Genomic DNA, 105,416 nt, shown 5'->3' with positions numbered 1-105,416 from the left:
AACTGATATTGTGCACGCTTCGCGACTAAAGCCCTATTACTCCTACACTGATTTGACACCATAAGAAGCATCGAGACGATGCTTCTGTCGCCGGGGGTTAATGTCACGTACGCGTTTGTACCGCTGTGGACCAAAGGGCGTTGGTTGGTGAAGAAGAGGCTGAAGTGTCTCGGAGCTCGGTTGATGGTGTTACCCAGGACACAGAGCTACAACCTTCTAACTGTATATATTGTAAATACATACATTTTCTCCCCGTAACAATATGTAACCTTCCTGCTTGCCGCTTCAAAAAGTATAATCTGCCACATCCGGCGCCTTGTCCTCTGATTTGCAGAAATCATTGTTATAGATTCAAAAAAGAGTAAACTGCAGCGCAACATTCCGTTCAAGTTTCCACCTTCCTCGCGTAACAGAATGCGGAGTAATTGGTACGGGGTCATTTATTGCTGTCGGACCTTGAGCGCCGAAAACGGTTTTAGTTAGTCATTCTGTATACTAATATTTGGCCTAAGCCGTACATGGAATTTTTTTCGAGTCCATACTTCAAAAAAGAAAAGAAAGAAAGAAAGCCTGCGTGGTAGCCTAATTAGTTGCTATATAGAGCATACGGCGTTGCTCTGCTAAACTGCAGCTCGCGGGTTCAATCCAGGTCACGGAATTCGATGGGAACGAAATGGAAAAAGACTCGTGTACTTCTATTTAGGTGCACGTTAAAGAGCCCCAGGTGGTGAAAACTAAACCGGGTGCCTCATAATCATATCGTTGTTTTGCCAAGTAAGACCGAAAAATTTGTTTAAATAAAAAAAAGGAGGTGGCTGCATTCTTCAGCTTTTTTCTAGGGTGTAAAAAATTAATTATTCTCGAGTCTGATTTCAGAGAAAAACATGTTACGCTTATCCTATATTTCATACATAAATGTAATGCCCTTCCCAAATGTATGACCGCTCAACTCAGCAGCTTGTATATTATAAATGGCTGCTTTCAGTTATCCAGCGCGCTATGATAACGACCATAATGAAGCAATTAAAGGAACGGCATGTCTCCCATACACGTAGATATACTCGTATGTGCAGATCTGTTGCGTTCGTTGAAGATAAGTGTGGTACCACATGGGGCACCCAGTTTTAATGGGTTGTAAACATGGTGAGACTGTCAAAAATGTTTTCCTTGACTGAATCGAGTTAGCAGATTTACAGACTGCCCCAAAATGGGGTGTTTATATTGAATGACAGCTAGGAACTTGTTAAGCAGGACTTATTAACACCCGTGCGTTAATTCTCTCAGGAACCGCGCCTCTGCGCAACAGCCACGACTCTCCAGCAGCACAATCATTTGGAATAACAGTCCTCACTTGCATCGGTCACTCGCCTGTCAGACTTCTATAGTGCTGATATGCGTTACATTCGAACGGAAACAACTATTCGGTGTCGTACAGTATATCAATAACACTTGCATACGTATACAAAATCTCTCATTTGCAGAAGTAATATTCATAGCAGGGAAATATATATATATATATAAGATGGTTTTGCCTGCTATGAATATTATTTCTGCCATGTGTGTGTGTGTGATGGTTTTGCCTGCCATGAATAATATTTCTGCGAATGAGAGGTTTATGTGCAGTATTCACTAATAAGTGTGTTTGTAACTGCAAACACGTGCGCTTATTCCGGTCGGGAGTTCACTTTTTCAATTAGTGCACTTAGAATATTTTTTATTTTTCGCTTGCATATGTATCGGAAATACATGTCTATGTACCTTTCGATTTCATTATAATAGAAATACATTGGTCATTCATTGCGCCACGCAGTTAATAAACCTGGTTTATTTCACTCTAATATTGTTTTCTTCGGTCATTGTCCCTGATCAATATCCACCAACAAGAAGCTCACGTAAAATGACACATCAATAACATTTTCTTACGTAGCTTCATGATGATGAGGCTTATTACGAGTTACTGTTAGAAGACAGTGTTGAAAACAGCAGTTCACCTGGCTAAAACTACATTTGGTACTGGCCGTCAAGAGTCATGGGCACACCAAAGCAACTAAAACATCTAAAAAAAAATGTGGTTGATCCCTCTTATATAGGAATCGGTATAGAACACGAAAGTGAAACGTGTCTTCACAGAAGTAGTGTAATGTTTATTGCACATTGATATATAATGTCTATTGGTGTTTTGTGGCTAAAGCGCCCTTAGGCGTTGATGCACCCACGCTGACGCCTGGTGGCACGTCTCCTCCATCACGACTACCAACGTCGATGACCATGAGCAACCGTCGTGCATATGGAAGCTGCACTACGCTGCACACGCTAGCACAACGCGAAAGACGAAGCACGTAACTGACACACTAATACAACGCGCAAGACAAAGCACGTAACTGAATCGTCACCGAGTCAAATCAGCGCGTACAGCGCGTCGTAATTGCAGCCTCCGCGATCAACTTCAGAAACATTTTCAGAGCTAATTGCGGAGGCCACGCTCCGCTGTGCTGAATACGGTGAACGCCACCTAGTAGTGCTTCTGCGAGAACGCGTTGGTAGTGCTTCTTGATGCCAGCGTCCCTTCGAATGCTGGCATCGAGGCGTCGTAGTGCAGAGACCACCGAAGCGTTCACTGTCGGTGCGCGTTAGTGTCATAATGCAGTACTTCTCTTTTCTGCTCGTAGGCGGCGGCACCGCCCCGAGCAAGAGCGCGGGTACACGGAGGAGTGTTAGATATATAAGGCGCGTCTGTGTAGCTCTCTGCAAATGCGTTTGTGGCGCAATGGGTTAAACGCTCGGCGATCTATCGTCGCGGACCGAGAGGTCGTGGGTTCGATTTCCAAATTTTGCATGTTTGTGGAACTTTTTCTTCTGGTTTCTTTCTTTGTATTATGTTCGTGTGACGTATTTCCGTGACGGAAATACGTCATTGAAGTCTTGGTGGACCCCGGCATAAAACACTTTCGTGTTAAAATGTACTGCACAGACTTTCTGCGAGAAAAACTGGGCGTCCGCGTAACGCACGCGTGCTCGCTAGCAGATGATGTGCTTGACAACGACAGCAAAATTGAAGACGTCGCGTTGTATAATCCATGCCTCAAATATATATGTTTGACAAAATGGTGTAAACACAAATTTTCAGTAGAAATAAAACACTATTTTAATAATTAAACACAGCTTCGACGAAAGGAGCTCCCCGGTCACTGGAAAGGTGGCGCGCCGTAGCGAAGACGGTGTGACAAGACAAAAAAAAAGTCACTGACGATTATGATGCTCCTTAATGCGAATTTTGAGCCCAGCTGTTTAGGTGTTTTGAATTCGGGATATACTGTGGCAAAGAATTGTATTCTGAACGACAGGGTCCTCTCGACTGTGGCACTGATTAAGCCTCTGCTCGAGCAGCTGATTTAGCCACAGCGGCAGAAGCATTTCCACCAGTTGCGTCGCTCATTGTTAAGAAAGAAAGCGTGAACACACTGGTGAACACGGGAACGAGTGGCTCGTGCGAAGCGCATTCTCTAGCGGCCACAGCGTAAGCGAAGTAGCACGTGCGCAGTGGGTCCGACCACGGCCAGAGAGGCGCGCGTTTCGCAGCGCGCTAGATAAAACGAAGTATGAGCAAACCCAGCGAGTGAATATGCTTCTAGAAATATATAACAGATGGCGAAACTACTTCGGAGTTCGCAAACTTCGTACGTGTTGCTGCGCACGTCCAAGTGTAGAGAGTGGAGAACGTACCGGTATGTCATTGACATGAAAAGGCTTAAGACGCCCTTAACCCAACCTTGAATCCAGTTTTGGAAATGCTTCAGATGACATTTGCTACTTCAAGTGTTCAGTGTTTTAAAACAGAAAAAAAAAGTATGTATCGCTTATTGCTCCCGTGCTCACTAAAAGTTGATCACGCTTTAGCAGGTACCCACTGAAAAAGTAGTGCATTTCGCTGTCGTTTTTCTGGAATACTCCAAAAGTCAGTACATTCTGACTTTTCTTCTTTTTTTGTGTAATTTGTAGCTCAGGACGCAATCCAGCCTGCAATAGTGGGGCGAGAAGGTGACCTCGGCGGCATTACGTAGGGTTACCGAATCTCTCCCTTGGCGCGCGGGGAGTCGTTGCAGCGGAGTGTCAACTCTGTGATGTTCACGCACACAAACACACACACACACAGATAACAGACGCAATAGAAGTGACAACATATAGAAGGATTGTGCAGCCATGCGTGCTATTCAGCCACACACAAAGAAAGTTCCGAGCGCATGGCGGCAGGCACCTTTGTAAAGAAACGGAGAATGTGGTCAGAGTTAATGCAGTGGGATACTATATGCAAAGCACAAGAAATGCCCAGCTCAATATCGAATTAGTTCACTCTGTCGTCTGCAAGTCTAAGTTCTTTTTTTTTTCCTGTTTCCCAAGCATCCTTTGCATCAAGAGTTCACTATAAATGAAGCCACAGAGTTTTCGCTATTGCTATAAGTCACATCTGCTTAGGCAGGTCTAAGTGAAAAGGCACATCAGTGACTAAGCACTACCCACAGCGCAACTAGCCAGTCGGGCATGTACACAGTGACCACAGTCAAGCAACTTCTTAAAAACCAGCTGTATAGCTTGTAGGTACAAATAGACAGCGCACTAAGATTAAAGAACAATGGTATTAGATTTCTGTTTACTTCTACACAGTGCATTGCATGACTTAAGTGCACTGCACCAGCTATCATCTGCTCGCATGAACTGATCTGGCACGCTAACAATAAATAATACACATTTTTATCCATGCCCAGATTGTAGATTCTATTTCACTAGTTCAGTAGCAATAAGTGGCACTGGTCCTTTTAAATTATGCATGCATTTGCAGAAGTTTAGCTCTTCCAACATCTTGCGTGTAATTGGCCGTGCAAGAGGCTGCTTTGTGAAAGCGCACAAACACAGAATCAGTGAGGACAAATACGAATGCATTAAAATCTGCTTCCTCTTCTCTCCTTCAAATCATGTAAGGCCCTATATGACACATCACTCAAGCACTTCAAATGAGGTAGCTCCTGTATATCTTTAATTTCCCTTATCAAAACATACATTCCCTGCGAACAGATCAAAATTTCAAAAAAATCTCTTGCTTACATGACAGTGAGAAGAAGCTATCAAAAAGAACAGTAGGAAGTACCGAAACTTGTTACTTCCACCAACACGCTAGCACTATGCTTATGTGCAATGACAGTGAGGATAAAAGTGAACAGCATCATAGAGGATGCCTGGAATGTGATGCTTCATGAGGCAAAACCTAGCATGCAAAAAAAGAACAAAAATGCAAATTTCCGTGAGACCACTGCTTGAATAGACAAAAAATAACAGCTCATTGCTAACCACACTGTCAGGTAAAAGGTACATGCAAGCACTTCTATTGTGCAACCAGGCCGTTTATGCTGCATAGCAAATGCATAAAGAAGGCACCATTCGTATATATTGCAGCTACATACTGCAACAGTTACTGTGATAGAGACATCTGGAAAGTTGAAAAACAGCAGGCATCCATCAATAAAAGAGGTTCCTCACACTTCACAAAGCCAGAAACAGGAAATACATGACAGTTTCCTGATCATGCTTGTAAAATGAACGCTAAAATGTTAGTTTCACACATGGTGCCTCCAGAGTGCACAGGCACCATGTTACATTAACAAAGTATCTACGCAACATAAAACAATCAGCTATAACAACAAGTGGTGTATGTCATCACGCCTGGTAATCAACAGGAGCTTAATATTTGCCTGTAGTAAACAAATACCTCATGATATTTCAGTTAATGAATTAAATACAACGTGGAATGTAACACTTGGACACAACTCCACCCCAACCTTCTTTTTCAAAGCTTTGAGGGAAGTTGGTCTTCAGCAGCTCCTCAAAGATATGCCATGCAGCAAACTGCCTGCCCAAGTGCATTCTAAAACACCCTTTAACAACCATTAACAAAATAAGTGATGGCAGATATACAGAACAGGTGTATAATCACAGTATTAGAATAAATGAGGTATCGAAACTTCGGATCAACTCCTCCTTCTCTGTACCAATGGATCTGAAAACAAACAAAAAAGTCATAATAAATGGATGCCTCAAAATTTTATTTACTTACAAAATATTGCAGACTTCACAAAGTGAAAGCCATGAAGGGTAAAACAAAAGAGAACTTCAAATTTAGTGTTTACATACATAGAAAAGATAAAAGGTGATAAAGGCCGTACAAACACTTTCATGTGACTACTGTATAGTCACATTAACAGCATAACAACTTCTGCAGTGCTTTTGAAAAATATTGTAACATGACATAGTTGGGTCATTTGCCCCAGTCTTTAACTGTTCATGGGAAATAATAATACTTAAATCTACTGGCAAAATAAGGCATTGACATGTAGTGTGCTTATGGCATGTTTCATGTGAGGATAAAAGGCTTCTATAATGCAAAAGCAAAATTCCTAACTTATAATCAACTAAACAGAGTAAAAAGATTAGTATACTAAAGCTACTGCACATCTTACTTGAAGGGATTTCATCTTATTGGCTGACATCAGAGTAGAAAGGGAATCAGTACTCTTGTATTTATTAAATATGAAGTGAACTCCTTGCTTCTGAACATTTTCTGTTTGTATGATACTGTTATGAATGTAATAGATTTAGTTAAAGTGCAAAGGATGAAAACGGTAAAGATGACATGGGACGGTCTGAAACAGCCAATCAACAAAATCTTGTGCTGCTCCTTCCTCTTTTTCTACGCTCCTTGGGAACAGTGTTACATTTCGCTCCAGGGCAGACGAAGCTCAACAAGCGAGACAGAGTGTGCGTTGATGGTAAAGTGTCAATCATGCGACATGCACAAGTTGCCTATTACATGAACAGTGGTTATCAGTCGTCACTTCAGCAATGGCATAGGTCACGTTATTTGAGCATTTGATAATGAAAAACAGACCAGAGTACTTGGAAAGAATCGTTTGACAAAGTCCCCTTTTCCGAACTGGTGTCCACAGTCACACAAAGTTCCCTCTGGCGAATCTGACTGGCAGATGCTGTGCCTCGTAGTGAGCCTAAACATGAGCATGCGACAAGAGAGTTCTGAGCCGAGCAAGTCAACGTGCTCGTTCAGTGCGACAATATCTGTCGAAGTACTGCTTGGTTGTCTTTTACAACTCGGGCCAATAGAAACGTTGTCGGAGGCGGTGGAGTGTTCAAGCAAATCCAAGGTGCCCCGACGTAATGTCATCATGCATGGCCCAAAGTACCACAAGGCACAGACATCTTGGGACAATGAGGAGCAGTGGAGCACCGCTGGTAGAATTATTCTTGTGGTACAGCAGATCGTCAGGAATCACAAACAGTGCAGCCCATTCAGGTCTGTGGGTCGCATCAATAATAGGCTTTAGTGAATGGTCGTGCTGTTCTGCATTCTTGAAGACGGTGAAGTCAGGAAAGTCCGATGAGATTGTAGTTAGGTATTCGTCGAAGATGTCATTATCAGTGCCCTTATTCTAAGAGGGAAGTCAAGATAAGCAAAAGGGATCTGTGTTGCACCAACCACTCTTGTAAGCTACGGAGAAGTCACATTCTTGAAGCCGCAAGACCCACCAAGCCAATCAGCCAGCTGACTCACGCAGTCCAACGAACCACCAGAGAGAATGATGGTCAGGAACAATCTTGAAGTGGCGGCCGTACAAATGAAATCTGAACTTGTGGATGGCGAAAACAACAGCAAGACATTCCAGTTCTGTGACTGTATAATTGCTCTCTGCTTCCATCAGAGTATGATTTGCATATGCAACGCATTGGCGTCCATCGTGAAACTGGACAAGCACAGCACCTGCGCCCACACTAGTTGCATCAGTATGCAGCGCCGTGAACACCTCTAGATAGAAATGGCACAGAAGCAGCCCCAGAGGTGAGCAAGAACTTCAGCTCCTCAAAAGCAGTCTTGCACTCAGCAGTTCATATGTAGGGAGTGTCCTTGCGAAGCAGGTCTGTCAGTGGATAAGCAAGCTGGGTGAAGTCTTATATAAACCTGCAAAAACAATAACAAAGACCCGGGAAACTTCTGAGGTGTTTCACTGTCTTCGGCTGGATAAAGTTGTGCACAGCAGAAATCTTTTGAGGAGTCTGGCCATATACTGTCCTTGTCAACGAGATATCCCAGCCCAAGAGCTTGACGTTTACAGAAATGGCACTTCTTAGAGTCTTTCAGGCCTAACAAAAGCGGCCTTTTCTCTGCCAGACGAGTGCATCGGTATCTGACAGTACCTGGACTGGAGGTCAACCAACAAAAAGTATGAGGTGAGTGAAGGCAGTCAACAGCATCGTCAATGCGTGGTAATGGATACATGTCTTTCTTTGTGACAGCGTTGAGGCAGTGGTATTTGACACGAAATCATGAGTTGTCTTTCTTTTTCACTAGTACAACAGGAGCAGCCCAGGGACTACAATATTCCTGAATAACACCCTATTGCAGCATGCCGCTGACCTGTTTGGCGATCACTTTTCTTTCCGTGGGAGATATGCAGTAGGGTTTCTGATGTGTCGGAGTTGCTTGCCCTGCGTTGATGTGGTGGTGCATGTGGAATTCCGGCAACATCTGGCAACACTCACTTTGAGCAAGGTCAAAGACTGACATGTGGTAGGCCAGCACTCCTTAGAGCACATCCTGCTCGAAAGACGACAACGACTTGTTTATGATACGTCGCAAGTCAGCCGAACAGTAGGGCACTGGTCGACTGATGTCTGAAGACGCTGCAACCATTCATACATCAATTGTGGTTTGCTCCTCAAGATGTTCTCAATTTAGGTCCGGCAGGCAAAGCAACAGACTGCGTAAAAGCGTTGACTTTCCACAAGAAAGCACACCTGCCTGGCTGCACAAGGCTGCTACAGGATCCCATCCAGACACGTGAAGAACACACAGGAACAAACATGGCTGTCCAACCAGGCAGAAACACATATTGAGACAGCAAAACGGCATGGGCTTAATGAGTCTGCAAATCTTCAAGGCGACTGGCAACATGCTCCGCAGTAGAATCTCTCCAGTGCCGCAGTCAAGCCCGTAATGCCGCATTCACGCAGAAGATCTATGCATAAAATAACCTCACGAGTTGCATGGGCCAATTCAGTGAACTCTGCTATTCAACTCAGTCCTCCAATCATGACCAAAACCAAACAAACACCAACAGGGCACTGCATTTCACCTCCAACACTACGAAAAGATTATTTGCAATTCCACACAAACATAACTTTGTGTTCTAAGCTACCTTTGAAGCAAAGGCTCATAACCAAAATAATGGCACCAGTATCGACAACAGCAGCAACATTTACACCATTTATACACATGCACACCTTATTCTTTAGCATAACAACAGAGGGAGGAATAGGCAAATCTGACCATCCCATGACTACCACCTTCATTGATCGCTTCAGCTATTTTCTCAGGTGTAGCGAGTGTTCTGGGACCCTTGTACTTTTTGAGTATAAGGGTCCCAAACAATGGTGGCGTCTCCTAGCTTTGGACAAATTATGGAGTTATAAGCCACAATCTTTAGATTGTAACGCATCTTCTGAAGTTTGTGTGGGAGGAGACCATGTTTTTTGATCGCTTAAGGAACGCTGATCGCTTAGGGAACGCCAGAAGTAACTGAGGCAGGTGACGAGCAACTACCGTTCATTTCAACGTATTGTATTCCACTTCTTCAAGCTCAGCATCAGTAAGTGTGGCATCTTGCGGGGCTATAGCACTTCTAGACACGCCTCAAGTAAATTACCACATGGCTGTGTAATCTCTAGGGCAAAGTCAATGACAGAGAATGCCTGCACTATAACATGTCCATTACCTGTCACGCACATGTTGCAACATCATTTGCATGCACTACCATATGATAGCCCATGTCACAACTGCTCTATTTACACATATACAATTTGCACCAAAATTTCAGATACTGTGAAGAAGTACGGGAGCCAGGAAGAACAAAGAGGATGAAGTGAAGAGTAAACAAGGTGCTCGGAAGGATGGTCAAGCTGTCTCTTCACAATACAATCTATAAATGAAAAATGGCGGTCGTGCTTATACACAAATTTAGTGAAGTGCGACTTCACGGCAATATGAAGCACACAGCAGTGAAGCTACATAAGAGAGAGAGCTAATTTGGTGTACAAATTAGCTATGCAGTGTCTTGACGCTATACTCCACTTCAAAAAGAAGTGAAAGCAGTGACAACTGAACATATACACAAAAGAAATCTCGAGCACTGCCTTGTGCACCATTTCGTTACTTTGGGGTTTTCAGTGTATTAGCCTCTATAAACAAGTGCCTATAAATAAGTGCCAGGGAAATCAAAATCACTTCATTAAATAACAAATTTCGTAGCATCAAGTCTCGTTAAATGAAGGTTTGAGTGTATTAGAATTACGCGAATAAAATAAAGAAAAGAGCAATGAAATGCCAGCCTCTCAGTAAGTCTGCAGCATGTAGTTGTATGCTTTCAGCTTCAGTCATGTACTTTCGTTGATAAGAGTACGCAGCAACCTTATTGTGGGCTGTCCACACATTACACACAGCGAGAAGCATGCCTATCAACTGCACTGTTGCCGATTCTGTTGAGCCTAAACCGCAAGTTCATCAAAATGTGAAAAAACTATTGAAAATGCAGTGTGTTATAATTTAAGAAATTTTACATGCCAAAGCTGCACAGTGGGCTATGAGGAATGCCATAGTCGAAGACTCAATACGAGTTTTAACCACCGAGTATCTTTATCAGGCCCCTAAATCAATGTACACAAGCATTTTCACATTATATGCCTCCCATCAGAATGCGGCTGTGCTGGCTAGGAAACATGCAACCTTGTCATGCAGTAGAACACCGCATTTACTAAGCCATCGTACTGAGTAAACAAAGTGTAGCGAAAGTAACTTCTCTTGAATGGCTATTTTGGAGACTTTCCACCAACAGGTGCTGCACTGATTGCTCATCAAGCATCATGACCCGATTAGAGTCTGCCCAGTTATGTCATCGTGCTTGCCCTCAGGGATTTGGCTATGGTGGCGTAAATGACAATCTTGCCTTTCTGTAAAGAGTTTCTCAGCACTTAGCAGATATAAACAACAGCACGCCTTGCATGACAACAAAAGAAAGACAGACACAGGGCAGGCCCAGCTCGGTTGCGAGCAGCTGGCACAACAACTGTATAGTGCTGACCAACTAACGCAGCAACACATTCTTTTAAAACTTCAAGAAGCTAAGCAATTCAGTTGCATGCAAGCCATAAAGTGTTTTGGTGCTGAATTTATAGCCCCTATTGTAAGGAAAGCTTGGTGGTGCGTATTGCGTGTCAGACAGACGAAATAAAGAATCGGCGTACAGCTCAGAATGGCTGGCGCCATACATACCGTTTGGCAAAATATGTTCTTTCCTTGTTAACGCAATCTGGGCACCGAGTACAAATTTTAGCATAATCTCCAAGTTTATAACACAGAAGTTAATTACGAGTTGGAATCAGACCCAGTTTGCAGCTGATTAACTGGCAGCTCAGTGTCACTGAACTAGTAGATGTTGATTACTGTGTGGTAATATAAAAATGTAAATAAAGTATTTATATCTCTGCTCCACAAATAGCTCCCCTCTGGTGGCCCCCCAGGGTACACCACAGGAAACAGTACAACTTTTATATCCCTAAATTTAGAAAATTACTTCCAGCAGCTTCTACATGTTTGCAGCTGTTCTAGGACACTCTCTAAAACCCACAATAATTCTGAATTACATTCTCCCCGCGCACTTGCAGAAGCCCTCATATTTCAAACGCACTGGGATTATAAACATCTGATTCCTAAATGTCACTTTGGTTCAAACTAACCCATTAAAAAAAATAGGCACCAGCCCCATTGGCCCTGCCAGCTGTATCTCTCATGTCCAGCCAATCATCTTTTCCAGAGAAAGCAAATCTTTACACTTATACCTACTGTGTTTTATCAGAATTGTGAAGTACAGTTGGGCACACTTACTTTTTTAAGTAAAGATTCATAATGAACAGCTTCTCCTCAATCAACAATATTTGTAAGAAGCCTATGGTGCACCACCCACTTACAACGACCTGGTCACCACACCAGTTCAGGTACAACGAACATAAAGAACCGTGGTGCAGCACTGTCACAACTATCCATTACATAAACTCACAAGCAGCCCCCCCCCCCCCCCCCTTTCTGGGACTACTTGAACATTAAAGGTCGCTGACCACACAAGCTGCACATTCTACTAGCACTAACTGCTTGCTGAAGGACTGTGCATCAATCAGTCCACACCTGGCCGTCCAAGGCAGCCTTGAGTTTATACAAGCAATAACAGAACTGCGAAATTGTTGAAGGTGCTGTGACAAAGTTCACACAGAAAAAAGAAACTAGTATGCTGTGCGAAAACATGTACATGGTGCTTGGTTACACAGAGAGAGAACACGGAAGACCTCGAAAATGGTGCCAGCGGCACCATTGAACAAGTGCTATTTAAGCCAACTTCAACATGGTTCTGACACAATATAACAACCTTCACTGTCTTCACATGTTAAACGCCAAAACTGCAACTTTATCACCTACATCAAAATTAGCTTTTTATTGGGATAGCAATTACATCAACGCTCGAGGTAAATGAATATTCTACTGCTATAATGCAACCAATAAAGCAGGATCTGACATGGTATCGATTACAGCAAAACAATTTTTTTTTTTTTTTCACAAGGCTCAAGGTGATGCAAGAGACCAGCAAAAAGCCAATATGTCCACAAAAGTAACATTGAATGTGTTCCTCTGCATGTTGAAGTGATTTGACGAAAAAAGTATGTGATTTGGTCAATAGCGCAACCAAATGAAAAGTAGACAGCGCTCATTTCGGGCAAGAGACGGGCTTAGCCTGGCAAAGTGTGCATAATTGCTGCATAGCCCCAACTGTTGGTGCCAAATTGTATACCGAATGTTGAATATAAAAAAATATATATTTTGCTCCCAATGCAACATGACTGTGCTGCACATTTGCAACATAAGCATACAACAGTTTAAAAATAAATGTCTTACCAGCATAGCATGGGCAAAACAAAGGCATAGGATGCAAAGTGCATAATAGATGTGCCTTCCACATGGTGGCCGGACAGAGTAAAAGAACGCAAGAATAAATGTGATCTGAAATGAAAAAAGAATGGATGCTTTATGCAATAGACCCTTTTCCAAAATCACAAGTGTGCTTCCCTGAATTGCTTATTTTACCAGCTAATGGTAGCACCAATCGTGAATTAAATGAAGACAAAGTGATAGCTGTACATGCTGGAGCTTGTTTCTTGTGTGTGGTTTTATCATGAGAGCAGCACCTACATTTTTAATGCCATAAGAGAAACAAACTGTGCATCTATGTGCGAATTGCAAAAAATGACCGTATTGGCATTAGCTGGGCAAATTGCCCAGCTATTTTACATTATGAAAAGGGTCTATTAAGAACCAATGATTGGCTGTAAAGCTTAACAACACAGACTGGTTCTCAGCAACTTAGAATGCCCCAAAAATACTCAAGCAGCACCCAATACAGAAGTTCTGATGATATGTGCTGTTTAATGGCACAAGGGCCAGAGATGGCCAAAGAGTGCCAAATATACAGACATTCTCTCAAGTCAACTGTACCATGAGTAGAAAGTTATTAAAGGAGTTCACTAGCAAAGTCCAGTCAAATAACCACCCTGTTAGTGACAACCACACATTCCCAATGCTTGCTGCTGAGCACATTGTGTTACTGGAAAAAACCTTGTTCTCCTATTTACTTAAACACATGGGTGGCTTGCACAAAGCATTGTGAACCTATGGTGGACGTTATGCATTGTTAGTACAAGTACACAAGTGGCAGAAAGTAGCTACCATACAAAACTGATCAATTGATTGATTCATTCATTCGTTCATTCATTCATGGGGTTTAATGTCCCAATGCAACATTAGGGCTATGAGATACACTGTAGTGGGACGCCTCCGATTAATTTTGAACATGTAGGATTCTAGGAGTACGACATTTTCAACTTGTCATTCGTTCGCATTAAATAAAGATCCAAAACACTGTAAATCCTACAAAAGAAGTAGTGGCAAGCATAAGAGCAACCTAATTAATTTACTTGAACACTTCTTTCTATAAACCAGTTTCAGTTACCCAGGAAGTTGAAGTGTCATGACATCACGATACATTGGTTCTTGCTTCATTCCTATGATCGCAGTGGCTGCCACGTGTAAGTGCAGCCTGAAGAAACACACACAACATTCTCGTTTCTTTTTCTTTTTTTTTTTTATAAGCAAAGCCGTAATCTTGCCTTGCCACTACATGACATCACCAAAATTTGCTCTGTGTAATGAGGTCACAACAATGTCGGTGACTCCAAGTCTGGCACTTTGAGATCAACTCGAGTACTTATTTAAAATACCTTACAAGTGTTTCCCAGCCTTCATACTTCATAAGTACCATTCTTCTATGATGCAAAAGAGCATGGTGTACAGTTCCTGCAACTTTGAAAATATGTGTCGGGATTCCTTTACCGTGTGCATAAATCTAAGCACATGAGCGTTTTTGCATTCTGCCTTCATAAGAATGTGGCCGTTGCTTCCGGGCATCGAATTCTTAACCTTATGCTGAGCAACAGAACGCCCCCGGTGATGCACATCAAGTTCCTGAGTAAAAAAGGAGGGACACCTCTGCAAAGCTTTTAACCTTTGCCCCTTGGCAGCTGACCGCACAGCAATTTACTACGAGTTGCGCAAACCTCTTTGACTTTGGGTAAAATCAGCCACAGGTAAAATGCTTCACGCAAGCTGTTCCTGGTATAGCAGCGTAATCCATAAAACTAAAACACTCCCTGCCCTGTGTCAGTTAAACAATTTTTAAAAAGTAACCGGGATTTAATGTATTAAAACCACTGTAGTGGTGCCCTTCAAATCAAACCTGTGACCTCTAACTCATTAGCGCAATGCCATAGCCCCTATAAGCTGCCGCAGCTGGTCAGTTAAACAATTAACGAGACAGCTGTGGGCATTTCCTAGGCACATTCATTACTTTTTTTCTTCCACTACTCCTTCTTGAGCACATGAACACTGCCATAGGTGACAATTTAAGTTGTGTGCTTTTCTTGACTTATTTAAGAACACAGGGCTTTTGGACAAGACTACCTGATTAGTCCTTGCGTGACATGCAGTCACACCTTACCGCATTACCAGTCTTGCCACACATCTTCGAAACAAAACTTGCATGCGGCAGGCACTGCTCTTCACCGACTACTGAAATGTCTACCCAAAGGGCCCATCTTGCCTTAACTGTCTTTTTTTCTTTCAGCAGCAAATTTCAATAAGGTTCCATGCTTTTTCTGAGCAAGTTACATGTACAGTGTAGACCACTGCCGAGCGCAGGCTGGGTTCTGGGCATTTATGTGCCAAAGTAAGAATACGATTATGAAACACGACATAGTTGGAAACTCCGGATGAATTTTGACCACTGGGGTTCTTTAACGTGCACCTAAATGTAAGTACACTAACATTTTTGCATTTCACACTCAACGAAATGCAGCTGCTGCGGCCAGAATCAAATGCACCACCACGAGCTCAGAAGTGCAACAGCACTGTGCAGTGCATAACTACTAGCTACTGTGGCAGGTCCTTTGTGACCGCGGCGGGTATGAGTCATGGCAAGGGCACAAGACGTGAGGGAACTTCCTTTTGTGGAAAGACAGAAGCATTTCACTTTCTGACAGACAACTTGCACTTAAGTGGCAGTGGTTGCACCTTACACAAAAAGCCGCTAACCTACGCACCTGTGCTGTGACAGTACTGAATATTGTGCAGATAGGAGAGCAAGTTATGTATACACAACTCTTCCGGGTAAACTACCAGCACATTCACACTCCAATTTTGCACAGGGGTTTGCATGCAATGGTAGATGAATTTTAATAAAATGCATGCATCATCTACAACAATGCAAAGCAGGAAGTGTAGAATTCGCGGGAACAGAATCGTGACACCATCTGTCATTGTAGCAGTGAAATAAGGTGCACGCTCCATTTTGTCCGTAGTCTATGATCTTTTTCTGTAGTCTGCATTTTGCCTGTAGCCTATGAAGTTACCTTAACTTGTAGTATGGCCTTTGTAGGCTTTAAAAGCCTTGCCAAAGCGAGGTTTCACGTATCAAGAGCATCTTTTTGTTAACATACAGCATGCTCATTCATACTATTGTGGTTTGCAATTAAGTACAAACAGCACATGTGCCACCTTCATATAATGCAATTTTCCCATTCAGCTCAATATGTACAGCTCTCAAAGTTTTTTATTAATGTCATGGGAACGCCAAATGACAACGAACTATATTGCAGGAACTTTGTCGAACTGAATGGAATAGCTTAGCTGACGACGCTCGCACAAGAGGATGTTTTGCAGACATGCACTTACCCTTGCTACTTTCACAGGGGTACTCCATGACATGAAACTGATTGTCATGTCGACCAATGCTCCTATAAAATTATTAAAACTTGCAGAACTGCACAAATGGTGAAAGTCCATGCCTGTGCAAAGCTATTGTTGATTTTCTGCGCTCAACTGAATAGCCCCGTAATCATATGTGGACTAACTTGCATTATTCTAGAGTGTAATGGAACTTATGAGCAAAGTTCATGCATACCAGTATTTAGTGTTTCAAGCTGCATAGCAAGAGTGCTATATATAGTGACAGTTTGTAGCTTTGCTGAATGTTGAACAATGTGTGTGTTGCATCTACTGACACTAGAAGGTATTTGGTGCCCCAAATGAGAGAAATGAATTTTAGACAGCACAGTAAGGGTAATTGAACATGCTTTTGTTCTTTAGCGCTATTTCGAGCATACTCTGTTGCATCAACAACAGTGAACACTAAAGAAAATTACAAATGCGAGTTTTTTTTTTTTTTTTTTTTTGTTGACGCTCATTTGAGCCCAGCCAGAGGGAAAAAGATCTTAGACGCAAAACTTACTCACCAAAACAAAAACTACAGTCACAGCTCCTATAATCAGATGCAGGATCCGTTCCTGCAACGAGAAACGGGACGACGGCAAAATAGTTCTCGCTTAAGCATTCTCGGTTACAAAAGCAAACGCGAAACCACTGGCACTCGTAGCAAATCACTCATTTCTGGCAGGGAACTTCCCTTGCTGCTCGTCGGCAAAGAAAGTATGCCTCGATACAACGCTCAGGCGGTACACTGATAGCAAAGAAAGAAAACAGCTGCTACGCGAGATTGCGATCACGATCAACGAAGCACATGCACCAACAGCAGAACACAATCAAATGCCTAACGCCACGTTTGTCCGTGAGCGTGCAGTCTCGTTTTCTTGCAGTTAGCCGATTCCACAAAATACACCAACGAGCGCGCGCATTCTGCAATCAGAAGCTCGGTGAATGCAAACGCCAACGAGGAAACTTTTCAGGGACGTATATGGCAGCGCTACATCGAAAGACACATTTGAAACACGGCGCCTAGCACAGCCGCAACGATCCAACCGCTGAGAGAAGAGATCCACAGCACAACACTTTAAACACTTTACCCGCGTGTTGTTGTCGTCGAACAGCGGCCTGTCGACGGGCCCGCCAAAGAGTGGCCGGTATTCGGTTGACCTCAAGTCCATAACTGCCTCGTCACATCACTCACGAAGCAGCAAACAAGCCGATCTCCGGTCAGTCATGTGCCATCGGTGGGCAGGGCAGCTGTACCGCTACGCTCGATTACGCTGTGTCCCTGGTAGAATCAAGGGCCACGCCGACTCAACGCGGCGTGCGCTTCCCCCCAGCAGCTGCGTCAGCAGGTGTCACGGCACGGCAACACGTTTCTCGATATCAGTTCGAGGATAGCAAACTAAAGAGTGCCGAACTTCACTGATTGATGATACCCTCGTAAACAGAGAAAATCCACCGCCGACAACGCTGGGTAATACACGAAACACCGCCTCTGCATCCGAAAGAGGGGAAAGGAAAACGCCTCCAGCGTGCTGCTGGAGTGTTGAGTGTTGGCGCCTCCTTGAAGCAGAATAGTTTTTAGTGCTTCCGCTAATCACCTGCCAATTATGGCGTTTTACGTGCCGAAACCACGATCTGATTACGAGGCACGCCGTAGTGGGGGACTCCGGAAAATTTCGACCACCTGGGGTTCTTTGGCGTGCTCCTAAATTGAAGTACACGGGTGTTTTCGCAGATCGACCCCATCGATATTTTTTATATAACTTCTTGCTTGTTTTCTTTCTTTTCTTCTCGTATTTTAGCGGAATCCCTGCTTTGGAATGTCACCTTCTCGAGAATGAAAAGGCCGCCACTTGCTGAGTCTTTCAAATGGGATCAAGCATTGCACGTTAACAACTGAATTCTGGGGTTTTACGTGCCAAAACCACGACTTGATTATGAAGCACGCCGTAGTGGCAGACTTCGGATTAATTTTGACCACCAGGCGATCTTTAACGTGCCCCCCAATACACGGGACACAGGCGTTTTGCATTTCGCCCCTACCGAAATGCCGATAAAGAACCAACTTTGCGATCGTCGTGGTCGGGATTCGATCCCGCGACCTTGTGCTTAGCAGCAACACCACAGCACAGAACCCATATGAGCATAGCCGCTAAGCCACCGTGGCGGGTTGATGTGTGAACAAAGCGCATTACATGTCATAAGGCGCACGCGATCGCCACATCGGCATTCCACACATGCATAACTTTAGCATTCCCACTGCCGCCCGATTCTTGGCCTATCCCCCTTAGTGGGTGCGAGCCATAACGGAGGTGCATCATCATCATCATCACACGCATAACGGCGCGGTCCAAAGCGCTGTAAACGGTGTCCAAAGCGGTGTAAACCAGCAACACGTTTTTGAATACAATACCGGGCTGTTGTTGACCCCGACGGCCAGAGACAGTTCGAAGGTGGGGGCTACGGACACATCTCTACAGATACGCCAAGCTAGTGTATAGTTTATCTCTTAAAATGAAACATCTTGTGTACCCCTGATGGTCGCAAAATTAAAACACAGTGCTAGCAAGTACAAAGTTTCTATTTCCTTTTTTTTTTTTCTTCTTCTTAAAACTTTTTGGAACCATGCACAAATCTAAACGCCGTGATGCAGCATGTCCGTGTCCTGCATACTTTGTGTGTCAGTTTGAGCAATGCGTTTCCAAATGCCAATGTAGGATAGGTAGAAGACTTGCATTAGGGTTGCAGTGTGTCCTGATCAACCTGGTACAAGTTTCATTATTGCAACAAACTTGTATTTCACAGGTCATTTTCTCAACCTACACCATCAGGGATCATTCACACTTGCTCAGCCATCGAGGCTGAACTGCAAGTCTTATATTGCATAAATTAAATGGGCATTAGACACCAGCTACGAGATACGACTTTCACTGTGATCCATCCAGCACAGAGAATGTTTTTTTCTTTTTTTTTCTGGCAGATTTCAGATTTGTGAAATCTGAGCACGATCTGAATGCTTCCTATGCATTCAGGTGGCTCCTCCTTGAACGACCAGTGGAATCTGCCCCTAGCTGTTGTATACGTTTCTGCACAGGCTGGAGTTTATTAAACCAAGGCGACTCAAACTGACACAAGGTAACCTGGCATAAACAAGGAAGTGTTCGAAGTCTAGGTGGAAGGGGTGCAAGCATATTTCTTTTGTGAGCAGTCGCAACATTCTATTATGCAAAACAAAGCTCCACAGCTCTCTCCTATTAATCGGAATGCACTCGGGCAGGAGGTTGTGGATTCAACGCCTAGCTATTGCCACCATGCTGCCTAGTGGTAAAAAGGATTCAAGTTCTATAAAGCAACCAATGTGACTGCACTATGGAGGTCAAGACATTAATTAATATACATATATTGCGTAAGGTCAGCTTTAAAAAGTAATCCTAACAAGTCATCAGAATCAAGCAAAGCAGCTGTTAGTAGAGAGGTTCTTTTTTGGTGGCCCTTCATAGTCTTCTGATTTGCGTGTGTGTGTTGCACACTCTGAAAGCTACTTCTTCTGTAGGCACCACTATAACCATCAATGCAAGCTCAGAATGAAGCAGCAGTCTCTCCTGGCAGACACTGCTACATGTACTTTCATGACATGCTGTTCCAAGCTTCATTCTCAGGATCAAGGCTTCCAGAGTACAAGTGCCTGCGCAGTACAAACTTTTTCATTGCCAAGCGTATTCACTGCCCGTCGAAGCAGTGAAACTTGTCACGCAACAGCTATCACTGTTAAATGAACACTCATGGAGATCCGCCCTTCAAACATACTTTTAATCTCACACTTCTAATAATAATAATAAAAAAAAAGCCTGTGTGTCATGGCAACGCACTAAAGGTCACATTGCACAGGGACAACCGAGAGTTCATCACTCATCCAGAGATTACAACCCAGAGAAGCCCGCGGAGCAAGCTTCCCCACGTGCTAACACCGGGACCACAGAGATTAATCCGGCAGGCACTTCGCATTCCCTTGAGCAACCCCAGACACATCCACTCTCCACTGTGCTTTAATGGGAATCTCATAAAGAGGCTTTATGTGTAATGTACAAAAATATACAGTTAAAAAATTTGCAGGCAGGCGGGTGACAAGGCAGGGCCATCCTCTTCCAAGAAGAGTTGCACAGCCAGCCTTTCCAACGAGGGACCTTGAAAAAGTGGTAAAAAACAAGACAGCTAGCTAACAAAGCCCTGCCAGCAACGCCACCTCGCTAGCTTGGCAGCGAGCGTACGCCTTTACCCACGCCTGAACACTCACTGGATCAAAATGCGCGTCAATGCGCGTTGCCTTGCCGCCCAAACTGCCGTGCTGTGCCCTGCATGGGGGAATGCTGAGACCAGTCCATCCCGCATCTGATGAGATCATGCAGATAAACAGTTGCACCACGAGGCAGCACTGATCAATGGCCTGCAAACTTTCTCATTTTCCACCGCCCTTTCTCCCCCGGCAGACTTGTAAAAGGAGCACACACAATGCCTTTCTTTTTCGTCGCCCTCCTTCTGCGGTTGTGAGCGTCGGCTCGACGCTGTTGTCGTTTATTGGCCCTCCCTTTTAATTGGTCTCAAGTGTCTGCTGTCCTCGGATGGGTGGCGGGACGTGAGGCACGTGGATGCACACATTCACACATGTACACAAGGAGTGTCGGTTCGTTGACGTCACTTTCGGGCTTGCAGATGATTGGGAGCATCGGCAAAGGTGTACTTTAGCCGGTATGCCTCTGCCACGAGAAGGGTGATCTCCTCGTTGCCCCAGTCGTACGTTGGCAAGTTTTGAAGGAGAAGCATAAGGCCCTGCAATGCAAGAGCACGACAGTGTCAACCAAAGTTTGATAAAAGCTGATAAAAAAGCTTGTTATTAGACGTTGCAAACATCTTGAAGAGAAACGCAAGATCAGTTAAGACTGATAAGGTACACTTTTAAAACCCTATCTGTGTTAGTTTTGTGATAAGCCAAACTTCAATTCTTTTTATTCTTAATTTTGTGCTGAAACCCAAATGCTACTAGTACATCAGTGCGATGCCATAGATTTCAAAGTACATAGTACAGTGTAGACCGCTTATAACGTAAGTCGCCGGAGTCGCGAATATCCACACTATAAGCGGTACCGCACTATAACCAAAGCAACAATTTTCAAGGCCCGCACATACGCAAAACATGTGCACCGAGCCGCCACGTGTATGCGACAGTCGAGGAATGCGGCTAGAACGCTTGCATTCAATTTACAGTCGAATCTCGTTAATTCGAACCAAATCACGCGGCGGCGCCTCCGACCGGCATTGCTCCAGCACCGCCATAGAGTAAAAGCTTAGGAGAGACCCCCCAATGTCGCGCGCGAACAAAAAAAATAATAATAAATAAAAACGCAGCGGAAATTTCACCCTCTCTCAAATGGCAAGGTCGCCGATTCTGCAGTTGCGCCGGAACATGCGTGTACGTGCCGACGTCTCAGCTACGCTACCGTAGCCACGCATAAAAAATGGCAGTGAACCCTTCTTTCTCCTTTATGCTCCCTCTACTTTTTAGCCACGTGTTGACCTTGCACGCTGCGGCTACGGCGCAGAGGGAAGCAGCGGCGCTGTCCCAGGCCGGCCAACGAAGCTGCCCACGCCGTCAAACGCCCGCTTCCCGATAACGGCAGAAAACGAAACTTCGGGGAGCTGGCGCCGGGCCGGCTGGAGCGGCGGCACCTGCGGGCACGCATGGTGACAGTCGAAAGTGAGGGAGCTACGAGGGAGGGTGAGGGGAGCCACCGAAGCGGCGGAGCTGCCGAGGCAAAAACCGCTTCCCTGCTGCCCTCCTCCCTCACATTCCACGGTCCCCGCGTGCGCCCTTCGCCGTGCCGTGTCCGGCGCCGCCCGTTCCCTCCCAGAAGTTTCGTTTACTGCCGTTATCGTGAAGCGAGCCTTGGCCGGCGTTGGCAGTTTCGTGGCCCTCGCTCGCTATGCGCGCCGTGATATTTTCTCGCACTCAAGGTTCTGGTTTCAGCCTCACTGGCTGTTCGTTCGCACCACGTGCCCTTCTCCTCCACTTCGTCTCTCTTTCTCCCTCGAGCACTCCTTGGGGCGCCCGTTTGAGGGGAGCGTTCGCCGTCTCCGCTGACTTCCGCACTCCCAGGCAGCCGCACTGTAACCGGTATTTCGTTTCCCGCAACTGCACTATAAGCGATACGTGTATACATGGAGTGCTATGGGAAAATGAACGGGAGTCTGAAAAGACCGCACTATATCCGGTCCTGCACTATAAGCGGTTATGTTATAAGTGGTCTATACTGTATCTTCTTAGTGTATAGGCCATTGTGGCACAGTAAACGTTACCAAAACTTGCCAAGTTTCATCCTTGGCTTCTTTAAAATACGGTGTAGTCTATCTTTACGGATAAAGAATAACCCAAATGTGCAAAATATGCAAAAATGCTGTGACATCCACAAAGTTCTACTGATATATAACCATGCCATGGAAGGGGGCATGAAATTCCAAAACGAAAACTCAGCACGCATTTCATCCATTCCATTCTACGAAAGAAGAGAGAGAAACAAGTGTTCCGAAGAAATACTCTCCCTGTCTAAACTGACGTAGTCAGGATAAATAAATTGTGGTGTTTCACACTCCGAAGCTGCACAGTGGGCTCTAAGGGATGCCGTAGTGGGGGGCGCTTCCGATTGACTTGGACTGATGCTCTTTTGCATTCCACCCCCGTTGGTATGTGGCCACATCAGTCCGGAATTGAACCTCGACCTTACGTTAGGTAGCACAATGCCACTGCCACTGAGCCATAGCAGCAAATACAGTGACCTCTCACTTGAGTGAACATCAAGAGACCCAAAGAAATAGTTCACTTAACTGAAAGTTCACTAAACTGAATATTCACTAGAACAGGGGTTCTCAACTATGTTCGTTCCAGGGAACCCCCAGGGAAACCAAATTAAAATGTCCTAATTAACTGAATTTCAAATTATCCAGGGTATCAAGAAAACAATAAATGAATGCTTACTACGGCAACACGCTTTTATTTACTGAATGAATCAGCAAATCTTGTTTCTATTTTGCATAAGAGCAGTGCAGCACCCGCCGCGGTGGCTCAGTTAGCAAAGGCATTGTGCGGCTGAGCACGAGGTCGTGGGATCGAATCACGGCCGCGGCGCCTGCATTTCGATGGAGGCGAAATGCAAAAACGCCTGTGTGCTTGCGTTGTAGTGCATGTTAAAGAACCGCGGGTGGCCAAATTAATTCGGAGCCCGCCACTACGGCCTGACTCGTAACCAGAACTGGTTTTTGCACTTAAAACCCTAGAAGGAAGAGCAGTGCGGAAGCTGAAATTCTCGTCACCTCATGACTGATTAGAGCTAGCAGCGGCGAAGGCCTCCTGACATCCTTCGCAAAGCGGGCGCGGCGCGCATCTTCATCCGAGACACGCTTTTCACTACCGCACGCTCATCCCGATTATTTTTCCGTTAGTGAGCTGGTCGCCAACAAATTGTCCGGCCATCACGATGTAGCCGGTGCTCTTCATCTTTGACAGCTTTGCACTGAGTCAAAGCGAAACTACTGCTTGCCGCAACCGCTGCGGACGAAACCGCGGCCGTTATCAACGCAGTCATGGACGGCGACCTTGCGGTTCAGAAGGCAGGCGGCCGACGCACGCACCAAGTCAAAACGAAACTACTGCTGTTTGCTGCAACAAGTGCGCACCAAACCGCGGTCGCTATCGACGCGATCATGGATGGCGACTACGCAGTTGTAAATGCACGCAGCCGATGCGCGCACCAAGTCAAAGCGAAACTACTGTTTGCCGCTACCGCTGCGGACGAAACTGTGGTGGCTATCAACACCATGATCGACGCGATCATAGATTGCGACTACGCACTTATGAAGGCACGCGGCTAGCCGCCAACGCATCCTTACGCGCGGCGATTAACGCAAGAATAAAGGCTTTGAGGGCACAATCAGGCATGAAGAGTTCCGGCATTGCTGTCAGTCACGTATCGCGTACGATTGCCGCTGAGGACCATAGCGATGCGAACTGCGTTGCTTCGTTTTCGGACACTAGCGCTGTTCTTGCTCTTTTGTGACGCGCATTTGTGGTGCTTCGCGGATTCATTCTTTTTTTCCTCCGAAGTATACATCAGTGCGCACGCTATCGGCACCTACCCTATCTACAAACGGGAGAAATACGCACGGTGGTAAGTTACGGCCTCCAAGATTCAAGTGCGAAAGCTTAGGCGCGCTGCCCATGGCTACCCGTTTTTGGAGGTTGGGTGGCTACAAGCTGCTTGCGGATTTATTGCGCAGTTCGCACATTGCCGTTACACACTGTGATGTGCTTTTTGACCCTCAGGCATGGGTAATTGAGGTTCTGTGGATCGAGCGCACCTCGTGTTCGCCGTTTTAGCCACTTGGCGAGCGCGGGATCACGGAAAATTTATCAGTGGCTCGCAGAACCCCGAGCAGGGGCCTGCGGAACCTCAGGGTTTTGCGGAACCCACTTTGAGAACCCATGCACTAGACTATGGAACAGCATAGGGCACTGCAGACATACAGTCAAAAGTGTGAAATGCAATTTATGGAGTTATGGTTTATGGAGCGTAACAGTTACATTGCTGCCTATCTCATTCTGAAAAAAATATAATTTTCATTTGGAGTGGTGCTAAGAGCAAGTAACAAAGCTGTCCAGAGAGTCTATATGTTCTTGTGCACTTCCTCTGGCACAGCTTGTTGATGAGACACGAAGTCTCGCAACTTTTCAAGGAATCCTACAGCCTCGGCTAAAGTTGCAGGATTTGAATCTGCCTCTGCCATTGCATCTTCCTCGTTGCACTCTTCTTGTTTGGGATGAACACTGGAAACAATTTCCAGATCTGATAGTTCAGCACAGGCAACGAGCTCACTGTCACACTGCACATAGTCTTCAAACGAAGTGTTGCTGTCAACATCCAGCTGGTGACAGACCTCTGTCACCAGCTGGATGTTGTCGTTCAACTGAAATAGTCGCTATTCAGAAATTTGTTTCAGTGAAATATGTTTGCATAGTATGCATACGAAGACCGCCGGGGATTTTCTAAGAGTTCGTTATTCTGAAATATTCGTTGAACCAACAGTTCGTACAAGTGAGAGTTTACTCTAACTGTGTTCCATCTTTAGTGTCCCAGTCCCTCTGGCATGGTCAACCATCTTCAGTCACACACCTGAAAGTCCCTCTCACGTAGCAGTGCCTGGGACCAGTAACGCAGGAACGCAGCACACACGTAGAGGTGGAAAGTGGAGAAGCCCTCGGGCTCGGCCAGGTACGTGTCCCACAGGCGAATGGTGCAGTGCAGTGGCAGCTCACGCATCAGCAGGTTGTTCATCCACCGAAAGGTGAACTGCAGAAACTCCACGCAGTGCTTGGAGAGGTGGTCATGCAGTGGTGCTGCAATAGGCAGAAATCAAGAGGGAGGCAACCGATGAGGCATGCCTTGGCACTCCCGTAAAATGCAGAACTGGGGCCCCACTACATAAAGATTCTTGTCCTTGGATTCCATTTATCCAGGATCAGGCCAACCATTACACCCTATCAAACTATTCTCATGAATCTAGTGTAACTTCTATGAAAGGAATCTTGAATCTACCTGAACTCTCACTATGATGAAAATCTTCACGTCTGTTTTGATCGCAAGATTTATCATCTTTAAGAAGAAAAGACAATCTTCTTCTACCTACACATTATCCAAAGTGACCATGGTTACAAAAAATGCCTGCAAGCTGGCCGCACTAATTTGTATTACGACTCTTGTGTTAAGAACCAGCACCGAATGGAACCATGTTCCCTCCTCCATTGCCACCATGATTCAGTCCGAAAAATTCAAGATTGACTTGAAAGGCGCCCTATGGCATTTTTTACTGTTTACTGCCCATTTCGTGTAAATGAATGTCGCCTGTAGCAGTGAGTGGCCAATAGTGGCGATAGCGAATACATGTCATGCCATGCCAGCCAATGAAGGGCGAATGAAGAATGAAGAATTTAAAAAAGCCCTTGCATGATACGGGCCTTGCTCTCACCTGACAATCACATAATGTGTGTCGACACATTGCATTCAAAGCAAGATATAGAAATGCTTTGTAACGAAGGGTAATGGTACATCATGTGTGATGGAGAGTAGCTGACACACAGAGCACTGGCTTATGACTTGGTTTAATGTTGTTGAAAAGTAGAGAAATAAGCCTCTTGGTCTTCAAAAAAAATTTTAACGAAAAGCACAAAGCTGCAGCTTGGGCAAGCTGTGCCTTCAAAGGCAGCTTTCTCCATCAGCAAGCATTAGCCACATATTCTCAAACAATCCTTGACTCAATGCTCTCTTCCTCCACATCACGGAGTTGAGCAAAGTGCCGCCCCTCGGCTGAAGAAGACATTATGCTTAAAAAGAATTAATGTGGAGAGTCTACGAAGCGCAGTGACCATTTCTGCTGAGGGGGCAGTGCTACCATCTCCTTTCTTGAGTCAAGGTAGAGTGCTGAGCGGAGAAACGTTCAAGAATACGGGGGTTAACCTTTTTCTCTCAAAGGTGCAGAAATGTTTGCAAGAGTGCTGTTAACACAACGACGAGATCTCATGTTCATGCCACCTTTTTTTCATCTTTCTAGAAGTGTACTGATTTTCCCTCACTGTCTATGCGCTGGATGAGCTCCTTGAGGGTGTTCACTTTGCTCTGTATGCCTGGCTGGGCAAAGGTGTAGTTGTCCTGGATGCCGTCTAGCAGCTTGCTCATACACCAGAAGCTGTCAGCCTCAATGTCCTGCAGCACTGACTGCTCCAGGCGGTCCACCATGAACGTTTCCACTTCTGCCTCTGCACCAACACCAAATGCAATAAGAAAGCTTAGGATGACACTGTCGTCATAATAATCCCGAACGCACTCCACCTGAGGGTGTGCATTATTATAAAGAACACCATTTATGTGTATGTTTAAGGCACCCTACTCTGGCAGGTCAAGGACGCGTACAGATCAATGAGCATAAGAAGATAAAGAAAATAAAACGGTGGTTTGTGGTATGCGCACGAGCACGACACGGCTGGCACATCAGTTTCAAAAAACAAAACATGTCAGAGAACTTGTCCTAGTAAGTCATTCCTACAGTGGTGACCGGAACATAATCCCGCTGGCCGTTTCACAAACCAGCTGCACGGGGTGTTGTGGCGGCAAATTCTGTGGTACCAGAAGATATGAAGGGTACTAGAACATCATGTGAATGACACCGCAGAAATGTGAAAACGTAATGTGAAACTGTGAAACGTAATGTTCAACTTTAAACGAAATTGTGAAAACATAATGTTCAAGAACACTTGTGGCAGCACTACTGAACACACTATAGCGCCAACGTTAATATGGTGGCGACGAAGACAAAGTTTACCCGGCTAAACGGTCGCGACATTCGTCGAATCCTCAGCCATCGTCAATGCGCCGCATCGAAGGCCAGTCTGGCTTCCTGAATAAATGTGGCCGCTCATCGCATCTCAGCTTCCACATAATGGATGAATGCGGACGTTCAAACCAAGACACCAGCAAAGACTGGCTCAACACAGACGGCCACCGAGCGCCGCCTACAGCTATGGACCAGCCAGAAGAAGAGTGCAACCCACTGAAGCTGGACAACCCTTGGTGCCTGCAACTGTGGCCCTACCGTCCGCACAGCCCTATCATGTGGTTAACACAGGTGGGCTCAAAATTGTACGTCAATAGCGTGTTGTCACAGCTCTTTCCAAGCTAATTCCCGCTGACCTGTTCTCAGCTTGACCTCTCGCCGCTGGACAAGAACACGTAGGATGGCCTCAAGAAAGCCTTTTTTTTTTATACTTCAGCATATCACTTCCCCATTGACTGTGCAACATGCTAGTCTCCTTCATAAGCTCGTGCTTCCGAAGGAGGGAATCAACACACGCTGTCCTCTTCGCCATCAGCAAATGATGCAAGCTGTTTCACGGATGGCAAATCTTCGGCTGCACCGACACCACAGGAGCCGCCATGGGGAGACAACACGACCACTTCACTTTCTTCGTTTTGTTCACTCTATGATGACAAGCAAACTTCTACCCCAATGCTGGCCTCATCAAATCTGCCCTCGGTGAGCCTACTGCTTCTCCGCGACTGCCAGTGTGCAACACCGCGTCGGTGAGCATTCGGCCGAAACTGCATGGTATCCTCGGTCCAAGTCCTGGAGATGATCCAGCCACCGGCTGTGCAGCTGGCAAGACAGCTACCGGTGCCTGTCCCAAGTGAGATCCCATCAGTCCGCCAGCTATCACGTCCACGGCCCTTCCTCACTACTCAAGTGTCCTTCCCATGCCACCCTTGTCTTCCACTCAGAGTGGAACGGCACTTTCTCAGCTCACATGCCCCAAAGACAATGGTTTGACGTTTGCCCAAAAGGACGCATCCTCAGCTCACGTCACTCGGCACCAGAACCCTTGTGCCCAACTCAGCCAACAACCCCGCTGCATTCGCCAATTTTTATCACTACATCCCCCGAATCATCCACGCATGCCTCGCATCATCATGCACCTCGGAAGCTCTCAACATCGACGCCAAGCCTTTCTTCACGAGTACGACTAACATTCAGACTGACAGCGTCACGCTTACATCAATCCCAGTTCCGTCGAGCTACTCACACACAGAACCTCAATTAGGTTGAACAAGTAAGTCAACAAAATATTGAAAACCCGGTCAGTAAAGCTCATTATCACTCTCTGGTGGTCAGACTGAACGTTACACAAGCCTTTTTGGAGCAGTTGTAGCTATGAATTATACTAAATAAATCTTATTTCCATGTGGTGCTTGGGTCGAATCTTCAATAACAGCCTATTTTCAAGCACTGCACCCTCCTTTGTCAACTTGCGTGAAGACATATAAATCAAAGTAACCACACAAGGTATCAAAGATGATGCGACAGAATCCGTGATTGTGGGTGTGGGGTAACTTCTTCTGCCTTCATTTGCCACCTCATGGCTTTCAAATTCATAAGCCATTCTGAGATTGGCTACTATAGCAACAATCTCATCACAGTGATCTTTCTGCACTGCACGGCAGGTTTTTCGAAGTGACCCTTTTCAGGGCTTGCATGCGGCAGTAAACGTAAGCACTGCACCGACGGATGATGCTGCTTTGGTGGTACACCACTGCAGTTTGGACATAACAACCGTGAAGAAAAACAACAGGAAGCTAGTTACAAACAAATTTATGGAAACTAAACAGACCAGTGCTTCAGAGCATAACAGCCAGGAAAACATAACAGGAATGTATCAACGAGGTTTTACTGTGACAATAATAATAAAAAGTTGTCGCAGTTTCACCTGAAAGGCGAAGCATCAATTGCGATGGCAAATTTGTAGAGAGCTATACGGAGTAATGATATTAGCTTTATCAGCTGTATAAACTTGAACATGCAGCAGCACCGGCAACACGCAGAACTGTTGTCGACGCCGTCGGCGTTTTGCCCGCGTTCGCTCAAAATGCGTGCGGCGTTGGTGACTGTTGCCGGAGCCTCTGATATAAATAGGCACTTGGTGCCGCAGCTAAACGTCGCCTCCCTTCCCTCCCTCTTCCCCCCCTCCCCCACGGCCTCTCGCGCGTCGGAAGAAGGCGCGTTTGCTCTACATATATGGTGATTGTAAAGGAGGAAAGAGACGCCTACTTCTGCAGCCCTTAAGTGAGCACGGCGCAGAACGCGCGTTTGTTCTCCGCCGTGCGTTCACTCCCCGTGAAAGCGCGCGCCCCTCGCGCCCTTTCACTCTCACATACAGCGTTCGGCGCGCGGCGACGATTTCATCTCCATTGACGTCATACGGAACCTCACGGCGACGGCGACGGCATAAATCTGCTTTTGAGTGTCCATATAATTGCTATCGCAATAATAAAGAAGCAGTTTTGCCCAAGGTGCAAAGTGGTGCCAGCAATAGCCATCAAAAGTAGCATGTTTGATAGTAGGTGAGGTGGCATCCTTTCTTCAATCCTGTTCATATAGTTTATTTAATTTCTTGCATGACCACATGATGATAATGATTTCTTGGGAACTACATCAGCCCAAGGTTACGCCGTGATTACAATTGAACAGTGTAACAGACAGCCTGTAAAGGAAGTGTACACTGGTTAGGGGTACAGTTGACTGGTAGGGCAAGCTGACTTCACTAACTAGCTCGTCACAGTGCACACAGAATGATTTCTTCTTGGCAGAGTAAACAGCGCAGTGAAGGTTTGACAGTTTCACAAGGTCTGATCTGGCTATACTTATCATGCAAAAATAACTGGAGTCTTTGATGGTCGCACAGCTGCACAATGCCAGAGCTGGCTGTACTGATTACGCAATGATAACTGGGGGCTGTATCACCTCGGGGCCATTTCCCCAAGCTTCCCACCACGCTTGAAGTTTGCTAGTACAAATTACGTAAGCTCCCACATGAAACTTCCTTGTCTGCCATGCAAAATGCCTTAATGTTCAACTTGATTAGCCATGTATAAGGCTGTCCTTGCATGCAGCGTGCAGTTGTCAGAAGAGAGGCAACGGAACTTTGTGGGGAGAGCATGGCACATGAGGCATACACAGTGGAACCCCGCTGGTATGTTCCCCACTGTTACATTTTAGTGGTCTCGACCTAAATCCCATTTACTCGAATGTATATCATGTTCCCATTAGATATGTCGCCATTCTGTAATGTTCAATGTTCCCACATCTTACGTTGTGTCTGAACGCAGTGGTCACGTAAATTTAGCGGCACAGAGACAAATTCACTCTCTCACGTTCCTATGAAAACAATAAATGTATACTACTCATATGTTGCAACAAGTGTCCAATACGTTGCATCTAGTGGCCAATGCGTTGAAGTAAGTGACCGCGATGGAAGTTGCACAAGACCAATGCATCTCGAGAGAAAAAATGCACAGAGAGGTTGGTGAAGCACCCGAAGTGCGCACAGATAAAAACCTACCAGGAATCACACACACTGGGCCAAATCTGATGAGCGCAAGGCTACATTTATTTTTGGGCCAGCAAGGGTCTAATATATGTTGCATAAGAGTCAGTTCCCTAAAGTCAGCTTCGCTGCGACACAGTCTTGTTGTGTGGTAAAGCATAGGCAAAACATTACAGTGAAGCATATTAATAGTGGAAAGAGGCTAATGTCACAGATGGCCCAGTAGGTGCCCCTTAATTATCTCATACATGTGTGCACGTTGGTCACAGTTCAAGCTCTGAGACATCTAGTAACTGCACAGGCAGCCACATAGAGCTGTTTGTTATGCTGCTTTGACGATTCGCGGCCTTCCTCCCCATCACGTCTTCCTGGCATTGCCTGAAAATGTATCGTCGGTGTTCTGCCGTAATTCGATGTGCTGCATGCTAACAAAAGTGGTTGCATCAATTAGCCATATTGCGAAACCGTATTACCATAAGCCTCGTAATAATGAAAATTTCACATTTTTTTTATCAGGTCACAAACAATGACTTCAAAAATCCACCGCTATTTTGCAGCACACTTGAACTCAAATTTGTAGTACATTACAAATTTCGAAACATCTACCATTTCTTAATATTGAGTGCAATTTCGCACTTTTTGGGCGTTTGTAACACTTCAACATATTGAATTTGTTTTGGGCCTATCTACAATATGCGGGGCTATGAACCTAATGCATGGCACCGGTACCATCATCATTATGACCAGAATTTCCGTAATGGCTGCACTTCCAAATTTGGAACGGCCCTACTGCCATCACCTACAGGGGCAAGAAGAAAACTGGCATTTGCAAGGAGAGCGATAGCACACCATTCACAATCACCATAATCTTGAGGGATCAGTAGAAAATCACTCGAGAAATACAGGCCTAATGGGCCACCCAAACCAAAGCGCTGTGAACAGAGCAGCATTGTGCATACTTAAACAAACCATGTTAACACATGAGCCAAGCAAGCAGTAAGAGTGGATTTTCTAAATCCATGTCCATGGTTGCCTGTTACAATCAAGAGTTGCATTTTGCTTCTTCCAACCATGAATATCATATGAACATCCGTACTAAAGACACAGAGAAGAGAGTAAATAGTATGATGCTTCTTAAGTCGACGTTCTTTTGCCATCGCGGTGACTTCATTATAAAGAGATTACTGCATTTGTTCTCTGCTGCTACAAGTTACGTGGCTATGGCACAACCTCATAGCCCACAGAATATTTTAAATTAGGTAGAAGGGGACGTTACATGGTTTGTCGTTTTGTGTTTTTCAAAGCAACTAACCCAACACTTGACATTTTGTGATTTTTTTTTTAATTTACGGATTGAGGAAGGGTTTCAATGATTTAACCTACCTTTAGGCACATGTTCTTGAAGAAAGACCACAAAAAAGGGGGTGACAAGGTCGTTCATGCCTTGGACGTAGCCACTGGCTGGATGTCGAATGGCCCATATGTACAAGATCCTCTCAAATATCTGGCAGAGTAAAAAGGATGGCAAGGCCTGCTTTATGGAAAAGAAATAATCTATGCCCAATGACAAGCAATAACAAAATAGAGTAAACAAGGTAGAAAATGAACTTTGCAAGCTTTGAGTTTCGGCCTCGTTAGTACATCTTTTCTAGTGTTTAGTGCAAAAACGAGAGAAATACAGAGAGAATACGAGATAGATGGACAGAAGTGCTTGTGTGTACCTTGCCTTCTGTCCATCTTCTTTTTCTCAACTCTCTGCACTAAACACTAGCAAAGTTAAAAATGAGTTAATTCTAACAACTGACGCATTGATTGACTCATTTCAATGTCTAAAGGTCACTTCTTTCTGGGGTTTTTACGTGCCAAAACCAGTTCTGATCATGAGGCACGCTGTAGTGGAGGGCTCCGGATTACGGTGTGCCTCATAATCAGAACTGGTTTTGGCAAGTAAAACCCCAGAAAGAAGAAGAAGGCACCTTTAGACATTAAAATGAGTCAATCAATGCATCAGTTGTCTAAAGGTTCCACGTTGGCTATGACGGGATCAATAGTGAAGCACTCTAAATTACTCATCACCCCTTAGGGTTCTACTAAAACTAAATATGTGCATCGAAATCCCAGTAGTACACATTCCACTTCTAAAGGAATAGGGCAGCCAAGTCATGGTCTTGAAAATGCAACATCATGCTTGGCAAAGGCAAAAGCCTTGGCAACATACTGACGGCAGTGGGTGGTTTCCTTAGTTTCTTACGTTCAAATATAGTTCATGCAAATTCACAAACCTGGTGGCCAAATCACCCCCAGCTTGCACGTAAGAATGTAGACAGTACTACCTTGCAAGCCTTGCGTGAGACTTTGCAGAGCTAAATCTCATAGCAACACGTGATACCCTCTCTTCATTATTTGCTTATTACTTGAATGTTAATTACCATGGCTGCTTTCCTTTAGCTTGGTACAAATTTTGAAACTATGTAGAAACCAAGTGTACATGCCATTATATCTTCCTTTCCAAACAAAACTAGCATCACATCTAGTCTGTGAAGCTTGTTTCACAACCGTCTGACATTCTGCTGCTGTTAATGCATTACACTAGTTATGCATGGAAGCAAACTCATTGGAATCAACATACAAAGCGTTCATACATAGCTCATCTGCTGTGTTTATTAGACAGAAACAAATGAATAAATAAGCGCACAGACAGTTTAAAGAATTTCTTGAGCGTATCTCATGCTATCCACAAGTTTGATTTAGGGTATCCTCAAAAACGCAAAGGAAAATGTTAGTTTATGTCCATCAATTCAACTTCCCCGGGACATGCAAAATGAGATTAAATTAAGTCATATTTGAGGTAAACAATAACATGCAAAGTATTCGGGGTATTAAACTGCTAATTACTTTGAAGTTACTTCTATGTATTTTGTGATGGTTGTTAGCACACGTGCTAAAGACAGCTCAATGACTAATAAGCTCCTTTTCCTACACAAAACCACAACTTGTTTTCAGTTACAGATAGTTATGACCGATACAAACAAGTCAATTGAACTCAACAGCCTACTGAATACACCTATAAACCAGGATAGGATAGGAATAAACTTTATTAGCCCGGCGGTTATGGCTGGGCAAATAAAAGTGTGGCCTATAAACCACACTTTTATGTTTTAACAGGGCCAGAACAGCCTGCAAGTGAGAAACATGGAGGGTGCCTGCCTGTCGTCCATCTCATTTCGCAATTAAAAATTAAAATTAAATTATGGGGTTTTACGTGCCAAAACCAGTTCTGATTATGAGGCACGCCGTAGTGAGGGACTCCGGAAATTTGGACCACCTGGGGTTCTTTAACGTGCACCTAAATCTAAGTACACGGGTGTTTTCATCTCATTTCGCAATGATACCACAGGAATGCAGAGCAAGAACGGCATTCACCAGAACTATATAAACGACACATACCGCTACATCCAGCATTCCACCTGTCCGACAGCCCCATGCTTTATTCTGATAAGGTTTTAGCATTGCTATGAGAAGTAGGCTTTTTAAAGTGCATGTTTCCCCAACAAGATATGCTGGCCAATCCTGCACGTTGAAAACCGAGTTGGCAAATTTTTTTTCAGTCATTGATCTCGCCACTCATTATAACCCAAGGATAATGCATTGAGAGGCATGGAAGCATGCCTCTTTTCTGGCACTCCCAGTGTTTTCAGAGCATCAATCATTCGCCTGCTGTACTATGAACCCCGGAAAAACTGAACATTTTATTTTTCCAGCTAAGAAAAAATTTTAGACACCAGGTAACCTTCTTGTTCACAGATATTTACAGACTATTTGTTTGGCACTTTTTGGCCACACCCTTGTTCAACTAAACGCTATATACTAACATCAACTGGTGAGGTGAGCAGTGCACTGATGACATGAAGCACTCATACATTGCACTGTATGGTCACCATTGTCTCTGTACTCAAAGCGCTTTTCTGCCCACCTATAGTCCAGCTTCCAATTCACTCTTAAGCCTAGCACAGTCGGCCAGGGTCGTAGATACATGGTCAACAGCTTGAAATTGGTAGCAATTTGCAAGTTATCAATGCCACATGAAACGCACTTGCAAAGCTATATGTTTATTGGTGCGTGCACAGATAGTGATCATGTTTCCAGCTCCGGCATGCATTAATGCCCGTCATGCATTCCCTTTGGTGTTTCCCTCACAAATATTTATTCATATTTTGATGCGAGAGCGGTCAAACGGCCCATTGAGCAAAAAAAAAAAAAAAAAGCCAGCGTCTGTCATCTGTAGCAGCGAAACAGCAGGTAAATTCCCATTGGCTGCGACGCCCCCTCAAGAGTGCACATCAACCGAGTTCACATTGGCTGCGATGCCACGTTACGAGCGCGGCTTGATGAAGCAGAGCGGGCGAAAGGGAACGCCTGCGAACGCCTGTTGCGTGAGGGAAGAGGGCATCACAGCGATGCACGTCACCCTCGCTCTCGAAAGTCTGTGTTGTTCGTGCGTTCCTTGCCCGTGCAAGCTCTCACCTGCATTCTAACTGTGCCTCGGTAAGGCCAAATCAAAACGCATCAAGCATCTCAACGCGCTCGCTCGCCTGTGAGGTGTTCGTAACTCGAAGGACCACTCAGCGACGTTCAAATGGACATGAATGCTTTCGCATTCACAACTCATAAGTGCTTAGGTGTCCTCGAATTTCTTTACATTACCTTTTGCATTTCACATTATTTCACACATAGCAAAGTAATAAACTATTACCGTCTGCTTTTTTTTTTGTGACCACTACATCACTTTCTTTTTGCTTAAGTCATTTTCCACACCTCATTAAACTTATACTGTATACGTATATTGTATTTTTTTTTCATCGAATTGTATTTATGTCTAGCTCTTTTGATGATTATAAACTGCACGTTTACATAACATTTACTGAGAAATGTAATGTTTAATGCTGGTGCTCATTTTCTGTCTGAGCCATCGATCGCCCTTTCTTTAAAATGTCTGGCAAGGACTTTAGAGTATAGTGGGGGAAAAAAACCATTCAAGAGTAATTGCAGATTTTATTTCTCCGAGTACACATCAGTCACTCTTAGAGTGTCAATAGTACTGGTCTCGTTACTTGAATTGAGAATATCCCTGTTAACACTTTCAGCACAACCAGTATACGTCGTAATGCCGTCATTAGCAAGTGTTTACAGCTCGAATAGCATTCAAGCTTTGGCACATAAGTTCGAATTAACCACTTTTTCATCCACCTAGAAGTAGTGCATAGACACCAGTTGGGGCTTTTGATCACCGTTTAATAAACAAATTCACCGACAAGTAAACTGATGTGAAGCCAATTGAAGTCAACCGTACCGTAATGGTACTTCAGCGTACAAACTAATAAAGACCCACCTGTTGAACTGACTCTTGCTGAAATAATGGCACCAGAGGGCTCATGCGAGGGATGTCTATGTGTATCTGAAAGAGTAAGGCAAAAGGGTTCAGTCAAATTTTTATTGCGCACATCAACCAGGATTAAATAGCATGCTCCGGCAAACGTGCTCGGAAGTTTATTTACAACAAATGACATACAGATCATGCGTCTAAAGAGTTCAGTATGTGCTCCTATCTAGAGCAAGCTCTCAGTGTGGGATTGTCCATAAAAATTACATATTAACCATTTTTCACATTCGATTTACCAACCTCCTTTTTTAACAAAGGGCCCATCAGCGACAGTGACCACATCTTTAAGTGATTTAGATTGATGAAATTGTCCAATCTTGCTTGATTTCCTTGTTTTTGCATTATTATTTTTTTCATTTTGTTCATGCATACCCACTCCTGCAATAGACCTTATGGGGCTGCAGTATGTATAAATAAATAAAATTAATAAATCATATTCACTAGTGAATAAGTATATGATGGCCTTTCTTTACAATGTCCCTTACTCCTTTTCACATGAATAAACACAGTAAGACATTAAATTAGAGAGGAAAACCATAGGAAAAAAGTGGGAAAACGCCTTCTTGTAGTACGACAGTTTTTCCACTGCAAAAACAAACTTCTTAAATAACTACTGTATTTCAAATATTATCACTGCTTTTCATTATTTCGACCTATCTATTTGTTTTCTACCCTTTGCAATACAATAACATTAACATCCCTGTTAATTTCTCGCAGCTACATGGCCTTCGCAACGCAACAGGCAAGAAGAAACACCACTCGCAGAAAAAAAAATTGCTCAGAGAAAGAAATTTTAAGATCACAAGTGCCACTTGTGCAAAGCTAAAGCACACAGTTATGTACATAGTGTCACATCTATTGTTTTCACTAAATTTTCATGCAACTTCTTCAACTGGCGCTTGTGTTCGTGTGATCTTTCGTCTTTTCGTCTTCATTGTTGCGCCGTTCTGAAGCCATGCATCTGTACCAACTCGCCCAATTGTCAGTGCTACTTTCATGCAACTTCAAACACTTGGGCTTATTCAATGAAATATTGCTTGGTAGAGCACTATCTTGCAGACAGTTCACATTAAAAAATTAATGTCAAAATATGAGCAATGTTAAAATAATATGGCAAATCTCATTACTTCAGATTTAATAGGACTGGAAGACACATCTCAATCAAATGATCTAATTATCAAATGAACAAGAACAATTAATAAGTGTTCACTACACTGGCATAACTTCTCTCAGTGAATAAATTCATTTCTTTTGGTATTGTGCAAGAAATCTCTAGGGAAGCTGCAATTTTCCTCAAACTTGTGTAATAAACAACACTCGCAGCCTGTTGTGGGCAGCCAGACTGCTCTAGACTGCTCACCTTCACCTGAATAAGTTCTGAACTAAGCACATATTCGAATCGGTGAGTCAGGGACCAACATATTTACCCCCTGCAACATTAACGAGTTCGCACTGCACGTCACAGTTGAAGTGTCTCTGCTCTTCTGCAGTGGCAGTCTCAATTAAATTCTAGGCTTTTACGCACCAAAACTATAATCTCATTAGGAGGCACGCCGTAGTGGCAGGCTTCAGATTATTTTCAACACCTGGAGTTCTTTAACGTGCACCTAAATCTAAGTGCACGAGCATTTTTGCCTTTCGCCCTTATCGTAATGCGACCGCTACGGGTGGGATTCGATTGGTGAAGCATCGGGTGAAGGTGAAGCATCGATTACGATAGATAATTAGTGGACCACTATTTGAAGTAAGGATAGCAGTTTTATCGGCCATATAAACTTGCAAACATTCGCTTACTAAATAAATTAAGCACGGTGTCACGCGCGCACAAGCAAACATGAACACATCTCGCTCGTTGACAGCAGAAACTCGCTGTCAAAACGCTGGAGTGATGAAGCGCGGCGAGCGAATTGACCTTCACGCTAGCATGCCTCTCACTTCAACGCGACCTATAAGCGGCGAAAACACAGCGAGCGGCGGACTCTCCCCGTCGCAGATCACTTTCAAGATAGGGCCAAGGCAATCGTATCGCCGTAGTGGATTGTTGCAGATTACGTCCTGCTTCGGTCCACTGAAACCCTTCCGCGTTGCTTTGCTGGCAAAAATCCTCTCCTTCTGTTTGCACCAGTCCCGCACGAAAGTTTCATATTCTCCGAACGCCCGTGATGCGGCCCGATTTCTGTCCGTCTCCGCCCCCTTTCCTTTTAAATTCGGCATCATGATGAACTCGGCACTTCATCCTGATAGAGCAGGCACGGAGAAGAATGGGAAGACTAATGCCTAAGTAAGTGTACTGCAGCACATGAAGGAAGCTACGGCAGCTAGGCTAGAGTGTAGCTAGGCTCAAAGTGCGTGCGAGGCGGCCATCTTGAAATGCCGACGGCTATATGGTAACGCAGATTTAGGGTCGTACTCGATTCTAACGCACATGCAATTTTTGGATCTGTTTTACCGGAAAAAAGTGCGCGTTAGATTTGAGTAAATACGGTACTTCAAAGCATGCGTGAGCTAACAAACCAGTCAGAGAAAAAATATTGTGGCATTATCGCACGTTTGCTGGCAAAGTCGTGCACCATTGCCAGCACCAGACAAAATGGTTCGAATTCTCATAGTTATCGAGGGTCGAACGAATGGGCATTTACTACCCCACATCACAATAGCCAAAATGACCCACAGAAAGAAACCTCACTGACCTGTCTGTATGTTTCTTGGTGGATGTCATCGTTCCGTGTGTCGTAATACTGCTTTACAAAGTTGAAGTACTCCTCCCGTTTCCTTTCGAGAACAGCTGCCCGTCTCTCTGAGTTGGCCGGCAAGTAGCCCTGTACAAATGACAAACGGACAAGGATATCAGCTATTCGATGGGCAAATGCAAGCAAAGCAAATAGTAATGTGGTGATACATACCGCCAAAAGCCTCCACGTGATTGGGCGCACTTCGGCAGGAATACCCTTCCAACTTAAAGAACGTAGCGCATCTGAAGCCAGTAAGAAAGCAAAAACATAATACACATAAATAAAACAAATTTCCATCAACAAGCACTAACAACAAGACGCTACTAAACAGAGTAAATTCACAAACAAGGGCACACTAGAATGCCACTGACATGTTTTGCATAAAGGCATTTTATAAGCCAAGAAAGTGCATGTGCTTACTGAACATGCCACTAAAGACAAAACTGATGAAACCAGCCCTTGATTGCATTTACTATTAAAAATTTCTTAATGTAAAAGTTACCTAAAGAGCAGCTAAGGTATACAGTAAAGACTTATTATCACATTAGTCACTGATTTTCTTCCTTTTTATTCCCCCCCCCCCCCTCCCCATTTCAAATCCATAGTTTTTCTGTTTCAATCCAAAGGTTCCCATAGCCGGTTCTGGGGGAGCATTTTTGGATTCCATGAGCTGCCAAAACGAATGCAGCCCCTTCAAATCTCTCCACTCCACCCCACCCCCCCCTTCCCCCATCCTTCTCCACTTTTCATTCCTAGAATTTTCCGATCTACTGAAGTATCTTGCATGGCTGTTTGAACTTTCTTTCACCAACATACCCGTCAATTGAAGAGGGCAATTCTTTCTGGACAATGCACACCTGCCTCCCGTGTTTCAGATGGTCATCATGTTTTCGCTCAACAAACAGCGACTTCTCACAAAACTTGTACCCTGTATTACAAAGGTGGACAAAACATTCTTTTGGCCACTGTGCACTAGAAGCCCAACAGGTGGCTATGAAATCGCAATGCACAACACAACTAAGTGCTTTTATTTTCACACTCGCGCAATGTACCATGTGAGCCCTGAAAACTTGTGCGATCTATTAGCTAGCGCCAGAAATGATAGCTAATTGCAGCAGTACTCTCTCTATGGCGGCCGCGCGCAGTTAATACACCTCTCATATTTTTCCACCATGTTCCTCTCGTTCCAGCTTCCCATACAGCTCCTGTTGATGACGACGGAGATGCAGACTCTGCCGCTTAGTTACCGTTAGACGCTAGTGCCGCTTTTGCTTTCTTATGTCACATATTTGCGGCATAGCGCATTCCATGGGTCATACGAATTAACCATTGCGCGGATAAACACGTTTGAATGAACCAGCGCTTAATGCCATTAAATAATCTATTAGCTTGCCGAGACAAGAGGGTGAGTTCGAATTATCTGATTTCCTGAACAGTGACGGTCAAACTACAAGGTGTTACTCAATTACATAATTTGTACTGCATTATTACCTTGTATTATCGTATTGTGTGGTCATTACTTTGTACTACTGCTCCTTTTCTACCAGATGCTTCATTGCATTCCTTAATTTCCTATTTCTGTGCTTTATCACACTCTCCATGCTTCTCCCTACCTATATTTATGTTGACACTAGCTCTGTTACCATACCCAGAGGTAATTCTTGCATGCCCTGCCTTTCTGTTTGTACCACTGAGATTCTAGATATTTACCCTAAGAACCTAAGGGCTCTTAGGGTAAATATCTAGATGAAATTAAATGAAAATGTCAGACGTAGCTTCCAATTTATTGTGGCATTGCACACAGCTGCACATACAAAGCTAGCACACCGTGTCTGAAAGGGGTGATTCCTTAGTATGCATCGACCTAACAGTGACCAAGCCAGATAAAACGTGTTCATTTTCGAGAAAGCCCCGGCCCCTGTGCCGCTAAACAATGGGCAAGAGCAGTAAGGCATACATGCCACACCCTTTACAATGCAAGGCATGGTTGCCCACCCACCGAGGTCGGTCTTGGGGCACTGCAGGACACTCTGGAACTTCTCCAGGGTCGCTTGCGAGTTGAGGGCATTCTGCGAGGCCGAGTGGTGAGGTGATGCGTTTGCCCCCGCTCCTCCGCAAAGGTGACGCACTGCCATGCCAGGCCCAAAGCCTGTCCGTGACGGCGGCACCACACACGGCTCCAGGGGGGAGCCCGCACATGCTGCAACACAAAATCAAACCTTGTAGTCCCCAGCAGGTCCAGCAGAGAAATATTGTTTTTATACCAAGGTTTTGCATGAGCAGTGCAATTGGGAGCCTTTTACTTCATTCTGCACATATTTGGGACCGTTGTGCTAAAACAATTACTGATAAAGAAATTTAGTTGAATTGAAAGTCCTTCAAAGTTAGTCTTAATGAAAGCATTCAATGCTATGTCTTAATGAAAGACTTCAGTCATTAAGGGGGGCTAAGTAATATGCTAACATAAAAACCTCACTACGATATGAATTCACACTACGATCACAAAAATAGGTGCAGCAGCTCATTCTACCCTCGTGTATTACATTAAAATCTTGTTACAAGAGACACTGTTACAAGAGACATTTGAAAATGGTTTGGTTGGTTTTCCTATGTTCACCATGTTAACAACATCACATGCAAGAGACCTGGTTACAAGAGACACTCGGTTATACTAAGGACAACTTTTTTAGGTCCCTAGAGTAAATTATTACTGTTCAGAAGAGACAGAACTCAGACACGCTCACGAACACAGCCAACGTCGTACCAACCGGTATGCGCTGAAATTTTCATTCCCTTGGTTCGATTTTGTTCCGTGCCACAGCCAGATGTCATTCCTCGCATGGGTGCAACTACAAATTGCACTGAATTTTCTGTCATTTTGCTTCCATAATCGCTGTCGTGCTCCCACACCGACTTTGCGACAGAGTAGCATTGAGTTGGATTTCCGTCACAGCGTCTGCGGCTCTGGTTGCTTTGTATGCCGGTAGTCGGACTCCGGAGCCATCGCCATGTTTCCACGAGACAACTCTGTTCCTATCAAAGCTGTTTAAACACACTTTGATGCTGATGTATAATAAAGTGGTCGAGTCCGACTCCTCAGTGTTATTACAATTTTTTTAACAAGAGACCTTGGTTACAAGAGACATGTTTCCTGGGTCCCTTGACAGTCTCTTTTAACGAGGTTTTACTGTATTGCGTAATGCGTACAAAAGCAAGCTACCCCCCCCCCCCCCCCATGCACATACATCTTCATTTTCCCAGCTCACCGTGTGGGGCGTGCTCAATATGTACTGGCAATGTCCTACCTCCCCCATCACTGCTGGCCGAATTTCAGGTGTTAGCCACCTGATAGACGTTTCCAATGTGGTCAGGAGGCTTAGCTCTTCTGTCAACAAATCAATCTCTCTTTCCTTTCCTCAGGTGGCAGAAGGCTCGCAGACCGTAACCGGGCTAGGCCTTCTTATGCAGTGTGCTTGAAGCAGCTAGTGTAAATCGGGAGTAGCCTGCTTAGCTGGCATGCAGTTAGATCTACAATCGAATCTTAAAACAATCAAAATTTGTTTCTTTTCAGCCTGAAGCTGATATTGGTTAATTTCAGCGTGTTACATTATTCTGAGCCAACAGCCACCGCAGCAAAAGAATAGACCAGTGGCTCACCTTTCTGTATTGCCAGTCGCTGCAGAGCAGCTGCTCGGGCTTCCGCAGAGCATCCATCGGAGACTTCATAACTTAGTGGCTCATCTGCAAGCTCCGCGGTGTTCCGGGCTCTGCTGTGGTTCGTGATGACCGACTCTGCTGTGGACTGCACCACCTTGGACACTATCTTCACGTCTGCAAAACACATGGAAATGGCTTTTCTGCAGGGTAACTCAATGACTGGCACCCTGTAATCATTGTGCAGTTCTGACAATACCGTTCGCTGTACAGTCCTCAGAATGGTTGATAAAATACAGCATTGTTATTGGCTGTATCAGGACGTCCCGTGCGCTTTTGGCTTTGCTACTAGGCTGTATCAGAAGAATGCCAGAATGTCTCATACTCTCCTGGGTTTCTTCAAGGTCATGTTACAAATACAAGGTACTCTGACCTTGTTGTTCAAGGTCAGAGTACCTTTTCATGTGAACAAAACTGTTCCAAGAAATATAGCACACTTTCAAACTGCCACCAGGAAATTTTTTTTGTAAACTTCAAATAAAAGTATGTGAAAGCACACTGAACTTTCAGAAAATAAAACCAAGAAGGTTGAACCCTATGCCTTTGACATCAAACTGGCCATACAACTGAGTGTAAATTTATGGTGACTAATGTGAACATGCGATGCAGCCAGTTACATGCAGTAAGTAGTGTAAGTTAAATAGTTTATATGTCATATAGAGGGTGTTTTTTTTTTAGCTGCACCAACTTTTTAAAATTAGAAAAATGTAAATCTTCGTCACATTATGTTTACCATTCGAGTGTGTGGATTGGCGGCCTCTAGATACAGAGCAATTTAAGCACTTACATGCGTAATTAGCGAAGTTATGCTAATTAACTTTCTAATTATCAACAATAGATGGCCACAGCAAATCAGTACTTTGGGGCCCGTCCTCGACGCTGCCTATCCCCACAATCAAATTTTGAATAGCGGAGTTCATGTGGGAGCTACGCGAACAATTATTTCTCTTTGGCAAGCTCCTTGAAACCGAAACTGGCCGCAAAAAGAACGTCTGTGTCGTCGATGTCGCCCCCCCCCCCCCCCGCCTTTCGTACCGTCTCCGACGTCACCGCCGGTCCGACCCAACGAGCAGCTTGCATTATCTCCTTATATATGTACATATTTTTAAGTCTTTCGTAATTTTTAAAAATCGCCTTTGACAGAGCATAATTCTTGTTTTTGAGCTGGATTATTTGAAGAGGCGGACATTACTAGCCCGAGAAATTGAAACACACATTCAATAAATTAACAAAAACTCACAATTAACTTCTTAATTAATTACTTTACGACACATTTTGAAATTTACAAATTGTAGCTGGTGAGTTTGCAAGACATACCCACTTGAAATGAATCTCCAGGATGACACCACTTTTGAGATTATTGACCAAAGTGTGGGACGAAATACATGGGCATTCGTTACATTTGCTCTTCAATGCATAAAAGAGCGTCTTGTCAAAAAATTCCACCTCTATTCCTGAAAGTGGATGTATGTCGAAGCTGTTGCCGACGACAGACAAGCACAACCGAAATTAGACGATATTATACAAGCACTACCACCCCCAAGCGACGTACGTCACGCGTGCACAAGCACGTGTGCGGAAGTGTAGCACACATCCTTATTCTTCTAGGCTCTCCATTAAGCGCAAGTGCCTTATTGAACTAAATTAAGGTTTAACAGTAAACTGCGTCAGAAAAATGCATAAAGTACGACTTACACACAAGCTTAGACACGATAGCTTCGGACTGTTATTCAAATACTATACAAGAAAACAAACATCTTACGCAGAAACTGCAAGACAAAGCCCTTTTCAAGTTGCAATTTGTTTTTGGGTGAGCACAGACCAAAAAAATCCCGACCAACTAGATGCTAACAGCTTCGCTACAAAAAGTGGAACAACAGTGCATTTTTGTGGCACGTTTGACGGCGCATATCTCCAAACTGGTGTCATTCTGGAAATTCATTCCAAGTGGATACGCCTTGCAAACTTACCAGCTACAATGAGGCACGCCGTAGTGGGGGATTCTAGATTAATTTCGACCACCTGGGGTTCTTTGATGTGCACCCAATGCATAGTGCGCTGGCCTTCTTGCCTTTTACCCCGATCAAAATGTGGCCCCCGCGGCCGGGTTTTGATTCCATGATCTCATGCTTAGCAGCGCAAAACCATAGCCACTATGACCCCACAGTGGATGTTACTTTCATCCTATGCAGTGGGTAGTCTCGTGCACTGTTTGTTTATTCACCACAAAGGTCACAACATTAAAGGCCCCCTGAACCATTTTTTTTATCGAGGTTGAAAAATGCATTTGAAGTTAAATTAGGTTATTTTAGAAATACTTTGCCACAAAAAGTTCTTCAGTGCGTTCAGCAGAAGCAGAGATTTTGGCAATGAAACGTACCGTTCGTAGCGCTTCCGCTCCTTCTTCAATGATTTGCACTGCGAAGGCTACAGCGGAGTGGGTGTGACCACAACGCTCCCTCCCCACTGCACTTCGAATTTGATTTCGGATGTTCACGTAGATGCCACTATTTATGATTTTGGCGCCCATGACACGCCAAAAGCAGTTGTCTTCACTGAGCCACAGTGCGCTCAGCCAGTGGACTCGTCGCGGCACCCCGCAGTGGCCACGGTATCTACGCTACGTAGCAGACCGCAGCTACAGCAACTGCAGTGTTTGCTTTGTGCATGACAGGGCTGGAGCGCACCGGCTTTGTCCTGCACCAGCTTGACCAACGGATGGTAGCCACATCGAACTTGCACACATTGAAGCGCTATAAATAGTCATTATGAAGCGAAGTCTGCCGAGGCATCTAACCACAAGCCACAAAATGTTTTTCAATGCGTTCAGCACAAGCCAAGATTTTGGCAATGAGCTTGCACTGCCAAGCGTGTGTGTTCTGACTAAGTTCCGTGTGGTTCGAGACTAGCCGAGTGTTCAAAACTAGTCGAAATTAGCGAGACCCAACGGCTACGACACCGATAGGCAGGGTGGATAAAGTTTAATTCCTACGCAGGCGGCCGCGGCCAAGCTTGAGCAGATGATTTACGGTCTCTTCCGGAAGTGCATAATTATCATCGAAATTCGAAAGCAGAATTTTACTTACTTCGCCCTGTTTATTAAACTGCATCAATAAATATACACAGTAAAGGCACGTTCACACTGAAGGTGGAGCACCGAAAGCGGGCGAGCGGGCAAGCGGAAAGCGGGAAAAACATCCTCGCCAGGTGGGTAAAGCGGGCGGAAAACGAGGCGGCAAGCTCGGAGAGCTCCGCCCGCTGGAGCTCTCTGTTTTGCCGCAGCCACTCAAGACACCAGCTGACACGTCCGCCGTGAAAGCACTAGATGCCCCGCCTCCTCGGCGACTTGGGCAGCCAGTCAAGCCGTCTGGCCTGAACAGGCTCGCGTGCTCGCCGCCTTGCCGCGTTGAAATCCGCTTGGCCGTTGAGACGCTCCCCTTTCGGTGTGAACGTGCCTTAACAGTAGGAAGAAGTGCAATGATCCAGACACCCTTCTTGATTAATGTCATCTATTGGCCAATAGCAGCCGCGTATCGGAATCTGCTATTACGAAATAAAGTGTCCAGAAAAGAGCGAGAAACGGGCTTCTGTTGAAAAGAGAGCGTTTGAGAGAAAGGTGACTTCGCGCTCCTCTTGCGAGGTCCACGCGCCCACACATGACTGCAAAGTTTGGTTGAGATGTTCACAGCAGCGTATGCTATCCGCAGACTATGTTTTTTCACCAAGCCAGAGGGGTGGTTCAGGGCCCCTTTAAAAGTAATATGCAAGTTTTATGTTTATGCACTACACTGCTCACAAGGTATGCCGAAATGCAAACACTAAGTCAGGTGGATGCGCAGTGTGAGACATGTAAGCAGCAATGTAACTAGGACGATGGCAATGAATGATGCCAGTTGAGGGAAGGACAGTGGTGCCAGGTGCATGTACAGAGGAATATGACATATATCTAGCTAGAGTTGACGATTCTATAGCTCTTGTGTTGCAGGAACATATGAAATATGATTAAATCACAGAAAATCAAAACAAATCAAAGTAACCATTGGATATATTGCACTGTGCTATTAGGAGGTTGGTGTGCTTACTCATGAGCCAAGATTATATGTTGAGGTTTGATGTAGGAAGTTTTGAACAAGGTAGGAAATGAATCATGTTCAAGCAACAAGACGAGGACTAGGATGCTACAGTACATAGTGTCTAAGCAAGAATGACTACCGTGGACCTTACTTAGTTGACCCGAAGATCACAGGAAAGGATGAAAAAGGCCATGGAATTAAAAATGACATGAGAAAAAGAGAAATTAGTCTGGCAGTGACTGCCTCACTGATGGCTACTAAATGAATTACAGTTAAACCTGGATATAACGAATTGACAAATTCCCGAAAAAATTTGTTATGAAGAGGATTTCGTTATATGCAGGTTCGGCCCGAAAATTCGAAAAAAATAAACGCTTACCCTATTTACTCGATTCTAACGCGCCCTTGATTGTAACGCGCACCTGTTTTCGTCGAAGCACTCATCCTTGGATTGTCACACCAAGTACTGGATGCGTGGACGCGTGCCGTTTCGCACAAGCTCGAGGCATCGGAAACGAAGAGCGAGCGTCACGATTGCGTCATAGCGTCGTTTAGTGTTACAGTAGAACCCCGCTGTTACGTTCCCGGGTGCTGCGCTTACCCGGCTGTTACATCGTTTTTGGCCGGTCCCCGCACAGTTCCCATAGAACCCAATGAATGCATTGGTAACCCCGCTGTTGCATCGCAACTGTGGGACCGTTCCCGCATCATACGTTGCGAACTGCCACCCCGCGCCGACCTGAGCGGCCATTTTGACTTTTCATGTCGCTTGGCTTGGTGGCTTGACGATGGCATGGGCCGCCCAGAGTGCCGGGGGCGACAACTATGACGTATTTTCGGTTTCCGCCAGCAAAAGTATGGCCCTTGAGATCCGTATTTGCTATCTAAAGATGGTGTCTATGACGCGTTGTGGCCCTAAAATTGGTTTTGGCTCATAGATGTTCCGTATAAAGTCCAAGGGCAATAACGCAGTCGCCGCGCGCCGTATGCTGTATGTGCGAGCGAAAATGTGCGAGGAGAGCCAACGACCACGTCTAAATCTCGCACGCGCAAGAAAGAAAAGCAGGGAAGAAGCACGCCTTCTTCCGTTGCGCTCGAGGCACCGGCGAGGGAGCGATGGGGGAGGGATAGCAGGTGGCGTTGTACTGTACTATGGCATCAACTGCGTACTACGCGGCGGTGCGCGGTCGCGCGGGCCATATCTTAAAAGCAATCTCCGTTGGGGCAGAGTCTAGACAGTGTAGGTGCGTCGGCAGCTCGTAGCTTTGTGCGTGCTGTGTGTTCTCGGCGCTCAGTTTGCATTGAAGCGATAGACAACATTACGAAGGTCCCTTCGCTCGCTTCTGCAGCGGCGCTTCCACACGCTGCCAGCGTTTGACAGCGCGTGTCCGCGCTCATCGAGTGTGATGTGTCACAGAGCCTGCCAGCGTGTCGGCAACATCAACTAGAAAAGGAGAGTGCCGGCTTGACGAGCTAGGCCAGCTGCAGCAAGCGGCAGGATCAGGTTTGAATGAAGGGAGGGGGAAAGGTCACGCCCATGGCGGCAAGATCGCCGGGTCGAGGGATGCAGGCCCGCCTCTCACACGCACACACACATGCGCTCACTTTGCATTCCATTGCGGCGAAGAAGGTGCTTCCAGTTGCTGCTCGCGCAAAGATGACAAAATTTGGGGCGAAATCTCTAAGTTGTCGGCGGGGAAAATTCGTTATTTCGAGGGGGTCTTCAAAAGAAAACATTCAAAAGAAAAGAATAAGTGCTGAGCTTCAAAAAATTATTGCAAAACATTAGGAATTTTGTCGCAAAAATACAGTTGTACTTATGTGAAATGGCAAAGAAATAAATACAAACCTGGCAAGTCTAGGATCGATGTTCATGAGAAAACAGTTCTTAAATGCAGCTGAAACATGTGACCTTACAATCTCATTTCAATAAATTAAACCTGGCCTACCTTTTCTTTTTTATGTATTTCAGCAGTTTTAAGTGAGAACAATGAACCCTGCTTATAACTGTTATTTTAGAAGAACTTGTTGTTGGGCGAGTTGGTATATATTAGCGAACATTGTTTAACTGCGCGAAAAAACGGAATAATGTTAAATAACTGTTAGCTTCACCAACCAGACTACACCTTGGTAGTACTACCATAAAATACTGCAGATTCAGACCTTCTCCCATGTGTAAGCGCCCCTTACCTTTTTCTGCGAATCTCACCTTTCCATACCAGTGCAACTAAGTGCCCTTCCTTTTCCCGCTGCCGATCCCCCCCCCCCTCCCCCCTCCATAAAAAGAAGCTTCTGAAATTTTTGCTTTTTTAAGTGCAATCAAGGATCCAAGCCAACTGAAGCCAATCCAATGTGGACATATTGTTCTCACCCACTTCAGAGTTTGAGGAATGGCTGACCAAAATAAGTAGCCAAATACCGATGGCATTCAGTGGTGCTTCTGGTGCTGGATCAGGCACCCACACCCAAATTTCAAACAGCAAAAGATGCAATTCAGGAATGCAACACCTACATCGTGTACGTGCCAACCACTTGCACCATCCTTCTTCAACCTGCCAATGTCTACTGGAACAAGCCATTTAAGGCCAGTCTTCAGAGGACCTGGAAGGCCTTTATGCGGAACAGCAAGAAAATACCGAAAGGAAACCTATGAAAGCCATCACGAAATGACATGCCAGAATTTGTGGCTGAGGCATGGGCTGCCGTCCCAGAAGAAACCGCAGCACACTCGTTCAAGTGCTGGGACATCACGAACGCTCAACGGGTCTGAGGACACCAAGCTGAATGATTCGCTCGCCGACATCGGTGCCGTGGTGCCAGAAGACCGCGACAAGCTGAAAGACAAATTTAACCTCCATTTTGGATTGAATTCTGAGGAATCCTTTGATGGTTTTGACAGTGATCAAGTTTTCTGAAATCAGTTTCGCTAAAACAGCGCAGGCTGGATTGCACACGTTCAGTGGCTGCCATTATCTTTAGCCACCATCTAGAAGATTGGTGAGGAATTGAGGAAGGTCTCTACCCACATTTTGGTAGTTATCTCCAGAATGCAAGGGGGGGGGGGGGGGGTTAGCTTGCTCGGTATTTTACGGTATATTCTTCCTGTCTTATATGCCTTAATTTTTCAATAAAGGGCAGTTCAATCTGTATATAACTGTTGCCTTTATGTCAAACGATGAGTAGTGATCAGAACACCAGTATTTTTTACAAATCAAGCTCTATTCAAGATTACTAAGCTGAACTTTTCTGATACGACGGAACATCTTTCAACAGTCCCTTCATGTTTAAATCAACAGTGTCTCAGTGCAGCAAAAAGAAAAAAGGAAATGACTTTCTTCATGGGACAACAGGGGATTTTAGAAATAGCATACCCAAGAGACTTAAGGTACTCAAAAGCCCAAACTCAAATTGAACAGGCGCTTCTATGGCTCAATAGTGATGGCCACTTCAGACATGGATGCCAGGAAATCACCTATGGATGATTTTTCCTTTTTCACTGGCCCTACAGGGAGTACCTTCCCTTAGCCCCAGCAACAATGAAGTGCTGCACATCACAGAAGACCCAGACGCGAGCATCATGGCAGTAAGTAATTATAATCTTGTGTGTAAAGTGTTCGTACGTTACAATGATGCCCTTCCATCCAGCACTCAGATCTGTAAAGTTTTCAGTGTCGCAGCTGCTGTCTTTTCAATAAAATGAGGGAAAATTAGCTACAAAGATTTTGCGAAGCAGTAGTTGATGAAGATACCTGTGTGAAGGGGGCTGCAGAGCATGCATTGATACGGCCAGGCCACATTCTATTTACTGTATTTGTGCAATGTCAATAAAAATTAGGAGGAATGTAACTTAAAAGAAATCGATTATATTCTAGTAATTACTTCATTGCTTTCATGGGACATTTCATGGGATTATTTTAATGGATTGAAGGAACAAGATACCCTAAAGCTCATACAAGCATTGGTCATCAGCAGAATCAACGACGGTACAACGTACTTAGATATCAAGAATAGTCAAGAGATAAGTTGAACATATTGATAAGAAAGACATACAAATTGGCAATAGGACTACCACCCACCACGTCATAGAAAAAGTGCTGAAACTAGGAGTACGTAATACCTGGGAAGAATTGGCAGAGGCTCACAAGATGAACCAAATCGGAAGACTAAAACTTACCACTGCCCGTAGAACTCTCCTCAGAAAACTTGGATAGCCTCTCGAAGAAGAACATAACAGTCCACAATGTGTAACCCCAACCCTGAGGGCAACGATACATGTAGCACCCATACCAAGAAACATGTACCCAGAATACAACAAAGAGAGAAGACAAGCAAGAGCCACCGTGCTACAAAAAATGCTAGACAAAGAAAGCAACAAAGCAGAAATAAGGTACACGGATGCCGCAAGAGACAAGGCAGGGAGATATGTTGCCTGCAAAACCAACAAGCAGAAAGAAGAGATAGCAGCTGCATCAGTATAGTTGCTAGGGGCATTGAACGAACCAAACAGGTCGCCATAGCAATGGCCATATGGACCTGCCGATGCGACGTGCCGGTCATTGTGGTCACAGACTCGCAGGCATTTTCAGGCAAAGAGAATTAGCCAAGACCACACTCAACATCATCAAGAACCAAGACATCCCTGAAACGTACATTGTCTGGACCCTGGGACACGAATCCTTGGTGAGAAATCAAGCGGCTCACGCCGCTGCCCGAGAACATGTACGCCGGGCAACCCCACCAGGCCATCGTCTACCCCCAGACCAAGAGGAAATGATACAAAGCAAATACGACAACATTCTAGAACATTACAAGAAGAACAGGTGGGAATATCTGCCACCACACTGCAAGCTTTACAAAGATGTCGTCATACTACGCCGACTTCATGTAGGCAATTACCTCCACGGCACTCTACTACACGCAATGTACCCCTCAACATTTACAAGAGACTGCCAATTCTTCAATACACAAAACACCCTTGACCACATGGTTTGGGAAGGCAAAACGAACCCACGGACAATGCCCATCCAATCACCAACAGAAGACCAGTGGTAGGCCCAGCTGACAAGCCCAAGACCCGAGGGCCAGCTACGGCTGGTGAACAGGGCTAGACTATCAGCACAGGGCCACGGCTACTTGGAATAGGGTGGCTGCCCACCTTTGGACATTAACAGCTTGGTCTCCGTAATAAAGTTTATTCACTCACCCACTTTGATGGGACAGCAATAAGTCATTGTAATCAATTATATCTTTGAATAGAGAAATTGTAATAAGTTAATTTTTTTTTTCTCTAATGTGTACAAGTCTGAGCATCTATGACAGCTTGTTGTTGTACCTGCTAAGGAGTAATACAATAGAATTATTCTAGGCACCTTGTCAGAGCACCCCACAGGGGTTGCCTTTTATTTATTTTCGTTCAACAAGCCCCTAATGCTTGACTAAGAATGTACACATACGCAACTAATGCTGTGTCATAACAGTTTCCAAAAGTTTACTTCTTGAGCAAAAACACACAAAGTAGTACTCTAATGACAGAATTAGTTCCCATGCCCCGCCCTGTCACAGACTCGCAGGCAGTTTCAGGCAGGGAGAATTAGCAAGACAGCACTCAACATCATCAAGAACCAAGACATCCCTGAAACGTACATTCTCTGGACCCGGGACACGAATCCTTGGTGAGAAATCAAGCGGCTCACGGCGCTGCCCGAGAACATGTACGTCGGGCAACCCCACCAGGACATTCTCTACCCCCAGACCAAGATGAAATGTCAAAGGTTCTCGCACTGTCCATCAGATGCCAGTATTCATTACACAGAAAAATTTCATTACTTCAAATCCAGCTAATTCAAATTTTTTTGTTTAATTTCATCCCGGCGTCAAGCAGATGATGACAAAATCTGCAATGTCATCGGGGAACTTGTGCACAAGTTTCAAGGTGGCGCACCGCTCATCCCTACTGTTCGTTTTTTCGTTCTTGATTTATTTTCTGGCTCGCAAATGGAGCCTCCGTTCGAAACAAGAACACCTGCTAACAAATTGAGAAGTGTAATTTATCAGTCTAGGTTAACTTAACCCTTTGCGGTCCGAAACTTTTACCCACTTTGCGGCTGTTCTGGTCCGAAACTATTTTGCCAGTTTGTGGCGCCGCGAAGAAAACCACAAACTGTGGAAGAAAAACTCACAGAATATTTATTTTTTCTCTTGCATTCTGCAGGCAACTCCTCTACCAATATTTGAGCAGCGTGTGATACCGCTCGAAGCATTCTCCGGGGTGCAGGCCAGGGTTGTTATTGCAGGTTTTGCAGAAAAACACAGTTTCCCTCCTGCCTCCGTTTGTTTTTCGATCGCTACAAACAGCGGAGTCCTTGCTGTTTCGACCTGGGAGCTTGTAGATAAATGGCTCCTCCCATCTAGTCTTTCCTTGCACTCCTTCCGCGCAGACGGGCCCCACTTTTTGGCTCTAGCCCTCACGTCACCCACCAGCTGGGCCGCGATTTTGTAGCAATGCGTTCCGCTCGATTATATGCCACTCTTATCATCCACCGTTCACGGCCGGCTGATCGCTTTGATAACTGCGGGTGGGGCGTCGCTCTGACTATTGACAAAGCACGAAAAGTGCTAAAAGGAATATCGTCAGGACAAGGAATCGCTACAAAATCGCGGCCCTGTTAGATGAGGTTGCGGTGGTACTGAAGGTGTCGCTGTTCTTTATCACGATTATTCGGCAGCTGTGTGTGCCTCAAAATAAAGCTATTGACAATGGAAACCTCTAGAAGCTTTCACTAAATGCGCCACCTTAAAACGCACGCAGTGAAAAAGTGGTCATGCTTCTCAGCGAACCGCGCTTCCGCACGCAAGTGAGAACGCTCTGGTATCCAGAAGCCGTGCTGAACATTGTGCTGCACGCTAGTGCAAAAAGAAGTAAACTTCAAAAACAAAGTTTATTTATTCCTCAAGAGATGGCGCATCATGTATACAAAGAATGCCACGCAATTTAACCCCAGACCACCCTTGTCACCGCCTGACAGCAGACCGCTACGGCCATATTGCGTTGTCGGGCCCTGCCAGACAACGGAGCGCAGAGGGTTAACAGTTCACCTTAGTGTCTCCTTAAAAATCACGCAGAAACTCCTCTGGGAGTTGTTTAAGTATGCGCAAGCATTGTGCCACTTGCTCATGTCCACGCAGCACCCCCCCCCCCCCCAGTTATCAATGTTATGAAACTTCATCCGACTAGTATAAATGACAGCGCTGCGGCAACATGACCTGCTGTAGACAACGGCACAAGGTGAATTGATGACGCAAGCAAACTACTGCAGGTGGCGCTGCCAGGTGCGCTGATGATGTTCTGATCATTATAAGCCGTTAACACCTTATCCATCCACGTCCAACTATTACTAGCCATGACTAACTGCACTCTGGCGGCGGCTGCGTATGGCAAGTGTGGGCTGTGTTCCCGCCGCTTAGTTCACATTGAAGCGAGATCTGCGGGCCCTATCTTGAAAGCAATCTGCGATGGGGACTGAGTGTGCCGAGGGCTGATAACTTCGTGTGCACTGTGTTCTCCCCGCTTAGTTCGCGTTGAAGCGAGAAACAGCACGAAGGTCAATTCGCTTGCTGCTGCAGGCCCCATCTTGAAAGCAGTCGTCTTATGTGACGGAAGGATGGGTTTTCTTTTTATGTAGACATAGAAATGCATTCGCATTTAAAAGCAAAGCCACAATGAAGCAAATTCTCACCTGACACAACACAAAACTCGTCGTCGCCGATGTCCCAGGCGTCGTCAGTACTCTCCTGGAAGTCCTTGAATGAGCTAGATGATGTGTTTCGACGATGTCGACTGCTGTGACCATCTTTCTTTGGGGTGGATGGCCTGTGAAGAGCAGCCCAAACACAAAAGTTGGTCCACTGCAACATCAACAGCTGTCCTAACTATTATATATGTATATATATGCATGCCATTAGGTAGCATACGAGGGTTAATTAGCCACGTGACTGCTCTCCAAAATTCCCATGTTATGTGACGCCAGCGGGCAAAAAGAGGATGTTCCACATCCGCTCGCCATGACTCTGAGTGGCGCTGGCTAACACTCCCAGAGCTAGATCTAGTAAACATAAATACCCAAGATAGATAGTGGCCAGATTGATAGCCGCAACGTTGCCGTAGCACAATTAGCAGTGCAATGCACGCGTAATGCGGAGGTTGGGGGCTCGGCTCCCCCCAGCAGCAAGTTATCTTTTCGTCCACTTTCATTTCAATTTTCTTCATTATTTTGTATATTTCAATTACAACCACAGCTAGTTTTCCTGATGGTTTCCTTGGCTTCATCGTCCGTTGGTTTTAGATTGTTACGTTGCGGAAGTCATGCGCCATGGGCAAAGCTCGCGTGATCGCGTAACGGATCACGTAGTCAGTCGCGACAACGACCCACTTATTACCAGATTTCGACGACGGAAAAGGCCCGAGAAGATCAAGCCCGACGCGAAAGAAAGGTTCTGAGGGCACATCGATGGGGTGATGGCATCCAGCGGGCAGCACAGCAGGTTTTTTGCGGCGCTGGCAGAGCGCACAGGCTGCAAACATAGCGCCACACGGAGCAGTTCAGGCTTGGCCAGTAGAAGCGACGCCGTACGCGATCGTAAGTACGAGAAACTCCAAGGTGCCCTGCAGTAGGTGCGTCGTGCAACTGCTCAAGAATTATCGTCAGGAAATGGCGTGGCACGAGTAAAAATTCTGGTCCTTCGGGGGGTAAGCTGCGACGGTAAAGAACGTTGTCGCAGAGTGCGAACATGCGCAGAGTGGGCTCCGAATGTCCAGAATTCAGACGATCAATGAGAACACATAAGCAGTCATCACGCCGTTGTTCAGTCCGGATGTCACGCAGATCAGAAATGGCCAGGACGCAAGCATCGGTGTCAGTGCGCATCATATTCAGGGTGGTTGACAGGATGACGGGAGAGGCAGTCGGCATCCTTGTGCAAGCGGCCTGACTTGTACAAGACAACAAATGAATACTCTTGGAGCCGTAACGCCCATCTACCCAATCGTCTAGTGGGGTCTTTAAGTGACGAAAGCCAGCACTAGGCATGGTGATTGGTAACCACGGAAAATGTGCAGCCGTACAAGTAAGGGCAGAATTTAGCTACTGCCCAAACTAACACCAGGCACTCTCCTTTTAGGAATTGAACAATTTCTCTCGGCAGGTGACAGGAGGCGGCTGGCGTATGCAATTACGCGCTCTTCGTTACGCTGCGATTGAACGAGTACAGCCCCATTGCCATGGCCACTGGCATCCGTGTGAAGTTCAGTGGCGGCAGATGGATCATAATGAGCCAGCAATGGGGCAGCCGTAAGCAAGTGTACGAGAGCGGAGAAGGCTTTGGTTTGAGCCGGTCCCACGTGAATATAACGTCCTTCTTAAGTAAGTCAGTGAGTGGGCGAACAGTGTGGGCAAAATTCGCAATGAAACGACAACAGAAATACAAGCATAGTCCAACAAAGATTTTACGTCTGCAGGTGGAAGATGGCACAGGAAAGTTCTGGACAGTGCGAATCTTGTCCAGGTCAGGTTGAACGCCAACGGAACTGACAAGATGGCCAAGAAAGGTAATTTGACGACGTCCAAAGTGGCACTTGGATGAGTTCAATTGCAGGCCGGCGCATCGAAAAACAGCAAGAAAAGCCGAGAGGCGCGATAGAGACTCGCAAAAGTTGGTGAAAAAAATATCACATCGTCTAGATAACACAGACATGCAGACCATTTATAGCTGCGTAGTAAGGGAGTCCGTCATTCTTTCGAAAGTAGTCGGGGCATTAGAAAGGCCGAACGGCATAACCTCAAATTGATAGAGGCCTTCAGGTGTTACGAAAGCTGTTTTCTCATGGTTCATGTCTTCTACAGAGATTGGCCAATAGCCTGATCGAAGGTCTATGGACGAGAAGTACTTGGCTCCGTGCAAGCAGTCTAAAGCGTCATCAATACGCAGGCAAGCGGTAGACATCCTTAGGGCGTGACTTTGTTGAGGTGCCGGTAATCGACACAAAAGCGCCAATTGCCGTCCTTCTTCTTGACAAGGAAAACAGGGGATGCCCACAGACTGGAAGATGGCTCGATAACGCCTTCAGTCAACATCTTATCGACTTCTCGTTGTATCACTTGTCGTTCAGCATGTGAAACACGGTGCGGACGACGGCGTATCGGATTGGCATTTCAGGTGTAAATACGATGGGTGAACCCCGATCAGACGGTTTTGCTGTCAAGTCGTCAATGCAGCGTCACCTCTGGGAGCTGTATCGCTTAGTTTTCCGGAGACCGGGGCTGCATCGGGGACGGTGGACGACAAGCCCGCAGCGATAGGAACGATGGTCGACAAGCTGGTGGCGAACGGGACTGGTGACGTCGGAATGACGACGAGGGACTGTTCCAAGTGGCACGATCGTCCTTGTTGGGCTGTTGGGCGTCAAATGCAAGCTGGTAACGACGCGGGCTTTGGTCGGGGCGATAATAACTGGTGAATGGCGATCGCTGAGGGGAGGAGACAGTACAGTTGTTACAATGGCGAGCAACGTCTGCGGTTTGCCACTCGGCTGGATTTCGGTAGTGTGCAGGATACCGCTGATCATTGGATGGGCGGGGAGCACTTGACAGCTGTGAAGCGGCAACGGCGCCTACAGAATGAACTCCAAGATTAGCGAGTTCTTCGCAGACTATTGCCTGCCCAAATGGTACTGTAGGCATGTTGTTCGCTTCACTGGGGAGGGAAAGAAAGGCTGCAGGAGCCATGGCCTCAAGTTCTTGCCGTACTATCCGTGTCAGATCATCTGATGATGATGGTCGCTGCATTCCTAGCCTGTTGGCACACAAGAGGATGTCGCAGCTGTGTTCGGCAGACATGCGAACGGCAGTTGCAATGTGGTGGCTCTTGGCCTGCTCAGAGCGTTGACACTCTTTTATGACGTCCTGTACTGTCTCACAATTTTTTCACACGAGCAGGTTGAAAGCATCGTCAGCGATCCCCTTCAGTACATGTCTAACCTTGTCTGACTCGACCATATCGCTATCGGCCTTGTGGCACAGAGAAAGCATGTCCTGGATGTAAGAGACATAAGATTCTGTGGACGTCTGGATGCGGGTCGCTAGTTCTTTTTTTGCAGGTGCCCTTCCACCTGGAAGGACGGCCGAACAAGTCCCTCAGCTTCTGCTTGCACTGTGTCCCAGTCGTTAAGTTCTTCCTCGTGGTTATCATACCACACCTTCGCTAGTGCCTTGTAGGTCGAACACCAAGTTAGCCAACATAATCGTCGGATACCATTTGTTGTGGGCACTTACAAGCTCATACATGGCGATCCAGTCTTACACGTCGAGGTGGTCGGTGCTGCAGAGCGTTCTTGGATCCCGCGGCTGAGTCAAGACCACTGTCGGGGTTGTAGGCATTGAAGTGGGCCGCGCCATTTCGGGACCTGTTTCGTCCATCATGTTGTGCTGTCCGAGGTGACGACTCCTACGAAGCTCCGTTGTTGTCTCGTGAGTACCCCGCACCTCTCACCAATTTGTTACATTGCGGAAGTCCCATATATAGATGTATTTACACTATTTACAAGGAAGGCAACGATATACAAACAAGATGGCTGTCGTGACCGATTACACCTCGACACGTCAAATCGTCGTCTTCTGACTTTGGCACCACTCTTGGTTGCGCCATAACAATATGGTCATGTTATAATATATATATATATACATATATATGAATAAGAAGAAAGGGAACCGAGGGGCCCGATTTTGATTAATCATATCACATAAGAAGCCAACAAACACAGACACCAAGGAATACATAGAGGAAATTGCTTGTACAAACTAATTGAATTACAGAAACAATAAATTAATGGAAATGAAAGTGGATGAAAAAACAACTTGCCACAGGTGGGGAACGAGCCCACGTCTTCGCATTACGCGTGTGATGCTCTTACCAATTGAGTTACCGCAGCGACTGTTTCCCCATCCACTTTCAGGGCTATTTATGTTTTACAACTAGAAACTAACCCTGGGAGTGTTAGCCGGCACCACCACTCACAAACCTTGGCGGCGAATGTGAAACATCCTGCCGCAGGCGTCACGAGTACGTGATCGTTTTGGGTCTGAAGGCATCAATGTTGCCGGATTCAAGACCCTCGTTATGTAATGAAGGAGAAGAAGGTAAACCGAGGGGCCCGATTTTGATTAATCATATCATAAGAAGCCAACAAACAGACACCAAGGAAAACATAGGGGAAATTCATAGAAAAAATTGTGCCCCCACCTGCGGCAAGTTGTTTTTTCATCCACTTTCATTTCCATTAATTTATTGTATCTTTAATTCAATTAGCTCGTGCAAGCGATTTCCCATATGTATTCCTTGGTGTCTGTGTTTGTTGGCTTCTTATATATATATATATGTAATGAACAAGAATAATAACAGGAATCAAAGCTGGATGTCCCACTTCCACCAACAGCAAGTTGTCCTTTTGGGCCACTATTGTTTCTCTTTTCTTTATTATTTCTTAATTACTTATTATCCCCCCCATGCTTTCCTTGCCCTCATTGTCTATTAGCTTCATGTAGTCATAACAACACACACATGCCCACACAACATTGAGCAATCCAAGGTTAATAGAAGTAACAATTCAATAATCTGAAAAGCGTAGACCGGTAGTAAGATGCAGCTTTCAGAAAAATAAACTGAAAAAAAAAATGTTTTTTTAGTACTATAGCTAAAGTAGTAACATTTGTCATCAAGAGGCAATGCTGATGCAACACCATTGAAATGCCACCTCAGTGGTTAGAGACTTAACTATTCTACTAGAACATTTTTTTTTTCAATTATTTAGAAATTGCATGTCTTACTCCGCATTTATGCGAGCATTGCGTCCCCCTTGCTACAGTCTTTCCTTTTCAGATTAGAAGATTACTTTTTCTGTTTTGTGTGTGTGTGTCTATGCGTGACCAAAAAGTTCAACAGAAATGTGTTGATATTCGCTGACAGTTATAAATTGACCCTATTGTGTTCCATAAGGTTTCAAAAGACAAGAACTAAACCCTAGTTCGAAGAAGTGGTGTGGAACACATATGTACATTTTTACACTCGCCAATATGTGATACAGTGGCACAAATCCATCACAGACTTTGAGCTTAGGGGCTCTAAAATCTTGTGATGGTAGGTAGTACATTCGACAGGTAGTCCTCATATTTAGCAACAGGGCATGTAGTGGAACTGGGTCACACTTTTCAAATCTTATGCTTAACATTTGCAGACTCTTTTTTTTTTTGCCACATTTCACTCTGACCCAACTTACAAATCTAACACATAAAGCACAAGTTTCAATAATACTTTTTATATGAGCAGAAGAAAAATAGGTACTGTGCACTCACATGCTATCTTTTTTTGGTGGATGGGACGCTCCATAAACAGGCTTGATGCTGGAAAATTGCGACGTTTAAGAATAAGAGACCTGCCTCGACTTCCAACGTGCTTTCTATAACACAAACCTTTTGCTACTGCGCATAGTGCTGCCAGACAATGTTTCCATTTATGTTGACAGCTGCACCGAAAGTATTGTATAGAAATGAAAAAAAAAAAAAAAAAGAAACCTACAACCAGGAAGGTCACATTGTTCTGAGTGCCTTTTTTTTTTACATCCAAGTCTTCTTTCTCACAGTAAGGTTTTATGTACTTATATTGATGCCCCTAGTATTCTTATACTATATGATTTAGAAGAAGCTAGCATTGCTCAAACAACAGAATCAACAAAGCTTTGAGCTGCTTTCAACCAGCAACATTACTTGAAGGTAAGTTTGTGATTGTTATTCACATGCACTTGTGTTCATATTCATATAGTGGCAAACTGCACTAGAGAACACGACGGACAAGAAAAAGAGACGGGGACGATCACAAGATGGTCTAGTTGCTTCATTATAGTGGCAAATGGCGTCAGAGAACACGACGGACAAAAAAAAAAAAAAAAAAAAAAAAAAAAGGAGATGGGGAGGATCTCAAGGCACCCAGCACCTTGTGATCTCCCCCGTCTTCTTCTTCTCTTCTGTTTTTGTCCGTCGTGTTCTCTGACGCTGTTTGCTGCTATAATGAACCAACTAGACCAATAATACGTTTTGACCAGTATATTCATATCCTGTATTATGTACTTTCAAAGATACCGTCAAGGTTAACGTTCAATGCAATATCCTTCGTGAACCAGTCAATAGCGGGCACGCAGCAAGGCAATAAATGAACCGCAATGAGTGATCAATGAATATATCAGGCATTCCACTATCGAAAACTCATAGCACTAAAGGACATATCACCAGACCTGTCAATTCACTACCAAGCCACAACGATGTAAGACAAAGCAGCACTGCTGCAACATCCCACTTCTACACAACCTACATCGGAGGACCCCAGAGTAGCGCTCACGCGCCAGACCCTTTCCGGTGCAACAACAAATAATGGTCAGTAGCAGAGCACCAACTGGTTGAGGCCACAGGTTAAACGAGGCACGGCAGTATATTTCACAGAGACTCAACACTGGACAATGCCAGACGAAACAAACGTGCTCTGAACGAATGTAGGCACAACGGCGCCGACCACAACTTCGCGCCTACGTAGCTCCTTCGTATGCACAAAACAACGCGAACAGCTGCTGACACCCCGCCGCGCGTAGGGCGATTACTAAAACCAATCCACGATACGAATGTGTATGACAGTCAAATACTACACAAGCAAAGCGAGAAGAAGCGCTGCCACATGCATTTGCAGGCAGGGAATGTGTAGCGTCTTTCTTTTATTCGTTTTATTTGTTTTCCCCCGGCAACACGGAAACATGTGCCGCGAAGGCAGTGGAGTGAAGCGATCCGTCGGAAATCTAGAATTTCACAAGGGGTGACGCGATAGCTGACGAGGATAGCGCATACAATATTGTTTCGCGCAACAAACGCGTTCTTTCGGCAAAGCACCGTGGCAACGACCATGACCAAAAACGGCGATAACGACGCGCTTCCAACCGATGCAAGGATGCGTAGACACGATGAATCAACAGACGTGGTGACGCATGCTACGTTCAGCATAGCGCTTTCGGAGACGCTGCAAAAATCTTGGATAATTCCGTTGTTAGGGTGTGTTTACGGAAGGTTTCTCAGATCGTAAACATGTAGGCGAGGTCACGGCGACGACTGCCAAGACGCTCGCCGGCATGTCGCAATGCCGTAGCGTACGCCCGCTGCAAGAATTTTTCGCGAATGGTAGCCGTTGCTGAGCGTGGTCTACAGGGTTTACAACAATCTACACGCACGAATTACACATATATCGCAAAGATTCAAAGGGGAAAAAGTGGAATATGTTTTACCTTCCAGGAACGGATCGCACATTCTTTCTCCAAAATGCGGTCCTGTCGTTGGCATTCTTTTCCGTGAACCCTTGCATCATGATTTCAAATGAAAGTCAAGGATCTCCATGATTTAAGTAATAAAACCGGGCACAACTAGCATCTCTACTATAATGTTTCTCGCAACTTTCGCTCATCGCGTCGCCATGTTGTCTTCCACAACGTTGCTTTTCCGGTGGCGTCATATCCGTCACAATATTTTGTACCCTATCGTCACGTATAAAAAACAATTTTAATAGAAAAATGTATTAAAAGAAACTACATCTCTCTTTCAAACTATAGCCGGGCCGTTATATTTTATTATTGGGTCAAGACGGCTACTTTCGAAAGCGGTCACCTATCGACATTTGTATATTCTGTTGTACTTATGTGAGACAAAACATGATAATTTTTGTGGTAATGTGCTCACGTAACATACAAACACTGTTTTAAATGTCACTGACTTGTAGTACAAGAATAAATGACAGTGAAAACGAAACCGAAAGCATAATTACTACAAAGGCGTTTGCGTGACTATCCGGTCGCTCGGGGTTAAAGTGACCGGGGTGATTGCATAGAGTCGATGCTGATCGAATGGCGGCTGAAGTGACGTGTATTCCCACGGCCCGTTGTTTTATGCGCTCAAATTATCACATATGCATCAATTTATAATAGCCCTTTTTTTCAAGTGACCTCAAAATCGGTGGCGTCGAGAATTTTCGTTTATTATGTTTATTAAACAATTATTTCTTGCAACTTATGTATTCAGCAACATCAAATAGGTTTCCACAATTTGTGTGCGCCTACTGCTGCGAGATCTTTTCTTGGACGTCTCAAAATTATTATTTTCCCATGGTATAAGCGACAGAGTAGGTAGGCGCAACCTTTGCGGCTCCACCTACGAGTGACATAAGCATACCGCAAAACAGGTAAGCGTTCTCCTGTCGACGAGCGTGGTCCGGAGCCGAGAAATGGTGTACTCCAAGAAGTGCGACGTCAAGTGGCATAAAGAACTCTTTCAAAAAACAAAAAAAAAGTCAAAAGTGGTAAATTGAAAATATTATTCTCAACAGTGAGTCTCTTCGATTATCCGTCCCTGACAGTCCCGGACTGCCCGAAGCAGTGCTTTCAGCCAATGAGCGTTGTGTGTGCAGCTGTCTCGGTGAAAATCAAAACTAGCTGCAGGACGCAGCAACGGTGGGTCAGATCTAACTTACGGAAGCTTCTCACCTCAATGCAGCAATTTGCAAAGGAGTTCCTCAACTAATTATTCTACTTTACAGTGAACTTTCCACACACGTCCTAATGTTGACCGGTCAGACCTTAGGTGAATCAACATGTCGATCTCGGCAACCAACCCCGTATCGGAAAGCAAGCCGGATCCTCGATCCCTAATCTACATCGTGATATATTACCAGCCAACAAGGCGTGTTCATCCGCCAGGCACAAAAGCCAGCATGCTCCTTACTCCCGGATCTATGTGCATTCTCTAGCCGACCTCTTTATGGAAGACCCACCGCTGTGCCGCCTCTGGGATGACTGCCCCAATATACAAGGCGCATTTAATGGCGCTGCTTGTCCGCACTACGCCCCTTACCCGCTTTTCCCCCATTTTTTATCCACTTCTGGAGGCATTCTAACAAGATATGTGTCATTGTCTGAATACGTCCATCGCACTGTCGTTCGGCCCGGCACTTCCCATCCATATCCCAACGACATCCTCTGCATCTTCGTTTTGGGCAATGAAGGGACATGTCTGGGCTTTTTGTGAAGTGTTTGCTAAATTTCTGGCGCTTTCTTATGCTTACGCTAAATATTACGTTCGTGGCGGACATTGTGAGACGGACGTATTGCATGCATTACGCCTATGTGGTAGTGGCCAGGTACCCTCCAGGGCTAAAGTTTAGAGACCATAGCATCTGCAAAAACGCGAGAAAATTATTTTAGCACTACCGCGCAACATAGAATTACGTCAACAGCATTTCCATTGGTCGAGCACTTGGACGTGGGCTGCGCCACTTAATTTCAGCCTACATGCGCGGCTTGCTAGAAAAATAATTGGCCCAAGTTTAACAATTCTAAACCTAGTTATCACGAGCAAAAGGTCTGTTTGGCTTGGTTTTGCAAATACTATGCACACAGTGTTTCATTAATGCACGCTTCCGCGCTTGGAATAAGCTTGTCTACAACGTGCTAATCTGGCCTCCCTTTGCTCCGGTGTTTCAGCAGCCAACTTTGCCTTCGCTTGAGATTTCGCAGCCTGCCGTATGAACTGGATGATTGGATTCAGCCTGTCGCTTGCGCTGAAGTGCACGCTCCTGACCGCCCAGCCGGCGCGCCATCCATGGCGAGACTGAGCAGCCAAGCGGCGGCTAAGCAGCCGTTAACCCTCGCCTAATGACGCGGTACCGCAGCGGCTAAGCTCCGAGCGAGCGCAGCTGCGACGCCTCTCCGCAGCGGATCACCTGGCGCGACGTCACAACTGCCATACATGCGCTCAGGCAGCTCAAGGTCATTGCGACGCGATGAATGACTTTGCGAGACATGGCGTAGTAGAGCTTTCGCTTTAAAAAATAATAGTAAATAAAACACGAAGAAAGAGTAAGAAAGAAAGAACAGTTCTCTATTATTAATTAATCCGGAGTCCCCCACTACGGTGTGTCTCATCATAAGATCATGGTTTGGGCATGTAAAACCACATAAAAAAAGAATTGTATATATTTAAACGTTTTTTTTTTCTGAATAACTGTTTTTTAATGATCAGTACAGATTACCAAACGCAGTACTCTGAATACGTTCTAACGTAGGAGTTTCTGTATAACTGCGAAGCTAGTGAAAGCAGAATTCAATTTTAATTTATTCAAATTATGTGGAACAGAAACGTCTGGGCTTTTTTTCCCCCAAGATTAGTACAAACACGCGGTACAACGAAGTTCTCTTTGTAACGAAGATGGCTGACTTTCTTATTAGTAATTTTTAATCTATCCAAGAAATTGTTCTTATATATAATACGTACACCATGCAAGCAAACACTGGCGTCGATCGTATAAAAATGTTGCATAATAGAAGAAAGATTATCACCATGGAATTGAGCACCGTGTGCAAGATTGGTAGCAATTTTCTGTAGGATTCTGTCTAAAGTACTTATTTTATACCGGGATGCAATACCGTAGATTATTAGTTCATACCTTAGCACTGACTCCCCCAAGCATTTGTAAACAATTTTTGCTAAGATGTTTATGTCAGATTTGCTTTAAGGTCATAGAGGTACACATGAGGAGGGGGGGGGGTGCAAGGGGGCCAATGGGGCCCGGGCCTGTTGGCTGGGCAGGCGCACAAATTCTGTGAAAGCAGGAAACATAACAGGCGTCTCAAGGGTCCCGAAAAAGGCAGCCCACGCCACGCGAACCTGCAGACACGAATTAGTAGGCCGCTGCTGGCGGAAGGGGGACACAGCTGTGACTTCGCAAATGCTTATTCAGCAAGGCTGCGGCCCCCCCAATATTTTCCCAATATGCACACGTTTGTTTTGAGCTATCTGCTTGCAACAAAACACTCTCTCCCCTCCGTAACGCATAGGCGGTGTTACGATTCGCGTCTGCTGTTTTGACTCGCCAGTCTCCAGAGCAAGCACATCGGAGCAGCACAACGTACAGAAAGTATAGCGGGCAAGAAACTATCCAACCTCTATGTCTCTCTCTCTCTCACCAGTCTAACAAAACACAGATATTTTACAGGGGAGTTGCTAGCCTCTAGTTGGTCGGGATTTTTCGTGGGCTCGTTCTGTGCTCAACCAAAAATGTCACAGTTTCGCCCTAAGGGCGAAGCAATGAATGCGATAGCAACACAGCAATGTCATACGAAGTAAGGTGAGCGGCTTTGGTAGCAATATGAATTGTAGTAAACATGAGCTGATTAAGTAAGCAGGTGTGCTGCGGCGTAAGTAGACCGACATGAAGAGAGGACTCGATGACCACGAGAAGGCGCGTGTGAAACGGAGGTGTTGATGAGAAGCGCTTCCCGTGGGCAGCGCATGCGAAGGGACACACCTGTAGCGCTGCACTGCCGATCCGGGCAGCATTGCATGTGTAGCGTGCGTTGGAAAATGTGGCCCGACTATTACTAACTGAATGAACAAGCGTGGTGTGAGCGCGCACAAACAAACATGAAGAGATCACACTGAATGACTGCAGAGAACGACTGTCAAAACGCTGGCAGCAAGCCCATACGCTGCAGCGGGCGAAGGTACGTGCGGTCTATCGCTTCAACGGAAACTGAGCGGCGAATGCACAGCACATACAAAGGTCAGAGCTGTGTGGAGATAAGAGACGGTGCGGGCGAGCGACGAGCGCGGTTGTTGGCAGAGTAGAAGTGCCCCCCCCCCCCCCCCCCCGCTCCCTCTGGCACTCGCTTCCCGCTTCCTTGCTTGCGCGTGGGAGATTGAGTGCGTTCGCTCTCCGTGATCGTCCCCGCACGCTTCCACTCGGGCATACGGCGCGCGGCGAAGATTTTATCTATACGGAACCTCACGGCGACGGCGACGGCGACGGCGGCGACGATGGCAGAAATCCGGTTGAAGTGTCCATATAATTGCTATCGCAATAAAACGGTACCGCCACCTAGCGGCGACGGCCACTCCGACGGCCACTCCTTTCTTGTTCTTTACGTCTCCTGTGGCGTTGACAAATGCCTGCCCGGCTTCAAATGGGATCAGGACCACTCACTCTACTTACTTACTTAGTACTTACTTACTTACTTACTTACTTACTTACTTACTTACTTACTTACTTACTTACTTACTTACTTACTTACTTACTTACTTACTTACTCCGACAGACCTCAAACGGCAGCTGGAAAGGGGCTTTGTGTTTGATTTCCCGCGTAACAGAATTATGCTTTCTCGTATATTTGATTTACAATCCGCAGTTATCTCGTCTGCAGCTTGTGTGTAAGTCGTACTCTACGAATTGTTTGACGCAATTTACTTTGAAAAATTCAATTTGTTCAATAAGGCACTTGCGTTTGGCGGAGGGCCAACAAGAACGAGGATGTATGCTGCACTTCCGCACGAGCGTGGTCGTGTGACGTACGCCGCTTGTGGTGGTGGTGGTGTGTGTTTAATGTCGTGCAACGTCGGTTGCGCTTGCCTAACGTCGGCAATAACTTTGCTGCACATCCACTTTCAGCAGGTGGAATGGAGGCGATTTTTTTTTTTTTGAGAGGTCGGTCACCTCATTAATTCCCATATTTATATTAAACAGCGCAGCGGCCTTGGTACAGAGCCCTGCGACACGCCATGGCTTACTTTGCGCAAAACACTAAATGTGTTACCTGAACACATTGGGAGCGATGCGAAAAAAAAAAAAAAAAAACTAACTGCTGTCGCCATCTAAATCGAACAGTGCCAAGTGAAATAATCCTTGAGTTGCAAGTTCAGCGCTTTTATGTGCGTGTATGTCATTCTTCTCTGTCTTGTGTTCTTTATTAGCTGTCCCTTGTAGAAATGCATGATTTATCCACTCGCTCAAGCTTCAACCATGTGGTAAAAGTAGCGCCTATAACCCCCCTACCCCTCCCACATCCCAAATTGATCAATGCGACTGGCCTCGTAAAGAGTTACATTCATTCGAACCGCGCAAAACTGTGGTCTGCATCGATTCAAGCGTCCTGGTGAACCGAGATACCGCGTTAGGGCGCCACTTGCTCGCTCCGCGACATCGTCGACGTCGATTGCCTGCGTTTCGCGTTGAGCTCTTCCACGCATAGCACGGCGGTGATGCAGTGCAGCGTCTCTGAAAGAGATCGATGGTTCGCATCGTGCTCACCGAGCTCTAGACTGCTTGGGGCGGGGGCCCGCGGTCTGGTAGAAATGGACGGAATTGAAGCGTGACGCACCAAACGTGGCTTCCACGGTTCGAAACCAGTAGCTCTGCAGTTGGCCTATCCAAAAGGTCACATGAAAACAAAACGTAATCGTATAACGGGTGGAGAAAGTAAGAGGTGCGGAAGATGTAACGTGCGTTCCAGCTAATGTTAGCCCAAGCTGCTCAATCAATAAAACGATTTGAAAAACACGGTGAAAGATACAATTATAAAATATATAGCGTTCGGTTGTCACAGGTCTGACGACCGAACACTGTCTTATATTTGTATCTTGCACCGTGTTTTTCCATCTTTCCTTTCTTTCTTTCTTTTTTCCCCGTTAAAGTGCTTGGCTAACGTTAGCTGGGACGCACCATATGCGAGGTCTGCACTAAGTTCTCGAAAACGTTATACGTGGGCAATGCTTCAAATGGTCCAGTCATGCAAGGACAACGCTTTAAAGTACGTGATTTAATATTAGTGGCAACAAATTCTTATTGCAACTGCTCGAGAGAAACAACTTCGTTGGGAACTGGGTTGTGATTCTCTAAGGTCGCCATCGGTATGCTGTCCTGCTTTCCCTTATTACTACATCTGGCGTGATGGATGCATAGATCAGTACCTCAATAACCTTTCTCCTGAGCAACATCGAAGCATTGTCCATAGTGTTCAGGTGATGCACAATATGAATTCTGCTATTACTAGCGCGAACTTGTAGCACAAAATCTGATGATATATAGCAAAGAACACCCACATTTTAATAGTAGTATATAGTCACATATAACCCCACGATTAAGTCGCTTTATCGTCTTCTGTTATAGAACACGACAAAGAAGGCACGTGTCACGTTTTTCATTCAACCTACCTCTCGGTATAGTAACGAAAATGACCACAGTAAAAAGCCTGTCCGTCATGGCTGTTTCTTTTTCTCAGACAACACGTACAGTGAATGCAGTCAAAGGGCTCCAGACTAAAGGCCAACTGTGGAAAAATTTTACTTTGTCTGAATTTGTAATGAATACTTTATAGTACTATATACAGATTGTCCTACGCAACTTTAGCGCAACTTTAAAAATATAAAGAACCAAGGTAATGTTGTTTGCCGTCTCTTGGAGATGCTCAGAATATTTTTTTGCATTCCGCCTAATTAGATAATTAGTCTTAATTAATTAATTAATTAATTAATCAACTATTTAAATATTATAATTAGATGAAAAGTGTCAATGAGACAATTGTAGGGCAACACGCAAAACTCCCGATACAGCTGTCTGTTGCTCAATAGGTGCTACATAAAAGTGTTGTTTTTCCGAGCGTGAAATGAGCCCGCGAAAACACGCCATGTGCCTCGAGCGGCCAGTGGCGCGACAGCATACGCGCCCGGGCCTTTCCTGACGCATCCACACGCATTTCAATGGCAAAATTTGGCACGGAGGCTGCTCTGTATATGCACCATCCGAAACAAGGCTTTCTAAAGCTGCTAAAAATTTTGTCACAGTTGGCCTTTAATATGTCCACGTGTGTTTTTATAGCGTACACTCCAAGGATGAGCGTTTTCACATTCCGCAGCCAATGAAATGCGGCCGCCGCGGCCAGGTATTCGAACCGACGACCACGTGCTCAGCTAGCGCTCCTGCATATGGTTCCCATAGGGAGCTGGGGGGCATATATAGGGATACTATGCTACGCAGGAGCTGAGCCATGTACGGCGGGTGCATATGTAACTAACGGTACACGCATCCGCATGCTATAAAAATATCCAACTTCCTATATTGTCCATCAGCAGCATCTAAGGCACGCTAGTTCTACGCAAAGTTTCTTTCTTCCTTTTTTTTTTTCTTGAGCAGCTTTTGAATAAAAGCGTGGAGGCTCTCATAAAGCAGAAATCGTAGTAGTGGCTTAGCGAACTTATCGTCCATGAACCAACGCCCATAACTCTCTATCTACCCGCCGTGGTTACTTAGTGGCTATATGGTGTTGGGCTGCTATGCACGAGGTCGCGGGATCAAACCCTGGCCGCGGCGCCCGCATATCGATGGGGGCGAAATGCAAAAACGCCCGTGTCCCGTGCATTCGTGAATTTCCAGAATTCAATTCTGTTCAAATGAGTTTCATTCGAAAATTTAAAAAAAATCTATACCCGCAGCTGCTATCATGCTATTTACATGCGCGAACAGAAAAAAAAAGGAGACAAAAGGAAAATAAAAGGATTAAAGAACAGATACGACGCGCGTCCCACTTCAGTCATAAAAAGGAATATTGTCTTAAGAATTGGGTTTGTAGTTGAGAGAGTGGCACTGACGGGTCCTTTACGAAAGCTTCGGCTCCAGCTGCAACCATGGAAAACGCTTCCCATATTTATCTTGTCGCTTTATGTTTTGCTTCTGAGCAGAATTTCCGTTCTGTCAAAATATGGCGCATGTGAAGAGGGAGTTGTCTATAAGATGCCGCTCTCGTGCAACCTCTCTTACGTTGGACAAACAAGTTGGTGCTTAAACGAAAGGCTCTGGGAGCGTAGCTACGCTGTCAGGCTACCTAATGCACCGGGCAACTTGGTTGTGCATTGCAGAAGGTGTGGTTGCGTGCTATCTTCAGAAGCAAGAATAAAGTTGCAATAAAAAGATGGGAAGCGTTTTCCGTGGTTGTAGCTGGTGCAGAAGCTTGCGTAAGCGAGCCGTCAGTGTCACTTTCTCACTTAGAAGCCGAATTCTTAAGATGATATTCCTTTTTATGAATCAAGTGGGACGCGCATCAGATCTGTTCTTTCATTTATTTACCTTCCTTTCGCCTCATTCTATTTCTATTTGCATATGTAAACTCTGCAGCTGCGGACATCAGCTACGAGTATCGATTCTTTTATTATTTTCGAATAAAACTCAGTTGATAACTTGCACTTCACTTGTCGTGTGTTCCTTGTTTTCTACTAACTTTGTGTGTCACCATGCCTACAACAGTGCAACAGAACGGTGAAGCTACACCAACTCGGCCCTTTTCAAGCTGTGCTTGCTTTCAACTCGAGTAGTCCTACTTCCTGGTCCGAGCCAACACATGTCGTTGGGTAACTATGGATGTATGGTGAATAACTAATCTCTGTGGAGTAAGTCTGTGGAATCCGAATGAAAACAGTTGCTTCTGTGGGACACCCGCATCAACTCCAAATATCTATGCGCCACTATGGGAGACGAATATGAAATTCGCTTCGGATGTCTAATTTTGGATATTTCGAATAATTTCTATAAAGGACGTCCCAGGGATATTGTGTACACTCCTTTCTTGGCCCACACGTGTGTAGTCACAGTTCCAGTGATTTGGACTTCTCAAGTTTCCTCGTGAGATAAAAATGTCTTCCGGTATGTTTAAATTGCTCGCACAACCTTGAGGTATCACGTCTCCATCTCGTTGAGTTTCGATAGCATCGACTTTAAGAACTTCAATTTGTTCAACAGGCCACCTGTGCACGGTTCAGGGTCGAAAAGATGAAAGGCCACCCATTGCATTCCTGCATGTTCGTGAGCGTTCGTGTCCGCACCATGTATATTCGATAGAAGTCTGGAGACCACCAGTGCCAGGACTTTTTTTTTTTTTCTATGCAACCTGTGCCTGTAGGCTGAAATCAAGCGGTGCAGCCCGTGCTCGAGAGCTCGACCAATGGAAATGCCACTGACGTAATTCTTCGTTGTGCGGTAGTGCTAAAATAATTTTCTCGTGCTTGGGCTGATGATATGGTCTCTAAACTTTAGCCCCTAGGGGGTACCTGGCCACTACCGTACATGCGTATTGCATGCAAGACATCCGTCTCATAATGTCAACCGCAAACGCAATATTTAGCGTAAGCGTAAGAAAACGCCAGCGCTTTAGCAAACACTTTACAAAAAGCCCAGACATTTCCTTTCAATGCTGAAAACGAAGATGCAAGGGATGTCGTCGGAATATGGAAAGTGCCGGGCCTAATATATCTTGTTAGAATGCCTCCAGAAGTTGATAAAAAAAAATCACCGCAATTCCACGACGCGAATGATGATGAGTGGGCGAAGCACCGGGGGATCATTCGGGTAAATCAGAGCTACGGACGAGAAAGATACGTTTAGTTTATACCGACATCTGGTACTAGCGTTAAGACTGGTTACACACTACGACGGGGACGAACGGGTGCCGCTATAAGGAGCTTCGCCCCTAAAACGCCGGAAGCGTTCTCCGGAAGCTGGCTTCCGGAACCGGAAGCGGAACCGGAAGCGGAACCGGAAGTGGAACCGGAAGCGAAAGTCGGCTTCTGGTTATACTATACATATACATATATATATGTATATATGGGTATACATACATATAGGGACACACAACGCCATCTATTGAGCAATTCATAAAAAATCACAGCATATCCACGGGGTGATTGATGATGAGTGGGCGAAGCTCCGGAGGGAATCATCGGATCTCCCGCTTAAGGGGACGCTAGCACAAACGCGTTAGAAACGTGCAGTACTCTCTAGTAAGGGGGAGCGGCCACAGCGTCTTACGCAGCCATTTACACATGCCGGAACGTGCACCGCGTTTGCCGACGCCATCACATGACTGCTGAGAGAGTATACCCCCCGTATTCGTAAACGCTCCTCGACTTGAACTTGACTTGCCACCGCTTTGGGCAGCGCGTTCGAAACGCGTTGAAGGTAAGGCGGAGAGGCCACAGCGTCTTACACCAGCTTCTTACACGGGCCGTAACGCGCTAGCACAAACGCGTTAGAAACGCACTAGAAACGCGGCCTTTCGTTAATGTTGGGTATTTATTGTCATCGTGGTGCGTGTGTCCATGTCCGTTTCGTGGCGTAGTGGGCTAACGCCGCGCGCTCGGAAGCGAGGGGTCCCTGGTTCGATTCCGCGCTACGGACACAACTTCGGATTTTTTTTTCTCAGACTGGTTACACACTACTACTACGACGACGGGGACGGAACGGGTGCCGCTATAAGGAGCTTCGCCCCCAAAATGGGATCATCAAGCTCCATGGTTTAAAGACAGGGTTGAGAGGATAAACATTTCGGCAGTATGCATAAGCAAGATACGTTAGGAAGGAATGGTGGCGCATCAGTACAGAATAATCGGAGTGACGTCGTATAAAATTAGGTACATATGGCTGCAGGATTGTGGAAGCATGCGCTTGTTATAGACGGCAAGGATTGGAAATGAATGTAAATTTTATGACGTTCAAGTTCATATATGATTTTATGACGTTCGTATATGAATCTAAATTGTATGCTGGAGTGCGGTGGCTGATTCCCCGCGCCCACCATTCCACAGTTTCAAGGGCAACTCGCTCATAAGCAACGTCATCATTCAAAAATATTCATATCCTTTCAGTTGATGGCCACAGGAAATTCACTTTAAACTGGGAGGTTTCGGTTCCCAAGTGTATAACTGACAGTATGACGGGCTGTATAGGCTAGAGGCAAACATTTGAACACGACTTACCCGAATCACCTACAAGTATACACTGATGGCTCTGTCAAAGTAGACGAAGACCACTGCGCAGCTGCATTCTATATTCCCTCTCTGAGATATACATGATCTGGTCGTCTGGACTGTATGGCCTCGTCGACAGTTGTGGAAGGCGCAGCAATAGCTTCTGCTCCGCGCAAACTAAAGACTTTGCCTCCGCAGAATGTGGTTGTTCTTACGGGCTCAAAGGCCGCGTTACAACAACTATACCTTGCTATCCACCAAGCTCCCACGCAAATCACTAGCCCTCGTGAAAGAACTCAACAACAAAGGCTTCACAGTAAAGTTTCAGTGGATTCCCTCCCTCATTGGTATTACTGGCAACCAAAAAGCTGATGCGCTTGCATTCGCAGCGCTCTATCATCCTCCCAAAGTCAAGGCTCCAAAGAGTAATCAAGTGTAAAAATCTGACATTCGAAATCCCTTTGGGTCGCTTTGGGTTCCACCACATATGCCCTGCGTAACCAAGAGATTGGTTACGCAGGGCATGCGCAGGGTTACGCAGGGTTACGCAGCAGAGGAAGCCTAACTTTTATGCCGAATCAGGACAGGATCTGCTAGTACACCGGCCTGGTTATTTAAAGACGGGGTGAATAAATTATCCGAACTGTACGGCATGCGACGAGACAGGAGACATTGAACACTTTCTGTGGTCGTGCCCGAAATTCCAAGATGAAAGGGACGCTCTCCTGGAGAATCTGCAAAAAAAAAAAAGAAAACCTTCCGCATGCGTGCCTGCAACACCTTGTATTTCCCGAGGTATCAGTTATAGCAACTGCCGGCCTTGATCGCCAGGCTAAACCCGCCTGTTGTTACAATTCACCACCACCACCACCACCACCATCAGGCACAGTCTTAACAACCACGCCAGAAGTACGAGGGACGTTCCGAAAGTAAGTTTCGTGATTTATTTTCACGCAGAAATTTTATTGCCAAAAAAGATACACCATGGCGTCATGAACTACATACCTTGCACTATTTTTCCACATGGTCGCCACCTACATTGAGACATTTGTCGTAGCGTGCAATCAGCTTGAAGAAACCACTCTGGTAAAACTTGGTGCCCTGCGATGCAACTACCTCAGCATTTGACAAGACATGACCTCTTCATTATACATGATCTGTAGGTGTTCATGCATGCCGGACACACTAGTCCCACGTGCCCATTCATACCGGATAACAGCACGAAATTCCATTAGCGACCACGTTGTCGGCACACGTCTGTCTGCCATTGTGATTTGTACTCGAATAACCTCGGGTACGCCGGTCTCCTGTTACTCTCTCTTCTTCGGCACTCTGAGCATGCGTCATTCCTCCTCCGCTGACGCTCCTTCTGTCGTTGAACCAGCAACGGGCGCGGATTGTTATGGCGATTGTTTGTGTCACCTGGTGCACCACGTTCTCTTTAAAAAAATGACGAAACTTACTTTCGGAACGTCCCTCGTAGAAGCGGTGGCCATTGCACTAGCAATGACAACTTTTTCCAAATATAAAATAATAATAAGTGATTCCAAGACCGCCATATTAAATTACGCTAAAGGAGGCATCTCGACGAAGGCGCAACAGAATCCTTCGGGCTGGTTTCCACGGAGACCGAGCCAGGGGAACGCAAATCATCTGGGCTCCGGCCCACTCTGGCCTGCCAGGCAAGGCGAATGCGCATAACGCGGCTCGAGGTTTCGCTGACTGAGATGACGTCACCAACACGGGTGCATTCGCAATCCGCCGGTGGGGCAGCGATAGGTTGGTGTCCTATAGGGAAATCATAGATCATTAGAGGCTAGCCAGTGATAGATACCCCCCAGCACATTGCTCGTTCGACAAGTGGCAATCGGTGGCTTGGCGGCTAATACAAACCAACACATTCCCCAGCCCCATTGCCTTCAGTCACTATCACCCAGGCATATATGCATACACAGACATATGTAAGCACTGTAACAACAGAGCAGACCTTCAACACATAATCTGGGCAGGACCAAAGAAACAGTATAATAACAATAACAAGTCAGAAACACAACAATCCAACTTTAATAATAAGAGATGAGGAGCAATGGGAGACCGTGATGCTCCGCTCGGACCCGGATGTTCAAGCAAGACTAGTCCAAATGGCTGAAGACGCCACCGCGGCCCAGGGGCTACCGGCCGCCGTCTAAAGGGAGGAAGGGGGAGGCTTCTAGTCATTAACCCCTCCCCTAACCACATTTTGGGCAAAATAAAGTTATCTCTCTCTCTCTCTCTCTCTCAGGTGATCAAGACTTTGGCTAAGTTCACTGCCTCGCCTACTTTTCATCCCATTTTATCCATTCGTCGCTTTTCCTAAAGATGCACCGAAAAGCTTATTAATGACCCATCTGGACACATCGATGCTGCTTTTCTAGGCAAAGCACTCTAATGAGATCTGATGCTGTTTAAGAAAATCGGAGGTTTTCTCTGTTCACATTCCGACTATTGACACGCCATCGTAGGAGGTGATTTCAAGCTCAAAAAATAATAAGGAAGACGTCTAGGAACAATAAAAAACCTAAAGAAGAAATTCCGAGAGAACCATTATCATCATCACTTAGCGACCTTTCGCTAAAAACGAAATATTTTGGGCCTCGACCTGGCGTATTCATCAAAGAATTTAAAGAAATATGCTACTAACACGGGTTGAAAGGCGGACGAGGCCATTCGTAATACACGTCTGCCCAATTACTCATTCTGTGAACGTGAGAGCAGATACACTATATGAATGAAAAGATGGCAATAAAGTGACGTATAGGACACAATATTCTAAAGTATAGGCAGAGTAAAAATTTTCGCGCAGTTGATATATGAAAGCATCGGCAAAAGAAAGACGCGGCTAAAGCTGCGTACCGAGGGCGCCACTGTCGTTTTGAATCATCACGATGATAGGCGGAAAAAAAAAAAAGTGGAGCTAGAAGAAAAGCGACAAAGTTTCCTAAATACTACTTCGTCGCATTCGGAACGTATTGTTCAGTTTTCGGTTCACGTTGCTACAATTTCCACCCATGGCGCCTCCTGAATCCCGTTGTATTCAAATAAGTCTCCATCCAGTTATCTCTTACGATAGGGCTTTGACACTTCCACTTCCCCTACCTCCCCTCCCCTGGAGAAAGAAAGCTCCGGTTATAAAGTGTCGCCGCGTGCGTTCGCGTGGTAGTCCGGAATTAACGATTTGTTTCTTCATCCTTTTCTTTCTCAAGCTGTGCCCCTGTAGGTATTTACACGCAGAAGAAACGGCTGGCGGTAAAGAATTGCGGGGAACGGCACAGGAAATTTATAGCCAGGGGATCAGAAGATCAGGGACGTACAGGATGGTGCGATTCCGGGAGGAAAACGTACGGCCGCGCGGACTAGGAGATCAGAGAGCGGGACCCGGCCGATAAAAGCTTCAAAGGAAGTACATAAAAAAGCAGGCGGTGAGCACAGTAGATAGATACCGCTACTGCAGGCATAAATATGCTGCAGAAGCGCCTTTTATCTTCTGGAGAACCGTTAAACAAACGTAGTCGCGCACGAATGTGGGACCGTATACGTGCGCATGCACGTTGCATGTACGCATTGGTCTGCGTTTCTATCCTAAACACACCAGAATAAGGTTTTGCGCCGACTACTGCTTTGCTTTTAGTGAAACTTTGTAGCAAGATTGCATTATTTGATTCGAACGTTTCATACGACACTTTGTATTTTTGGTTGCCTGGTTAGTTCGTTTTTTTTTTTTTTTTTTTAGTTATGCCGGCAGACTGCTCCACGTCTCTCGATGTCGAGGTGCATATGCAACGGTGGTTTTTAAATAAAAGAAAAAGGAGGATGCTGAACAGAAAGGTGCGGTATAAAGTTTAGACGTGTCAGACGTAATAAGTTTTAGCCGCAGCTCAGCGGTCTCCCCCCCCCCCCCTCTCCCCTTTATTTTTATTTTCTCATCAAAAGTGTACGTGTTCGGAAACAAACAATTTCAACTTCAACATACGGCTAAGAGGGAAGACAGTCACACAACATATGATGGATGGATGAAGGGAGGGTGGGACGGACGGACGAACGTGCGGACGGGTGAATGAATGCCCTAATAAATGACCTGAGAGGTACTAGTAAAAAGCTGCGTAATGATCATTACTTTTTTTCCCACTTCTCATCTGGGGGTCAGAGTATAGCAAATGTTTTTAATGATTATTTTTCTAGAATATCCGGTTTCACCAGACCACAACCGGATTCGTGTACATCAAAAATGAGCAACCTGCAACTGGCTAATCTGCCGCTTCTGACCGATTGTGACGTAAAAACGATTCTTTTTTTTTTGTCTTAAACTCAACAAATCCGTAGGTACCGATGGCATCTCCGTCAGTGAGCTTCGAAAAAAAACTATGGCTGCATCAACACCGTTTTGCTAGCAATAATTAATTACATCTTTTCATGCGGCGATATTCCAGTCAGAATGAATACGGTAATCATTATACTACTAAATAAGAAAGGATCTCGAGGCAAAGTTGAAAACTACCGGCCTGTATTCATTTTACCTTGCTTGACACAAATCCTAGAGAACCACACACTCCTAACTTATGAATAGCTTCCTTTATACTCCCAACATATTGTCACCGCAGCAATACGGCTTTATAATAGGCAAAGGCGCTCAGGCGCTTTTGGATGATTTTTCCGACTTCCGGAATTTCTGTTTAGAAGGTAACCAGGTAGCGTGCGCATTGTTTCTCGACGGAAGCAAAGCTTTTGATAGTGTCAGTCATGACTTATTGTTAACGAAACTTTCGATGATGGGATTCCGTGGTTTATTTCTGTCACTTCTCGATAATTTTCTACGGGCCCGGCATCATTATGTCTCAGTTCACAGCTTTCACAGCCGCTTTTCGCCAATCAAAGCCGGTGTTCCACAGGGTTCAATACTAAGCCCCCTCCTATTTATCATTTACGTTAACGATCTGTCTAATGGAATCCCCATTAAAATATTTCAGTATGCAGACGATACAGTATTAGTCTCTCGTGCAAAACATTATTCTCATGCAGATTCTCTTTTACAAGAATCGGCAACGAAGGCAATAGGACTGGTTTGCAACAAATTTAATCGACATTAACGTATTAAAACCGCAACTCGTCTGCTTTCGAAGCCCCTTCAAGAAACTTCACCATGACTAGGGGAATAATATTACACAGATCGCAATGTAATCAGGCGACCCTATCGACTACACATCATCGGTAAATTACGTCGGTTTGCGTTTTGACAGCGACCTTTCATGGAATTCGCACATTTCTTATGTTTGTCAAAGGCTTCGCTCAGTGCTGTGGTTACTTTACAAAATCCACCACCTCATGCCGTTATCAGTAAGGAAAACCACAGCACATGTGTTATCCTACAGTGTATATAGTCCGATACAGGATTACTGCTTACGGTCATTGCGCTCTTCGTCTGCGGAGAATAATTAATTCACTAATGCGCTTCATTCTAAAGGATATAGGTTACGACTTGTGTCTCAAAGGCAACACCGATATTTTTAAAGCACATGCGGACTCTTCTTCTGTCTTGCTGCATGCAATAACCCTGAGACATTTCCGGGACAATCGTTTTAAATTGCCTTATATGTAACTTCCAGTTGCCTTAGACCAAAACGACCTTATCAAATACCACGATGTGCAACAAAATACCGCAAAAGAATGCGCGAATACAAGTTTCGGCGTTGTTCAATAACTTACCCTGTAATGTGCTACAGTCTACAACAAAATATAAGCTCAAGAAAAGACTAAAACGTACGGATTTGAGTACCTACAATACTTAAACAAATAGGTATTACTTATCCATTTCTGTATTACACCCACAGAGTGGCTTTGCGTTACTAATGTGATCCGAAAGTTTGCTTCTCTAAGGGTTGTCAAAGGAGCATTTTCAGTTCTTAATCTTAGTTCGTGTTTGTAATCATGTATCCCCTTTTTGTGCCTTGTTAATTAACCGTATGATACGGTGAAAATTGTACGCGCCAATTGCGCTTTGCAAGACATGTATGTGTATATATGTATGTACAGGTATTACATTGATGTCTATATCGTGTGTATCGCCGTGTATACACGGATTTATCCGCTTTCTTTATTTTCATTTTTTAGTATTTTTTCCCCTTTAGGAATGGCGAAATAAACTATTTCTTGTAACAGTTTGTATGCTGCCTGTCACGCTCTGTCAGTCAAGCCCAATGTCGCTTTGGCAGGCCTGACGAATTATTATTAAAAAAAAAAGAATGGACAGATGGATGCACGGACGGACGGATGCATAGATGAATCCGTCCGTCCGTCCGTCCGTCCGTCCGTCCGTCCGTCCATCCATCCATCCATCCATCCATCCATCCATCCATCCATCCATCCATCCATCCATCCATCCATCCATCCATCCATCCATCCATCCATCCATCCATCCATCCATCCATCCATCCATCCATCCATCCATCCGTCCGTCCGTCCGTCCGTCCGTCCGTCCGTCCGTCCGTTCGTCCGTCCATAAGTTCTATGAAAATATAACGTCCTGAAGGCTCACAGAATGTGATGTTCTAATTGTGCGGCGGCTTCTGCCCCGTTAAGCACACAGGTCAGCGCCTGCGTTCGGTGCTGCTCTCACCATCATATTATTCTACTTCTCTCTGTCGGTAACGATAACGCCAGGGCGTTGCAGATTTGGCCTCTTATTCCGTGCGTCTTTCCCGGCTCAGTATACGTGCGGCTCTGGAACATTCTGTGCTCCTATGGCAGTGTGCGAAAACGCTCTGCACAGAAACAGGAAAACAACAGACGATAAGGGGTAAACCTGATACCCGGAACATGCCTGGAGTCTCAAGCGCGGGCTCAAATTGTCCTTGTTCAGCAAGCAGATGAAGGTTGCCGTCGGGGTTTGCGCATATACGACTCAACACTCGCGGCTCTGCTATAACGCTGTCCGTGGTTCGTGGAAGCTCTTGAAGAGATACAAACAGCGCAATGCGTAAGTTTGTATTCTGCACTATTTAATACCTTTCTTAATTTGCCTTCATCTTTCGGGATCATAAGACTCCCTTAAAGTGTATATGGACATATTGCTTTTTTTTAAACAAATGAGGCAGGAAAACGTACAAGCATAGCACACAAGGTAAAGTTAGTGTGACTGCATGACAACTTAATGATGTCATAATGGCATTGATGTAATAATTATAAGAAAAGTGGGCCGCGCTTCAGACAACATCCAACAGAATCTTGTATATATATATATATATATATATATATATATATATATATATATATATTACTGTTCGGAAGTGGCCGATCTGCGACCGGTCACCTGATAATTGAGAATTGAAGGAGGCATTGGCCCTCCATCCACGTTTGAGAGCGGGCACTGTTGGCTCCCCACTGGCAAAGCCCACAAAGCAACAGCTGAGGTTGTTTTCTTTCGGAGTCGCGGCTGAAGGAGGTGTGGCGGATAGTGCCATGTGACCATCTGTCTATCTGATTTCGCAGCGCGTTGAATTGTATGCGTCGGTATGTTTGCCTAGGTAGGTGAAATCTTTCCCTTCAACTTGATTTGCTGGATGTGTTGCTGGCTTAATTTCTCTCGTTCTATATTAAGCTCACGTTGACTCGAGGAAGAGCGAGACAGAGCTTCACGTTCGCATTAGTAATAGCTACTTCGTATTCAAACATTATTTCCATTTCTTCCTGAAGTATTTCTAAACAACAGTGTCCTTCTAAATGCTTACGCGAAAACGTGTTAGAAAAAACTCAGACGGGAGCTATGGCATAGCTGTAGATGTGGATGTAGATCCTTGGGATATACTGACAATCTCCCAGAGTGGATATACCCACTCCGGGGGATTGGCCAAGAACCGGGTAGGTCGAAAGAAAATGTCCAATAGAGTGCAAAATTTTATACTGGCTAAGTTAGAATCGTAAGATAGAGATTAAGACCTCCGTGATTTTGTAAGCAATGAAAATTATACCATAACCATAAAAATAAAACAATTCAAATTCTATTTGGGTCAAAGAAAAGGAGGCATAAAAATTTTGTATTCAGAGTTCAAATGTCATTGAACCTAAAAGAAAGTCTTGGATGGCAGCGCTAACCTTCCCATCGCTGTGCTCAAGTGTAGAGGCACCCAAAGATTGGACATTCTGAACAGTTAAATCTATTCCAAGAAGACGGAGTGCTGTTTCTAGGGTTCGTTTTCTTAGGCTAATAAATTGTAAACAAGAAATAAAAAAAATGTTCTATGGTCTCATCTTCCCTAACCATATGATAAATCGGTGAAGGTGCCAGACCAGCTCTGTGTAAATAGAAATTTAAAGAAGGTATGCGACAGCGCAGCCTACTAATAGTTACTTCAACTTTTCTCGACTGACATAGATTACTTTTCCAGGGGTACAACAGGGTGTTCAATATCCGCGGAATTTGCTATATACACAGTACAGAGAATTCTTGCAGCATCATTCGCTTCTGAAATCTTGCAGCTGTGATCACGTATGATTAGACCGATCTCGCCGGCCAGTTTCACGACGCCACCGCTGCCGCGGTGCATGCTGGTAGTTGTAGTCATCCGGCCACTCCAGCCGCCCGGAGTGCCTGTGCGCCCTGTTTCTGAACGATTTGTGGCAATTTTTATGGTTCGTGGAGAGCCATCGTGCGATGGGAGGATTCACCTGCTGCGTTCCTCCATGGGCGCTACAACAACCACACAAGGGACAAAGGGTTCGGATTCTGTGTGTTTCCTAAAGAGCGAAAGCTTCGAGAGACGTGGATCCAACGGAATAATAGGTGGTTCTGGTAATACAGAGCGCGAGAAGAAACACGGGGACGAATAGCGGCCGCATTTCGATGGGGGGCGAAGTGCAAAAACACCCGTGTACTTAGATTTAGGTGCACGTTAAAGAACCCCGGGGGGTACAAATTATTCCGGAGTCCCCCACTTCGGCGTGCCTCATTATCAGCTCGTGGTTTTGGCACGTAAAAGCCCATATTTGATTTTAAATAAACCTTTTTTTTTCATTGTGAGCCTCTTTTATATTTGACATAATATGTATATTTACTGCTCTTTGTTCAATGTTTTTGTAATGAACACCAACTCCCCTCTGTAATGCCCTTGGGCCCTGAGGGTATTGTAAATAAATAAATAAATAAATAAATAAATAAATAAATAAATAAATAAATAAATAAATAAATAAATAAATAAATAAATAAATAAATAAATAAATAAATAAATAAATAAATAAATAAATAAAGTGTTATAAGACTTAAGCACATGGCTTTCTTTTTTTATTTTCACCTGCCAGCGTGAAGTTCCCGGGAGCTCAACTGTGCCACCCGAACATGAGCGAGAACATGAACATGCGCAAGAGCATTTCCCGGAATTTATTGATTATTTGTCGTTTATCGATTAGCTATTGATCGGCTATCGATTGGCTACCGCAAGGCATTGGCCACGTATTTGGGCTAGGCTGAGCACTACCAAGTCATTCCCAGAATTTTCCGTAATCTATTTATTATTGATCAATTATCGATTACCTATTGATTGGCTATCGATGGCTTGGCGATGATTGGCTATCGGCGTTTTTAACAGCTCCGCTGTTAAATACGCCGCCTAGCTTACTTACCTAAGAACTTCTAGATATCGCTGTTACCGAAGTCTGCAAGTTGTGCTCAAAACACATGTATAGGTAAGCATCATTAGGGCACGAAAGTTTCGGCGTCGCATTTCAAACCTGTCTCCAAAGGTGTACAAATCTTATTATGTCCGTCGCTGAACAAACATAACGTTGAAGTCACCGTGATGCACGTGTGCAAAAATAGTAACGCAATACGACCGCGTAGCTTAGCATGTACTACATACAAAGCTCGAACAAATACGATACTCAACGCGTAATTAGCGGGTAACAACCGAAATGAAAGAGCAGCAGACACTCTTCAACGTTCGCCTCGCATGCTGCAATGAATAGCCGATGTAATTTATTAAAATACATGACGAAGTTTTCTCGGTGGTGTAGTCGCAGAGATGTCTGGGAAGCTCGTGCGCTCTACTCAACGAGCGCGGACTGCGGTGGTGTAGTTGACCAGTTGACTACAACCAAGATGGTGGCAGTGCTACGTCCGGAAACCCGGCGCATGCGCAGATCGGTCGGTGGGATCGGTCTATTGGCTAGGCTAGCTATCGACGCCCTCGCCACTGCACCTGCCGTTACATTTAGAAGTAGACGTAGATGTAGATCCTTTGGATATACTGGCGCGTACCCACCACGGGGTATTAGCCAAGAACCGGGTATAGGTAGAAATGAAATGTCCAATAGGGTGCAAAATTTTATACTGGCTAAGTAAGAATCGGAAGATGGAGGTTAAAGTCTTAAATAGGTCTGTATGCCCATCTGCGTGTCCCAACATCGTCTTTTTTTTTTCTTTGCGTACACTGGCTGGCCGCGTTCATTACATAGCTGTTTTCTTTTTTTTTTTTTTTTTTTTGTACAGCGGCCACGTAAGTAGTGTTTTTTTTTTTTTCACGGTTTTCTTCTGGTTGCTTTTTTCCTCTCACAAAAATTTTACTTTCTAAGCTCCAACGTTCAAATTTTTAATTCCCATGTTTTTATGCACCTAATTTAACCACCCTGTGGGTATACCCCACTGTGGCTATGCGCCACAACTACTCAGGACAACAACAACAACAACAACAACAACAACAACAACAACAACAACAACAACAACAACAACAACAACAACAACAACAACAACAACAACAACAACAACAACAACAACAACAACGACAACAACAACAACAACAACAACGACAACAACAACAACGACGACAACAACAACAACAACAACAACAACTACAACAACAACAACAACAACAACAAAACAACGACAACAACAACGACAACAACAACAACAACAACGACAACAACAACAACAACAACAACGACAACAACAACAACGACGACAACAACAACAACAACAACAACAACTACAACAATAGTGCTTTTTTTATGACGAATGCCCTGCTTGGGTAGCGAGAATTCTCTTTCGCTCGTTGCCGCGACGCGCTTTAGCCGACGGTGCACGCCTGCATTGCGTAGGTGGCTGAGCTGGCCAGTTCCCACCAAACAAGTTTCAGCTTGCGCTGCTTGCATGATCCCGAGTTTATAGGGGCCATCTAAACGTCTTCAAAAACCCAAAATCAGCGTTTCTATACTTAGCTTAAGGGTGGGAGGACGGATTCGAATAAATTATAATTTACTGGTCCGTAACGGTGCACGATGCGTGATTGATGAACAGATATGTTAATTAAAAGTAGCTGTGACTGACGAACTTTTCATATATATATATATATATATATATATATATATATATATATATATATATATATATTTATATATATATTGGCCCGGCTATATATATATATATATATATATATATATATATATATATATACAATAAATCATGCTCAATGGATCCTATGCGATTTGCAGAAGACAAATGTGCGAAATACAATTTGACTAACGTTTCGGCTGGTTGCATACATGCATAAAGTAACCTTATTTGCTTGCTACACAAATACGCGAAGACAAAGGCAGAGGACTGTAAGAAAACTGGACTAAGCACTTCTTTATATTTATTTGCCTTCGTCCAGCCATGCTTGCACGGCAAGTAAAATTAGATAGGCATGCATGAGACAACTAGCCAGAGAAGTCTTTAAAAATTTTTTTTTTCCTTCGGGTAATGGAGCTTAAGGTCACGACACAGGCACAATGGGTTATGCGAAACGCCGTAGCGGACAGCTCCGGATTCATTCTGGCCACCAACAGTCTGCATTTCACCCCCATTGAAAGGCGGGCGCCGCGGCCTGGACTCAAACCCGCGAGCTCGTCCTCGGCAGCGCAACAGCATATATCCACTCAGCTTCCGTAGCGGAACAAGCGAACGGTATGGTAAAGCTTTATTAAGGCAAAACCCTTCGTTCAGTGGACCTTCAAAGTCCTTGAGCGAAAACGCGTCGACGACACGAAAGGTACAATAACTATCATCAACAATGGCGCATACCCCCGTATGTCTTACCTGTATGCAAACACTCACGTAGCGATATCGATGGTGTGCGATAATCAACAATGGCTCGTATCTGTCTTACCTATATGCCCACGCTCACGCAACAATTTTGATGATGTGCGGCTTACCGTCGTCATCGTCTTCAGAGTGAGCGATTTAAGAAGATGAGTAAGGGCGATGACTAAGCGAATGAAACTAAGCGAATTAAGGCGGCCACTCTTTAATGCATCGACACTTGAGCTTCCGCCTTCAAGTCGTCTTAGCGATAACATACCAAGTGAATTTTTGAAAGAGGGATGGCTCATCGGCCTATTAAAGGTAATAGAGTTGGGGAATTGGGAGGTAAGGACTGGGCCAGCCACCGAGGAATGCTTCCCCGCACGGTTACACCATGCGGAGAATACCCGATTCCGCAACAAAGGCGAACAGCGCTCGCAGGACACTATCGGCCTCCACCGAGGGATGGATCCACTCCTTGAAGCTGGCCACTTGACCACGGTGCTTTCGTCGGAGGGCTGCATACTTTGGGCACTCCCACAGCAAGTGCCCGATGGTTGGCGCAGCTACCGTTTTACACGCTGGGCAACTTTTCTGTATAGGTGCATGGCAGCTCTTCCGCGGTGTCACTCGGGAGGTGCCTTCGTCCCTTGTGCACGCTGGCGTGGACACAAGGAAAGAAGACGCTTTCCAGCCGGGCTAATAAATTATACCATCAATGAGAACGCATTGGATGGCACATATGTGCATACTTTCTGGTTGAAGAAATGTCTGGTTTCTGGTTCTAACAAAATGGCTCAGTTTGGTGGACATTATATATATATATATATATATATATATATATATATATATATATATATATATATAGTCACGTCGCTGGTACACGGTCGAGCGTTCCAGTCAGATATGCTCCTATACAACCCAAGATATATTTCCATTCATGTGGTTGCCGCGAAAAATAAGCTCTTTTATTTTCACAGATACTGGAGCATTTCTCCAGGTTTAGTGGTGTCTGTCGGGCCTTATACATACGCGGACCTTACTCTGTCGGATCTTTCACTTAAGACTAAGGCAGGTATTAAGCTGCTTTAATAAGCGGCTAAGTTAAGCTGTATTAGGAAATTACGCTTCTGCTATAGTAGAAAAATGACCAACCTTAACGTGAGAGAGGATTTGGTAAGTCATAAAAGACGCGAAAACAAAAGACGGGCCCCGACTCCACCCTGAAGTTTTACAGCACCAGATCACCGTGACATCATAAATGTTAAGAGCGTCTGCTCCGTTCTAGTTAAATTATTTTCAATTAAAAATGACCATAATAAATTTTAAAGGAACGTACTCGATCTCGAAAGTTTTGAGAACACTTCCTAAGCCAAAACGGCTTAAATATGAAAAAATGTATTCAAATAAGTGACGTTTACTCCAACGTACCGGTGCTGAAAGCGTGAAAGTAATGAAAAAAAAAAACCTGCCTTTCATTTTATCTAGTAAAAACCAACCGACTTCTTCCAAATTAGTGAATATATATATATATATATATATATATATATATATATATATATATTTAGAATACCTTATCGGTGCAATTTAATCTAATGTTGATCTGCCATTTTAAGGCTTTCTTTATAGGTAGCTCAGTGGTTAGACTAACTTGCAACTACTAGCCTTCCTTAGAACCTCAATAGGATACTTTGTGTGTTGCGCGTTGTGTTTCGGCTCTGTATGTAGCGTATCGGTGACGTGCACTGTGCATGTCATTTCATTTCATAATATCCGTCTGGAGTAGGATGCTAGAAGCATGCTGCCACTTCAGGATATTTATTAAATGGTTCTCTCTCTCTAGTTAGGCTACGTGGCCATCTGCGTAGAGCTAAGCGAACAAACTCACAAAGTGTCCGTCAAGCAGCTCTCACTGCAAATACATGGGATGCCTCAAAAACCTTATACAAGCAAATACGCTATATGCTAAACTTGTATCGTGGACGATTTTCTGTGGCAATGGAGGGAAAGCTACGGGGCCGGAAGCTTACGCACATGAATCACTGAGCCAACTATTCCGGCAGCATTTTACGGCGCTCGGAACAGACACGTATATATCAGCGTCCACGTGCAATGGTTCCGCATTTGCCCAAACGCGGAAGCGAAAAGCAGAGCAATAAGCCAAATTTAACACCGAGCGGTCAACTTTGTCTTATTTCCCAATTCTAAATGACAATTACTTGTTTTCTCTTCTCCGGCTTATACTAACGCGGATGAGAAGATGGGACTTTTAATGCGTTAGCATTAGGAGAATCGAAGTGGAAAAAAGAAAGTGCATGTGTGTGAAGAGTGGAAAGCCGGTCACGTGGTAGACGTAGAGAGAGGACCTGAGAGCTTAGATAAGCGGTTATACGGGATGTTTCAGTTAACTTGGGTCAAAGTTTTAAAATATGCATGTGGCTACGTAGCTGGACAGAATCAAGGTAATGTATAATTTGCCGTCGCTTGGAAATTTGGAGACTATTTTCTGCATTCCGCCTAATTGAGTGGATAATTGCCACAATTAATTAATCAACTTCACAAATAATATAATTAGATGAAAAGTGTCAATGAGAAAATTGTAGAGCAGCATGAGAAGCTCCCGATGCCGCTTTCCATTGCTCAGTACGTGCTACATGCAAAACTATTTTTCCGAGCGTGAACGCATTTCTCCTGCATGTACCGCTAAATCGCCGCCTATTTTTTTTTTCTTTTTCTTTTTTCAGAAGCATCCTTATTTGTGCGCGCTTTGCCATCGTATATCTTGTCCGCAGTATAGATGGGCTTTCTTGTACGCAGTAATACCGGTCCATCCGACGCTGCGCGCGCTGACGGCGGTGCTGCTACTCCACGGTTCGTGCGGGCGAGGCTACCACGGTCTCCGCGGCCAGTGGGCGCAATTCACGGGATGCGTGAGCGTGAACGCCAACGCCTGGCTGGTCACGACGAGCGGAGGCTGCGGCGCACGGGGGATGTATCAAACGTTCAGCGACATGATCACGGCCAACTGCAGCAACTGCGACAAGTACGGTTGAGGACGCAATTATTCCCCTGGAACCCATTAGAGTGTTGTCGTCATTTTGGCCACCTATATTAACATGAGAATAGAATGAGGACATGACCACTCACTCTGCGGGGGTAACTTCTTGTCCCGTGTCTATAAAGCCACTTTCGAGATTCACAATCAGTCAATCAATTTACCGTCCCCAGGAACACCGATAAGGTCTGACGTAGTAGTAAGTGGTTCATGTGGAAAGGGAAATGTTGACGCTATCATCTGCAGCCCTTGAGGGAGCACGGCTCAGCGCCAACGGGAAGGGGTAAGTGGGGGAGAAAGGAGGATAGGGTGGAGTCGCCATGGCTGGGAGAAGCAAAACCGGCAGGCTGTGGCGGCACGTATGAGGCCGGGATGGAAGCCCTTGGTGTGCTGCAGAGACTGCAGGGGGTGTTGTTCCGGGCCTGTTAGGCCCGGGGTGGGATGGGAGGCCGCGAGGCCGTCCCGCCTAAGGTCTGACGACTGGTGCGCGCATAAATTAAAAGTACAAGAAAAATCTGGCAGGGGAATAAAAGTAAAAAAAAAAAGAATGAATAAAAAAAAACTAACTTGAAAACAAGGGTGTACATACTACAAGGCGCAAAGTCAATGCAAAACAAAGAGGAGGAGAAGGGCAGTTGAGGAAGAGTTGAGGAAGGCAGATTGTTGTGTACAACTTGCGGAACGGTGTATAGGAGAATTGAATTCTCCCAATAGTCTGCAAACAGAGCCAAGAGTGCGCATTCCCTGCAATGAAACGCGTTTACTGTGAGCTGAAAAGTGTAAGGTTGTATCAAAAAGTACACCCACATCATTTATCTCACGGACCTTACACAATGGTACAAAATCTACTGAATAAGAAAAAGAAATGCTTGCTGTTTTGCGGGTGAAAGTCATGACTTTGGTCTTAGCAGCATTCAAGGTGAGGTTATTATCTGTGCACCATTTATAAAAAGAAAGCAGGTCAGACTGCAGGATGCGACAGTCATTAACAGTGTGAATTGCCTTAAAAATCTTTATGTCATCGGCATACAGGAAGAATGAAGAAATCCGAATGGCGGAAAGAACGTCATTAATAAAAATTAAAAAAAATGAGTGGTCCTAACACTGATCCTTGAGGAACACCGCTGGTTACCATGTACGAAGAAGACGTTTGGCCATTGACGTTAACAAAACATGATCTACCAATAAGATAACTCCGCAAGAGATTTACAATTGACGAGTCAACACCAAAGTGTGTAAGCTTGATGAGAAGCAGTGAGTGGCTTACCACATCAAAAGCTTTATATACTGAGGTCGCAATATATGGTGTCTACTTGCCCCCTTTGAAGTACTGGCGCGGAGATATGTGTCATGAAGCTTGCGAGGTTTGTGATAGTGGAGCGGCCGGTGAGGAATCCATGCTGATTCGGAATCAATGTGTTCTTCACAGTACAAGACAATACGTTGTGAAGAGCAAGCCCAAAAAACTTAGACGTGGCACAGAGAAGAGAAATCGGGCGATAATTTGAGACATCGGTTTTACAGCCAGACTTAAATACAGGAAAAACACGAGCAGTTTTCCACATGTGAGGGAACGTGGAAGTATTCAGAGAGCTATTAAATATAGATGTCAATACTGGGGCAAATGTACCGCCGTACGCTTTTAAGATTGCGGAAGGGATGCCATCAGGACCGCAAGATAGGGAAGGGCTTCAAGCGCTTAAGGCATTCGATGATCAGCTCTGCATCAAACAACACAGGACTAGATGTAAGAGCCGTTGTGTGCTGCTGACTGACACCAGCGTTGAAGCCTGAAGGTTTATATAAGGAAGAGAAATGGGCAGCAAAACAATCCCCGACTGCTTGGACTTCTACTCCACTAGAGTCGAGCAGGCGAAAACACTCTCCGCGATTACTGGTACGCCCTTGCGGATATACTTCCAAAATTCCGCCGGCCGGTCCGAGGCGCTCTTCTCCAAGAACGCAATATATGCGTCATGATCCCGCTTATAGAGGCGTTTGCAGAGAGTTCGAAAAAAGCGGAATTCTTCTCTCCACTCATTAGGCACAGGAATTCTGGATTTACGGTGCGCGCGATCTTTATGCTTTAGGGCAATTATAAGTTCAGATGAGAACCGATGGGTATATTTAGAGCGCCTAGGACTGTACTGAGGAATGTATTGGCGCATACCGCTCAAAAGAAGCTCCGTAAACTTATCTATTTGGTCATCAACATTGGTTTTATCTGTGACCAGGGCCCAATCTCTGGTCGACAAGAAGTCATACAAGCCAACATAATAATAATAATAATAATAATAATAATAATAATAATAATAATAATAATAATAATAATAATAATAATAATAATAATAATAATAATAATAATAATAATAAAGTTGTCGCAGTTTCACCTGAAAGGTGAAGCATCAATTGCGATAGCAAAGTTGTAGAGAGCTTTACGGAGTAATGATATTAGCTTTATCAGCTGTATAAACTTGGACATGCAGCAGCACCGGCAACGCGCAGAACTGTTGTCGACGCCGTCGGCGTTTTGCCCGCGTTCGCTCAAAATGCGTGCGGCGTTGTTGACTGTTGCCGGAGCCTCTGATATAAATAGGCACTTGGTGCCGCAGCTAAACGTCGCCTCCCTTCCCTCCCCCTCCCCCACGGCCTCTCGCGCATCGGAAGAAGGCGCGTTTGCTCTACATATATGGTGATTGTAAAGGAGGAAAGAGACGCCTACTTCTGCAGCCCTTAAGGAAGCACGGCGCAGAACGCGCGTTTGTTCTCCGCCGTGCGTTCACTCCCCGTGAAAGAGCGCGTCCCTCGCTCCCTTTCACTCGCACATACAGCGTTCGGCGGCGCGCGGCCACGATTTCATCTCCATTGACGTCATACGGAACCTCACGGCGACGGCGACGCCGACTGCAGAAATCTGCTTTTGAGTGTCCATATAATTGCTATCGCAATAAAAGTTGTCGCAGTTTCACCTGAAAGGTGAAGCATCAATTGCGATAGCAAATTTGAAGAGAGCTATACGGAGTAATGATAGCAGCTTTATCAGCTGTATAAACTTGGACATGCAGCAGCACCGGCAACACGCAGAACTGTTGTCGACGCCGTCGGCGTTTTGCCCGCGTTCGCTCAAAATGCGTGCGGCGTTGTTGACTGTTGCCGGAGCCTCTGATATAAATAGGCACTTGGTGCCGCAGCTAAACGTCGCCTCCCTTCCCTCCCCCTCCCCCCCTCCCCCACGGCCTCTCGCGCATCGGAAGAAGGCGCGTTTGCTCTACATATATGGTGATTGTAAAGGAGGAAAGAGACGCCTACTTCTGCAGCCCTTAAGGAAGCACGGCGCAGAACGCGCGTTTGTTCTCCGCCGTGCGTTCACTCCCCGTGAAAGAGCGCGTCCATCGCTCCCTTTCACTCGCACATACAGCGTTCGGCGGCGCGCGGCCACGATTTCATCTCCATTGACGTCATACGGAACCTCACGGCGACGGCGACGCCGACTGCAGAAATCTGCTTTTGAGTGTCCATATAATTGCTATCGCAATAAAAGTTGTCGCAGTTTCACCTGAAAGGTGAAGCATCAATTGCGATAGCAAATTTGAAGAGAGCTATACGGAGTAATGATAGCAGCTTTATCAGCTGTATAAACTTGGACATGCAGCAGCACCGGCAACACGCAGAACTGTTGTCGACGCCGTCGGCGTTTTGCCCGCGTTCGCTCAAAATGCGTGCGGCGTTGTTGACTGTTGCCGGAGCCTCTGATATAAATAGGCACTTGGTGCCGCAGCTAAACGTCGCCTCCCTTCCCTCCCCCTCCCCCCCCTCCCCCACGGCCTCTCGCGCGTCGGAAGAAGGCGCGTTTGCTCTACATATATGGTGATTGTAAAGGAGGAAAGAGACGCCTACTTCTGCAGCCCTTAAGGAAGCACGGCGCAGAACGCGCGTTTGTTCTCCGCCGTGCGTTCACTCCCCGTGAAAGAGCGCGTCCCTCGCTCCCTTTCACTCGCACATACAGCGTTCGGCGGCGCGCGGCCACGATTTCATCTCCATTGACGTCATACGGAACCTCACGGCGACGGCGACGCCGACGGCAGAAATCTGCTTTTGAGTGTCCATATAATTGCTATCGCAATAAAAGTTGTCGCAGTTTCACCTGAAAGGTGAAGCATCAATTGCGATAGCAAATTTGAAGAGAGCTATACGGAGTAATGATAGCAGCTTTATCAGCTGTATAAACTTGGACATGCAGCAGCACCGGCAACACGCAGAACTGTTGTCGACGCCGTCGGCGTTTTGCCCGCGTTCGCTCAAAATGCGTGCGGCGTTGGTGACTGTTGCCAGATAGGGAGCCTACATGCAACGCCGTTTTAGGGTGGTGACAGCCTTTGTAAGGGCACTTGCCGCCGCCAGCTAAATTGGCGGGTGAAATCTGGGGCACAAAATGGCGAAAGACCAGCCGACGACCACATTTCCTGCAACCCTTGGTGACGTGAAATTAATTAACTTCTTTTAATAAACTTTGGCCTCAGCAGCCAGAGGCAAATGGCGCGTCTGCGCGCCGTACACGGCAAGTCTACCTTTTAGTTAAACAGACTAGTACGGACAATCTTTATTACAGCAGACTTCGAAAAGCACCCTTTATATATTATGTACAACTGGAAGGCAACGACAATGCTTAATGCAGTTCACATTCTTGGCGTGAGATAATCCTACCACGAGCATGCCATCGTGCCTTATAACTTGTTGCTTTACATGTGTCGCACGACATGCAATAGAAGAGTAAGTTTGATGCGTTAAAATAAAAGGAAAATGCAAATAGTATATTAAAGATGTATGCAGGTTTCTTGAGCACATTGGCGCGAATCTATATTAAAGAAATTTATTAGATCGCGTGCCAGCATGTGTACATCAGAGCGTGACAAAAAAAAAATGCAGAAAGACTGGGGACCAAAATGGCTACACGCCAAATTTGGCGGCAAATAGCGGCCAACATCTTGGTGTGTTGTCACCACCCTAAAACGGCGTTGCATGTAGGCTCCCTATTGCCAGAGCCTCTGATATAAATAGGCACTTGGTGCCGCAGCTAAACGTTGCCTCCCTTCCCTCCCTTCTCCCCCCCCCCCCCCCACGGCCTTTCGTGCGTCGGAAGAAGGCACGTTTGCTCTACATATATGGTGATTGTAGAGGAGGAAAGAGACGCCTACTTCTGCAGCCCTTAAGGGAGCACAGAGCAGAACGCGCGTTTGTTCTCCGCCGTGCGTTCACTCCCCGTGAAAGCGCGCGTCCCTCGCGTCCTTTCACTCGCACATACAGCGTTCGGCGCGCGGCGACGATTTCATCTCCATTGACGTCATACGGAACCTCACGGCGACGGCGACGGCGACGGCAGAAATCTGCTTTTGAGTGTCCATATAATTGCTATCGCAATAATAATAATTTATTGCAAAATGTCACAAGAAAACAGCACAAATCAGGCCTGCCAAAGCCACATAGGACTTGAACGACAGTTCCTGGCAGGAAGCAGAAACATTATAATGAAATTGACCCACTTGAAAAGTCCTTTAAAAAAGAAAAAAGGAGAAAGAAAGTCGAACATATCTAACCAAACGTAAAGCACTGAAAAATATGGAGTGATTCTCTGGGGAGTCTAAATGTCACTGCGATTCAGAGCCTTTTTTAAAATTTATATGTAGCTTTAAGACGCATGACATTTTGTGATAATTTATTAAAATTAATACAGAAACATAGTAGTCTCGTGTTCTCTTGCCACTTCTTATACAACACTTGAGTGAGAGGAAAGGATCCTTAGGCCGCAGGCAACGTGTGAGTATATGTACTTTACCTCGCAGTTGCTTTCGCAGAAATGGTTTTAGCACAACAGTTTCCATTAATGAGTGATAAAGTTCGGCATCGACAAGGTTTTGAAGACGTCGCTTTTGGCATTAAGGTTTAAGTCATAGCAATACGATGCTGTTTTTTTAAACACTACTCTGCCAATGCTCACGCAATGGCCATATACCGTTATGCCATACCTTAATACACTATTACCCAAAACATTTATAGCGACTTTTCGATCAGAGAGGGTCATTTAATATCTAATACTGTACACACAGATTAGATGTCAAATGACAAAAATATCGCAATACCTCCAAAAGTTGAAAACTCTGGGGTGAGAGAGGGTCCTGAACCAGTCTTTAAAGTTGTTGGATCGGAACGAAGAAAGGGAGATGGAAATGTAAAGATTGATTGAGGGATGTCCAAAATCAAGGCTGGAACTATAAGAGAAGCATAAATAGCTAGTGAGGAACTTCGGATAGATCCTGACCACCTGGTGTTCTACGTATACCGTCCAGCTGAAGCGCAGTACACGACAGTTTTAGGACTCTGAAGGCGACATTCGTAATGCGGCAGCCGCGGCTCGTAGACGAACCCGCGACCTAGCGCACAACAGTCGAAACACCATTGCCCATTGAGCCACCGTGACGAGTAGGATATAATAATGCAGAATATAGGAAATGAGAGCAACCGGAAGAAAGTCCGCTCGGTTACTCCGCTACGGGAGCCGAGAAGAGGTTAGAGATGAATGAACTGCTTCGCGAACGCATGCGAGTGCAGTAAAAAACCCATGCAATCAAAGGCACTCACACAGGCCACCCGGCCTTAAAGCACGCAATAGTGCAGTCGCTGCCATGCGCGTAGACGAACGACGTGGTCCGGTATCTTCTGCGCAGACAATGACCGCGGCCCCGTCTAATCGCGCTAACGCAATGGAGAGCGATCATCTCTGTGCTTCTAATGGAGGACACTGGCATAAATGACGATCGATGGTGCCGTCGCAACCACAGACAGCGCGCGCAGCGCTATCAAACATACCGATGAGGGAGGAGTGGTTTTTATTATTTTTTTTTTTCGCAAATGCGACTCTGCAGCGCCACATCACACACACGGGAGTTGTTTCGCGTCGACAGAGTCGCTGTGGAGGGTGTGGCTGCAACGAAGTGTTCACGGAGCGCTCCGGTCCGCGTTAGGTTCGAGGTCTCCCCACTCAGCTAATGACAGCGAATGAGCGAGTCGGGGATGCTGTCTGGCTGTGTCTCTCTTCGAAAACGCGATAGGAAGACAGGGGTTCTCTTCTTTAAGCCACGATCCACCAACTTCGTCGGGGGTGGCCATTGTCGATTAAACCGCTGTGTACAGACGGGCGACCACAGAAAATGTTCGCCAAGTTAGCGGTGTTTGGGAAGCCCGGCCCTTCTGTTGTTTCTGTGGCATCATTCGCCCGGCGGAAGAAAGTGAGGAAATCGAAAGCGGGGACCAAAGTTCTGTTTACGCATTTTATCGCACCAGAATGGGTGCGCCGATGACGCCATTATGTGCGTGAAAGGGTTCGCGTTTTGTTATTTTCGTATTTTAATGCAGTTGGGAAAAAGGCTACAATAGATGCCATGTCGCATTTGTGTTATTTTTTCCTCTATTCCCTCCTCCTGAAAGAGTAGGCAGGCGTTGTGCCCCTCTCGGTGGCAGTTGTCAGCTTGCGCCCTCCCTGTTTCGTTCGCGTCCTTGTGTTATATGTGTACAAACCACATAATAATAATAATAATAATAATAATAATAATAATAATAATAATAATAATAATAATAATAATAATAATAATAATAATAATAATAATAATAATAATAATAATAATAATAATAATTTCGAATGCAACACCACTGTTTTCTTTTTATTGATCAAAGTCAAACACTGACTGGAAGACGGATGTAAGCAAGCAAAGTTTCAGGAACGGAGCCTGCGCACGGAGTTCTCCTAAATGGCGTCTCTCCCAATAACTGACCGAGCCCAGCGTTGCTTGAGCTTCAGTGATCTAGCGAGCCTATAATAGCATGGCCGATGGCTTTACTTTAAAAAGTCGGATCAATGTATGTAGCTCGATTAAGCACCTTTCATGAGTGATCAGACGTTGCTTTGACGATTGTCGCGAACGCCAGGAACTGCAGCTTCTTCCCTTCTCTCGTTCAACGCAGCTTCTTTCACTGTAAGGCGCACTACCTGGCGGCCAAGTGTGGCGGGCAGGACTCAAGCAGAGTCGCCGAGGTCGTCAGCCTCTGCTGGATACAATCTCAGCGAGATGAGTACGGGAACAGGCACGGAAACGAGGAGGCTGAAGAGTACGGAAGCAACGGCGGTGACTGCGCAGAACGCTACTTGCTGCGCGAGGACTGCCACTACAGGCCCTCCAGTGGCGAGTGCAGGCCGTTGATATAAAGGCCGCGAACGGCCGCAAGCCGTTTCTTGATACAGTGTTCTGCACAATTTCGGGACACAGTTTCCTGGTGCCGTCGTTTATTAAATCGCACTTTTATTTACTGTTGTCTATATGCGCAATTAAGTGCTTTTTTTGGACTGTCCGTACATGCTACGCATTTGGTTCCAGCTGCGCGCTGAAAGATATGTCGATCGCTCCAGCAGAGAACCTTAAACTTGGTCCACTGCATGAGATTCGAAGCATATTAGAATTCTAACAAAGGATGCATCTATAGACACCACCGTAGCCTTAACCTACTCAAGTATCCAATCAGTGTTTCAAGCATACAGCATCATTCCAAGATGTATTGTTGAAACAGGATGCGCTCCCCAGCAACCGTATGAACCTTTGCGTTGATTAATCTTTGGGACGTGTACATACCCCCCCCCCCCCCCCCCCCCCCGCTACGTAACAAGTATAGCTTAACGTTTTCAACACTTTAGCTGCTTCATTTGTCGTGTTTGTAAGTTAACAGCGTTTTGCAATTTACAAATTCTAGCCGTGGAGTTCGCAAGACGAATCCACTTGGGACGAATTCTTAGGATGACACTAGTTTCGAGATATTACTTCCCTAGCTTTGCGGAGAAATACATTGGCGTTCCAGTTACTTTCTTAACAAAACGTCGTTTTATGCATTGAAGCTCAAAAGTAACTGTTCCTTAAGTGCTTGAAATTGAAAGCGCTATAAATGGACAAGATTTGTACGGGGCAGTCATATACGGTAAGCGTTTTAGACCTATTGGATTTAGTTACCAGGCAATTGAAACACGTATTTCAACTGTGGGAGAGGAACAGAGAGGAACAGGTCAAGCCATTCAGTCGTCTTTTTGTTTGTGCCTTCAACGTTGCTCTTTCGTAGCGTTTGCATTGTAGCGCCTTTGATTTTTATTCTAACTTAAAGTTCAGTAATCTCCCATGTTTCCTTATTCAAAATCACAGGAACGGCGCACAGGATGGTCCTTATTATTCATTAATTAAATATCCTGCATTTGAAATGAAAAGCCAAATTTTCGAGGCATATGTGAGCATAGTGTTTCATTAAAATATACAACGGCAATATTTTCAAAAGAGTAAATAATTGCGAAATGTATCAGACCTGGAAGTATTACCATTCCTCAAATCAGAAGGAAAAATAGACACTGTAAATTTCTTAACTGCACGTGACAAAACATGTACAGCGAAACAACGTTAACATGGTCGACAGTAACTTAAAAGCACATTTTTGCTCCGTTACATGGGTTTTCCAAAAGTTGATTTATAAAATATTGGTGCCGATTAAAGGCTGTAACAATGCATCTCATTGGTCCGTTTTAGATGATCTCTCAACTGTACCTGGCAGTATAAGCGATATTGGTTGTTGTTGATCTCTCTAGAGTTATAAACTTGTTGTTTGAGCATTTTTCGATGTTCTGATAGATGTTGTCAGCCTGTTAGAACACATTTGAGAGTTTAAATAAGAAACTTAAGTTGGACTTTTTTTCTTTCTCAATATATGAAGCTAATTTCACATAAATCAATGCAGCTATTGAGAAACAAAAACGCCTATCCTTTCTAAATGTGTTTGAATAGTGCAAGAAGGCATAACTGGGATGGATCTAAAGCTCATTTACGGAACGGTTTTAAAGATACTCATAGCTGACTCAGCGCAAGCGCGATGTTGTTCCCCTGAAATTGCTTGTTTTGAAATCACCAGTGAAATCGCGTTCCATTGAAATCGCTGCAAAAATATCCGTACCTTGGCCTAGATTTATCTGCGCCTGTAATCCTGTCTTTCGGGACCCCAATTATTGGGTTAAGCCGCATAAATGTTCGCTAGTCCTTGATTGCGTTTTTATATACCTTACTTTATTTTTCCACACACAACAATTTTGATTACTATGTTTCATCAATGAAATTGTGAAATCCTTTGTCTTTTATGTTCACTTCATTTAACCACCCCATTCATGGCCACATCCCTGCTTTGAGTATGCGCGCCATGACCTTCAGCGTCACCAACAACTTCCAACAGATGTTCTATGTGTATGCTAATGGTGTTGAACACGATGAGTTTGAGGGCTGAGACACCTATACCCACTCGGGGGCATCGGCTTTACGTGTCTTCGTCCTCCTTTCAAAGCGAACAGCTTTCCTTGGCTTCTTGGCGCCCGTTTTCGTGGTGGTCGGCGGCCGGACTTTCTCAGCTGGCACAAAGGCGCCGATGCGACAAAAAGGCCCCGTGCCCTCGCGTATATAACCCAGTTGTAAGGTGCGTTCGACGCCGAGCGCCTACGAGCCCATTGAAATGTACGTGCTATCGCGCAAGAGTTTTGTGGCGTCATGGCCTTCGAGATCTCTCGTGCGCCCAATCTCGAAGGCTATGGCGGCGTCTGAAGATTTACACGCTGTGCTCGGTGGTGGCGCTGCGTCGTGTTTCACCGCCGCATGGGCTGACGGTTACTGCATATGATCGACATTTATATTTGAAGCAGACAATAACCCGAAAATTACTATACTAGAAAGTTTCAGTCGTTTCTTACTGCGCGGCGTGTAATTCTGGGTAAATGCACGATGAATCACCACAATTGTTTCCCGAGCAGAGCAAGCCACGCACCAATTTCGCGTTGCGTAAAGTGAAAGCAAAAAGAACGCAGTTGGCGATGGGCGCATAGCGCGACATGTTGCTGTGTAATTGCAGCCTTCAGCAATTTGCTTTCTTTTCTTTTTATTGCGACAGCAATTACATGGACATCGCTCGTGTCATGTTCAGTATGCGGCAATTTTTTCCCATCGCCTTAACTAAATTAAAATTAAATTATGCGGTTTTACGTGCCAAAACCACGATCTGATTATGAGGCACGCCGTAGTGGGGGACTCAGGAAATTTGGACCACCTAGGGTTCTTTAACGTGCATCTAAATCTAAGTACACGGGTGTGTTCGCATTTCGCCCTCATCGATATGCGGCCGCCGTGGCCGGGATTCGATCCCGCGACCTCGTGCTCAGCAGCCCAACACCATAGCAACCTGAGCAACCAGGGCGGGTCGCCTTAACTAAGCATTTTGTGCTTGGTCAGCACACAATCGGTGTCAAAAGTTTGTAGGGTGCATAGGGCAGCGAAGAAGTCCGATTCTCGTACACTTTTTTACTTGGAGCCAGTAAAGCAATAAAGCACCGCGTTGGCTATATGAACACTGGTCCAGGTAACAAATCTTAATTCCTGACTACGCTCCAAGGCACGGGAAATATTCAGCTTTTTCTCAGATGCCACGTTTCGTAAGCTTTTGACTCTACATGAAAGAGAGTCCAGCTGTGACGGCCGATCGCTGATGGCTTCCCGAGCTCTTTGCATGGAACAGCTAGTCCGAGTGTACGCCTTGAGCGAGACAGCTGATTATGATTGATTTAGAGATTTAATATTTTTTATCGCTTGACTGATGTCAGCGTAGTTCGTGAATGCGTGCGATTTTCAATTTACGGCCTACACTCTGTACTTTGTTGCATAATATAACGTGCAACGATGTGGAAGCTACGCAGGATTTCGCTTATCAAATTGTGCCACTCTACGCATTTCGTGGTCAAGGCAAGTAAGGATTTAAAGGATGAGAAACTCGCTCAAACTTTCATCGGTACCTGGCATCTTCGATAAAGGTAACCTTATCTGTTGAGTAGCATTCTTGTGCCTTCGGTTAATTGCCATCTCTGTGATGTTCTGGAAACCATAGCACATTGCTTCATTAGCTGTGAGGACGCGCTATATTACTTTTGAACGTTCTACAGAGAGCTTTGAAGAAAGACCTTGATATCGATCCTCATAGCGCACGATATTCCTAATGCCATATAAGAGTGATTATGTACATTTTGACATGTTTGTACTTCTAGTGTTGGACAGCTTATGAAAAAGTCGCACGTTAGAGTGGAATGCCAAACCGACTGCTTCTTCAGTATCTCATATCGGTCAAATGAATCTGCAGCTGTATGACTTTTGTGATCGTTCATCTGGACTGGTATCTTCTGTTGCTGAAATGGTTATGGTCGCCTAGCTTTATATGTCAGTCTTTTGAATGGATGAAGCGCTTGCAATATTATTGCAGTGGGTGTGTGTGTTTCTGCTTGTGCGCAGTGAAAGCTGTTTTGGATAGTTGTATGCTTCATGCACACTCACTTTTCTGTCTGAAAAATTATTATATGAGAGAAAATGCGTCTCGTGGTCAGTTAGATTGGACATCCAAGTCGAAGTACGTCGTGGTAGATGCCGTCTAATTTTTTAAAGATATAGTTTAATGGTTCAACTTTTCAAAAATTTACCCCAATAGAACTTTTCGCGACGCGCTCTTTACACGCATCATACAGCTTGACATTTGTGCACATCTGGTTTGCCTGCACTTTGGGAACTTTGCCGTCGCAGCTGTTTGCGTTAATGTTCATCTTGGTTGTGCAGTGCTGTGAAGCGTGCGATAGCGCTATAGCGTTGCGTGGCTCACTAACGCTAACGCAAGCATTGTCCCGGTTAGTTTCATTGTTGCGAAGACGCATGGTGCGTCGAGGCCATCTCGTTACCGCGTAGTTAGCGTATAATTAGGTCGGCTAGTTGGGACGAAACAACGCGACGTTTCTCGACTCCCAAGTCGCGCGCGCTTACGCTGAGCGCGCCTGCGCTCAATGGGCTTCCGGCGCCTTGTGTTGAGCACTTGGACGCTTTGCACGAATGAATCTATGAAACAGACCGAGCAAAACGACTATTGCTTTTCCTATATATGCCGATGCCGCAGACGCCGTTTTCTAGCTGGGTAACAGGAACGCTTTCAGACATACCGACACGCATGCGCCAGCAGCTGTGAAACGGGGATGGGAACAGAGAGGGGAAGGAAACAAACAAAAAGGAAAACAATGCCATGCGACATAATTGGGCACCATTTACCCATTAACTGGCTAGTATAACTGCTGTTCTTAATAACAATTGAAATAGTTTACCTGAAAAGAAATCTTATCTGTTCTGTGACTCAATACATGCTGTTCCCGTAAGGGGGCGGTACGGGCGGTCACTATACCTTCCACATCGGTGCGTTTTAAGTATAAAACGGAATTTAGAAAAGGTATAGCCTATCGGTCGGGATGATTATTATTATTTATTTTTAAATTTTTTTGCGGACGAAAGATATTACTCGCAAGTAGAACTGCGGGAAAGAGGACAAAGGACAGCTGGAAGGCGTGAGCACGCGTTCGCCTTTTGCTCACAAGTATCTGAGCGCATACGGCAGGCATTAGTAAGTCATGACAGGTAGCTTATATTGATGTCCTTGAAAAGAAAAGCGTACAATCATTGTAGTATTCCGGTACTAACACATGGGGCAGAAACTTGGAGGGTAACAAAGAAGCTCGAGAACAAGTTAAGGACCGCATAACGAGCAATGGAACGAACAATGTTAGGCGCATAAACAGGTGTTTTTCTTTTTTTCTTAGCTGCACCAAATTTTAACAAATTGCCTGAGGCCGATTGCGTATTTTCAACCCTTGCTCTAGATTACTCGATGAGCCGGCCATTACTTCCACGACAGTTCAAAACGCTTAATTGAACAAGTAACAAATTACACTAATTCACTTTTTAATTAAATAGTTTAGGGCGCATATTTCAATTTACGAATTGTAGCCGCTGAGTTCGCAAGGCCTATTCTCTTCAAACGAATTCTCAGGACTACACCATTTTCGAGATATTAATTTTCAATGCGCCCTATGAAGTACGTTGACGTTGCAGTTGCTTTTGCGCTTCGATGGATACAACGATGTTTTCTTTAAAAAGTAAGCGAAACAACTGTGCATTTTTACCGTGTGTATGCCTTGCAAGTTCACTAGCTACAATACGTAGACTGAAATGTTCCATAAAGTAAGTAATTAAAATGTTGATTAGTGTATGTATATTACTTCTTCAATTAAGCCTTTTGGTTTTTCGCAGAAGTAATGGCCTCACTAAATTTTCCAAAATTTAGTGAGGCTAAAACACTCCCTATATAACGTTAAGAGACAAGAAGAGAACAGTGTGGATTCTAGCAAACGGGAGTAACCGATGTTACAGTTAACATTAAGAGAAAAAAGAAATGGTACTGTGCCGGCCATGTAATGCGTACAGCAGGTAGCGGGTGGCCTATTAGAGTTACAGAATGGGTGCCAAGACAAGGGATGGGCAGTCGAGGACGGCAGAGAATTATATGGTGTGATGAAATTAAGGAATTAGCAGGCATAAGATGGGGTCAGCTGGCGCAAGACAGGAGTGAATTTAGATCGCTGGAAAAGGTCTCGTCCTGCAGGAGACATAAATAGGATGATGATGATGATGATCGGCGAAATGGAGGGAAACCCCGCCTCTGTAATTAAGGAGCCACTGCGCTTTAATCACGGTCAACTGCAATTCATGCAGTGAAAAGTTGATTGAGAATTACTTCTCCACGCTAGTATACCTTCGAGGAGACGCTGAGAGAACCTGATAACGAAATTTTACAGCTCCAGGCTCGAAAGAAACGGTATGACTACCCTGAGCGGCGTTTGGCACCCAACCATAATGAAAACCCACATCACGTTGAAAGGAAACTATGTTTTACACGGAAGCTGTTAGGGGAGTTTCGCGGTCGTTTTCATTGGGGGGTGGGCGGTGGCATGCTTGGTATCAATCCAAGAGTTGCCAGGAACGCAGCCTGCATCGCGTCCGAAATGTTTGCTTTGTAATTATACATGATTATTTAAAAAAATTGACTCGCCATCCAGGCTCTGCGGAAGCGGATGTCCAGCGAAGCTGTTGCAATACCACCACTACAATTGCTGAGGAGAGCTATGCAATGCTTTATTGATGGTTCGGATGCTTGTTTTGAGCTTGTTCTTTATTGAAACGTATGCTGTTCTGGGTGTTGTGTGGGTGATTTCAAAGAATGTATGCACTGCTCGGGCTTCACTTTGCTGAGCGCTTGTAGCCTCTGCCTTACGGGGGTATGAGCCATTGCATTTTTTGCTCGCTTACAGGGGTATGAGCCATTTTTGATGATAATTTTCGTTCACGGACAGTACGTACACGAAAAATGCCGACCACTGAGAGGCTAACAGCTTCATGGTATTAAAGGTTGCCTTGCGTATGCCCCATTCGAATAAACAACTTCTACTGCGTGGTTTTTTTTTTAAACCAATAATCCATAATTTTTGTTTATCAGGTCGCCTTTTACCGGTTCCATGATGGAGGTGAACTATGAGATTGTACTGATGCGGAGGTTGAAGCTGATGGTGTGGTTCTATGCAGCTTGGGTGGGAGCCCCGAAGCGTCCGTATGACCAGGGTGTCAGCTATGAATGATCACTATAACCCGTCATGGTTGCTCAGTGGTTATTCTGTTGGGCTGCTGAGCCCGAGGTCACGGGATCGAATCCCGGCCACGGCAACCGCATTTCGATGGGAACGAAATGCAGAAAACACCCGTGTGCTTAGAGTTAGGTGCACGTTAAAGAACCCCAGGTTTTTTACGCCGTAGAGCCTCCCCCCCCCCCCCCCTTGCACTACGGCGTGCCTCATAATCAGATGGAGGTTTTGGCAAGTAAAACCCCATCATTTAATTTAATGATCAATATAAGAATCGCCGGCAAACAGTCCCCTAGTAGTACTTTCGACGTAGTATATGACAACTCTCTTATAAGACTCCTTGTCTTTGATACATCAATTGCTCAGATTTACATACATATGCAATTTTGTTTTTGCAGTGATCTGTGTAGCGGCATGGTCATGGTAGTACGCATAAGGAAACGGTGCAGGAGCAATCTGCTGTTTTACAGCGCTTTTCAAGCTTCGTAACACACATTTCTCTAAGAACTGCCTGCGAGGTTGCGGCGCGCTCTGTGTGTGCAACAAGCGATTCTACATAA

The 105,416-nt window shown here is 45.2% G+C and overlaps 3 protein-coding genes across 4 annotated transcripts; 1 reads left to right on the top strand and 2 right to left on the bottom strand.

Annotated features, from left to right (window-relative positions):
• Positions 1-5,010: 5,010 nt before the first annotated feature.
• LOC119461458 (transmembrane protein 243-like) lies at positions 5,011-18,033 on the bottom strand. Its single transcript, XM_037722777.2, has 4 exons — positions 17,572-18,033; positions 17,005-17,055; positions 13,058-13,162; positions 5,011-6,049 (listed from the first exon to the last, which is right to left on the bottom strand). Exons 1-4 carry the CDS (start codon positions 17,650-17,652, stop codon positions 5,930-5,932), a joined length of 357 nt encoding a protein of 118 aa, XP_037578705.1. The 5' UTR covers positions 17,653-18,033; the 3' UTR covers positions 5,011-5,929.
• A 2,236-nt stretch (positions 18,034-20,269) lies between these two features.
• LOC119461457 (TBC1 domain family member 22B-like) lies at positions 20,270-62,995 on the bottom strand. Of its 2 annotated transcripts, XM_049672661.1 has the most exons (13): positions 62,784-62,995; positions 60,817-60,864; positions 55,150-55,283; positions 52,064-52,162; positions 43,284-43,457; positions 41,626-41,826; positions 39,798-39,868; positions 39,585-39,713; positions 36,844-36,909; positions 32,838-32,958; positions 27,156-27,338; positions 25,699-25,922; positions 20,270-21,307 (listed from the first exon to the last, which is right to left on the bottom strand). In XM_049672661.1, the coding sequence occupies exons 1-13, from the start codon at positions 62,861-62,863 to the stop codon at positions 21,173-21,175; spliced, it is 1,665 nt and encodes a 554-aa protein (XP_049528618.1). In that variant the 5' UTR covers positions 62,864-62,995; the 3' UTR covers positions 20,270-21,172. The 2 variants fall into 2 exon arrangements, with proteins under 2 accessions (XP_049528618.1, XP_037578703.1); XM_037722775.2 differs by lacking the exon at positions 52,064-52,162 and having other exon boundaries at positions 62,784-62,993.
• An 18,005-nt stretch (positions 62,996-81,000) lies between these two features.
• On the top strand, positions 81,001-97,901 carry LOC119462704 (serum amyloid A-1 protein-like). The gene is made up of 3 exons (XM_037724000.2): positions 81,001-81,118; positions 89,009-89,234; positions 97,263-97,901. Exons 1-3 carry the CDS (start codon positions 81,115-81,117, stop codon positions 97,501-97,503), a joined length of 471 nt encoding a protein of 156 aa, XP_037579928.2. The 5' UTR covers positions 81,001-81,114; the 3' UTR covers positions 97,504-97,901.
• The last annotated feature ends 7,515 nt before the right edge of the window (positions 97,902-105,416 follow it).

This window comes from Dermacentor silvarum, chromosome 8, assembly GCF_013339745.2.
Source record: "Dermacentor silvarum isolate Dsil-2018 chromosome 8, BIME_Dsil_1.4, whole genome shotgun sequence".
Lineage (NCBI taxonomy): Eukaryota > Metazoa > Arthropoda > Arachnida > Ixodida > Ixodidae > Dermacentor > Dermacentor silvarum.
Note: the sequence above shows the minus strand (reverse complement) of the source record. Positions and strands in the feature narration are given on the sequence as shown.

Coding starts and splice junctions, on each gene's coding strand:
- LOC119461458 (XM_037722777.2), bottom strand. CDS start 17,652: ATGGACTTGAGGTCAACCGAATACCGGCCACTCTTTGGCGGGCCCGTC. Junction 17,056..17,571: donor TCGACGACAACAACACGCGG/GTAAAGTGTTTA, acceptor TTCTCGTTGCAG/GAACGGATCCTGCATCTGAT. Junction 6,050..13,057: donor GTTTTGCCCATGCTATGCTG/GTAAGACATTTA, acceptor GTTTGTTTTCAG/ATCCATTGGTACAGAGAAGG.
- LOC119461457 (XM_049672661.1), bottom strand. CDS start 62,863: ATGATGCAAGGGTTCACGGAAAAGAATGCCAACGACAGGACCGCATTT. Junction 52,163..55,149: donor CGAGTTTTGTGTTGTGTCAG/GTGAGAATTTGC, acceptor GTCTGGGGGTAG/ACGATGGCCTGGTGGGGTTG. Junction 41,827..43,283: donor GCGACTGGCAATACAGAAAG/GTGAGCCACTGG, acceptor TTTGTGTTGCAG/CATGTGCGGGCTCCCCCCTG.
- LOC119462704 (XM_037724000.2), top strand. Junction 89,235..97,262: donor AACTGCAGCAACTGCGACAA/GTACGGTTGAGG, acceptor CGTTCAACGCAG/CTTCTTTCACTGTAAGGCGC.